The sequence below is a fragment of the Dromaius novaehollandiae genome, chromosome 4 (genome assembly GCF_036370855.1).
Source record: "Dromaius novaehollandiae isolate bDroNov1 chromosome 4, bDroNov1.hap1, whole genome shotgun sequence".
NCBI classification, from domain to species: domain Eukaryota; kingdom Metazoa; phylum Chordata; class Aves; order Casuariiformes; family Dromaiidae; genus Dromaius; species Dromaius novaehollandiae.
Window position 1 is genome coordinate 45,851,861 of NC_088101.1, and position 144,179 is coordinate 45,996,039.

Genomic DNA, 144,179 nt, shown 5'->3' on the forward strand with positions numbered 1-144,179 from the left:
GTATGACTGTATACATCCATAGGCTCAAAAATAAAGATTCTATTTACAGAAGATTATAAAAAGCATGTTGGGATGCACAAAAAATTCGCAAACTGGAGGCTACATTACCTTTTAATGTGAATTGAAATTAATAGTGGTCTTTCAGTATGGAGATCAGATCTCTCATAAACGGAGAGGTGCCTTTTAGTGATAACAGAAACAGAATACATCTTTGCTGTGGTTGATACTGGAAATAGTGCTCATACTACTCATTCTCAGTCTAATGTAGTCTTTCCTTCCTCCTGTTTTAAAAGTTATTTAAATTCACATGATAGTATATCATATACAAAATAAAGCCTTGTGTCCATATCAGTTCTTATATAATGCTTCTATGAAGAGCGTCTAAGTAACTTCATAACAAGGTATCATTATCCCCACTTACAGAAGGAAGATGGAGGCACAGAGAGTTAAGCTAACTTTCTCATGGAGCCTTAGTCCATTAATTGCAGATCTAAGAATACAATCCAGGTGTCCCAAGTCCATTCTAGTGTTTTATCTACTCTTTCTCTCAACATTGAAAATTATGACCAAAACAAAAATCCTAACCTCAAACAACAACAAAAGTCACGTTCTCAACACTGGGGGATTTTCAGATACTAATTTTACTGCTCTTACTTTTTCTCCAACTTTGAAAGTTATACTTATGCTACCGGTTATAGTTATAAGCTTTTCTCCTTAGGCATAGTAGATGTAAAAAACTATTATTTTTCAGACAAAAGTGCACATCCCAGTACTAACCTGATTCCAGTTACTACGGCAACAAGGACGACACATGCACTCAAACAGACCACACAAGCCAGCTAAAAACAAATTCAGTTTGCACATAAGTTGTGACTATCAGTACTGGCAAAGATTTTAATAACCTGCTCTAGTCTGTTTTTGAAAAAGGCAGCAATAACTTTACTCTTCTTTCTGCTGCACCCACCATTTTTCAGTACATTTCACTTATGTCCTTTTGAGATCACTCCCAGCAGCAAGCTGTTCTACCTTAAGTGTGGAGAATATTATCATTCCCTCCTTGAGATTCAGGCATCCAAATAAATGCAATTTCAATAGTGCTTAGCATCAAGCAGCTGTTAGGCTCTAAAGCCAGTGGAACTACAAGGTATTAAAAGCAGTATAGCAGACTAGGCCTAAACTATCTAGGACAAATGGACTATGTAGGACAAATATAATGCTTGTTATATGAGCAGTAATTTGACAGTGAAACAGTAATATTGAGCCTTACATTGTACCTAATCAACCCTTCATCGCAAACCTTTATTAAACTTATCTTTGGAAAACAATTCTTATAGAAGTTGATTCACTCATCAATGACATTTTAGTCACAGCAGTTACATCTCTGCTGTAAACAACTTGCTAATTGCATTTTTCAGTCTTTACGGTGAGAGATGGGCTAATGGGTTTAAGTCATTACAACAGAAAAGTTCTTCAGGAGAAACAATTGCTCAAAGCTCACAAATAAGCTACGCTCTCCAGATAAATTGTGGCTGCCTCACATATGCACCCACAGCCACTATTTCTTTCTGAGAGCCTGTGTCTGAGGTGAGCAACATCCATTACATACAGGCATACGGCAGAGAAATGTTCCATCCTCCCCAAGATCAAATGTTTACAAAACAAAAACGACATTGTATTTTGACAGCTTAACATTACAAGAATTCATACATTCATTATATTTTCTACGGACATTTGTGTAAATCACTGATCTATAACCACCAACTCATGGTACATTCTGGTTTCGGCACAACTTACAACACCTGACAAGCTTTATGATATTTAAGCCAGACATCAACGTGAAAAGTTACAGCTATGCCTTCTTAACAGAGCTGGGTTTTATAGATTCTATTTTGTTTAAATTCATCATATTTCATGTTTTATTTATATACATTTCATTTCACAAAAAAGTAAAGTGCTGTCTACAGGACCATAGTGACGCTTCATTATATAAACAATAAAACGATATTCTTTAAATGGTCTGCATAAAATTAAACTATTTAACTGTTTGCAATAAATTCTACGCATAGCTATCTGATTTTTGGAACTGTTACCATATAAATTGTCAGTATAATTTGTCTACCATAAAACTGAGAGTTAATAATAAAATTGTCTTAATCAGAACTAAGAGTCCATCCTTATATAATTACATTTCCAGAGAATCATAAATGACTAGCTTATTAGTTTTAAACTGAAACATTGAGCAAGAATGCTATAAAACACAGCTGCCATCTAAACAAAGACTATCAGTGAAGAAATTTGGTGACTGTTTTCTTTTAATTCAGTTTGAAATAACATTTCAGGCAGTGGTGGCAGGAAACTTGCTGTTGGGATAATGTGGTTTATGGCACCTTCTTATTTTCTCAAAGGAATATTCTTATTTCTTACAGCTATCTAGCAAAAGTAGATTTCTGTGAAGTTAATCAAGGCATTTTTGAACACTATGCAAAGCACCCTGGAGAATGTTTTAAGTTGTATTCAGAACAGTTCTGCTTAAGCAGAGAGGAGAATAATACCTAGGAGGACTCATTTCCACTCATTCACTTCCCAGTATTTCCACTACCTTACTACTTCACAACTTCCTGAATCATAGATCCAGCATATTCTGTAAGTTTACATTTTCATCTTAATTCTTCTCCCCACAAAGCCTCCTAAATCTCTTCATTTGCCCTCCACAAACCATTCTTTGAATAGCCTAACGTTCATAAAACAAATGTCAAAATACAGTCCACACAGTGTTGGACAGCCAGGTTTTCTAGGTCAGCAGAGATCTGTTTCCGCTGATACTTTCTTCTCATGGTAAGCTTAGATTTTTCTTATAAATGCTAATTATTTAAGCTTTCTGAGTTAAAGAGAAGTGACTAGAGGAAAGCCCCTACAAGAACAACTCCTAGGGCAAAGATTAAAAAAAAAAAAAGGTAAGGAGAAGAAAAGCATCTTCACACATTTTAATGGAGAAAGAAGCAAATGTGAGGCCTTTTTCTGTATGTGCCCTTACAAGCGCTTCTTAGGCCTCCAAGTACAGCTCTACTCACTAAACTCTTCTTTGAATTCCTACACAAGTTTTCATCTACTTTCTCATAATATAGTTCATTTCAATTTACATGAGAACAGTATTTTTGACAACTTAGCATATATCTTTCTCTTTACATTAAAACACATTAAGCATAACTCAGAGAGATGCCAATATAGGACATAAGTGTAGACATGTTCATACACATTCAGCTGGGAAGTAGATAATCATTCAGACCATGTGTAGAAAAGAAAAAAGCAAGAAAGCTGCACATATTTTTACATCACACAACACAGCATAGCACGGCTATCCCCAACACGGCACTTACCCAAGCAGTATGAGCAGCATGTATATCCACACATCCCAAAAGCAATACAGAGCTATTAGCACTGTGTTCAGCCTGAGCTAGTAAGCCCTCCCAGTCAGAAGCAAATTAAGACTAGTCTAGTTTACACTGGCTAGACTACATGGTACTTAGACTTCATCTTTAGTTTCACTCCCCTGAGGTAGCCTTAACAGGGTATACTGCAGCCAATTCATCAACATACAAGATTATTTTCACTAGACATAGCATACCTCACAATATCTGAAAATGAGATCGTTTACAGGTCAGTTTACTATTGAGTGGATAGATATTATTGTGCTAATCACTAATTATTCCAAATTTAGTGGTCTGGCAAAAAGCGGTATCAAAAAAGCACCTATGTCATCATCTAAGGAAATCTTAAGAATCTGGTACCTGTTTAAGATTTGCAAGTTACAGAATAGCGCCAATGAAGAAGTACATGCTGACACTGCAGACAGATTCCCAAAAGATTTTTGTGGTCCGCTGTAAGTTACAAATACCCTCTACATAATCACAATTACTCACAGAGCTCTGCAAGTCTCCAGAACAGCTTAGCCCGACAGGTTGCCATGGGAGGAACTGAGGAAGAACCTGACCTCGTTATAAGGAACGTGTCACTTGAATCTAACTTGGTAACAACAAACTAGATAGAGACAGTCTGAATCCACAAGTAGGAGGGAAAGAAGTGAAGACTGACTGCCTGTGTCAGGTGTGATAAAGGCTTTGTCTGGACAGCATAAGTTAGTTCTGCAGACCATCTAAGGGCTTATAAAGAACAACTGATGGCACACGGGGGTCGAGAAGAAAACAGGAAAAAAGGTCCTGACAACATTATCAGTGAATAGCATCAACACCAAGAAACACAAGAACCTGGACTCTCCTGAAAACATACAAGATCTGACCAATCTCACTTACCTATAGCTTTGCTTATTCATATTATACAGAGTGAATTTAACATATCCTCTAATACTTAATAGGTCATACCTTAGGTGACATAGTGCAATGATCTATTTGCATGTGGAATTGTCATGTTAAGCCAGAATGGTTATTCACCCTCATTACAGGAATCTTTTTGTCATCTCTCCAGAGGATCAACAAGTGAATGGACCAAAAAATACATTCTCAGCCAGCTGGCCCACGCCAACTGCTCAGTGGCATGAGTCCCCCATTACTGTGCAATACTATCCGCCAACAGTTTTTCCCTGAAAAAATGAAATGAAGAATGTTTGGTCTCTCAGAAACAGACAAAGATGCCGGTCATTTATATGTGTATGAAATCAGAATAGGCAAAGTATGTGGTGGAGTCCTAGGAAATATTACCCCCATCATAATATTATGTGTTGCTTTGGTGGAAAACAATGATCACCTGCAGCAACAGCATCACTAGAGGAAGTACACTCACTCTAGCATTTTGCCTGAATGTTGCCTGTTACAGACACATTCACAGCAGATTTGAGACAGTGGCAACCAAGCTTATACATCCTGGCCTCAGCTGAGAAGCCAAAAAAGTTCAGGAACCCTCTCCAAAAAAACAAGGCTTTCATGGTAACGCATGAAAAGAATCTTACTTATCAGAGTAACTATAGTATACACTGAATAAATAAAGAATACTGCAGGGCAGGTATAACACAACATTCAGATGTATACTGATAATGAAATATATACGTATATATGAATATCTATGTAAAATAAACAATAACTATACATGATGAACACGATTAAAGGACATTCTATCCTACACACTGTGCCGCCTCCTCCTCTGCTTTTTTGACTTTATTATTGGAACCAAGCAATAAAACAGGATGAGAAGGTGTTAGAGGCATAAGCCTCTAAGGCAGCAGGACAGTAGCCATCAACTTTAATGTTCCTGGAACTTTCCCCACATAGTCATGTAAAGTGCTTGACTCCAAGAACTGGCAAAGAATGGACAAATATCTGTAACAGCACTTTGTGAGTTATGTATCAAAGACAAAATTTAGTCCATACTCATTTTAAAATATGGCACAAAATTAAACTTTTCTTTAAAAGCATAATCCCTGTGTGGGCAACTAGCTATCATAGGTTATTGACTATATATTAGCATTAATTCAAATACCTGAATATTTGAGCTCAAATCAATATGGAAGCTAGGAATTTTCAAAGTTGTGTAAGTATCACAGTGTAAAGAGCTGTTTTTTGAAGAACACATCTGTAGAAGGTATTTCTGGTTTTGAGATACTGATTTCTTCTTCTAACTGTTCCCAATGAATAAACATGCCATCTGAGAAGGTGGTTCCCCTGGCCATTCCACAGCTCTATCTGATATTCAGCCCAGACACCGCTAGTCATCCGAAGTCATATACAATAACTTCTGAGAAGATATCAATATGCATCTTTGAGAAAATAAAACAGGATGTCAATGGTAGAATCTCCCATCTGTCATGGGAGAGAATGAAAATCCAGTGACAGTGAAAATAGATGCCCTGATTTTAAGTGACAAGGATTTAGCTGACCAGTTGAATATATAACTACACTAACAACCTGAGCAAGAACTTTTCAATATGATCTCTGTGACTAAACAATTTACACCAGAAAGGCAGATGTTGTTAGTAAGGAATAATACATGCCATTTTGGTTGCAATACTTGTAATCAGTTATCTGCTGGCCTACATCAATTTATAAGCTTAAGATACATGACCAGTTAACTCTCCAGGAGCACAGCAAGCTATCTCCTTAATCCTCTGTATACAAAGTATGACTGCCCACTACATACAGAGGAAAAATTAACCATCAAACCAAACAGCAAAAAAAAAAAGGAAAATAAAAACAATGGATCAAATTTTAGACTAGCAACCACAGCTGTAAAATGAATAGCTAGCACTAGAAGAAATGTATGTCAGGGTCTAGAGGAAACAACAATTCCGACAAAGATTAAGATACTCTATTCTGCAAGCAGAGTATACAGTACGAAACAGCCAAGGGGAAAACAGGAAAAAAAATATGATTTCATTTAAATTAAGTGACTGTGAAACTTACCTGTTTATGTTACAATTAATTTCACAGTTAGAAGCAGCTAATCACAAATAGTCACTGTTCTGGAATCTGTCCATCCATAAAAGCCTGTTTATTTTACTTTCATAATGAACTGTATCTGCCTGGTATTAGCAATAACAAATATTAATTAGTTTCAGTGCCCCAGAGAAACATCACCAATCAGTACAATTTGTTGTAGAATTTCTAGGAATTTCTAGCCAATTCACAAGACTAGGACTAGCAAACAACATGTACTTTCAAACGGGCACCTGACAATAATGTCCCTGTGCCTAGGAAATATCAGAATCAAAGGAGATTTTGAGAATCCCATTCTTCCATGCTTAAATATCTCCTCTGAGGAATCTTTTGTAGAGCTGAGACTAAGGAATGATGTTGGAACCCTTGAAGACACATCTACCATTCTTTGCCTGCTGAGGACCACAGGATCAAATACTAAAAATTTGATAGCATCAGCTATCAGTATTTGAGAATTCAGGGAGAAAATAACCACATTTGAGATGTTTTCTCTTCTCTGTAAGAACTTGCCAGTTGCTACGTTAAAAGCTTTGCACTGCGTTCAAATAGCTTAAGTACATTTAAAGCAAGAAATGGATTTTCTAAAAAAACCAAAAAATCTACATTACATTTCACTTAAAGGCATATCTCTAGAAAGAAAGGAAAGGAAAAGCTTCACGTGCCACTTAAGGACCACTTATACCCTCTTTTTGAGAGTCTTATTGTAAATAGGAATTTGTGCTAAACATAGGTGAGCTTTCTTACCAAGAGAAGGCCTAGAAGCCTGAAAACTACCACCAGCTCTGCTACTGGCTTCCTGGGTGACGCTGTACAAATCACTTAATCACTGTTTTCTTCATTGGAAAATAAACAAAACAGTATTCATGTGAAGACAGCATACAAAAAATCAAAATATTTAAAATAATCATTGAGTACAAGGTGCCACATATGTAAACTATTAGTAGATACTATTTCTCTGATATTGACCAGAAAGGGAAGTTACGGAGTTGATTTCCTTGCGTAAAAAACGTGCAAAGATCCTTAAGCTTGATAGTCAGTCTGAAGTTGACAAAACTTTCCCAAATTTCAGGCCTCATTAGCCTAATTTACTAAGCAGCAGTAAAATATGCAGCATACGGCTCAGCATGAGACACAATCGGTAAGTAACTACAGTTGTGAAAGGACTTCATCTTTAATTTCCCTCATTTGAATGTCTATTCATTCTACTCCTTAATCTTTTGTTTGGTTTTAGCATAATCTTGGGAAATAAAATAGTTCAAAGATAAACAAGGGAAACAGGATTAGACAAACTATCAAATGCAAAAAAAAACCCTCCAAAATAAAAGAATAATAAATTAGATAAAGCAGAATGTTTTATTGTATACTCAACATATACGCAGGTATACTCAACCTTTGAAGAAATCTAAGTGCTATGCATTTGCTTGACAAATGTTTATTGTATTTAAAGTCATAAAAACAACTACAATGACATTTCCCTCCATTTGTATTACAGTTCACTGTGCTATCCATGATTAAATATTTTAAATTAACTTCTATTAATAAAGTCTTCTGAGAACAAGAACAAAAACCAGTTCAGTTAAATCAAATAATCCCTAATACCAATTATCAGTTGCCACAGCAATAACAGATTCAGGAGGTATGCATTTTGCTTATTTGGCATAGCCAATATGCTTCCCAGAGAGAGGCCCAGCAGAGAAAGTTAAATGTCTGTTGGAAGACAATACTAGGGTCAGATATTCATCCCAGAGGAATTTACACATTATCATTAAAGTTACATGTTAACACTTTATTAGGCTTGGCTGCCTCCTTTTCCTCCTCTTAAAGCAAATAATTGGAAAATACTATTGTAATAAAAAAAAAAATCCTTCCAGGCTAGTCAGATGGACACTTTTGAAATAATGTGATTTTCCTTGTATTAGTTATTAGTGTAGCCACTGACATTGTCAAAATATTTCTGTTGTATTCATCCCAAATTTGTATTTAAGGTGTGAAACACTAAAAAGCACCCATGACCATTCAAAAGCTACCATTACAAAATTGTCACAGGTTCTGCTGAAAGACTCTTATACAGTTTTAATAAGTTTTTAATGGAAAGTTCTTCTTGGAAGGAAATGTAGGGTAATTTTCCATTTAACTACAAACCTTTGAGTATGTAAATGTAGTGCCTTTCATAACATAGTTGTTAAGAATATTATGTGTGTGAAATAAATTTTTATCCTAATGCTTCCTCAAAATGCAGAAGACAGTTACAGGAATTTCACGAACAGATAGACCTATCAGCAGAAGTGAGGTCAAAAGAGCAAGAAATCTTTCTTAGAAATGAATTCACATGAACTCCTTGCATTCCCACATACAAACTGGTAGAATTAGTTTTAACGGCCTTAAAGCATGCAAGTTCCTGACCCACAAATACCGGAACAGTGCCACGAGACAAGAATAGCTCTACAATAGGGAAGGAGAACACAGTATCAAATCAGAAAAACACAGCAACAATACATCTAAATAACATCCTGGAATGATATATTCTTCCATGGTAAGAAGCCAAGGCACATCTGAGAGAAGAACATGCTCCAGGCCGCTCCCCAAATCAAGTGACCAGAACCTCAGAAAGTCCAACGACACATATCTCTTACCATACTGTTTAGCCAAAACCTAAACAGGTTAAAAATTAAACAGCTATTAAAAAAAAAGCCATAAATTCATGCATTTACAGTAGCAAAGAGATTCTACAGCGCAGGATAAAAAGGAACTTCCATAGTCATCCAATTAAAAACAAAATCATTACTCCCCAAAAATTTAAAATTGTCAATACAATGGCAATCATATATATATCTCCATGCTCACTCTCTCTTGCCTAACAGTAGATTCAGTGAGGTTTCCAGATTTGAGAGAAGTGGATAGAAAGAAAATATTTGAGGGAGCAATTGTTTCTTTTTGTGAGACTTAAAGATGGGGGGGGGGGGGGGAATCGCATATTATCCGAATCACAGTCCAATACACACAGACTGCCAGAAGCCAACATTCATCACACTTGAAAAGTTTTCCCCAGAATAAGAATCATTGGCTATAAGCATCATTTCCTACCATTGTTACAAATGTAAACCAGTTCAAGCGTAGTGACTTTTAGCTGTATTCAACATTACCTCAGAAAGCTCTTTAATTGCTTTTCATAGATGAACTATTTTTGGAGTATGTGAAATTTCTTTAAATCACTCTTCTCCATTAATTTTAATATTTTGTCCTAAATGGGAAATACATGCTTTTGATATGTTAGAAGATTGTTCTTTCTTTTTTAGACAAACTATGCTTACCCTAATGAAAGTCATCTAGATCCTCTTGTTTTACAAGCTCATAGAAATGTAAAGTCTGTTTTCAGTTCCTTAATTTTCCCTCAGTTTTGCGTAGCTATTCCTGTAATACATGCCTTGGATAACTGCAGAAGATCTGCTGCTGATGAAAATGTCTATTTAAAATAAAAAACATTAAGCATTCTTAAATCTATCTTATGAACTAGACCATAAATTTTAGAACTCTAATCTACAAAAGAGCTTAGCTACCTGATTACCACGTTAGGCAGATAAGTCCATGTGATATTGGTATTTTTTTTAAGTTCTTTTCATATGCTCCCTAAACATAGCTCAGTCCAAAAATATCTTAAGATTTTTTTCCTTTTTTTTTTTTTTTTTTTTGGCAAACTTTCACATACACAACTAGTCTCGTGCCAAATGTACCAGTGTGCTGGGTGCCTCAATCGGAGCAGGCATTCTCCTACCTTTCTCAGTCTAGTTAATACTTCATGAGCATTCTCATCAGCTGTGCATCTCAGCAAACAAACAAACTGCAGGTGATGGCAAGAGTCACAGTAACCAGATTAGGCTACTCCCTATAGACAGCACTGATTTTTGTGGATACCAATGGGGCTACCAATTAGACCCTTTGAGGCTCTAATTTTCTCCGAAACATGTAGGAAGTTGCAGTACTCTGACCAAGGGATAGCATGTTTCAAATTCACCCTTACTGCATTCAGTCCTGCAGTGTAGATCTGTATACATTCCACAATCTCAATCATGTCTAAACTGCAGGCCTCATCATCATATCCAGCTCCCATAAAAAAGCCGACATCCTTACTGCCAACTTTGTAATGGAACAGCAATCGAGAAAGTTCTGTTCCTTGTAGTTCTGTCTAGTTTCAATAAGCAGGAAATTTGAGAGTGTTAGTGGAAGGGGAGAGACAGGGCAATGTTTTTTACACACATTTCAACATATCCCCAGCACTGATGATCAGGGGACCTGGACTACCAATGATGCTAGAGAACACATCTGCCCTGTAAAATAAATACTAAGAATCTGCTGGTGCAATCCCCAGCTCCTTTCAAAGACAGCTTACCTTTACCACGTCACTTGAGATTCCCAGAATCGTGAGCTTAGAGTGATACAGACTTGTTGGCCTTGTATTAACATGGCAGGTCAGAAGAGGAAAGATCCACTGGACCTGTGTTTTCAACAGCACACAAACTGCTGAAATGCTGCAGGCACAGACACAGAATGAATCTCACTGCTGAAATTCAGTGACAAATTTCAGGCATTAAAGAGAACTAATGTAAGCAGTACCCACTACAGTCGCTACAAGAGGTTATCTGAGAAACTGCACACAGCAGGAGTAACAACGCAACTAAGCCCCAAATCTGGGTGCTCGTGACAAGAAACGCGAGTTTACTACAGCATTAATTCGACTCCATTTTCACGCAAGAACCAAAATGTCTGCTTTTTGTCGTCGCTAGAGAGATGCAACCAAAGTCTGTCGGTCCCACAACTACCAGCAGAAAGACTGCTCCAACCGCAAGCGCGACAGCGAGCAGCGGCCCGCCCGCCAACGGCCGCCCACCCGCCCGCCAACGGCGCTCCCTCCGCGGCACCGCGGCGGCCAACGGAGGCGCCGCTCCGGGCCAGCCGCTGCGGGCGGGCGCTCCCCTCACTCCGCCTCTTCTCGCGGAACTCCGAGCCGGCCCCAGCGCCACCGCTGTAGCTCGCGGGCGCCGTCGACACCGCCCGCGGCAACTTCGAGCCCGCCCGCCGGGTCACCTACCTCGTAAGCAGCAGCAGCAGCGTCGTCAACGTCGTCGCCGAGGTCCTCGTCGCCACACCGCCCTCGCAGCGGGCGCAGGCCGCACGCCGGCCCCAGCCGACGCTTCCGCCTCGCTCCCTCCTCGCGTACCTCCGAGGCCGCCACGCGCCAGCACACCACCCTCCGCGCGTCGCCACCGCCTCCACCCTCACGGCAGCGGCGCGCAGGCGCCCGCCGTCCCACGTGAGGCCCGGCCCCGGCCCCGCCCCCTGGTCCCGTCTCGCGAGAGCAGCAGCCCGCCCTCACGGCGGGCGGTGCGGTGCTGAACGGGCGCCGCGGGCGCGTTGTGCCATGGCATGTGGGAGACCTGCGGCCTCGCCGTCTGGGAAGTGGACAGTAAGTACTCAGAGGTGCTGAAGGGAGGAGTTCAGTCTCTCCTTTAGCTTTACATAATGTGCACCGTTCTATTTGGAAAGGAAGGCGTCTATAATAGTGGTGAAGCTGGTAATTCTGAGGATTAGAGCTTTTTTCAAATGCCATAAATGCGTAGGTGTTCTGTTTTGGGTAGCCAGTGTGCAAACTGTCATGATCTATTATTTTTTGCTGAAGTAGGATCCTAGACAATTGCTTTTTTACAAGAGTTACAAATATTTACAACAATTGTAATACACTACCTAAGAGTACCTCAGAGTATAGGACTCTGAAAGAGCTAGAACAGTTTTAGAAATGTAAAATCATTAGTACAAGCCTAGCGTAATTTACTGGTGGTGTACAGGACTGAAGACTGCCGTTCTCTAGGTCCAGGACTTTTCATTTTCCTCTACAGGCAAACCACCAGAAAGTACAAGTATGTAGTATATCGATGGGATAGTGAAGAAAGTCTTCACTGTAGAATTTCGCACTCACTAAATAATAATGCTCCTGCCGTGTCTAGAAACTATGCCCCTAATATCTTTCATTTTCCAGTGTCCCATTCAAACCCTATTTTGTTCTTTAAATGCCTCCTCTAGCATTGTTTCATTTGGTTAGCCTTCTGTTGTTGGCTACCTTCCACCACTTAAAGGCTTCCCTTTTCACAGTCTGATCATATATTTAACATAATTTAAAAAAAAATTAAATAGCACTAAATAGCAAGCATACGTAGGTAGATTATGCAATGTGATCTTGCAGTGCAGTGTTCTTGTTCTTTCCAGTCTGCTACCGCAGTTTTTTATTTTCCTTTCTTTCTTGTTCTTTATTTTAATTAGCAACATGAAATCAAAGCGAGAGTTACTGATATAAAAGGTATTCCGATTTTTTCAAGGTTTTTTTTTGTAATAATGGCTGCAAGATGGTAAGCCATCACTCCACGTGCTCCCGCATGCTCACCCAGAAGGGCAAATAAGCAGCTGGCTGTAGTCCTTCTAAGGCACAGTTTGGCAGTTTCAAAGTCATCTTTTACTGTTGCCTCCTGCGTACACATACTGTGCTCAGAGCTCTTCTCAGAAATAGGGCACAACCTGGCCCTGGCAACCCTAACAGCAATTCACAGGCAGATAAATCCCCAAAGTTTCTTCTGTGATATAAATAGACTTGAGAGTTGTGAAAGTTGAGTTTGACTCATATATCCTCCAATGATTCATTGTGTTAAGGTACTTACCACCATATCCTTCCTCTTATCATGATGAATGAGTTTCTACACATGCTCATAAGCTCCTGCAGAGAGTGTAAGTCCTATTGCACGCATAGTCATATTTTTAAAACACCAAAGGGTGCTATTATAGTAGAGTTGGAGATTATCTCTTTCCACCATTTCTTCTCTACCTGTGTCATGTGCTTATACATTCTGTGCTCTGGTGACGGACTAGTAATTTCACCAGCTCAGGTTATATTCGGATTCTGTTTCCACTACATAAACTGTACACTGAAAGACACAGAATAAAAAGTCCCATCCCTTTAACACATTACTGTTTGCCATTATAGTGATTTTGGACAAAAACAGCAGTGAAAATGTGTTTTTCGTAGCTTCCACATTTCAATTATCTGAAGAGACTCCAGAGTGATACCTGAAGCTTATACCAATAATGTGAATTTTGTTTTTAATGAATATGTGACCAATATGCTAGATTCTCATTTTCAGGAAAAAGAATAGACTAATTTGATACTAAATCATTTTTATTTCTCACTTTAATTAAATCATTCCTTTTTAGAAGTATATGGATCTCTAATCAGAAATTAATTACAGCTAGTTATTTTTATTCAAGATTTCCATGAGTACAACACTGAAATTATCAATTGCAATGCCTAAAGCTAAATACCTCAAGAACCAGAACAGGGAGAAGTTTGAAAAAGAACCTTTAGCACTGGTGAGAAATCTCACCAGCAGGAAGGAGGAACTGACCCCTCCTTACTCTTACTGAAAAGAAACACACCTCTCCAAAGAGGAAGAACAGGTAACAAAGTGAGAGGGGAGAAAATTAAGTAGGAACAGAAATGGGAAACTTCTAAGCAAGGAAGAGAAGAAGGCGAGCAACCAGCTGTCCAAATCAGTAATAAAATTCTCACGCTGTAATTGGGTGAGAATTGCAAAGATTAGACAGAGGGAGAAACAGAAAAAGAGAATGCAGAGCCTCTCACTTCTTGTGCAGTCCACTGTGAATGTGTGGGCAAATTATTATTATTTTTTTTTACTTCCTCTTGCAACAGTTTTTATTTACTTGAACTGTTCACATGCCTCTCTGACTTTTCTGTCTTTAGTCAAAGCAAACCAGTTCTTTCTGTCTTTCTGAGTTATAATTTCTTCTCTCTTCCACACTGTCTAGTCTGTATTTTTGTAAGGCGAAAACCACTTGCAATGCAACTTGTCTGGTCTTCCTCAAAAAGGCAGGATAAGCTCCTACCCTAGAAATGATTCACACCTCTGAGCTACTGGGTCTTGAAGCAAATATAAAGGTGAGATTAGCTTCAGCATGTTCGCTCTGAAACACAAACATTGGATTAATTTTGCTAAGCATTACATGGAGAAATGTATGTTGCATTTCCTTGTTGAAAACCTTGCCTCTTGCCTTAGAGAGGAGATGGAAAGAGGGACATTCACAAGCAAGAGGGATTTGAAACTTCCTCTTCTGTTGAACATTTTATCTCAAGACTCTGCCCTGGTTTCTCCCAGAAAGAGTCATTAAAACCAGAATTTAGTTCAATAATCAGCTAAATGCTTTCCTCACGTTATATGGCCAGGAATTAGTATTTCACAGAGTCATGAACTAACTTAAGCCCTGTGTCCCTGAACACTAAAGGTTTTGACACGAGCAGACTAAAACATTGTAATCCTGTAAGTTTAATCCTTTTTGTGTTGTACTGAAGATTAACTGTATTGCATTTTAATTACTTATCACAGAAAGAAATATATGTAACATGAGAATCTGCAAAAGAGAGGCTTAAAATGTTCTCATATTCTTATCACTGTTTAAAAATATTCATCATTGGGAGACTACATCCCATCCTAGGTTCTGTCATCACCTTCAGCACTTTGTATGTGTAATCTTCCAACTGGCCAGGTCAGATTCTTTACAGATCATTTTTTTTAGCTGTAAAATGGGCTATGTTCCCTAGTCATCCTCATAGAGCACTTGAGATACAGAGGTGTAAAGACAGTACTTAGTATGATTATAAAGAAAAAGATCTACCTTAGCCCTAAGGAAAAAGGAAAAAACAAAGATGCAACAGTGTGAAGCCCATTAAGACTTTCATGTTTCACAAGCATACGCTTTATGAAATTCTTCCAACTGTCTGTAAGGATTGACATCCTTATCCATATGGATAATACACTCTAAAACTCCTGTCCAATTATTTCAATAAAATAAACTCTCTATACTAACACCCCATCAGGATAGTGGTAGCCCATGCCTTCCGTTCCAGTTGTACTAGAGAATATACAGACTGTTTCTGTACCTCTATTTTAAATTCATCTTTTTTGAGGAAACTTTGTATTTTCTCAGTGCTTTAATACAATAATAGTTATCATTAGTGGAAAAAAACAAGGTAGCAGCTATAAAAAATGTGGTTTTGCTGTCAGTCTCTGGAACAGTTCAGATTCTGCATAATTCTAACAGAACAATGTTACAGGATTTTTGCTCGTCTCTTTGCAGAATCTTGTAAACTGTAACTTGTGTGAAAACACCAAGGGAGATCCTCATCCACACAGTTCCACTGAGGCCGCAAGGATCTGTCCTCCTTACTCCAGGTAGCATATGAGGGCTATACAGTGTATTTCTATCCATGCCAGATGGAAGTACTTTATAGAGTATATGATAACCTTAGTGATTCAGCAGAAGGAAAAAAGGAACTAGACCAGATCTAATGCTGAAAGTAAATCATTAACACAAGTAGTTTCTGTAGGTTAACATTTCATTCTGTGACTGGCTGAATTCTGATTCTTAAAATCAACACAGTAGAACAGAGGGTGTTGTGCTAATGACTCTGTTTGCTTACATAATAATCCCACCTATTCACATATGATTAATGACTAAACATACAGTCCATCTGTAAAACCTGAGGGCGTACAGTGCCAGGCACCATTCCTGCTTCGCTGTTACCTTGGAGTCTAATGTACTTGGTATTAGTTTGATTGGATGGTTTCTCTCAATTCTTTAAAATAGAATAAAAGTTAACTATAACAATATTAGTTTGCAGAATTGTTAGCTTTATTCTAGGAAAGTTTCTATTTTGATCTCAGTGGAACTTGGAGACTTGTACAAAATGTATTGTGGAGACTATGTAAGTATAATACCCTGTTCTGTGAAATCTTTCAAAATTCTTTTTTGCTCTTGAGTTGCCCCATATGTTGGGAGCCATTCTCCTTCACGGGTTAAAATTAGTCAGGTGAAGTTAATTTACTTCTGATTTACGTCTAATTCTTGGATTATTGCAGTATATATAAACTCTCTGAAAGGAAGATTAAAATATACGGACTTAACATTTCTAGTCTCGTAAGTTTAGACTTTTTAAGACAGAAGAGGTCTTTTACCTGTTTTTGAGTTTCCTATACTTCCACGTAGCTGTAACACAGACACAAAATTATATGCCACCACCAGTGGTATTAAAAATAAAAATGTGAATTGTTCAGATGATGCTGATACATGCTACTATTTTGGTGGGTATATATTTTTACAGTGCACATTTTGTGTAATTACATGAAGTAACTGTATAATTTCATCATTCATAAGCATTTCTTTTTGCTGGCAATGCATTACATTCTAAAAGTGACAAGCATTTTAAAGCAAAAAAAAAATGCTGCCTCTATAAGAGCCATAATACAGGAAAAGGTATCGATTATTGTTCCTAACTAATAGTTTATAGCAATTGACTGAATGGTTCCTTTAGCTCTCTTCATGAAAATAAACATTCATACTGCAATTTTAACTCCTTATTCTGAAAGTTACTATAGTTATTATTTTGTGACAACAAAATATGAGATTGCTTTCTGCACTTGGCATACAGATAATTATATTCATTAAGGCCATTTGTGTTCTTTTAATTATTATTAACAGGAGTAATAATTTATTCTTCTCAAAGGCTTTTTGCATGTGCATTCACAATTAATTTACAGATCAATGCAGAATTTTCTAAAGGATGAGCTTTTTTTTGTTTACTCACTCTATTTGAAGGCATAATTGCACTAATTATTCCAGTCTCACCAGTAAAGTATTTGTTCCTAGAAAACTATATTGCATATATTTATTTTTCCAGAGAAATAGGTTTTGACTGGGTTTTAATAATGTGTTTGGTTTCGATGTAAGACTTGGAATCTTGCATTTTTACTAGATCTAGTTCCAGTTAAGAGCTGAAAAGGGATTTTTTTCTTTTCTTTTTTTAATCATTTAATTACTATGTTATTGATGTATTTCTGATAACTTAAGCAAGGCAGGAAGAATTAGTCCATCTGATAAAGCTGATAGATTTTAATTACTATGTTATTAGTGAATTTATTTTATTTACTATGTTATTAATGTATTTAATTATTAATTTAAAGTAACTGAATTACTAAAGCAAGGGAGGAAGTCCATCGGATAAAGCTAGTAGATTCATTTCATTTGGAGAAATCAGGAAGCTCAGTTTCATATTTTTGACTCATTTATCAAGAACAATTGTACTTAAATAATTGATGCTGGATCTGTATATCGTATATTGCCTGGTATTAATGTTAGTACATTATAACATAGCTTGTAGAGAAAATTATATCACTTCTGTGTCATTAAAATTGGTAGATATATTTGTAAGACAATAATATTACGACCGTTCGATAGTATCATGAATAAAATCTAACAGATTATATTTTAATTCTTAACTGTGGGAGATATTTACATTAGTATATTAGGCTCTTTTTAGTGTAATCATTCTGTATTAGTCAGCCGTAAGAATGTCTTTAGCAGAGGAGAAACTGAAGTTCCTAACTTTGATCCTCTAAACTGTACTAAAGCAAATGGTGCGAATATCATCCAGCCATTCCTTGCGCTTCTAAATATGCCAGGACCTACTGGTTAGCCCTTTAATTGTCAATCACAGAAGCATAAGAGTAGACAGACAAGTGTAGACAGCGGGGTGCAGATTGGTCTCGAGAACGACATCAAAATCTGACTGCAGGCTTTAGCTGAAAAAGTGTGGTGAGATCCTCAGGTTGAGTAAATTGTTATTCTTTATTCCCTTTTTCTCAATGACTTGTGGTATTGGAAGGGAGAGAAGTTAAAGGAGGCTTGTATGAAACGGTTCAATGGTTCCTAAGCAGTGAAGCAGACTTGCCTGCAGAGTTATCAACACAGAATGGGAAGATGTAGTGCAAAGCCCAAGCAGACATGCTCCCCCAGATGCCTGCAGGTTCCTCAAGATTAAGTAGGTCATGGAACAATGGATATTTTCTCAGATGAGACTCAGCAACAAAACAGCTGGAAATTACTGGTCTAGAGCATTAGCAAATTGTGACCAAAGAAAAAGCAGGGCTTACACAGAGACAGTGGTGAGACTGAGTTACACTGACATCTTGTCTACTCTCCTTACACCCAACCTTGGATTGAGAACTGAGCTTAAAAGCACAGTGTAGCTTCAAATACATTTTCAAGAAATCAGAATATATTAATATAGCATTGGTTTAGAAGCAAAAAAAGCATTAAAAGAAGTAGAAGTGTTGCTTTCAAAATTATTGATTGATTCTTTAAGATTACCTTCTTTATATTCTATATTATACATAGTGGTATTTGTGTATGACACATGAATGACTGGATGGGAGGTTACCTTGACTGGAATCCACCAAGATTAGGAATGAGATGTAGAAAAGTTCACAGCAGCAGTTCTGCCAGATTCAGCAACATAGTGTGGCTTTACTATTGGAGAGTACATACAGAAAATGGCTCCCCAAGGTACATACAGAGGTAAAACTACCAGAAATTAGATAAGAGGACATCCATGTCCTTTCTAAAATACATATTCAGGGAAAGGTGAGAGCTTTTGAAGGAAAAGAATGAATGTGCTATGTTTAAAAGTATCCCTTCCGTTACTGTATCATGTATTTTTCAAGGAAGTGTACCAAATATAACTATCACAGTAAGTCGAAACTAATTGTGACATTTCTTATTTATTAATAAAGTTGCATGCAAAAGATATCTCTGTAAAAAGCACAACTAACTGATAGCATAGTTAGCTTTTAAAGCAGGCATTTTATTTTAGTAGCTATTCCCTCTTGGAAACATTCAAACTAAGGAATCTGACTTTGATTGTTTCTTATCAGCAGAATGACTTGCTGAACAAATATTATTAGAAGGTTGTTCACACTTTAGATTGCGTTTTCCATCACAAGACTGAATTGTCTGAACTTTACACATCATAATTTGATAAAAGCAGCTTAAGCTTTTGCTGATACGTTTGTTGAACTGCTTGCAGCTTTGGTCAGTGTCAGGAAAAGCTGTAACTTCCTGCTCTTGTGCAGAAGGAAAGTACAGTGCAAGTATTATTTTTCAGATTTACTACAAATTTTACAGTCTCCTTACAATCTCTGTCTGTCTTCTGTTTCATTCAGCTAACATCATGCAAACATGTTCAGTTTTCGCATCTGCTTTGGAACCAGTTTCTTTTGAAGGAGTTAAATGCTAGTGTGCAAGCACACACAGTTACGTACATATAAAGTGCCCAGCTGGACCACTTCTGTGGAAATAGATCTGTGTTTTTGTAGATGAGGGTACCTTGACATCAGAAAGAGAATTAATGAGTGTTAAAATCATAGAATCCCCTCTGGAGACTTGTTTGCTTCAGGTACTTGGATACTTTATGCAAAAAAGCATGATATCATTGATTTTCTGCATTCCGGATAATACATATGCTTTTCTTTAAGATACTGCAGAAGAAAGATGGCATGAAAAATGTTTCTCCATGTTTTTGTATACCATCTGGTCTAAAGTAACCCATAAGATGACCAAATTGCTTTCAGAAATAACCCGAACTTTGCTCATCCGCTCCCTGAGGGCATCTTCTTTCTAATGCAGAAAGCCAAGCCATGCTGAATGCTGTCTTTCCAAAGAGTGCTCCAGGAAAATGGTATATATGTACCATGGGATGTTAGAATCGGGATATCAAAATTAAACCAGTATTTTATATTACAGGGTTCTTTGTGTTCTTTCAGTGGACCATAACAGGCATTTTCCCTCTGGTTTATTCAGAAAATAAGGCTTTATTTCTTTACATTTGCCCATCCTTCTGTCCCTACCAGTAACTTTGAACTTGTTGATTTCTATTGAACGGACAGAGGAATGGCAGTCTCTTCTAAGTTTTGTGAAAACCAGCTGCTCAGTGGAGGTGAGAGATCCAGATTGTTCTTCTTCTTAGAAAAATACAACAGTTTATACTTAACTCTGAGTTTAAACTCATTTACTTTTTTGGCCTAGCATTAGCCAATCAGTGCCTGCATAGTATGGACTAAACCACAGGACACACCATCTTTTACTTAGCCAGCAGTAGACTTGGTAGGGAACTGACAGATTGTGAATGTAGGTGGAGATTTGAGGAGAAAAAAATAACTGATATTGCAGTAGGAGGAATTAAGTAGGAATATAGAGTGAAAAGAATCTGTAAGAAAACAGTTGTTTCTAGTTTCAGTGCTTATGGAACAACTTATTAAATTATGAAAACATATTGCAAAACAGACACCAAACTAATATCCACAAAATCTGTGTTCTTGCACCCGGACTGAATAACCAAATGTGACTTTGTTCAGCCTAAATCAGTAAGTAAGACCTGTGTGTGCACTTGTGATGGTGAATATTTTTGAGTACAGACAATCTGAAGGTACAGCTCAGTATATTAAATTGCACAGTATTCTTACTGCTGTTCATAACAAATGTGTCTGAATATATACACAGAAAGAATATGGGGAATATCCACAGAAAAATGGGTGAGTTTTCACATGGTTCATTATGAGATGGTGGGAACGTGCAGCGTATTAGCAATGAGGATACCTGAAACATATCTGGGTGAAAGAAGAGTTAGGAGCTGACCGAAGTTAAATCATCAACTTGTACAAAACAAAGTTTTATCAAGCATGGCAGAGTTACGCACTGCTATACCGATTGAGGATCTAGCCCATGTTTCCTCCGTATGCTTTGCAGACCACTATTTCCTTAAACACTATTTCCTTAAAGCAAGATTTGGATTTTTTTTTTTTTAAATAGACTGTATTTACCGTGAAAGCTGAGTAATGAGCTGTCTACACTGACACTGATCTGGTTCCAGGTGCTTGCAAGTTCAGTCCTCCATTCAGTTTCAGTATACTTTAATGTCCCTTTGGGAAGGTGTAATTGCATTCAGATATTGGAGAAATAATAAACATCTTACTTATCATGGGATCCTCCCTCGATTATTATAAATACAAGCTATTTAAAGGAGGAATATTTTTTATGTGCTTGATTTATGATTGGTGAAGATAAGCTGCCTTGCTGTAGCTCCCATCCGTAAATTATAATTAGGCCCACTTACTGTCCATAAGCAATAACTTCCTCTTCTGTGCAAGTATCAAAGTCTGTCACTGCTAATAGTCTAATCTCTCAGGCTCCATGCTCCTTATACCTTTGCTAATCTGCCTTTCAGAAAATGAAAATGCATGAATGAATTGCTCCTGAAATTCACAGATCTTGTATTCTGATAATGCACACAATTCTTACCAGCGTAACAACTCAAATAGTCACAATACATATAGTGGAACACAGGTGATCTGTGATAGAAATATCAGGTTTTTGCATGATCCTGCAAAAAAGGTGTAGCGCTGTTAGCAAAGTATGTAACTAGAATTGTGCACCTCACAGGATTGACCCCCAGAGTATAATACAAGTTTCCTTATTACTCTGTCCCATGTCACTGAGTCAATGAGTGCTTGATTCGCTCGCTTAGTTTTAAAATACCGTTGGAATAAATCAGCTAATTTTTGGCTTTGGAGAAAAATTGCCATGGAATCATTCAGATCGGAAGGGATACTGGGAGGTCACCTAGCCCAGCCTCCTGATCAACAAGGTCAACCGAATTCAGACCAAGTCAGTCAGAGGTTTGTCCAGTCTGGCCCTGAAAACCCAGGAGGGAGATTCCACATCTCTTTGGGCAACTCGTTCCACTGCTTAGTTACCTTCATAGTAAAAAAAAAAAAGAAAAGAATTAGAAAAAAAAAGAAAATGTTTTTCTCAGATCCAGCCAGAGCCTCCCCTGTTTTGGCTTATGACCACTGCCTCTCTTTTTCCTGCTGTGCACCTCGACAGAGAGCCTGGATCTGCATTCTCAGTGCCCTCCCCGTAAGTACGGCAGGGCTGCTGTGGGGTCCCCAACTTGAAGCTGTCTCTTCTCTGGGCTGAGTCCCTCAGCCTCACCTCGCAGGGCAGCTGCCCCAGCCCCTGAGCATCTTGGTGGCTCTCCGCTGAGCCTGCTTTGGTTTATCAATAAGCTCTCCTCGCTTTCCTCGGCAAGGTGTTGTGTCAAACAGTCCATTCTCGTGTCACTGCCCGGGAGTTTTGTGCACTAAGGGTAGGATCCAGAGCTCCCTGAAGTCAACAAAAAGAGCTCTACTAACAATAGCCGTGAAATTCAGATAAAGACCTAGTACTACAAATGTTAAACGATTGAAAAATATTCCTGCCCTTCTTAACTTTCAAAAACATTTCTGTTATTTCAGACTCATAGTTTTGTTTTACTTCTGGAGGGTGGATCGGAGAGCATTTTATTTAGAGAAATCAGATTTAGTGAAAGTACCTCTGAATTTTCCTTTGACATCACCAAGACAACCGTAACACAACTTTCACTGTTGCAGTTTTAGCTTTACCATGAAATGCAGTTTTTGCACAGGGCAGCATAATGTTGCTGTTGGCATGTGTCTTAAATCTTAATTTTGTTTCCATGTTTAGCCATCTTTCCTGTTTTAACAATTTTGTATTTCGGTACCTACATTAGTTAGTCATTTTGTACTCCGGTGAACCTCCAAATGTCTTTTATTTGAGGAAAGCAGACACGGAGCATACTCCTTTTTAGTCTGGAGGGATAATACTACCTTAAACTATAGGAATAAGTATACAGTAGCTGATGATAAATAAAAACGAAGAATGGAACTTTCCAACAGAGAATAACTTTCACGTGTTAAAGCCAGAGTCAGAGGAAGCACTGTGGGCCAGGCCTGCTGTCCTTTGAGAGAAGAAAATAGTCCTTCATTCTTTAGTATAAGCTGGTGGAGGTCTTCACATAACTTAATGCACTAAGGACATAGAAGATTATTCAGGTATTGTAGTAGATTTTCCTGTTCTGAAATTTTTACTCATAAAGTCAATTTCAGCAGACTAAAGCTGAATTCATGTTAAAGTAATTACCAGAAAAGTTTAGCTTAAAAGGGTCTTTTTCTACAGATCAAAGAAACTTCTTCAGTCTGTAGATTAAAGGCTGGAATTTAATTTTTAGCATTATAAATTATAACCTACAAGTGCTGAATTATGATTTAATAGTTACAATTTCAGATGTCAAATGTTCAATTCTTAAGAAAGGGAAAGATTATCAGTGCAGTCCTGATCTGTTTTTGTCTTAATCCACCCTTCGGTTGATCCTGTTCTCATGAATTTTTTTGTCTTTATAGCAGGCTAATAACTTGCACTGTGCTGATTTTTGTTGAGGGTTACCACCACCCTGGTTGGGCACATAAATAATTCACCTTGTTCCTATCTAGGTGTGGCGGTCTGATTCACGGACTCCAATGTGCTGGATCAGAATCAACTTTATTCAAGCAAGCAAGCCCTTTATATAAGCTTTAGCCCGGATCGGTACTTTCCCGAAGGTCATGTTCCCATCATCACTCCTTCTCGTTCCGTGCAGCTACTCCCTTATCTACATACTGCTATTTATTCCTCCCAAGGCTTTTGGCTCCTTAACTCTATCTTGTCCAATCCCTCGCTATCTGCCCCTACATCTAGGGTGTCTTCTAATAAAAGGACAGATTGTTTTTTTCCTCTTACTCTTTTTAGCGGATGATCCACAGTAATTCTTGATGCTCTGTCTCTCAGCAGTTACCACTTCATGTTTTCTATTTTGCAGAGGAAACTGTAGTAATTCTGCAGGTTTTTATTCACTGTGATTTATGATGTGCTCTCTGGTCCTGAAAAATATTTTAGACTAATATTCGGAAGGAGTTATTGTAATGTGATTTCTGTCCCAAAGCTGTTGGAATTTGATGATGGTACCAGTATTATGCCTTTTCTAACATTTCATCGTGATCAATGGGGAGTTGTTACTTGAATTATTCAGAACCCGGTTGGATATTTCATTCACTGGAGGGTGTTTAAAGGTTTATTTCTCCTCTACATAGGGAGATTTTTTTCTTTCAGATAAATTTCACTTGAGTGTTCATAATCATGAATGCTCTGGCAGATATTTGGAAAAAATCAAATATAATTTTAAATATAAACATTCAGAAAGAACATTTAAATAGGGAATGACTTAATGTCCCTGTAGAAGTCATGACAAAAGTCATGAAATCATATTATTAATTTTCCTCTGCTTTTCAGAACTTGGAGGAAAAAAGATACTGTGCAAGCAAAACGGAATTGACCATAGACTCAGAATTGACTGTGCTGTCTTCATTGAAAATGAATGAAGTGAAATAGCAATATGTGCAGCTAAATTCCTACTGTTCTGGTCCCTCTGTGCAGATTGACACTGTTGCTAGCTTTGCATCTCCTAGGCACACTTAGACAAACAAACCCTGCGTAGCGACTTTTTTTGGAATAGGATTTTGCACCCTGGGATCTAGAGTCTGGAAGCAGAGCCCCAGCTATTGCAGGCCAACTACTGCTTTGATGTATTTCCTCATTTTCTTGAGCACATCAGCTGAGCAGAAGAAGGTTGTAAACACAGGCACTTCTAAAATGCTACAAGATTGTAACCAATCTTTGCAAAACAAAATGCCTACCACTGCCTCCTGGCTTATCTCACTACAGGACATTTTTGCAAGTGTTAGTCTTGGTCAGCAACCTAAAACTTTACCATCTCTTTCATGCTTTCACTTTCCCCATAAAATTATAGAAAAGGACATTAGAACAATCTCTTGCTTGGAAAAGCAACTTCCTGGATTTGTACATTGCTTTTTAAGCAAGTTTTTTCCTCCTCGCCTGCTGTGTAGTACCCTGTCAGCACAGGACAGTACCAGCACTTGCCATCGTGGCATTAAGGCTGATCCTGTGTGATAGGTGTATAGATGGTTCATGCAGGATTTACTTGAGAGAGGCTACACTGCACTATCTGAGAATCAATCCCTATCTCTGCTTACTGCCTGCCAAAAAATTTCCTTTGCCTTGCCTTCAACAGTAAATATGACACAGCTCTGGAATTCTTTGATACTGGATAGAAAATACGTGGTTATAACATACAGCAAGCAGTAAGCTGTTGATATATAGATAATCATACTGAACTTGAACACAAAATTACCAAAGTTCAGCTCTAAAGGTTTGGCTCAGACCTGTTTGTGTACATATTTCAAAAATTCAATGAAAACAGGTGGAATAAAGGTTAATCAGTAATAAGGCCCTGAAGATTTTGAAATTAAGTGCATCAGGTGAACCAGGAATGCTTCTGCAGGCTTATCAAAGACTGAAATTATGAAAGTCGTCACAGGATAAAACTGGCACAGGTTGTGAAGGAATAAAACTTTCTAATAGTAAGATGGGGATTCACCATAAAATAGCAGAGTGCTTTGTTAAAGGCACAGAACATTGTAACATTAACTCTGTGGGCTGTGGCAGCGATAAGACGTCATTCGTAATGCAGGGATTCCTTCCGAGGATGCTGGTAGTGTATGCTATAAAACCTGGTGCTCGGTTCAGAGAGCTGCTGTAGACTGGTAGAATGTTGAATATGCCAAGAAGCCGGTCATAAAATCCACATGCAAGCTACGCTGAAAATCCTCATCAGAAATTACACTCTAATACAAAGGTCTGTGTGGGATAAAAGACAAAGTCAAGTACAATGTACATACTGTAAGACAATTTTAACATTAAAAACAAACAAAAGGTTTGGGGGGTTCCCCCCAGAAGACTTGTATAAAAATCTCTTATTTTACTGCATCTTCTAAAAGTTTTACCTGAAGCTTCATATTTAATTTGATTCTACTTAGGAGCATCTTTAATTAGATCCTGGCTAGGAGGTTGGTGTTTTTACCCATTTGGATTTAGTCTACTGACTGTGAGCCTGATCCAGGGAGGTGTGGTGAATGCTTTCTAAAAGAAGTGTTCAGCAACTCTGCTGAACCAAGGGGGAATACAGCACAGACAAATATCCATTATTTTACCTGAAAAATAAATTACAAGGACTGTGCTGAGTTTTTTGGTCAAAAATGTATAATCTGCCTGAATATGCAGGTTTTGAAATATTTTTTGCTGTGATCAGTCCTCCCATCATATTCTAGCAAATGTTTATTCTTTCTTACAAGGTCTTTTTTTCTTTTGACTATTTCATGAATAAAGATTTATATCCCCAAATTATTAATGCTTGCCTCCATTCTGATTGAGAGGTGATACCTATTTTGAAAAATACATGTATAGTTATGGATCCAAGGACTATGCAGGATTCTACTGCCACAGCATTCATTAAGTTAGTCAGTTATTTGTGATTCTAAAGCACATGCCAAAAGATCAGTGAGTTAGTGGTCCCTTTTGTGACATTACAAAATTAAATATGTGAAAGGATGTGCTTTAATTTAACTAATCTTTCTAGGACTGGAACTTGTTCTCTGCTGTCGCAAGGACAAGGAGCCGGCACTGGTATTTTAAACTAGATTTGAATAAATGCGCACACATACCTACAAACATTTTCTCTTGTTTCTCCTCCTGTCCTTCTGAGCAGCAAGGACTGTGACAGGTCCAGAGGGTGCTTAAACTGAATGCCAGAGATGTTTATACTTTCTACCACTGGTGTAAATTGCAGACTCAAAGTCTTTAATCTTATGTGTTACTTGAATCTTTGCATCTTATCATTCTTTATTATTATTCCCATCAAAATATTTTCTGGTTGCCCTAACATAATATTTGATGATATTTTGGTTTTGGGCTTGTTTTGTTTTTGCTCTCAAGATTGGTCAACTATTTTAAAGCCAACTAAGTAAAATTCCATTTGTTGGGTTTTTTTGGTAAATAAAAGAACTGCTGCTAATACTGATAGTTTATATCAATACACATTTTTGATTCTGCATTCTGATAGTGTCTTCTAGTGCATCTGTACATAGTGATTTTGTTCATTAGTAAGTTTAGTAAACTTTAGGGTGGTTTATCCGCCTGCCTTGCTGATCAGCCACAGAACTCATGCATTTCTGTCTCTTTGAGCTGTGGAGAATGATAATTGAACTGAGGTCAATGTTATTTAACACGCTGACATGGGGAAAAAAAATCAACACGAACGGAACCTCGGGTACCATCTGGCCAAATAGCGTTTGAGCTCCACACTGCTGCAAATGACGCATGCTTAGGAAGTTTTTGGTGAATGACTGTTGGAGAACATATACTGTCAGGAATTAGGATGTTATGAGGATATGAACTCTGACTTAGGTTAAGATCTTCAGATAGTACCTACCATATATGTAAAGGACAAGTGAGGCCCAAGATAAAAAGACAACTCCCACACTAACAGGTGAAGATGGGATATTGGCTATCTTAAAAGATAAGTCTGCAATTCATATTAGGTGTAACATCATATATCACTCTCTGAAATTTGGAATGGTCCCATTGTTTTCTGAAGTGCCAAGATTTCTTTCCATATTCCCAAGAGAATTTTTTCTCACTCTTTTCCTGATTGCTTTTCATGAGTAGTGGGGCACTTTGTATTGTATGCTAAGTTTGAAAAGTAGGACCTTATTTTGAAAATAGTCAACAAATTACAGAAGAATATTTGGTGAGTACTTTCCCATTTGTTTATAAAGGCACACTGCCATATTAGTAGTTTTTTAAGTAACTTTTTTAAAAATCTGAAATTTTTGATCATACCGCAGTTCTTAACCAATATTTGCCCCTACATTTGCCTGGTAAGTCTGAAGTAGTCAGCAAACATATTAAGAAATTTTGTCCTTTGAACTTAGAAATATAAAAAGAAATAGATGTTGAGGACTGTCAGGGATATCTTGGGATTAAGGAATATTTTCAGAAAAAGGCTGGGAAACACAAAGCTGTGGTTACAATTTTATCAGAAAAATATAAAAATTAGTATTAAAAATGTAATTTTCTCCAGGTCCAACTCATACTAGGGGCAACTTCCTCAAATATGCTCTGCCTTCCTAGAGTTTACTGAAAGTTTGATTTCTATTTCATAAATTAAAAACTTTGCATCCTTTTCTCTATGAAGTGGAGACTGTTTAATCTTACGATTGTTGGTTTTCAACACCTTAATTGAAGGCTTCTTTTTCCTTTAGCAGATACAGGGAACAATTTTTCCTGCTCCAAATTTTAACCCTATTATGGATGCCCAGTTGCTAGGAGGAGCCCTACAAGGAATTAGTAAGTATCTTGACTAATACTTCTAACACATCTTTTCTTACAGAAAACTCTCCTACCATAGCAAGCATTAAGCAAAGTAAAAGCTCATAATATTAAAAACATCACTACATCTGTTGATTCTTCAGGGTATCACAAAAAGACTTATTGGTGATTCCAAATAGATGATACATTTGCATTTACAGGAACTCAAGGATGATTAAGATTAATCTAAAGCTTAGGCCAATGCTTACAGCAATGAACATTTTCCTTTAAAAAGTAAGAAGAGATTAGAATTTTATCTTATGTCACTGCTGTGAAGACCAAAAAAGGAAAGGTTTTTAATTGTGACTTCAACAATTAGCTATTACCAGAAACTAGTATGAATTTTAAAATATCAATCATCAAGGAATAGAAATAAATGGAGTAGAAATTTTAAAGTATTGTTTATCTTTCCCTCAGGAGCAACTCTTGCTTTCAGTCTATAGACCAGAAAATATCTTTGTTCATCAAAGTATTTTTCTCTGTTCAGATTTTTGTGTTTTCCTGCTGAACATTTTTGGTATTGCTGAGGGTCAGAATATTGATTATTTTTGATTATCTGAAACATTTTCATCCTGTTAGGATTGTTGTCTGTACTGGAATTTTTATACTTCTTGGGCTTCTCACAGGGCCTGACAGCACCAAATCTTGCATTCTGTTCATTCAGTTTCTTTAATGGAAACATGTGAGGATTCAGACTTAATGTCAAATGAAACACCATGAAGGGTATTACCGATCAAGAACAATTTGAAATATCTTTTTTGATTAAGTTGGCTACAGATAAAAAAATTCTACTTAAACATTTCACTAGACTTCAAACAGTACTTCTAATGTGATGTTATTAAAATTTCAATACAGAGATGATTCTCTTCATTTAATGCTGTAAATAGAAATGCATTAAGCTTACTTTTGATTAACTATGAAAGTACATAGAACAAAGTTTTCTTTTCAAGACAATCTGCAAAATACAAAGTTCAGCTTCAGAGGAGTGTAAGTCTCCATAGTATTTAGAAGCACTGACATGCCTCCTCCTCCCACAAATCTTGCACACAACACTTATCCTTGTGATGATGTTCAGTCACCTAAGTTATCCCACTGATTCTAATGGTATTACAGAAAATAAAATTATTTAGGTGTTTATATAATTTCCTGAGTCCTCCTTAGTTTTTGCTGTATAGACTATATAAGCTGTACAGATTCCTCGCAATAATTACTTTTCAAAGAGTTAAAAGAAATTCTTATGCACAGAGTTTCAGTCATATACCAATTTTGTGAGTTTGGAAATGAATCAAATTGATGTGAAATCAGAGCAGAGCTGAAAAGCTGGTACAATGGTGGCTATATCATCCAGAAGAAAGAGCTAAACCTGCTGTGTAATAAGCAAATACAAGACTTCCTCTGCCAACATGGATAAAAGATAATTTCCTGCATAACTGATTGATGAAATTCTGTTTGGAATTCTTGATGATTTTGTAGGAGATATTTAGTTACCTTCATCAGCCCCTGCCAATTAAATAATAGAGACCGTAATTCTCTTTGTATCCAATGTCAAATTAAATTTGTGTCAAAATGGAGCCTGTGAGTTAGAGATCATATAATAAAATCTGCATAATCTTTAAAAAGTATAGAAGATATCTGTGACAAATATACATGCATGCACACCCACATATATATATAGTTGTATATATGACAGAGAAAGATATAGACACAGTTATTGTGTTTTTTATATGTAAAAAGCAATAAGTGGTAGAAACATGAGATATTTTATCCTACTCCATTGTGATGCTACCTGAACCCCATACCTTCTAGTCTAATTCATCTCTGTTGCAAGTCTGACAAAGTCAATTGATTTACACTGGGGATACATTTTTGTGGTAATATCATTAAAAAGCTGAGCCATCTGAAATTACCAAGAGCCATCTTTTGGGAAGAAAAAAAATTACAAAACCAATTAAAAAAAATCAGAATAAGTTATTCATTTCTTTTCTTTTTTTTTTTGATAAGCAGTCACAGTGATTATAGAAGCATAGCGGGAAGCTCTGGCCACTAAGCCAAAGATTGTGGGCAATTACCAATAAAATAGGCACAGCAATTGTTTTTAAAAATAATATTTTAATTAATAATTTATCTTGTACATTCCTCTGAAAATATATTGTTCAGTTTTTCAACAAATGCTCTGACTGTAAATTGTCATTCCCTTAAAAGAGATCCCTAATTCTGAAATGACAATATAATCAACCTCAACAGGGCATACAAGTATGACTTCCCAGGCTCAGCTACAAATTCTACTAGTATGTCTAGTTCTGATTTGATGAAAGCCACTATCTATTTTACTGATGCTTTCAAATCCAGTGCCCTTGAGAGATACGGTAATGCATCTGATAATAATAATACAGATTGCCTGTCTATTTGCTACACCAGCAAGCGAAAGGTACATAAGCATGGTAAATCTGATTAATGTTGGTAAATACCAGCGGGATATGAATCTGTTGATTTTTTTCTGCAAGAAATGTAGTTAATGTTCTTGAACAAAACATGAACAACCACAAATATAAATAAGCAACAATATTTCATTGATTTAGACAGTGTCATGTTTCCTTTTCAGGTTGTGAAAAAGATGTGTTGATTGATATTCTAACACAGCGTTGCAATTCACAACGACTTATGATTGCAGAGGCATACAGAGACATGTATGGCAGGGTATGATAGAACCATTTTGTTCTTTCCGTACTTCTCTCTCTCCTGTCTTTATTGTGGTTGGACATTCTCTCACGTCAGTCACTGGAAGCAAAAGTCTGGCAGACAGCTGCTTGGCAACCAACTTTGCTCACATAACTTTGCTCATATAACTATCAATATCTCTGAAAGTTTCAAATTGTCACTTATATAGTAGTAGAATTTAAGTACACCTGCTACACAAACAGAAAAAGGAAGAAAAAGACACATGGAAATTTTCTTCTGTAGTGTTCACTCTGCTCGTCTGTTGACCTAGCAAGAATCTTTGGAAAGATACATTTCTTCTTGCATGTGTTTTTTCTTGTGACTTTGTTTAAGTCTTTGGAATATGTCATGAAAGAGTATTCTATATTAATTAAAATACCAAACAAAAACACGATCCCATCAAGTACAGGTAGTTGGAATTTCATTCCCTCACTGATTTATGTTCTCATCTCAAGCACTGACATTCTCAGACCTCAGAGCATGTAATCCTGACTATAATCCTAAGCATAATACTTGTCTGAGCTGCTTAATGTTAAATTTATAATTCTTTGAAAGGTGTTTCAAAACTTATAACCTTTCTTTATTTTTTCCAAATGTCTGTTATCCGTATTTTTTACATATAACAGAAGGTGAGTTTTGTTTTGTTTGGACTACTGGACAGTTAAGTCTGTGTCATTCAAACATATGAAAAGCCCATCAGAAGAACAATATGAGTTCTTAAACATATGAACAGACAATCTTGACTCTATTTCCAGATCTACTATTGCTAACTAAATGACTTTGGAAAAGTTGCTGTCCCTGAATTTGCTTCAGTTACCCCAGCCATGTAAGAATGAAAATAATAGTAACATCCTTTGAAATCTAGTGATGAAAAGTGCTATATGAAACTAGATACTATTGGAAAGCTAAAGAAAAACACTATGATTAAACTGACCAGACATGCCCATCACCATAATAGAAATTAGCCAAGCATCTTAAATAAAATCCAGTTTTCTTGGACTCTGGATCACCCTGTTCCTCTTCAGCAATTGATTCATCAGAAGCCTGAAAAACTAACAGCTCACTGGAAAAATGCCTTGAAGGTCAGTGCGTGCTTGGTAGTGAATCTATCAGTGTGAATGAGGACAGTGAGTTTGCAAAAATCCTACCACACAGCCATCAGCCTTAATTAGAGTTAGATAGGAACTGTTAATTTTAAAACTCTACATTAACTGCTGATGTGGTGATCTTTTATACTACCAGTAGAAATATGTATTTTCCTCTTTGGATAGCTGAATAGTTTTTCAGAGGCAGCCTTTGGGCCACCTTTATAACAGAATACCTTAAAACTGTGGACTTTTACATATGCTGGAACACTCGCTTGCTGCCTTACAACTGGGGAAAAGGAGCTGGATTTAATCAGTATAGTGAGTTGATTTTGTGTTGTTACTGATCTCTAGGAGATAAGGAATCATTTGCTTTATTGGAACTGTTACAAAAATTAAAAGATAAAATGTTTGTGATGTTTTAAGATGCAGCCTTGAGTAGATGTGTATGTTTTAAATAAAACTTAAAAAAACCAATAACGATCACAAGTATTCTTACGTTCCAAAGACTGTAACAATGATTGAAATCAGTGGATCTGAATGATTAAAAGTGTTTTTCTATTATGAAGTACTTATTAGGTTCCCATTACCATTACACATGCAAACCACACAATTCCCGTGTGCATCCTTGCAACATTCCTCATGAAGTTTTAGTTTTACTTGTAGAAGACTAAAGCATGTGAAGTTACCCAAAGCCGCCTATGATAGTAAAACACTCGAGCCCAGCCTTTTCAAGTCTTAATTTATCTCCTTAACCATTGAACCATGTCCTTAGCAGCTGGCATGTTTTTAACCAAGCAATATCAAACAGATACCTTTTCTTCAAATACACAAGATACCTTGCAAGACTCTCAAACACTGTAGTCAAAAAATAGTTAACAAATTTATGTTTTTAATGATTTCTGCTTTACCAGTTATATTTAAAAATCAATCAAAATATTTACAGAAAAAAAAGAATAAGGCATAATGGCATAAAAATAGAGAAGGTGCCATCTCTAGGTAAAAAAAATGAGCTAGTTGATCCTAGATTCCTCTTCTTGAGCACACCTGGACCAGAGCAGAGAGACTTGTCCTAGTTGACTGGTAATACTTTTTCACCAGTTGTTTAACTCTTTTTATCCCTAAAATAATGAATAATAACAGATGGGAAAGGCAAGCAAACTATTCTTATATTCCAGCAGTGGCCTGGAGAAAATCTGAAAATTTTCAAACTCGTGAACCCACTCTTGCATACACACCGACAATTTTTAATTAAATAAATCCATTAAGGACTGCGTACTCTTGGCAGATAGTCTTGATAGCTTTCCCCAAAACATCATAAAACCAATCTCTCCTTTGATTACATGGAAATGGGGTTCAGTATAAATCACTTTTCATCTAGTTCAGGGATGAAACAGGAATGCTCAATTTTTGGACTCACCTGTGGCAGTGGATATGCTGTAATGGCCAATGTGCTTAGTGTTGCCTGCAGTTTGCTTGATTTAACCCTTGAAAGTTGTATTCCTCAAAATCTTGTAGCATGGAACTACTGAACATTTGTTCTGATGTGCCACCTTCTGAACTTCTGATATGCTGATGTGTCTTCTTCTGAACTGCTGCAGTTTATATCTCAGAAGATACTTCATAACACTTCATCACTTGTAATCTGTATTAATGGACTGTTCAATTATCTGTCCTATAGTATATTAATACACTATTGGGCAGATACACCATTCACCAGTCCCTTCTTATGACTTGCAAACTCTGCAGGAAAAAGAAGACAGGCAGGTAGGCAATAATGATTTTAGCCTTACCACTTTAATATATGGTAAGCCCATCAGTCCTATGCTCAACCCTCTTAATTTCAATTCAGTATGTTCAATATGGTAGCCACTGTGCTTGTTCATTTTGTCAAATGTGACGTGCAACACGTTAGAAGAAGAAGTAGATTGAAAACAAGACCATCAATTGGCTGGATGATTCAGACATACATACAGGCTTTAACATTCCTTCTAACAATTAGCCTTCAAGGATTTCTCATAGCAGAGACAATTAGGAAATGTTAATAATGACAACTTACAGTTGTCTTTTCTTATTTTTCAGTACTTCACTTTTCTTGGTTCTGATTGCAGGGTAATTTTTAATTAGTATCCATTTGTATTATTAATCCATTTTCCCACAGGCATGTTTTCAGAAGTGAAATGTCTTAATGAATTAATTTATATTCCATGTGTGATTTAGTCGTCGTCAAATGCATCTAATGTGCATCCAGTGGAAACTGCATATTGCTTCTTCATCATAAATTTAATTTTTTAATGGGCATGTCTCCTCCCTCCTTGCTAGTCCAGCTACTAATTTAATTATATTGAGATACGTATTCAAAGCTGAAGTATAGGCCTGTAAAGATGCACCTTAGAGTTTATATGATGGGAACTGTTTCTAGGATTCCTTTAAATTCAGACTTAGGTCAGAATATATCTGACAGCAGCTCAGTGGTGTACAAAAAAAAAAAGAAAGAAAGAAATCAGCGTACAAGTTTCCTCTTAATCAGAAACAGCAATAGTATAACTAATAAGCTTTTAGCATTCTTAATATTTTGAAGGATTCTAATGGGTAAGGGAAGAGTGGGCAAGGAAATTCTCATCCTTTAGTCAACTACTGAGCAAGTGAGTACTGAGGCCCATCTATAGGGGAGGGGAGGTGCTTTTTATTAATACAGGATCTGTCAAAAGCAGTGAATTCAGTTGAAATATAATGCATAAATTGAACCACATAACCATCCAGTAAACCAAACCAAGTATTTATATGTACTGGGAGCAATATGATTTTTTTTTTTTAATTCACATAGTGAATCACAATGAGAAAAAGCACAAGAAATCTCCTCCAAATATACTTAGTTCCCACAGATTCACATAGGGAATATGTCAAGGGAAGTTACCGATGCGCTGCCCTGGTACTCAGGTTTCAAAGCCTTTATTAGACGGTATTTACCCTTAACATATTAGATAGTATTTGCTCTTAACAAACACCTGAATTGTATTTTGTATTCTAATGGAGCAAAACCCAACAAGCCTACATGGTTTACTTGCTTGCATGTCTGTCATCATCTCACTCATATTGTAGAAAGAATAGGTACTACTTAGAGATTTTTGTTGCTTGATTTTAGCCAGAAGTGTGACTGTCGAAATAATCCTGACTGCTTTTTTTTTCTGTCGTTCCCCCCTTTTTTTTTAAGGATTTGATAACAGACCTAAAAGAGAATCTCTCTCATCACTTCAAAGAAGTCATGGTTGGCCTAATGTATCCACCTGCTTCCTATGATGCTCATGAGCTCTGGCATGCCTTGAAGGTACCTGACTAATTCTGAATTACTTAAAGTCACAGTCACTGACTATATTACCTAACATATGTTAAATGGATTTTTTTTGACATGAAAATGGTTGATACACTGCTGTAAAGGTATTTCATGTATACCAGGATATGACAAATACAGAGCTATTTGAGTTATATTCATTGGTATGTTAAAAACAGGTTAGGTAATATCTCAGTCATGTAAAAAATACAGGTGATTTAGCACCTGTGGTAAACTGAGTAGCTGAAGAAACATTTATACAGGGAAGTGCAAGGCACTGATCCTGCAAGCCTTTATGCACAGTTACTAACAAAGTTCATTTGAACAGCTGCATTAAATACTGGCAAGGAAATCGCAGGTGAGCATAAACAGTGTTGCATTGTGATCCTGTTCAGTGAGATCCCTGTTAGAAAAAAACGATCTGAGCGGTGTTTCTTTACACTGCTCCTGCCTCCTCTCCAGGAGTTGCAAAATTCTGGCTTAGTTTTGGAGGCTAGGACTTCTACTCCACACAATTACTTAATCTTCTACCTAGAGGTTCCTGTCGCATGTGGGTGGGTACTTAAGGGATGATGAGGGAGCAGCAACCCGCATTTTTTTCTTACTTCCTGGCCGCAGTGCCATGCTCTATGGCTTCGCCTCTGGAGACACTGATACTTCTTTAGAAGAACATGTCCCTGCATAAACATTTAAAAATTACTCTGTGGCAAAGCGATGATCGTTCCACTCAAATTGAACTGATTTCACAATTTCAAGAAAAAAATTCTTTTTCTTCTCTGGATCTGTGCCTGCGCTCTTTAAGCAGCTGAAGCTTTTAAACAAACTAAAGTAAATACTTTTTCAAATGTCATGTAATGAAATGGTGAAATTCATTCCCGTTGGACACTGTGGAGGCCAAAGGCATAAATCAGTTCATAAAGGACTTTAACAAGTTCTTAGAAAACAGGGCCACTGTTGGCTATCAAAAATAATAATCCTTTGCAAATTTCTTCTCTGGAAATTCCTGAATTGTTGATTCTTGCTTTTTGATGTCTTTTAGATACTGAAACTGATGCAGCTTTTTCTAGAATTACTGATAATATTTTTAAATTATAGTTGGCAATAAAAAGATTTTGAAATATCATTAGTAGCGTCAGGAGTGTGACTTTCATCAACATTACTGACTGGATTGGCAAAATCATTTTTTCTGCATGTGGTTCAAATTCAGACTTTCTTAGGGTATTCTATCTTGATCTGTATTCATATGGCTAAAGTGAAGGGCATGTGTCAGGGTTTACAGGCTTCGGCTCAATGTCGCATTCTCCCATTATCCCAAATGTAGAGTACTCAACAATATACATATATATCTTAATAGCAGCATATCTTATCTCAATTCAAGCTCATAACATGAATTCAAATCCTGTTTCTGTCAACGTTAGGCTTACTTCATTCCCCACTTATTAACATGCACACTGAAATTCAGATTAAGCAAGAGTATATTTGCAGTATAGGGTTCTACTACTAATTTAAAATCAGTTTCTATTTAAATGAGTAAACTATGCAAAAGTATACCACACATACAGTCTCCAGTGGAGATTGGTATTCTTTTGTTACTTTTGATAAATACACTGTATTTTTCTGAAAGTCAGGAGTTCTACTAGTAACATCTTTGCCTATTTACTTTTTTTATGCAGGGAGTAGACATGGAAGAAAAATGTCTAATTGATATATTGGCCTCAAGGTCGAATATGGAGATCTTCCAGATTAAAGAAGCCTATTTAATGCGTAATGTCATTTATTTATTTATTTTTACAAGTGTACAGTAGCAGTTATATTACTTGTGCTCTGGATGCATTATCGTGAGTGAAAAGAGGGGACTACTACAGAAGAGGACTTCTCAAAACTAACTCTTTCCTCCCCCTCTCCCCCAATAACTATATATAGAAGGCTGAAGCAAAATTTTGAAGTTTAAAATGTGTAGTAATAATTTAGAGAAGTAGTGCAGCCTATGGTGTTTGAAATACCTGGAAGCCACATGTTGGGATTTTCAAAAATTTTTGTGCTTTTTTTTTTTTCCCCAAGAAAAGCACATAGGCCATTTTTCAAAGAAGTATTTAATGCAAGTTGGACATTCGACTCACCTAGCTTGATGAGGCATTTCTGAGCATTCGCTGCCAGGGAGCAGCAGGGCTGCTCTGCAAAAGCAGGGGGGAGCAGGGCGGTGCAGGGAAAGCAGGGCCGCCAGGCAGGACCCCAGCACGGCCGCAGCCCAACAGGGCCCAAAGGGGGCACTCAGAGCAGGGCTGGCTGCAGCAGCTGGGATGTCATCCACATGATTAGGTCTATGCAGAACCTACACAGGTTACTGCAGAATAATGACATTAGAAAAGGGAGAAATGTCAACATGCTTGCAAGTATTTGCATCCTATTTATTTATTCTCTGTTTGTTAATCTTCATTCAGAGCATTTGTGTTATAGGTGATACATTTTTGTTTTAACCTAGAATATAATAATGCTCTTCAGCAAGATATTGATTCTGAGACTTCAGGTCACTTCAGAGATACGCTTATGAACCTTGCTCAGGTACTGTAAAATAGTATGACTTATATTTCTAAAAAATTCAGAACAACTTTTGATATTGTTCAAGGAGTCTTAAATTTTAGAGGTGACAGCAGTTCAAGATAGTTCTACAAGGCTGCACTTTTGAACAAGAGAGGAAAAGAAGCAGAAGAGGAAAAGAATTTGAATTCCTTCACTTACTTTTACTTGACTTTGGCTTTCAAATAGAGGCAAAGCTAACTGACTGTTTGATTGAATGAGCCCTTGGATATTCAAGTGCTGACCCTCAATCTGTCTCTTCTCAAAGGAGTCTTCTTCCATGTACAAATGAGATTTTCAGTTTTAAAGCTCTGTTTTCTCTATCATTAAAATACATGGTTCATAATTCAGTTTAGACCATATGTAAAAATGTAGATATAGCTACATTTGACTGTGAAAGAAAGTATTAAACAGTTCTCTGTTTTAAAGATCATATTCTTTTTACAACTAAATAAGCTGAATCACGGTACATTTACACATAAGCAAGAGAATTGACAGTATTGCACATCAGCTGCTGCAGTTTTACCAGTTTGCAGTTTTATGTTGCGAAGTTGATCATCTTTGTGACATTTTGAGTCCCCATTCTCGTTATAGTCATCATGCTCATTATCTTTAAAATGTTTTGTAAACTGAAGTAAGAAATAATAACAAAAAGACTGTCAGGAGATAATAGCATATGTAAGATATATCTAGATTTCTATGCATATATATATGCATGTGTATGCACCTACACATAAATACACACACATATTTATAAAAGAAGGGGAAATGTTTCTTACTAAGATTTGAAGTGAGAGCAGGCTTCATTGAGGTAAAGAGATAAAGTGCAGGTGTTTCAAATGTGGATGCTATAAACAAGAATCATTTTCTCTAATGGAGTTTTTTCCCCCACAGTAATGAAAACTCATTTATGCTTAACAAATGAACAGCTATAGGTTAAGTGACCTCACTTCTAACTTTTATTAAAAACATGGGAAATTTTTACTTGTCAGCAGAACAAATTTAAAATAAATTATTCTGTCTGTAGTTATTAGTCCCTATTTTCTTAAACCACAAATATTCATGAAGAGGACTGAAATCGGCAGCTGCTGAACTAAAGAGATCTAACTGCTGTTTTCCTCAAGATAAAGAATATGATATGGTCTTATATTAAAAGTCTGTCATATTTCATTAAAATATACTGTGTCTAGTTCACTAGAAAGGCTATTATTCTGTATCAACATTTCCAGTGCATCCTTTAATGCTTTTTACAGAGTCCCGTTGCTTTGATTTTGGTTAAATTGTGACTGATAGCACAGACATATAACTGCTGCTGAAAGTCTTTGCATATGAAGAGTAAACTATTTAGTGTGGTAATTATGGTTTTGATGTCTACACTAAGGTAAATTAGAATTTTTAAAAATCACCCATCAATAAATACACGGCAACAAAATCCTCTGGAATAGAAAGGTTCTGGAAGAGTTAGTACTTCCTAATTGAAGCAACAGTTAGAATTTTAATTTAACTAGCATTTAACTTGACACTGCCAGATTATTTTTATTCCCATTCTTTTTATATGGATATTAAGTAAAATATGATCAGTCTCTGGAATTTAAAAAGATAAGTATACATATTGTGGGATTCTCCAGTGAAACTATGCCAAGAGTACTTGCTGTTAAACATTGCTGGGGGGAGTGGGCATTTGACTCATGTAAAGTACTGTTTAACTTATTTTATTGTTCACTTGTCTGTCCGTCTTTTGTTTTGTCTCATGTATGTAACTTTATGCAGTCATTCCAGCATAATTTCCTTAGAGTAATTTATCTTGTTACTAGGAATTCCATTCTTTTCTTGTGAAATTCTTACAATTTAATTAAAATATAAATTAATGTATTTACCAGGAAAGAGCTGCAAATCAGTCATTTCAAGTATTGATAGAAAATACATAGTTTTTGTCCTCACTTTCACTTTCCTGATAAAATGATCGTAAATTCTAACATAAAATAAATTGCTTCAAACACCCTTCATTGAGGCAGTGATTACGTGCTGCTTGAGAATGATAGGAGTTCTGCACCCCGGGCTGATTTGTGTCATTACAAGATGATTATGGTTAAAAAAGCAATTGTAAAAGTTGGGTGCTTTTTTTCTAACAAACAACCACATAATTCAGATCATAGTATGTTTACTAAATCATAACAGCTTAATCTGTATAACTGAAAAGCTATTAAATGTATGGCAAAACTAGAATTATTCTTCTGTGGTTTATGTATTGAACTTACCAAATATTTCCCAATCTCAAATCTTAATTTTAGATGATGATTATATGCTGGCAGAATGACCATTATTTGATATGTTTGCTCTTACAATTTGGACAGGGAGAAAAAAACTGAGAAAAGATTCTTCTCCTGGTAATAAGTATATTGATAAGAAATAAGCAATGAATGGCAGATGTTACTTTTATACTTGTTTTAACTTCATAGTTACATACTACAGTATGCAATCTAACATCTATAATACTATGGGGGTGTTGGTAAGGTAAAAATGTATTTAAAATGGGATTAAAAAGCGGATTGGCTTATGTGGCCAATTTATCCACTTCCACCTTTTCTTCCTCTCATAAGACCCTTTGTCATTCCAGGATTCCTCTGTTTAGGGGAAATGAGGACATAACATGACAACTTTAGGATATTTTTTACAGTTGCACATTCAGCTATTTAGTACAATGATCCAAAGTGAAAATATGTGCGTGATATCTCAGGAAATGAGAAGTATCATCATACAGAGAAAACTTCATTTTCTAAACTATTGAAAAAAATGTATCTTTTTTTTCCAGGGAACAAGAATGGAAGGATATGCAGATCCTTCTACAGCTGCTCAGGATGCGATGGTAAATGTAGTCAGATGTCAGCTTCTCAAATATAAAAAACAAGAATAAACACAAATGTTGAAAGGTGATTTAGGACTTACAATCTTTTGCATTTTTTTTCTTTGTCTGATGTATTAGATCTTGTGGGAAGCATGTCAGCAGAAAACAGGGGAACACAAAAACATGCTCCAAATGATTCTCTGCAACAGGAGTTACCAGCAGTTGTGGATGGGTAATCCAGCAGTTCAGCTGTTTGAACATACAGTAGAGAGGAAGAATCTGTCTTGCTAATAAAATCATGGTTCACATACCAGGAAGCTCACTGTGCAAAGTATTAGTCTGAAACTTTAAGCATCCAAGAACCTAAGTGTGAATCCTTTGAGCTCTCAAGTCCCACTGATGTTAAGGGGAGTCTGGAAGTAATGGAAAATTGAACTGTGCCTGATGACTACAGATGTAGCTGTAGATAGAACAGATAGACACCACAATGCCTAATGAAAGAGAGAAGACCGGGACCAAAGACATGGGCTATGGCTGTACTGAGTTTACACACAAAGCAAGCAACAGGATGAGGCAGATATTTCTAAACTATTTTCTTCATTTCTCCTAAATTGCTCTGTACTATGGGTGAAAACTGCTTGGGAGAGGCAGTAGGCGTATTTTCATCAAATGTTAGTATGTTAAACACATTGCTATGTGGATCCTTTTCCATGGACGTTTCGAAGTATTTTTTGATGGGAAGATTTCTGCGGTCTACATCTGTTCTCTTAATTGACACACACAAACACAGGAACATAACTGGATTGTTTTGATTTAAAGCTAGATAGTCAGACATAATTACAGATTGAAAAAAAAAAAAAAAAAAAAAAGACTTTCCTTCCACTGTAGAACAGAAAACATCTCATACCTGTTTGGTGACAGGTTTGAGATATTATCGCAGCCAGCTGACATGAGTTAATTGTTTGTGGTATATTGGAGAATCTACAGAGGAGAAAGCTCCTGGAAGCCAGGTTTCAAGGTACTCATTTAGATTACCTTACCTGGGGGATAATAATGTAATGAAACACTAAAAAAAAAACCTCAATAGTTATAACAGTGGTGGAGACGGGAAGCAGGGAGGTTGATCACTCTTACTGAACTAGAATAAAGAAAGGTGTTTTTTTCTTTCAAGTTTTTCAGGAGTTCCAAAATATCTCTGGGCAAGACATAGTAGATGCCATTAATGAATGTTATGATGGATACTTTCAAGAATTACTGGTTGCGATAGGTAACATAAAAACATTATTTTATACTAGCAGTAATCTCTTAATAAACATCTGGAATGGTATCTCTGATGCATTAAAAATGTATTTTTTTCTCATACTTTTCTCCATTTTCCTATATTATGTGATCAAAAATTTGGGGGATAATTAATGGATGTAGAAAAGGATGTTTGTATAGAAATACTGTTCCTTGTTTGCGTAAATCTAAAAATGTATATATGCAGTAGTAAATTGTGAGTGAAAAGGGCTAATACTGGTTATTTGATCAATGAAAAGTGCATTAGTAACTGATCCTACATACATTTAAATCATTGGCAAAATTTTCAGGAATTCAGTGGTATATAAAAAAGTTCTAAGCTTTATGTGCTTTGGTTTCCCATTTATAAAAAATGATAATAATATTTCTTCAGAGATGTCATGTGAGCATATTCATTAACATTTAATAAGCCCTTCTGTGCAGCAGCTGTGAGTACACAAAAAGTAGCTGACAAATACAGTCAACCATTTGTCATCACCCTGTTTGTGCCTGACAAATATAGTCATATTTGTGAAAACTGGTAGCTTAACTTTAAGCTGAATCACGGGTGGCACTACCCAGCTTTATATTTCAAAGACCCCAAAGCCAATAGAAGTATTTTTACACTAATCTTCTGTTTTCCTCTTGTAACTTCTTTCTCCTAGTTCTCTGTGTTCGGGACAAGCCTTCCTATTTTGCTTACAGGCTTTACCATGCAATCCATGTAAGTAGTCTTTCTTCTTTATATATCATAAAAAGTAGTTTTTCTGGTTTTTATTTGTTTATTTTTAAACAAATACATATAAATCAGTCCATTCAATTTTTTAAGGTGTTGATTGTTTGTTTTAATGCTTTTGGTACCTAAATCAATTTAAAAGTAGTAGTGTGTTTGCAACAGTTGGGATTTAACTATGTAAAAGTAAAAAGTTTGAATATTTAGATTTCTTTAAAAATACCTGTCTGGTAACTTTATCATTTTTTTCTTGAATTTGAAAACCTTTATTTTCTATGGATTGTATCTCCCTCTGCTGTGCAGAACTCAGCGTGCACTTTAGAACAGTCTCTTCTTATTATGCAGCTTTGTCACTAGAGATTTAATAAGTATCATTATTAATTAAATGATAAATTAGTGTTACATGAAAACAAATTGTCAGATTTTCCTGGGGGCTCAATGCATATATGCAAAGTCTCATATCTTGATGTATAACTGCTAACAGACTAAACCAAATGAATGTCAAGAAGAAATGTGGGTAAATACAAAGAATACTACAGACACTTCCCACTGGAGGTCACTGTTGACATTTCCTTTTGTTTTTCATTTATTAGTGAAAATAATGGGACATTCTGTTATATAAAAATGTAATGTAATCTTTTAAGCCTGAAGATAGAAGACAGTCATAAAATTAGCCATAGGTAAAATGAGAAGTACCGTTTTAGGGCCAGAATGGCAAAGGTAGGTCCAAGTCAGAACCATCCCATAAACCTAGTCAGCAACACTTCAGCAGGGTCCCAGTATCCTCTCCCAGATGCTGCCACTACTGCTGGCATGTGTTTTAGCTAAACCAGCAACAGCGGCAACAACGGACCAAGGAAGACTCTGTTGGCAGAGAGAAAAAGGCAGTGTTTTTTTCTGAGTGGTCAAAATTGGATTCTGGCACATCATGACATGAAATAGCTTTGCCAAAACTATCCCAGGAAATACCAGCTATCAGGAAAAGAGATGTTTCTCAAAGGCCCTGCATCAAGACTGATTTTCATGCTAAAACCTCATTTTAATTAAAAAAAAATCATACAGATGGTTTTCTTATATATTATATTCAGATGATGTGTGTGGTGCAGGAAGAAAACTCTTGAAGGCCTCAGACTGAGCATTTGCATTTTATTTTAATTTTTTACTATTTTCACAAAATGTTTTAATAAACATGAATAATCTTTGAATGAAAGGTGTGAATTTTAAATTTTTTCTGTTTTTGCAATCAAGTTTTGTACAGATTACACAAATAGGTTTTTTTTATACTTCCATTTACAAAACAATATAATAAAGCCCACCCAGGATTCTAATGCTTGGAATCGTAGTCCCTATGGCTTATAAGAGTCCATAATGGCTTGTAAGAAAGATTTTAATCTAGCTATCAAACATGTATCAAATTCTTCATATGCAGGTTTTTAACATTGCTTACTACTTGCTTTTTGGAAGACTGCGTTTCAATACGAATGGCTAGTTGATAAAATTACCCATTTGGCTTTAAGCAATCTGAATTGGTAATGAGTCCCCCCCAAATCTGTTTTGATCAATTTTATTGCCCACTAGATGTCACCATTCTCCATAGAATAACAATATGAAAATGGATTCATTTAGAAGCTTTCCAATAAATAATAGTTGAATACAAGCTATGTAAGTTCTAAGACAATGGTTAAAAATCTCTCTGAATCCACACTGGGCAGCAGCTGTTGTGGAACAGATTGTTGGCTTCAGTACAGCTTGAGTGGATACATTCCTCACAAGGAAAGCCACAACAGCTAGCTGGAAAACTGAAAACCTGTGACTATTAACAAGAGAACATCTGCTTTCTTTCTTTTTAAAGTTTCAAAGCATGGGTTCAGCGATACATGATGGATTTCTGTTATTCAGTAGTACGAATTCTATTATCCAAGCATGTGAAAACTCTGTAGAATAATAGCTTTGAATCCTTAGTTTCTTTTCAGATAGAATATCTTTATGGGTGGCCTCAATAATAGGCTGTTTAGTAAAAATTCATATAAGCATGTTTAGATAGACAAGCACACACTGTCAAACTGTCAGGTTTCTTCACATCTTTTTTTCTTTGTAGGATTTTGGGTTTCATAATAAAACAGTTATAAGGATTCTCATTGCTAGGAGTGAAATTGACTTGATGACTATAAGACAACGATACAAAGAGAGATACGGGAAATCACTTTTTCATGATATTAAAGTAAGTTTTTTCACGTATTTGCACATATTCAGCACAGGCACCATATAGATTTTGTAGACCCCTATCAGAAAAATACTGAGAGTTAATATCTATCCAATCCCTTGGTTTAAAAAAAGGAAAAATAGTAATGTATAGAATCCATAACTTGTATCTTAGTGCCTCAGGCTGACTTCAGTATGGGAATTCTCAACTCACTCTCATCCCATGTGATTTTTTCCCTCCTCAGTAGCATGAGGAGGACATAAACAGACCAGGCAGTGTATGCTGGGGAATATTTTGCATGAGTAGTTTCTACACTAATCGATATCATTCAGCAAGGTTAGTCTGGTATCACTTAAGTGTGAAACTGAGATCAAAATGTGGTCAATCCTTGTGCTTATGTAGCAGCCTTCAGAAAAACTATATCCCTTGTATTCTTTCTGTGCATCTTCAGTCAAAACCCTGGAACTGTTGAATTGTGTAACAATGACTCTTGATAAGACACTTTGCAATTTTTTTATGTTGCTATATTGCAACTATAAGACTGCCAGAAATAGCTAATGATTTGGGGGCATTGAACTTGAGAAGCATTAAACGGATTTGACTGATCCAACCTTTAAAAGCTAGATCATTTTTAGGTGCCTGAGCAACCAATAACTGGGATACGTGAAATTAAATAGTCTTGGCCTAAAATCCTTGTGATAATACTGTAGATATTGTATAAAACCTTACAACAGTACCCTAGTCCTTGTCATACACACACGGGGAAAATGAGGAAAAATTACAGTCTCAAAAATATTTTTTTCTTGCAGCATTTTGCTTCTGGGCATTACGGGAGTGCCTTACTTGCCATCTGTGCTGGTGATGCTGAAGAATATTAAGCAAGACGATGCATTCTGAAGTCTGTATAAATCCATTTTAAGTAGAAATTGAAGCAATACACAATAATCTATAACTGTAAGCTATCCATATACTACAAGAAAAATTAGTCCTATACATTTCCTAACCTTAAATCTTTGTTGAAGCACGAAAAAATGTACACAAATGTTTCCTGTCAGGAACATCGTTTTATCCCTACTTCTGATCAAATCATGTGTGTTTCTATGATTAATGTAAATTAGTAAAACAATTAGTAAAATAACTTTATCCAAATACATGCTTATATGCTTATTATTCTGTCTTTTAACATCCCATACATTAGATAATAAAGATAGCCTCTTGAAGAACCTACACGCTTCTCCATCGGAGAGAAAATACATTTTACTTCCTTTACTGTTAGCAGCATGATTTCTTTTTTAAATGACATTTTTGCTTTTTTCCCCACTTCTCATCCTCACCTTTTATGCTCTTGAACAGCATTATTTTAGTCACTGTCATAAGCATCTGCCCCTGTCTATTAACAGTCACTCACCTAAGAGTGATTTTGTATTCTCTTTCATTGAGCACACATACCTAATGCATTTATCTTTTTCTGTTTCAAACTAAAGGAAAAATTAGAATCAGGTATCACAGATCATTCTTGATTTAGTGTCATGCCTTGAAAATCACTGGAAGATAAAACATTATGTGGCTTTGAGAAATTAATTCAGCATTCTGAAAGATTAAAATGCTGTTTGCATCTTTGAAATTTAAAGCATTAATTGAATACTGACATACAGAACACCCAAGTTTTTCTAGGATGCCTCTTATTATAATTCATGAGTTAAGAGCTAACTAATAATACTTAACACTTTACCCTTAAGTAAGGTTTCAAAACATATAATACGTCACAGAATACTAGCAAAAATTTATTTTGACAACAAATTGTGACGACTCATACTGAAGTGTAGCTTCCTGCTACTCAGCACGAGTAGAGGTGGCAGAACCTGCTCGAGGCCTCCTCCCCAAGAAAGCATCGCACGTGAAATAGCCCGTGAGTCTAGTCAGTGCCGCCTGTCCATGCAGCTTCCTGGCCTGTTTGTGTCACCTGTCAGTCTCTTGTCTAGTTAGATTCACAAGTAAGGGAAAACGTAGTAATTTTACATTAAAACCGCTACCCTCTGCTTTTTCCTGTAGCAACAAAGTTTCCAAATGAACACAGGTATTTGACTTTTTAAAGCAAGCACTGTGCCTTGGGGGAACTATAGTGCAGTATGATTGTACAGAGTACTGCTGTGTTATAAAAACATACAAATAACGTGGTTGCTTTTATGCAGTTTGCATGCATCCCTTCCACGGGTCTGTGAGAGTTACGTGTTTTCAGTGTACCGGTCTTTACAAACATTGATTTTGAGTGTTTCAAAAGTATTGGTTTACAGTAAACGTGAAATTTTGGCTGGGGGTCTGCGTTGAGTTTGACAAATTGAAAATACTTCCGCTACAGAGCTGGAGCTCAGGCCAGGACGTCGGTGGGAAGGGATCTAGGAGGGAAAACGCAGAACTGGAGTACGAGACAAGCACTCCCCTAACTTGTTACCCTTAACAAAACCCGAAGCTTGCTTAAGTTTTATCACGACTTTGCACCTGCAGTTACGTGTCGCTAACCGCCGCCCTATCGCACCACTGCAGAGTTGCTTCGTATTAATGCTGCCTATTTGCACACAGGAATAAAAATAAATAAAATTAAAAACGTTCTCTCGGCAGAAGGCAGCCGGGAAGCTCCCGACGCCCGCGTCGCTTCCCGAGGGCAGCAGGACTCCCCGCCCCTGCGGCCGCGCATTTAACGCCCGCAACCGACGGCGGCGGCGGGTGCCGGAGTGCCGCCGCTCACGCGCCCGTTGGGAGGCGCCGGGTCCTAGCGCGCACCGGCAGCGCTGCCGCCGCCACCGGTCGCGCACCCGCCACCCAGCGCCCCGCGCCGTCTGTGACGCTGCCGGCGGCCCGCTGCGCTCTGACTGGAGGAGAGCAGTGTCAATCTCGCTCCTTCCCCAAATCGCCGCCGCGGCGGCTCCTCGCCCCGCCCGCCGCTGCCGGCTTCCACTTCCTGCGAAGTTCGCGGCTGGAAGCGGCGGTTGAAGTTCGAAGCCGGCGGCGCCGTTGGCGGCGGGGCCGCCCGCTGCCCCCGGGGCCCGCAGCCGGCTCGCGGCGGGGCCCGCGGCCGCCCGGCACTGAGCTGGAGGCAGCGGGGCCGCGCGGCGAGCCGGGGGCGCCTAGCCAGGCCGCCTGCGTGCCGGGCCGCGCGGAGGAGGAGCCGCGGCCTCGGCCGCGCGGGTGCCCGCCGCAGATGGAGGCCAGCCTGACGTGCGCCGTGTGCTTGTCCCTCTTCGAGGAGCCGGTCACGCTGCCGCTGTGCTCGCACAACTTCTGCCGCGACTGCGTGCTGGAGTGCCTGGCATCGGCCGAGGCCGCCCGCGTGCAGCAGCAGCGGGGCGCGGGGCCGGCGCGCCTCTCGCGGGGGGGCGCGGGGCAGGGCGCCGCGGCCGGCGCGCGCGTGTCGTGCCCGCTGTGCAGGAAGCTGTGCCCGCTGCCCCGCGGCGGCGCCGCCGCGCTGCCCGTCAACACCACCCTGGCGGAGGTGGTGAAGCTCTACCGGTCGGGCACAGCGGGGGCCGCCAAGGCGGCGGAGGCGGAGCAGGGGCAGGGGCAGGGGCCCGGGCTGCTCTCCCCGCTGCCGCTCGGCGGAACCTGCCAGAAGCACCCGAGCCGGCTGGTGCAGCTCTACTGCCGCATGTGCCGCCAGGCGGGCTGCGGGCAGTGCGTGTCCGAGGAGCACCAGGGCATCTTCCACTCCGTCAACCTCATCGACACTGTGTATCAGGAGGAAAAGGTAAGCGCGCCGGGCGTTGGGCCGGGCGGTCGGGCAGTGCCGCGGGGGTCCCGCCCGGCGAGGACCGCTTCCGTTCAGGAACGCGGGGAGAAACGCCGTGGCGCGGGGGGGGGGCGAGAGGCCGCGAGGGAGCGCGCTGCTTCGAGCGGGGGCCCTCGATGACCTAGGTGGCCTGTTCAGAAATAGCTTAGATAAACAACAATTTATTAAATGTGTAACAGAAATATATTCTAGTAACTGGCAGGCCTACTAGGATTTTTGTTTGGGGTGTTTTTGTAGTAGTAGAAGAGACTTTTGTCAAAACAGCTAGCATTCTGCTAAAGTGAGCTTTTCGCGCCCTCCTTAACCTGGGTGCTGGATAGCGTCTCGTAAAACAGTTGTGATACACACTATTGAAACAGTGCTAAAGGGGATAGGTATAGTGGCTACTGTAGCTAAGAAAGTAAGGCAGCGATGATAAAAATTAATTTGGAGCCACTGCTTTAATATTCTGCCCTAAACATAATATTTTACTGATCAGGGCCAGAATTGGCAAATATGGTTTATGTTCTTATTAAAGAAAAAGGTTAATGTTTGTTTTTTCAGACTTTGCTTTATATATAGGTAATGAAATAATTAGAAAACGCAGTTTTGAAGGTGATGTAGGATTTATCTTGTACTAACTAGAGGCTTCAGGGTAGTGATGGGGTAGATTTTCCATTAGCTGTAGATAGGTGATGGCTGACCTGGTGTGTAGTAACATTTTTGACAGTTCTGTAAGGCAGATGTTTTCATGGAGTCTGTATCTCTTGTGATGGATGGTTCGGTCGTTAAAAGTTTAAGTACAGCATTGGCTATTTTTTAAAGCCAGAAGTTATTCTTGCACTGATTTCTCTATGTCCACTCTCCTCCCTCACCAGCTGCCTGTCCTTGAAAGAACCAGGGGATAACAGTCTTTGTAGTAGACTGTGTTTAAAAGCAAACAAAATAACTTGGTTGTGGACTTGGTTGTCAGTGTGTGAGGCATTATACGTTGAAAAAAGAGTGTCTCAGATTTGCTTCTCAAACTGGAATAATATAACAGTGTTCTATTTTGATAGATGTGTCTGAGGGAAGAGGAGAAAAAGATGGAGGGAAAACAGACTTTTGTTGTAGCTATACAGGAATTTTAGCAAAATACTGTGTTGTAGCTGAGCCTAAAAACATTAGCTAGATAAACAGCAAATGGAAGTTTGTTTACTGTTCCAAGAAAGTGTGAAATATTAAGTGATGCTTTGTATCAGTGCCTGTGTTTATATGTTGTACAGAACATCCTGAGATAATATCAAGATAGCTACAGAAATATATTTATTTTATGGAGTGGGTAAAGCTGTAACAAGCTTTTCAATTGCTGTCTTTACAGTTAACCTTCTTCAGTAGTCTGAAAAAACTGAGAATAATAAATGAGAAGCTGATGAATGAAATCTCAAGTCATCCAAATGATACTGATGTGAGTTACAGATGCTGGATTTTTTTCTTACATAAATATGTAATATATATGTAGCTTGATAGCAACAGCTTGGTTCTTCACTCATTGTAGGTTAATCACAACATGGAGCATGCTGGTACCGTCTGTGGTGTTTAGACACATTCTGAGCTTAGTTAGGGATGTGACTCCAATGTAGGCTTTGCTACTGCAGCTTCATGTGCATTTACATTCTCTTGCTTCTAGATAATGCTGACCAATGAAGCAGAGATAATTGCACTGGAATTTGGAGAAATATTCAAAACTCTGGAAATGAAGAAAAAGCAATTGCTAGAAGATGTTGAAAACCAAAGAAGTAAAAAAGAGAAAGAATTTCAGATTTGGAAGAAAATGAAGGAAACTCACAAGAAAACCATTGAGAATTTTCTGAAGGATTGTGAAAAGCTTGTTCATGAATGTGATCCTCAGTGTTTCCTGGAGGTGATAGCCTTTCTATTGCTATTTGACATCATTTGTATAATCCTCAAAATGTCGTGTAGAGCCCGACACATTCTAGATTATGATTACAATAATGACAGGATCAGGGAAAACTAAACAAATGAAAAATTTAAAATTTAGACTAAAATAATTTGACACTTCATACTTTTTTATAACACGCTTTTTATTCTAGCAAAGTTTAAAAAGCATTCCTTGCAGTTAACGGGTGGTATTTAATGAGATTTACTAATGCTTTTTACTTTCCTTACATTAAAAAACTGATGAAATTGACTGTATAGCTATTGCTGTAACACTTGGTATATTATGCTACCAGCTCTGAAAGTAAGCTTGCTTGATGCTGGGTAAGGGAGCAATTTCCTAGTACTACTATCAACATTGTTTTGCAATTATATGCTTGTTCATGTTTATTTTCAAATATTCTGTATATTGAGCACTTTCATTGTATCATTAAACTTATGAGATACTAAAACCTTTGAGGGAGAAGATTGGAGCCAGAACTGATAATCTTTTGTAGTGCATAGTGGAGCACTGTACCAGATAACTGACTTAAGTTGAATTACACTGGTTCAAAAACCTACTGTAATCTGCGTCGAGGTGTGCGGTGGAGATATATTAGCTTATTCAAAGCTAGCTTAAGTACCTCTGACGAGCACTGTATCAAGTACTTTATATGCTTCTGTATAATACCCTGAAAGTCTTTCTCACAGTCTTCAAGGGAGCTGGAGATACAAACATGGTTTAATTAATTTGGAGATAAATGCTAGAGGAATGACAGACACAAGCTCAGTTAGCACTGTTATTGCAGCTAGGATAGACCTTTTCATCTGACTCTAAACCAGCTAGATTATTTATGTCCAACACTGTAGCTGCTGCTGTTTGGAACTTAGTGCAGGCTTCAGATACAGGTTTAAGAAATAACTGAATTCGGTGCTTGCTTTAACTTCAGTGCTCACAGATACATACCTCTGCTAAGAAACTGCAGCACAACTGCTGTTTCCCGCAACTGTATTTTTTGGTTTTTGTGGGGGTTTTTTGGGTTTTTTTTTTTTTTTGCTTTTGTTTTTGGTTTTTTTTTTTTACTGTCCTCAGATAAATGAGAAGTTAAAGTACTTGGAATTTGACCAAGTTTCTGGTAACTCAATTTGTCTAAGGGAAAACTTCACTTTCAGGTGAAAGTGACCCCCATTTATGGAAGAAATGTCCCGAATCCAATGATCGGTATGCCTCAAGCTTATCAGCTTTTTCCACTATATCAGTACATAGCTGATTGTGGTGAGGTGTATTTTTTAAGATTAATTGTAGTGAGGTCATCATAGGGAAGTCTCATGGGGGAAGGAGCTATATATAATATATATAATAATATATATTTTATGTCTATCATTTATTCTGTTGTTGTTTTTTGTTACCTATTCTTTGGTAAGTTGTCACTTGAAGGACTACAGCAAAATGCATTTCATCCTGCTATGATCTGGCTGATCTAAAACTAAAAGATGGCTTTTCTTATCTCATATAATATAATATTTCTATATAATAATATCTTGAGAGCATTTAGCAGATGTTTCCCTCACCAAGGAATACAAAATAGTCCTTCATTTGAATATTTACAAATATCTGAACATCTGAAATGTGTGAGATAACCGTATCGTTCATGACTCGTACTCTGAATGCTTTTCTTTGGCTCTCAAGAAATCTTTTTGTCCTCAACACAAAATATTATGGGATAGGTCATTCTCTCCCAGAATTGCCTTTTCTTATGTGGCAGGGTTTTTTTGTTGTTGTTATTTTAACTGTGTGTGTGTGTGTATTTATATATAACTGTACACAGTATTAATATATATACACATAAAATGTTAAAAGGTTTATCTCCTATAGTTCTGTGAAATTAAGGCAGGGAGTTTAACCTCCGAAGTACTTTAATAAAGCAATAGTCTCTTCTCACAAAGTTGTTGGAAAACACACTCATATCTTATGAATTCTTTTTCTTATTTATAGGTGGCCTGTGGCTTGAATACAAGGTATATATGTATTTTTATGTACTTTATTGCTTTTCTTGTAAATCTTTAAGATTAAAAGAATAGTTATTTTAGATGTGGTTACAGATATCCGCTTAATGAAAATAATGATTAGTAACTAAGTCATTATTAATGCTTGTGGATTTTTGGATGCTGCGTCCTCAAAATTTTAGGCAGTATGTGTCAATAACTTGTGATGTAGTATCGGGGATGAGATAATCAGCCTGTTGTATATCAGTCTTTGAATCAGCTCATTGGTAAAAACTGTAATATAGGAATTAATAAATATAGGGTTATTGGACCTTTTTAGATACCTTACTTAGGGTTATTGGACTTTTTTAGATACCTTACTTGAACTGGAATCAGGAGTACTGGAGTGTGTACTTGTTGTTCAGTTATAAAATATTTGGAGTTAACAGTAGAAGCTTTTACAGCATGGCTCTTTAAATATAAGAGCATATATGAAGATCCTGCAGTATCTTCATATTCATTGTTTGCAGTGCACTTATCCTGAATGCCATATTTCTTTCTAAAGATTCTTAATTAAACTTCTTATCACTTACATGACTTTAATTATTTAAAGGCCAGTGAAGCATGGTTTTTAAGAAAGAATGTTGGAAATGGAGTTCTTTAAAATATTTCATGGTTCAGACTAACATCAGCGATGTCCTCTGAAAGAGTATAATTTTGATTCAGATACAGCACGTTAATAACAGGGTTTCTTAAAAAAAAATCTTTTGGCTGACTTACAGACGCTTCTTTTTGCAGTTTTCATTTTCCATGAAACATAATTCAAATGAATCTTCAAGTAATAATGTTTAAAAAGAGAAATTTAGGAAAATCTCAATGTTTTATTGAAGGCTTACTTCAGATTTTTTTCTGCCTTTTACTTTCTTTTCCAATAACTTTTGTATTAAACAATGTAATTTTGTTGTTGGCATTTGAGCCTTAATAAAAAGGGGGTTTAAAGTATGGGGTTTTTCTGCTTTTCCAGAATGAAAACTCAGCTTGACCTGATGAATATAGCCTCCAGCTATGAGAAACCACCAGAGTATACCCAAAAGAAAATGGATATCAAACCTCTGGTTAATGAAATTTTGGCCTTGAAGTTAATACCAGTTAATGTAGGTGTAGTTAAAGGTAGGTAAGGAGGATTTAACGTAGGACAGATTCAGGAAGGCACTGTAGGAACCCCCAGTTTGTGGAATTCATTGCTAATAAACATTTTAGATGGCAGAAGTATGCATGAGTTGAGAAAGCATCTGAACAAATGAATAGAAGACAAGTTCATCAAGGCAAATTTGTGGATGTGTCCTCTCCAGAAAGTCTCTAAGCTGTGTTTTTGGAAGCTGGGAGAAGTTTCATTATAATTTTCCTATAAAACCTGTATGACCATTGTCAGAAATGTAATACTGAGCTAGATGGATGTTTGTTGTAGTGTAATACCAAAGTTGTCTACTCCCTGATTAAATAAATGTTTTAATCTGTAGAATAAAAAGGTGGGTGCTGTGTCGGGGCAGTTAGAAAAGCTCTTACGCAGGCATCTTGCTTTGCATCACAGGAGCTTAAATAAGTGCTAGAGTTTTAGTTGCATAGGACAAGGTAAGTTTGTTCTTAATTGTAATCTAGATGCACAGGAACTTTTAAGGATGCAAATACAGGAATAAAACGACTTTAGTCACATGTAGCTCTTTGAATGCTGCAGCAAGGGTTTTCTGTCTTTTGTGGCGTAGGGGGGGATAGGTTTTTTTTTAGTGCAAGTCCAGTATTAAGTATATAATATGGGACTGATAATGCCTATAGTGCCTTTGTGTCTTACCTGCAGTCTGTATTTCATTGCGTGGTATCCTGTACATTTTGAAAATATCTGCGGAGTTGTTTTTATCAATGTAAACTTCATATTAAGATAGTACTTGATTGATTTATAAAAACAGAGTATTTTTGTTACAATTTTGTGTCTAGAAAAATGTTTGCATTATTTTTCATACTTGGAGGCTCTCCAATCAATATTTCTTTTTCCTTCTAATAGATCTACCTTCTCAAGGAAATGAGAACTCAACTAACAATACTGTATTTAAAAATAACGTAAAGCAATGGAAAGACCAGAAAAATGCACCAAACACATTTCGTGTAAGTAATTGGCTCTGAGGTTACAATGCTGTATGGTACTTTGTTTTGTCTTTTATATCAAAATGGGCTATAATGTCTGCAAAACATCTTTCAGCCAGTAGCAGGACAGGAGGAAACGCTAGCAGATGGTGGTCGGATCTGTACTCGCTTAATGTCAATATCGGAAATGTCAGCATTTCAAAACATGAGTCATGAGGTATGACTGAACATCTGTTGTAAGTATGGCTAGGTTATTAATTGTTACAATACAACTTTCTAAATATGTTTTTATACTTTTTTCTACTTTTATTTTGAGAAAGGTGCCTTCCAATTCTAGAATGTAAATCTGATAAGGTTATTAAAGCTGCCAAGATGAAATTCTTTTTGGAAAGCTACAGTTTGATGGTACCTAGTGACTTAATATACATATGTTTTAATGTGGCTTTTTCGGATGCATCTGTAGCTTTCTAATCCAAACAGGATTCTCTGTTGCTTAGTAGAACAGGAAGTAATTTGCTGATGTTCTGGGGTTTTTTGAAGATAACAGAATTCTCTCTTCCAAGTCTGCCTAAATTCCTGAAACTCTGAAGCTGAAACCGGTCTCTCTTTAGTTGCATCTCCAGTGGTCTAGTTAGGAGACCACTCATTCACACTTCAGTGCCGTGTGGGTGGCTCAAGGTGGAGTATTGTTCCGTGCAGGGATGAATCTTGTTGCAGTTAGTGTAAGTGTGGCTGGCCATTAATTGTTTAATGTATGTACTGGGAATAGCAATGGCAGGTGAACACACTAAGAAGTCGCTTAGGCACTCTGAATGTGTAATTATTATTATTTATTATTTTGTAGAAGACATTTGACTCTTAGTCCCACTGAGAATGTAATTTAGTATGTATCTAATCAAATACTGTATTGTTTTCACATGGTGGTTATTCATGACAGAGCTTGAGAATTTGTCATTTAATATGACTCTAAGCTAGTATTTTTAAACATTTTTGGCTTTGGCAGTCATCTTATGTACTTTTTTCCCCCCTATAGTTTCCTATTTCACTATCTATTTTGTCATTAGGGTCCCATGTGTATCTTGTTCGATTGTTTTTAAATATCTTTTTTCATCATGATGTGGTTTCTGTTGACTTCTAGCAGCAATGGAGGGGGGAAAATTATCATAAATGCTATTAAAATATGCAAACAGCTTTTTTTTTTAATCCTAGCATTGTATATAACTATTTTACAATTTCTGAATCCACAAATGCTCCGTTTTACTTAACAGGATTCATTTCTGTAATTGTAGGAGCTACGTTATAAATATTACATGGAACATCCGAAGCTATCTCATGAGTTCAAGACACAAAGCCTACCTGTAAATAAAAAGTATAAATGTGTAACCACTGAGGCTTTGAAGAATAAGTCCTCAGGATTTCCTTTTGTATCTTCACCTACTAAAGCAAATAATGCAGATAAAGTAAAAATGGGAAGCTTGCAAAGAGCAGATGGTTTTGACGAGATAAGCTTTTTCAGTACTAGTAATCATAGCATTCCGTCCACAAACTTGAATTTTTCTGAAACAAATGGTGACTTTAAATTTTTTCATGAAAAAAGGTCCCAGGAAAAAAGCACAATGACCTTATCAGAGAACTCTAACAGCTTAATAATTAAAGAAAAAATACCAATGCAGTCATCAGCAGTTATGGTTTCCAATGAAATGGATGCAAATTCCAGCACTTCATCTGGTTTAAAACCATCAGCATCAGTACCTGTTACTGTTTCAGGTTCAACATTTTTAGACATTTCTGCAGGGAGAGTTTCTGCTTCACCTTTTGCTTTCAGTGCATGTAACAACTCGTTATCCAGATTTATTAAAGATGCAGCTACAGTTTCCTTTGCAAAGAAAGACAGTAAATTTACTTTCCCTACATTTTATCTAGGGAAATATGATCCTGAGGATGAAACAGATGACCAGGATGAAACCAAACTTACAAAACCTAGTTCTGTAACTAAAACTACTGTTTCTGATGTTTCAACGAGTCCTAACTTAGAATTGGCAGAAAGTGAGAAACCAGTTTTTTCATTTGCCTTTGGCAATTCAGAAAAAGATTGTTTCACAGTATCTGGAGCCAGCAATTCATTTAAGGTTTTACCATTACCCTCATTTTTTAACCATTTGGAGAAGCTATCTGACCAAAATGCAACATGTCGCATGGGAGAAAATACAGTTTCTCCAAACGAAGATGTAGAAGACTGTGTTCTAAATCCATCTGTCTCATTGGAACAAGCTGCTAATACCTCAGAATCCATCACTACTGTAGCTCACAGTACTTCAGAAACCAGCACTGCAGCTGAGATGAATGTTGTTTCTGGGACCCCCCTTCACCACAGCAGTTATGTTTTTTCCTTTGCAAATAACTGTCTTCAGCTGCCTTCACCAGTGTTTTCATTTGGAAGCATTGTCAAAAGTACCTCTGATTCACTGACTTCCTCCTCAGTGCTTTTCCCTAGAAGTGGCACTAAAAAAAATGAAAAAAAGAAAACGGAATCTCCTAGCAAAACACCGTTAAGTCTAGAAAAGTCAGTGTCTCCAGAGCATACAGAATCTGCTTCTAAACATAGTCGCCCGAAATGTGCAGATTCTTTTTTTCCCTTGAGCTCATCTGAGAAGGTTGAAAATGAAGAAGTAATTGCTGATAGTAATCCTTCTTTTAGTCAGCCTTTCTATTCAGCCGCTGTTCCTGTTAAAGAACAGGCTGCCTCTTTCATATCAGCAAAACAAGAAATAAAGGTAAAAGATGAAGAAGGTAGAATTGTTGCTGAAAACAGCTCTTCCTGTGCTAGGAAGGAAGATGAACCTGAGTCTGTACTGTTTCAGAATGAAGCTTGTTCTGTTCCTGGCACATGCAGTGATTCATTTTTAGGAGGTTCTACACTTTCTGTAAATGAGGCAGGAGGAATACCAAGTGACACTGATTCTGACACTGAAGAGCTAAGTCAAACATCAGCCTCTAGTGATAACAGCAGTGCATCAGAATATTTTTCTGTTGCAGAAGACAAAATATCTGCTAGAGGAAAACCAGAGACATGAACACAGTGAAATGGAAGATAACTATGCTTAAACGAGCTGGAATTAAATAAACACTACATAACATTAACAAGTGGGGATTCCTTGTGGTTTTACAGCTGTATCTTCCATGATTCTTGCCAGTTGAGGTATATCTGTGCTAGAAACCTAACTGCTCGTCCGCAACTACAATTCAATAAAGTATTTTTATGGTACAAACCCAAACTGAGGAAACAACCAAAAATGCCATGTGCTACTAAAGACTAAATTTAACCATACATACCACATACTTAGGAATGCAGGCTTTCCAGGAAGTGTCACTGGGGTATGTGAAGGGTGGGGGGGGGGATTGAGGTGCACCAGAAAGCAGTACCCTCCTGTTTTACTAAAACAGCACTGTACAATAGGGTCAAGTCAGTAAGAGTATAGACAGTAACATCCACCCGGGAAGCAAGGGTTGAGAAGACCCAGGGCAAAATAGTTTAAAGGAGGACACTGAAGGACATTACCCACTGAAAACTGTTTTGCCTCATCTCGCATTGGCTATATCCTGTTTCTGTGCTGTACTTAATGCATACTGAAGGCACAACTTCTGGTGTTACTCATTTCAGTAGTGTCTATTATGCATTTGAAATTGAAGCACTATATAAATATTCTTGTTATATATGAGGGACAGGTATTGGCTACACTTGCAAAATGCTACCTTTCCGAAAAGTAACTCAAACAGTGAATTTTCAGTGTCCTTTTGGCAGAAACTGGGGAATTAGTGGACTGATACTCACTTTTTTGATGAAAAAAGCATTAGGAGAACATAGGTTTTAACATAAAATCTGCATAAAAAAGTATGTGTAATGACAGGGGAAAAAAGCAAAATAGTGCTTTTGACTTCAAGGACACAAAAGTCATTGAATTTTTTAGTTTGTAAAATATGTGAGGCTAAAAATACTATCCTTTCTGATTTGTTAACCGTTTTGTTGCATCCGAAAGGTAATTGTTCTTTAACTATTAGAATATGTGGATGGTAGTACTATTTCAGACTAAAGCTCCATCTTATTTAGTGTTCAGTTTCCAGTAAGAGCTAGTGCCAGATTTTAAATAAATAAACAAATCCTGTATTAGGCAGATATGTCAGCCTGGTAAGTATTAGGCCATAAATCCTGAAGCATGATATCTAACATCCCTTCAGATTTTTTCACTGGTGACTAGATATTTTTCATATTAAAAAAACAAAAACAAATGATTTTTAACTCAGTAAGAGAAATACCACTTTAAATTTAATGTCCACAAGGCTTGCACCTATACTTATTGTGACAGAATACTTTAGAAATACTATTCTTAGTTTAGGAAACATTGACCTAATTCTAATTTGATTTGTGCTAAATTCTTGCCCTCAGTTTCTCTGTGGCAGTGCATTCTGTTATTAAATGTGCTGGAAAAAGTGTTTCTGGAACTTATAAAACTCACTAATCTTCCCTTTTGTGTCTTGTGTTATAATAAGGAAGATAGATAGCAAAAATTCTCTTTATTACTGTTAGTTCTTTATATTCATCTCTTAAGTAAGTCTTACTGCAGCTCAGTTTTGTCCTAAAAATTGTTTTACATCTATCTCTAAATAATCATATGTTTTTCTGATTGTGTAGGAAGTAAGTCTTAAAAAAGTACTAAGTTAAATTACCAGAAGGTGGAGGCTGGGTACAATGCTAAAGGCAGAGACAAACACAGAAGAAGGTTGATCTCATTATAAGGAAAATGGGAGAAACAGAACACAGTTTTAGAGACAGATGAGGCCCCTATAAAAAACTGCTGCAGAACTTTGTAGTTCAGAAGATCTTCCTGCTACAGTGACAAAAAGATCAGAATATTGTGTGTTGTGTTTGCCTCCACAGGAGGAAGAAAAATCCATGCAGAATAGTTTACTTGAAAACCCTAATGAGTTTCTCAAAACTACTCATCTTTCACATCTCTTCACTGGGTCTATTTATGATGTTTTCTGAGAGTCTGATAATGTTAGACTTTAAAGTAGATATTTTGCCTTTTAGTGAAAAGACACTATTATAAAATCTTAAGACAAATAGAATAGGATACATTATTTTTTTTTACAGCAGAAATAGTGTATGCATTCAGTATAGACCTGGGACTGCTTCTCAAGTCTGGCAAGTTGTAATCTGTGTATGCCTAGGTGACAGAGATCATAGCCCAAGATGAAGCTTTTACAGTGGAAAGATAAATGATAAGCAGGGCACTTAAATTACAATACATTATAGTAAAATTACAGTCTGCTGAGATATTAATAGAATTTTCAATTTCCTGATATTTCACTTGTTAAACTATTGACTTCTTAGTAGACATGATGAAGGAAGTGAGGTGCTTTTATATGTTATTAAAAGTGAAATATTGATTGTCCTTACTAATGTTTAAGAAACATTACATTCTTCAGCATATAAAATCAGTACTGTGATACACCTAACTAGCTTGTTTTTCACCCAAAATCTCCTACAAAACAGAATTAGTAAGTTGGTAACAAAATTTGACATATCTGTTTTATTTTGAACTCAGATCCAGTCTTGGTTTGGGAGATGGAGAGGTTCATGGTTAGGAGGATAAACCTTAAAGCATGTAAGCGTATAACAAGTAATGTATTTTAAGTAATGAGATGATGGATCAGCATAATCATGGGGATGACCTGGCAGTGGAAAATTAAATAGAACATTAAAAATAGCTTTTCAAGTATATTTTCTTATTGGAGAAAGACAGGGCCAAGCTCTTACAAAAGATTTTTATATTTGGAAAACTGAAAAAATGTTCTAATTAGCTGGTGAAATAACTGAGTTAAATTTCTGACCTTACTCCTAGGTCAGTGAAGTGTGTGTGTGATGTTAGCTAAAAAGATTATTCCATTTAGATCAGGAAACACAAGCATGGAAGGGTCTAAATTAGGTCACTTCACCTCCAGTTGAGGGACCCTTGTGCAAGACTTACTATGTGCACCATGACTGCCAGGCAGTAAAGGATAACTTAAGTAAATTTTACTTTCCAAGAAGAGTTAAAGCAGTATCTTCTTGCCATTATGAAACAAAATTACAGCAAAAATAGAGCAGATAGCTTGAAAACCTGTGGAAGGAAAAAAGCTTAGTCAGTTAATGGTAGCTCAGCAACACTACCTGACTAACTAGTTTTTCTCCTGGTATCACCTAGCAATGCATGTTGCACTTTATTACTATTTAATGCTGTCTAAAGAGACTTCCAAGTCAGAGATGAGTGGTCAGTTGTGAGCACTACAGAGTATGTGAAGAAACACTGCTTATCATCAGTAGAAATTACTTCCATCAGTTTCTTGGTTATCGTTATAAAATTGTGTGTTAGAATAAGGGCTGCTATCAAAGCCTAATTTTCCAAGGTTATTTATCTGTGTGTGTGTGTATACAGGTTAGGCTACAGGTGGACTAAAATGTGTGGTTAAGCCGAAGAATTTTCAAGAATGTATGAAAACAGTGGTGGAAATTGGTTTTTGTTCTGTTAAGTAAAGGAAATAAGAAATGTACTTTACTCAACTGAATAGTTCTTGGATTATAAGGAACCTTTTGACAAGTACTGCATGATCCCCCCTGTATGCTTATCTTTCTAACTCTTAAAGGTACAATACATAAATAGACAATTGGACACACAGCTGAAATTTTCATCATACTTTATTGTACTGATAAAAACCTTTTTTATACTTAATTTTTGTAGACTAAAATTGTGGTCATTTAAGAGCTTTCGTAAAGGTTCATGATGGTACAAAGTCTACTTCATAACACAATACAAACTTTGGAGAACAATTAGAAAATTTGATTAGAATCGCCAAAGTGTGTGTGTGTATATATATATATACACACACACTATAACATGTTATAACATGTATATCACTGCTTGAAAAAAGCATTTTAAATTGAAAAATACCTGCAGTTACCTAGTTGTGCAATATAGAAAAACAATGATTATTTACTTGACAATAAAACATGTTAAAATGTCAACATATAAAGCTTAAAATTTTCTATGGCAAACCTTGTATTACTAGTATTGGGTATTACTACAAGTTTATTATTGAACATATTTGATAACTCAGAGCTAGTCACTTTTTAACTTAAAAGGCAGTTGATCTGTGTGGAAAGAGTATTGTATACTGTAATTTTTTTTTCCCCGCAGTTAATCACTTTCCTGATCATCCAGATTAGCCATAAGGCTCAGACTGCAGCCAGTTTCTTTTTGTAGTTTTCAGCCAGTTTTTGAAATGCCAACAGAACATTATCATTTGGGTTGTCACACAGTTCACTCAGTGATGTTCTGTTTATTTAAAAAAAAAAAAAGGGCATTTTAAGTGGTTTTAAAGATATATAATATATACTGAATATTAAAAAGCACAAGTTTTTCATACCCTATAGTCTTAATGAGGAGTGAAAAATCCTTGAGGAGGTAGTAAGCATCTCCTTCATTTAACCTAAAAGAGAAAATCCAAATGGATGTGTTATACAATACTGTTTCACCTTTAATAACCCCTGCCACTTAAGTTAGGTGAGTATACAGAATGTATACAGTGGTATCAAACTGTTATACTAGTTCATTACAAGTACTGTAGAATAACTGTAAGCTTAAAATCTACTTAATAATGCTGCAGAGATGCATGTTTCTGTAAGTATACTAAGCCTACCAAAATACTCAAGTCGTATTTGGAAAAGGTCAAATCAACTTAATTTATTAACAGTATTTTGGGAGCATAGTTTCAACTGTTTGAATAACTAAAGCATCCGCATCTAGACTAGAAGACTACAGATTAATCTGCTGGCTAAATTCAGTATGAAATAGCATCAACTATGTTAGCTACCTGTAGATGCTAAGATCCTATATCCTGCAGAGAGGATTCTCCTCATTACTGAAACACAACGTCATAAATTTCAGTTCCTAGTAATTAAACTTACTAAAAATTTGTAATATTCTTACAGTCAATGTTGTACTGAAAATAATTACCATCAATATACTTTGTCCCTTGATAATGTGGCACCAATGCAAAACTGTTACTCTAACTAAAAATGTTGTATAAAATGTGTATTCTTGTGGTTCTTATCAAATTCTTTTTTGAAGAGCTTACAAAAAAAGCAGGTATGATATTGCCCCCTCCTTTGGGGAGCAGTATGAAGTGGTATTTTTTCTAGCCAAACATAAAGGTTGACTAGATTGGGTATGAGCATGAAGGCAAAATAAAGATCCTTGACAGCACAGTTGAGGGAGAGACCTTGTGGCTGAACTTAGTTGAGGTGAGGTTGAGAATAATACAGGTACATGACTGGCTTGATTAGGAAGGACAAACCGGAAGATTTGTAAAGAAAACGAGACATTTAATGTACAAAGTTAGGGAAACCCAGTGAGGGAAATCAAAGGAGAAAGTGATAATGATAAACATGAAACGACAACACTTTGGCAGACTTTAAAAGAGCAAAAAGGACAACAGGGTTGTAAATGGTATAAGCAAAAGAAAGAGAAAAAACTCAAATCTAGTTTTTAGGAAGAAAAAAAAGATCAGAAGAATGATTATAAGTGGCCCAATTAGGAAGGTGAAAGTGTCAAAAAATTTTTGTTTGGAGCTACATCAAGTGCAGGAGTTTGACAGGTTGTTCAAATTTTTTTTATTTAATTATTTAATTAAGGTTTCTCGCAATGAAAATGATTGGGAAAGTCCCTGAAATGAGAAAGCTCAATGTAGTAATAGAGAAGACAGTAACTTATAACAAAGAGATGTTGAAAGCTTGGTAAAATAATAAAGACAAAAACAGATTAAAAATATATTGTGAAGGAAGTAATAATAAATGTCAACAGGCAGGAGAGACTGAAAAAAAAGACTGAAAACTCCAAGTTTGGAAAAGTCAGAGTAGAAGTGATCCAGGAGGAAACAGGAGAGGAAAATTGCATGTACCATAGGCCTAATGATGAAAGTATGATGAGATATGGCAGCAAGTGACCAGCTTGGGGCACCAAGAGTTTTGCGTTTGGGGTTTTTTCTTTTCCTTTTTTTCCCTCTTTTTCTTTTCCTTTTTTTCCCTCCATAGAGAGGGATAATGATATGATTACATTATGAAGACGAGTTGCTACATGACAGGAAAAAAATGGGAAAGTAGGGAAGAAACACTGATTAAAATACAGAATTACTGGCAAGTTTCTCGTTAAAATGTTCAGCTAATAGATATACCATCCTTGAGAATTCTGGAGGGAGAGCAATTTAAAAATAAAACTCCAAGATAGCTAATTATGTACTGTATTGAAAATAATGTTCCTATTTAACTGTATTAAAGAAGGTGGTACTTACCAGTTATCAGTTGTCAATGCAATCAAGGAACCATGCTTATAAAAGTCAAGTGCGTATGCATTGAGTGGCCTCTTCCTTCCTTGATTATCATACTTTTCCAGGTAGAGCAGAGGGCAATTTGTGACATTAATTCTAAGAGAACGCAAGACAGCCTGAAAAAAATACAAATTAACTACTATGTTTTCGCTGATACTTCTACTGTGTCAAGCCTACAACTTCAGACCCATGGCTGAGAAGTTCCTCATCTTTAATCCTGAGCTACTCCAAAAACTTACAAAGTCAATATACGCTTCCCGACATAGAAGATGAGTTTACTAACAAACTGATTTACATATAGTCCAGCTCTAAGATGTTTCCTGAATAAAATAAGGGTTAATAAGGCCATTAGATTTCTCGAGTTTAAGACAGATGAAGATTTTTCCACGTGTACAGATCATGTATTCAGACTAACTCTTGAATGTTCTGAATGTAAGTATTGGCCACCAGCATGGAACAATTTAAAGATGAAGGTGAATTTCAAATTCCATTTTCCTATTACAGAATTGAGTCTTGTGATAACTCCCTAGTGGTACAAAGCCTAGGTAGATGATCACATGAAAATGTATCAGTAAACATACTGATGTTTATTACAGTTAGCACTGAAGTCCTGGTAGGGAAGAAAATTATCAATGTAATAATGGCACAGAATGCTCACTCTTCTAGGCTCCTTAGGACTACTGCCTGATGGATGAAAACCAGTTCCTGAAGTGGAAAAAAACAAACTGGGGATATGGTTTGAAGCTGAAATTTTATAGTAATCTCTAACTCATTTACCTCTCTCAGAGTAAAGAGGACCCAGAAGCCAGGAATGGAGGCCTTTTTCAAGAAAGCAAACTATTTACAGTCTGTTCTTTCCTACATCCATCTATTCTGTCTTTCTTTCATGGTGATTTTTTAGAGAATTTTCTCCTACAGCATGACAGTTGTGCATACTGCCTTCATGTCAGCCAGAGGCAAAAGACTGTAACACAAATCATTTCTATTAAAAGGCAATAAAATTCATCCCTTCTTCCCCCCCCCCAATAACTTACTTGATTAATGTTTGCTGCTTGAAATAAATCATGATCAGTCATTCCAGATAAACATGCAAAAGGTGAGATGGCAGATACATTTTTGTTGCTGTCCATCAAATAAGATGCTAGTTCAGAGCCATGCCAGTCTTTAAAAGTAAAATCTAGAGAGGAAGTTTTAAGTACAGGATAAGCTATCCAGACACAAGCACCCCTTCACCCAAGAATTTTAAAAGTGAGCAATTTTCAGTTTGGTTAGATGACAGAAAATGGAATTACTCTTCCAAACTTAAATCAGTCCTGCTAGACTTGTTCTTAAGAATCCCCAAGCAATTGATTCCAGTATGTAAGAAAGAACTTTCTACTGGTAAGGATAATTACATCTAAAGCTCCTCCCCTGTAATTTAAACTTCTTTCTCCTTGCCTCATCCATAGCCAAAATAGCTAACAATATAAAGTTACTCCAAAAACAAAGCAAATTTTACTATTTGAAGACTTTTTAACCTTCATCTTTTATTCTGTCCTAGGTTAAGGAAGTAATAGTTTTTTTTCAATCTGTATTCACAGACTATATAGCAATACAAATTATTAGAAGTCTAGCTATCTTCTGGTGTCTCAATGTTTTTCTTGAAGTGTGGCACTGCACATACACACACCAATGTTCTAATTGAGGCCTCGTTAGGGCTTAAGTATGCGAAGTCTGCCACATAACAAGCACTCTGCTTTATGCAACCGAGTATAACTTTCAGTTTTTACACCAGAATGGCATTTCAATTGATTTGTGGTCTGCCTACAAGCTCAATCAGAAAAGCCATCTAGTTATTTCTAAAAATTGATTTGTACTTTAATTTGTCTTCACTAAACTGATTTTTTTTTCCTAGAATGTCAGTGATGCTTTTAATCCTTCTGCTGAAACCTTTTCTGTTTTGTGTTACGGTAAGTATGCTGTAGCTACATCCTTTATGCCATTGAATAAAAATAATTCAGTAGTTCGACACTTTTTTTTTTTCCAGCCTTGCCCCAAGGTTGTGTTAAGTATAAAAAGTGTCTTCTACCTCTCGAACTACAGGATACAGGTTAATTTTGCATTTTTTTTCTTTAAATCCAATGGAATGTATTTATTTCTTTCAAAGTGAAACAGCTTCAGCAAAATAGGGAGAATATCCCCAAGCCTGCCTATTACACCATTTATTTAAACAAGCAAGTTCTCCACTCAAGTAGAGGAGAAAATTCGATTTCCATTGCTCACATCCTGGATAAAAGTAACATTAGTAACACTAACAAGGGAGTTAAAGCAACATGAACATGCAGAATTCAGTGCACAGAACTGAACTAGTCTGTCCATGTGCTCATGTACCTTAAAAGCTCTCTTGTGGGACTTTCCTGAAAGTGCAAGGCAGCCTATGCTTTGCTCTCCTAATCTGGACTACTATCATCCTGTGATTTACAGCTCTTTTCCCTAAATTCCCTGAGTCTTCCAGTTAATGTATCAAGGTGTGGACTCTCTCTACTATTAAAATATGCAATCTTAAAATGAATATGAAAAATCCAGAGTTTCACTACAGAGTTGCTAAGACTACAACTATGCAGCACTTTCCAGTGCTCTGTACTTGTATTGGTTGAGAGGAAGTAGTAGTTTGCAGAAACTTGTATGTATTTCTCTTTTAACGAGTATCTCTCTCTTCTTCATTCCACTGGTCCACAATTACCTCAACAAGGCCACGTAATCCTAGAACCTAACTAACTTCTCCGTATGTATAAGGTGGCTTTTCCCTCATTCAACTTAATTGTTCTTTCATATTAGAGGTTACCTGTCAATTCAGCCATCACTGGTCAGTTATAAACAAATCACATTTTCAAACTTAGCTATAATTATAAAAGTAAGAAATGGTAAAAGTAAAAAGTGTAAAAGTGAGTAACAGTAGAAGTCATGTTCATGTCAATGTAAGAACTTAGAACATGCAAGCTACAGCTCAGATGTAGGTTAGTCTCACCTAAGCTAATATTAAATTTGATCGAGGCAAAAGTTAAGGTATTTTTTAATTATTCATTGGACATTTTGATGAGTGACATTGAAAATCAGCATTTGAAACAGTATGAGTTTCATCACTGTACTAATGTAGAAAAAAGAAATAAACATAGTATCTGCTATATTTTAAGTGCTTCCTTACTGTAAAAATAGTATTTTTGAAGGCATAATTTTTTAGAAGGTCTAGGTAAAGGGACAGTGATATACTACATTGGGTTTAGATTTTTCTTCCTGGAAATAGCATGAGATTACGTAGTAGTCAAACACTTTTCGCTCAGTGAAAATCCAGGTTGCTTGTTAATTTTATCGTAATGCTTTTTCATATTGCACTGGTTATTAGGCATTGTTTATTGGCATAAATAACTTAGTTGATTGAACAGCTGGAGCTATGTTCCTCTTCAATTGTTACTTCTATTTAAGGCTGTTCGAATCTTGAAAAACTAACCTTTGTATGACTCTGAAAGCAATTCAACTATGACAGCCATTTCAGAAACTGTAAATGCGGTCATTATCAGAAAAAAGGCTGTTTTTTAAAAAATTACACTTACCATAATTATTTATTTTCCATTTAAAAAGAAATCCCTTTAATTTTATTTTCATTTCCTCTCCAAAATGATAAAAGAGCAACTAAACTGATCTTTTTCCTGTACAGTCCTACCATATACAATATAATCTATCATGCTTACTGTAAAATTAAAGGGAACTAGAAATTGTATCTCCTTACTAGCATGTCTGAATTCACCATTTTTTCTTTACAATATAGCAATTATTCTTTCTTTTTCAATATAACCAATTTCAGAAATGATGAACAGGCATGAATTTTTGCCTGTTCATCAAAACAGGCAAGGTAGGTACCTGTCTTTGACAGTGGAAGTCTGTATTCTTGTTCCATATCAGCCAGCTTGGCAGTTGTTAGAAGAAAATGAGCAAAATTTTTCTCTACTTTGCTGTTGTACTCATATACAGCATCTGCAAAGTCTTCTGGTAGATCTTCTAGAAAGACCTGAAATAACATATATAACAGTTTATCACCTAATTTAGGTAAATTATTTCTCCAAGAGTGTCAGTCCTACATTGGACTTAATATTAATTAATGTTAATGCTCATCCTAGCCATACTGTCCCATTTTTTGAAGAAGTTAGCCCTAAGCCCCTAATGTCATGTACCACAGTGCATGCTCAAATCCTTATAAGGTCATTGGTATGTGTCACAAAATGCTATAGGTCTTTAGACTGAGACAAAATTCTAGTAAAGTGAGAAAAAGAAATAGTTTCTATTTGGGGAAGAGATATTTAAGTTGTATTGCATAAAGAAACACTGTGTAGTCCATACTTTAAAATTTTGAAATATCATGACAGTAAAGTATATAATAATTTGTCATCTTTAAAATATATTTGAATAATCTGACACTTTTCATTTAACCTGAAACTCAACTGATTCTGTAGTTAAATCACGGCCACTTTATCTTAATCCAGTAAGTACCTTCTTCATTATTCTAACTGCTGTTCAACCGTCATGATGCCAGCCTAACCGACAAAATGAAACCAGAAATTCACTGAGGTGGAATGCAATATAAGTTACAGTAAACACCAAATGCTTTCTCTACCTTTGACTGGCAAAATTTGTTTTTAAATTTCGCTGTGCCAGCTGGAAGATACCTTCTCCCAAATAGGTTTGCTAGAATGAGCACCAGTTTTTCCATGACATCTTCTGAAAAATCAGTTGAGCCTATGTCAAAACAGAAAGTATGTAGATAAAGTAAGAGAATTTAAAAAAACGAATTGTTTGCTTAAAGTGCCTCCCATTCAAGAGTTTCCCTGCCAGCTGCCATTGTCATGAGAGAGGTTACGCAAAATAACGTTGGATAAAGATCAAGTCATTACACCCAAAAATCCTCCAGCTAGGTAATTAAGCAAAGCACTCAGGAAGTGTGAGTGCAAACAACTAACCACGTACGAATTGATACTGTCTTATTACATGATCATGTATTATAACTTTTCTTGTTTCAGGTCACAAAATGGACTTTAGTCATGTAATAAGCAGTTAGTACTGTTTTTTGTTAATTTTTTGATATTCAGAGAGTGGTTGTCCATGTTATTTACTACACACCATTCAAATCTTGCTCTGGAGTCAGACTTACTAACTTTTCCAGAGCAAATGGATTTTTCAATGGCATTCTTTTTTTACATCATCAAAATATTTCACAAACAATAAATTTAGGTTCATGATATTAGCATTGCCATAGGTGTGCATTGGCTTTCTCAGACAGAAATATAAGCACATACAGAATGGGGAGACACAGAGGCCAAGGAAACAGGGATGAAGGCTAGGCAAGAAAAAGGCAGCAGCAGGAAGAAAGCACTGAGAAATTTCAGAACATTTCCGACTACAGAGCCTGCCATGGACTACAATTAAAGTGCATGGAATATTATTTTACCTTCTTTAATTGGCTGGCACAGCTTGTGGAATAAGCCTTTCACAAGAAAACCAACTAGGACAAAATTCGAAGGTTCATAACAGTGTAAGTGTGTCACAAGTCCAGCAAATCCTATGGGGTTACCTTCTTGATCCACATAGCCCTATGTTATTTAAAAACAAAAAGACCCCCAGCTTAGCTTTGAAAGATCCAAAGTCTTTTATGAGCCTGTACTTGACAAAAACATAAAATGGTGGCATTCAAAAGAACAGTCTTTCAACCTAATGTGTAGGTACCTCTGCAACTGAGAACTTTTTCCACTGAAAGACAAAAATTTGTCCTTACTGAAGAAAGTCACCAACTATTCAAGTATTTTCATGGAGATCTTCATCTCATCTCCCTGTGCAAAACGCATAAATCTTCACTTCATACTTTTAGTGCCAATTTAGACCATGTTCCATATGAAAAGTGCACAAATCCACCAAGTAAGATTTGATGCAACTTTCATTAAAAAGAAAATAACCCAGATGTTTGATGAGATAAAAAGCACAGCAAATAACGAGCTGTCAAATATGTTGTTGAAGTATGTTTGGATGCTAAAAGCCTATATAGCTTCAAAAGCCAATGGGACAAGCTCATGGAATAAAACTCTATTGAACCCTATAGATGCCAAGACACCTCTCCTAGCAGAGAACATTCTGCATCACAGCTTACTAGAAAGCATGGAGTATCTAGAGATTCATCATTATATTAGTGCCCCTTTTCTTATACTCTTCCCTTGAAAGAGTATTAGAGACAGGATACTAGGTTTATATCCTTGGTTTTGGCCAGTTCTCATGCTAACTGTTAGTTTCTAAAAATGTTACAAATCTCTCCCATACATTGAGTTCAGATTTTTCTGTTCAGTAGGAGTATCAGACTCGTGGTCTCACGCACAAGGTACATCCATCAGAGGGGAGACCCAAATAGGGCTCCTCTTGGGAGCAGGACCAGAAAACCTGGTCACGGATGAGTTGGTGTAATCATATCACTGCTACCTCTTACTGCCTGCAGCCCTGGCTATAAACCAAAACCAGAGCGAGGCGCACAAAGTTGCCAGAACAGTTTCCATCAAATTGAAACTATTGCTATGCAGAGATACACTGCTAGTTTTCAGCCTTTTCAAATAGCTGTTTTCTAAATTTTTATTAGAGGTATAATTTTCTCCCAGCATTTTGGAAATTATATGAATCTTAGAGTGTTTTAAACTGCAATCATTTCACGTGCATGCTTCTTCAAACATAATAGAACACAATTCTTAGTTTCCAATCAATTTGTGATCATAGTTACATAGACCATACCATGAGACTTTCCCTATCAAATTTATTCCACAAAATACACAACTTAAAATTAACCTCAGGCTTAAAGTCCTCTAATTTTATCTGTTTCCTTAAATGTCCACAGAAGCTTGCCTGTTGCTATGGAACATAAACATTTTTAAGAGTACTAGCACACACAGAAGTTCTTAATTTTTTTTGAGAGTCAGTAGGTTTAAGAAAAAAAGACTGTATTTACAGATTACTGCTATCCAGAATGAGTTAAAACATACCTCTTTGATAAGAAACTGCAAGGAAAAGATAAAATAGATTTTTAATAGTTCAGTAAGTCTTTCTTGTTGGAAGGACATCAGTGAATGCTTCAACACTGACAATGCCTGACCAAACAAAAAATAAAAACCCAAGAAATTAGAAACACAAGGGGAAGTCTGTATTGTAATAAACAAAGAAATTTAAGATCCAGTTTTTATGTTTGTTTCATCAGTTAGTTTTCAGAAAAATGCTGCGTGGGGTTGGTTTTGTTTTGTTTTTTTTAATTGAACACCCAACTCATTTTCACAAGCGTTTGTGAAAAGACCATCCTTCGTCTGGCACATGCCAGATTATCTGCATGTTTTAAATTCAGGCTGAGCTATGCAGAGTTAGCTACATGAAGTTCATATACAAATCTACAGGATGAAGAACTTAATATATATTTGCATCATTAAACTAAAACCAGGAAGTTCTAAAATTATTCTGTACACTTTAATATCATTTGTAATATTTTACTACATAAGTTTACCAATTTACTTTATCTCAAACAGCTGATCCCACTTACGTCTGAATTCATTAAGTGTATCCTTTGCTCATCTTTTACATTCTTGAAAATAAACGTCTATATGCTGTTTCTGAATGATTACAGGAGGGGCTCCTTGAACAATTCGTAGTCATGGCCATGGACTGTTTATCTAAATCACTGAATTCAATGTCAAGAATAAGAATCTCTTGATCGCACAGAGCTTATGTTGATTTAAACAACTTCAAGTAATACACAGAATTTTCTCATTGTTTCAGTTGAGGTAGCATTTCACAGCTCCCTCTTCCTGATGCCAACATCTGCTTACACCTGCTTGTCAAATAAAGCTAAAATTTTAAATGTTGCAAGATTTTCTGATTTTCCAAGTGTAATTTAATGCAAATATTAGATACAACAAGAGTTAAAGTAAAAATGCCTTCCTGATATAGCATCCAGTGCATGAAAATTCACAGTACAATGCCATGTAGGAGGAGTACAGCAGGATACACAATTTCACTTGGAGAACGACTGTTTACTTTTGAAATGCATAACTTTCTGCTTGAGATAAAGAGATATCATAATTTAATTAAACTGTTATTAAAAAAAATCCTATACCTTTGCTCTGGCATCTGCTTTGTCATCAGCCTTTGCAGCCAACAGCATGAGTCTCAGTATTAAGGAAATAGTCAGAGGAAACTGGCCTCTCAATTGAGGTACATTGGATTTGATAAGTCTTTCAACCTTGGGCAGTGGGATATCATAAAAGAACACATTTCCAACCATATCTTGTCCACGTCTTCCAGCACGTCCCGACATCTAAGAAGAGGATATTTGTATCAATAATGTTTAAATTATTAAAATTTTAAATAGAATATATCTAAATTGTACATACTGCTACCATCTTTACAACCTTAATAAAATATTTATGCACAGTTTTAAAATAATGTGTGCAAATTGTGCTGTACCTCAAATATAGGTGTTTTACAGTTGTGATTATTCCATTTACTTTTTTAAATACGACCTTCTAAATTTGATATGGGACCTAAAAGTTGGCCTGGATACTTATGTTCTCTCACACCTCTTTTTAACATTTGTATTTCTGCAACATAAATTGTAACTTAGTTTTACGTATATACCAGCTTTGTTTTCAAATTACATTTAGCTCTGAATTTTTTCTGGGTAGACCTGGGGCAAAGGGAGTCTCAATATGAATAAAAAGAAGAGAATATGAATAAAGAGTAGGGGGAAGCTGCCTAAAGGTGCATTCCCTTGCTTGGATCACCCTTTCTTGGTCAGGTCCCTTTTGGGGACTTGCCCCATGTACCCCATGATGTAACAAAGCTGGAATCATATCATATATGTGTAGCACAAGCAGGACAGATAGGTACTTTGCTACTGCACAGGTCCACTGACTCTCTGGCTCTGAGAGCTACCTTCCAGATGGTGGCATCAGCTGCATTCGGTCCATGCGGTCCCGAACCAAAGGCAAACTGGCAGTATTTGGGGAAAATACAGGTTGTTTGAAATGCAGATGAACAGGAAACAGGGACTAATGAAGAGGCAAAAGTCTCTCAGCCTATCCGGCTAACTGTGCCATAATTGAAGACATTCCGCTCAGTTGTGTTTGCAACCTTATCCAGCCAGTACTGTGCTGCACTGCCTGGAGCACCATTTCCAAGAGGGAACCAGCTCAAGCATCCCTATTAATCCAGTCAATAATCTTTCTTTTCCTCATTATATCCCACTACGTGTTCTTAAAGCATATTTTTTATACATTTGTAACAACCTGGCTAAAACAAGAGAACTTCCCTCTCTACTGACCCCCATAATTGAAAGCTGAATCTATGCCTTTAATTCAATTGCAATATTTTCAGTGCTGAAATAGGTCTGTTAACTCTGCCCATTATTTGGAGGCTGCCACTTCTGAAACATTAGTAAAAATAACTTAGCTAAAATTATTGTTGTCACTGAAGAGAACAGCTAAAACTCAGAATATACCCAGAATTGTATGTAAAAGAAAAGACATTTTCTGAATTTGTGTGTGATGATAGGTATATACGTACTATATTTGTAATACAAACAGTAGGTATCCTTTTTCCATACCTGTCTGTAATTTAGGGCATCTAAAAAGACAGAATCTTCAGCAAAGACAACAGATTTACAAGGCATGTTGATTCCTAAAGCGAGTGTTCCAGTAGCTGTGACTACCTATAAAAATATCAAACATTAGTACATCTACTAGATAAGACATTATCCAATTTAAAATTATTTGTAACATCCCACTCAGATCAACAGGAATTTTAGTATTATTTTTCATACAGATAAACTTTAATCTGATGGATTTAACAGAGGTATGAACATACCTGAATTTCACTGTTTAAATGTAGTTATTGTATGCATATAAACATTTACAAACTTGCATATATTGAAAGTTTATACCATATCTTTTTATGAAACACAAATGGAAATAATATTGAGTGAAGAGAGAAGGAAATATCATAGTCCTACAGAGTTCATTTCACTAGAACGCATTTAGTTGCGATATGCTAACCTGGAGGATAATAATTTCTACATAGAAATTAAGCTTTTACAGCTACCAATTCATTTACTTGATTTCATTAATTTGGAAACCTTCATGTCAACATTTAAAAAATGAGCATGACAAATCCAAATGCGATATATTTTACCACTGGTGAAAGATACACTATAATTTTTCATTAAATATGTGGAAAAATTAAAATTTTTTAAAACAAACAAAAACTATCCATAAACTGATCCTCATTCACCAACCTTGATATAACCCAACCTGAAGAGCATCTCCACTACTTGTCTCTCCCTGAAGGCCATAGAACCATGATGATATCCAATACCCCTCAGTGCCAGCACTGTCTGCTCATAACCTCTTCTCGAAAATTTAACTCGATCAAAGATCTTCCTCAAAGTCTACAAACAAAAACAAATGTTAAGTATTAATCACAAGTTTTGCCAGTGAAAATAGAAAATGTCTTACCTGATAAAGTTCCAAATATGACAGAGAAATACAGTTGTTTCTAAAATTCAGTGAACTTGAAGTACCAAGTAAATAACTGGATTGGTCCCAACAGTAGCTTCAGTATGATCACAAATCCTAGCTCTTCAGTACACTTCTATTACTATCAGGTATTTTCCCCCATTCTCTGCCACACATGCCATTACATCAGTCCCGATTGTCAAATCCATCATTCAACTGATTGCAATTAGGAATGGCAAGTGCGTGTTCATGATTTTCCCACGCCAATCGTGACCTCATGATATGTACTGCATGCCACTATCTCAGAACAAATTCCTAAGTAGCCTATGTGAAACTGATATTCTTTTGCTCTCAGCTGTCATCCCTGCTCTGCACCACCATCTCATCTCATTGCACAGTAAGCTTCTCTTTCCCATCCTCAGAAATACAACTGAGTTAAGCTACTTCAGGATTTCCTGAATTTCACCCTTCAGGTAAGTGCCATCTACTCCAAATCCAAAGTACTTGTTCACTGTCTCTACCTATTCACAACTGTGGAAAGCAATGTTTCTTTGAAGCTAGCTGATAGCAGTGCAAAAATGTCATTGGGATCCCAAGTTCCCAGGATAGCAATCATGAGAGTTTTCAGGCTTGGACCCAATACACAGAATTTTCCTGTCTTTCAGAAGACAAAGCACAATGTGCAGTGAGAAAGCATTATCAAGACCCTTCATCAAAATTTTGAGCATTTTTTTCTCTGAATTAAGAAGTATATATCATAATTATTTTTTAATTAGAAAAAAGCTACGTAAGAGACAGCTATATGAACCACAGTCATTTCTCAGAAACTCTGGACTAGAGGGGACCTCCTGGATCAAGGCCCAGTCACCCACTATTGCTGGCAATCATATCATATAAATATCTTTCAAATTATTCCTTAACAATTTGTATACAAGTATATACTTTCACTTTGCTGATGGACATCTCTAAACTTTAAGAGTCTAGGTATTTTCTCGGCTTCTTTCCTCAGGGAGGGCAGAAACATATTGAAGAGCAAGGAAAACGTTACTATCTGATGACTAGGAGTTTTAGGGTCTAAAGTAATTTCTTATTCGTTATTTTTCAAGATACTAAGGGCTCGAAAAGTTTTAGATAAGTACCCAAAGATGCCATGTAGCCACACTGATGACTCACTCAGAAAAACATCAGTCTGACATTCAAATTAACAGGTAACAGAACTGCATCGCTGACAGTTCAGGGAAGCGAGCTCATTACCTCATGTATCCCATGACTCCTACCACAGGGACAAGTCAACAACTTTTTTTTAGCAGAATGAAAGTACTGGGTACATCTTAAAAATAAAGTCATCTAAGATTGACTGATACCTGGAGTTAAATTTAGATAGAAATATTTGGAATGTTTCATGAAGTCAAAACATACTGTTATGAAGTACAATTGAATCATACATTGCATATGTTTTATGTATTTATGCACAAACTTATATATTTTAGACATACAAAACCAAAAACTTGTTAAAATTATCAGTGAATTACTTACATCTTCATCCACAGCCTTAAAATTAGCATAAGTACATGCAGAAGGGATCACAGTAAGCTCCTGAAGTCTTTTCTGTAAGCGTTTTTTTTCAGCCAAAACAAGCATTACACTTTCAACTTCACTGGGACTCAGTTTTTTGATATCACTGTATAAAATACACAACTAAAATTACTATTTCTGTAATTAACATATATTTCTCAATTTTAAAACATTATTTTGGTTCTAAAAGATGCAGATTCATTCCCTGTTAAACTCTAGGCTCAAAGATATAGGTACATATGTTAATGTAATTTTCTTTCTAATGTTAACCACTTCCAGCAAATAACTCTGGGTGAAATAGAGAGGAAGATTTATGATGATATATAAAAATGAAGGAAGATAAAGACAACATGTAGAAGTACCTTAATTTTGCAAATTAGTAAGGTGAAAATAATTCTATAGTAGAAGAACTCAACATAAAAGAAAAATGAGAAATGTGATGGATTTACTGCCAATGATGACATGGACTATAAGGATTTAGGGCAGCATTTGAAGAAGAGAGGATAGGGAAAACTATTTACAGCCAGATTCATGAAGACACTTCAATGTCTACATATATGTCTAAGTTGCTACTGGATTTTTCAAAGTTCTCATCTACTACTATTGAAGTTAATTAAGTTCATTCTTTTGTGATATTATGACCAAAGAATGCACTGTAAATTGTCATGATCAGAAGTGCAAAAAATGTGGTACTTAGTATTCCTGACAATCCTGGCAACTATAACTATATTTAATTGGCAAATGCCTTTAAAAATCTAGACCCAATAATCACAAACCCAAGAAAAGTTCAAGGTTAAAGGGGAAATAAATTTAAGCAAAGGGTACAAATCTAGGCAAAAGGCTGATATTTTCGAAGAGCATCTCATCAGTCAGATGAACCCACACTTCAGAGATCCACCACTATAACCAGCCATGGTGAAGCTAAGCTAAGAAAATGTTCTCCCACAGTGGCTGCCTCCAGGACCAGGCTCAGATGCTACGCTGTTTTTAAGTCACTGCGTGTTTAGAAAAAAGTTACAGTCTGGAGAAAGAGCAGTTCTGGTATATTGATATTATCTCAATTCTATACTATTCCAGATTGACTATCTCATGTACTCATTTCTCTCTTTGACACTCATGCTGTAGTGCCAGCACCTTCCACAAAGTGAGTGACACTGGTGTCTCTCTACTGCTGGACTATGCGGAAGATACTGCTGATTGACACCTGCCATAGAGCTACTCTTACTGTGTGTGTTGCTGGAGCACAAACAGGGAGGTGAGACTACTGCACTGTAGCTGGAAGAATGTGCTGCTGTAAGGTACATTCCCCAGGAATATCTTATGACAAAATTATTCTCTGCCATAGTATGCAAGTTTTTTAATAGTATATCATTATAATACTTACAAACGGTGGAGTTTCTTAAGCCCCTTATTCACTTTTCTTAGTTTGTTTCTTACGTTTTCTTTTTCTCTCTCAGTATTAGGGCCTTGTTCATTTTTCTGTTTTTTCAGTAAATTGGAGTGTACATTCCAGGCTGCACGTTCCACTGAATTTATGCCAAAACTTAAAATAAATAACACATAATATATATCAGTTAAGTGAATTCTAATAATACTTTTACTTATAAATATATGTATGCTATTATGATACTACTCAGTGAGCCCTGATATCTGGCAATAGTTAATTTTATTCATTAGAAGTATATCCCCATTCCGTCTCCAAATCATAATCCACATTCACCTTCACACTGCAGTTATTCCAAAACAGAGTGATAAAATGTAAAATGGCTCTGACAGTAAATTATCCATAGAAAGCATGCTCAATACTACCCTTCCATAAGCTAAACACTTGGACATATAAAGCAGCCTGTACCGTAAGCCATTTTAATTCTTCTCAACTGACCAGTTGAGAATGGATACTTGCTTTCTTGGTCATCTACATAGCTGTTCTTCCTCATAATTTTTTTTTCAATATTGGACTGCTTGGGGTTTAACTGCAAAGAGGACTTCTCCAGCTTCACTCTCAAAAAATATTTTTTTATTCTTGTTGCAGCAGGCAGATCATGCTAACATCATACCAGGTATAGGTATCACTTGCAGTGAGGTTGCATCCTAGTCCATCAGAATATTCACAAGTCCTTCAACTCTGGCAGTCACCAGGAACAAAAATTTAAGGACTTTATCCTCAGAAAGGCCAAATACAGATCCTAATACTAGGGGATAATTTCTCCTTAAATTAAGCTGCTCACACCTTTATGGATGAAAGACTCAATAAAAATCATTTCCATTTACTCTTGCATCACTTTGAAACTCACAGTGAGTGATCTAAGTTCTTTCCATCACTTGGTCATAAGAATTACAAACCTGGTGCCAGTCTGTTCCTCTCCTTGGTGGCTCTATTCCCATAAGAAAAGCAAAAGGAAACTCTTAAGCACTGTTTTTTTTCTCTACCACCAATAGCTGCAATAAAAAATTTGGCTTTTACACCTCTGATACTTGATCTTTCAGGAGTCTCTATTAATTCCATGCTAATGTAATACTATAGAGGGGGACTGCTTTGCAACGTCATTCCTCAATAATGGCTTAGGGAGAAAAAGCTTACCAGCACCAACAAAGCATAAATACCAATCTACTACTGCAAGTCCATATCTACTTCTTCTGATGGCTACTCAACCCCTTCATCTCTATCAGAATTTCTCAGAATTTGGACATTTAGCTAGAGAGAATTTTTTTTAAGTTCTGACTGACTCTTGCCCTTTGTCTGATTAGAAGGTCTACCAAGTGATGTTACACTGAACCTGCACCTTAAAATAACCTCAGATAACAGATTCCTGTACCTCATCTCTGCAGCTGGTACCACTAGGTTGTACCTCCACGTTCACTGGCCCAACACACGTTCTTGTCCCATGATGATCATTTATCAATTGTGTCTACTAAAGGGAGGATTCCTATCCTACACACACTCCCTAAGAGCCATCAGCCACCAGAAATTTCTAAGGGTCTGCAATTCTAGGGTAGATGAGGTGAAGGCACTTCATCTTTCTAAAGGAGAAGCACCTTGGAACTTCCATTAATTGCCCCAAAATGATGTTGCACTTCACAAAGTGACCCTCTCAGGTGAAGGAATTACAAATATCAAAGTGTGCTTTTGAAAACTTTTGGATGAAGCCTGAAATCAGACATAGGATTAATTTACAACTGGACTATCATTCAGAGAAAGAAAAAGATGCAATTTACCAGCAGTTAGAGTCCTATCAGACTTTTTGCTTCTTCCTTTCTAGAGACCACTTAAAAATTCCATTTAATCAGCATCAAGCATGTGAGAACTGAAATGGCAGTAAGCATGCTCCCCTAACTATCAAGGTGTCCAGTATAAGGAAGAGCAAGGCCCTTGACACTGAGATAAGAAAATCTTCCATTTCAAGTGATTGTTCCTATGCCTTATTACAACGAGAATATGCAAGCAGACTCCTCTGTTTACTGGTTTGTAACCTCTTTCCATTATTAAGTGCAGCACTGAGATAAGTGCCTACTTTACTAATATTAACAGTATCACTGGCAATAATGGTAGTATCAGTATTCTCAAAGCTTTGCATTCATTTGAGGCTTTGACAAATTACATCTCACATATATGCATAACAGGTTCATGGATGCATGTCACTGGATATGATATGATTTTGTTAAGAGTCTTTCCAGTGGGACCACCACCTTGTGACAAAAGCACACAGAAATAGCCCCTCATTCCACCACTTCCTCTAGCAAATCAGCCCTTACGTACACTATGTGCATCCCTAAATACACAGTATACACTTTGCACAAGTTTTACTCACTACACCTAGGGCAAAACAACTGAGGATCTAACTCCCCTTTTAATGTGACCCAGTTTCTTATAATTTTCTTTGAAACATTCCCTATACAGTAATGCTCCCAGTCTTATTTCAGCTGAACTTTTTATCACCCCATGAAGGTAAATGGATTGATAGCACCCTTTACTTCATACATTTTTAAAACAAAGCTAACATTTACCACATAAACGCTGCCAAGCTATGTCAATGCTTATCTCTAATACCCACTTTTCTGAGTCTAGGCAATACAGATAAAATATATGGAATGTAAATACTTACATAAAAAATATGGCAGGCAATTTATCCATCTCACGTAATTTGTCAACAAAGCATGCAAACTTGGTCCACTTTTCCTCTTTTGAGCAATCCACAGGTTGGGGCTTAAGGTGCTCCAGTAGCTCTTGCACCTGACCAAAGCATTATTATTGAGCAGATTTTAATGACAGAAATTTCTGCACGGAAACTAATAAAGATGAAGCCTCCAGTTTTCTGCATCACCTTCTATCAGCCATGGATAGTTTACAGAGCAAAAGGTCTGCAGAACATAAACTGACTTCATTAAGAACTCAAAACGCAAATTGTTGTAACATTCATGGCTCTCATCATTGTACAGATAATAAAGCATCACTAATATACAGATTACGGTACTTTTTACATATAAGTATCACATTCTAAAAAAATTTGTGTTATTTCCTGAATGTCTTAATTGTTTTCTTGTTGTTGATCCACTACTTCTTCATACTGCTTTTTATGATATATGAATAGTTCGCCTCTAATTAAGGACTTGATTTTCTGCTACTTGTTTTAATTTCTATCATTTACACAGAAACATACTTACTATCTGTGGTTACAGAAAAGGATTCAAATAAGCAGTAAAAAAGAGGCAGACTAAAGTTTTAACTGTACCTAAAGAAATCAAGAACTGAAATCTTACAGTACTATCAGAAGTCTAATTCCCAGAGAAGCTTGTGAAAACATCACCTTGAAAATGCTTATAGAAATGCCACAAATATTAGCACTTATTTTTCAGCAAAGCAGTATTTACAACTAAAAAGAGAAATAATAATTATGGGAGGAGAAAATCCCATAATTATTTAATCATATTACTATATGTAATTATTACATAAGAATCATATTAAAGCCATATATAATCTTTGAAAAAGCTCTTCTGTAACAACTGTTACCTTCTGTCGTTGGCCAACTGCAATCCATCTGGTTAGTTCTTTCTTCAGTTCCTTTTCATACTTCCTCACATCCACCTTTTTTATTACCACTTTATTCTTGAAAAGGACAAACTCCTCAGGATCTAGCTCCTTGAAAATATCAATAACAAAAAACAGAGTACTTTGCTTTCTATTTATGTTGATACATTCCATACACAACTGTGTATACGCACCTGTGCCCTTGGCCACTCTTGCCAGACTTTTACCATCGTGTCATACAGCTGGATGCTCTCTCGTGGAGACAGCGACAGGTCTGAAGGAATACCATAGCTCTCAATCTGCAAGGAGGTTAAACAAAAGAAAAATAAAGGAATCATTTTAAGGGAAATCGTGTTGCTTACTGCAACAGCTGATGAATAATTTTGACACCAGTGTTATGCTTACATGATTGACTGTTAATGCAGCACATGGGTGACAATGTTCAATAACAAAATCAGTGCCCTTTATAGAACACACATACTTTTCCAAATCGTTGTATCTCTCTTCATACAGGACTGTGAACAGACAAAAATGCTGTCATGATACACTTGTTCGCTTTAAAAAGCAAGTACCTAATCCTGAAAAGATTTGTTTTTACTTAAAAAACACATATGCTTAAGTTCATGCACTGTGATTAAAGTTTTTTCAAAAATCACACTAAAAAGTATTTAATTTTTAGTTATAAAGTATTCTGATACACACCTAGTCTAACACGATATGATTTTTTTTGTTCTTGTACTTTTGATTTCACTTTATGTTTTCTTGTGAAATTCTCTGTAGAGTTTTTAGAGCTTTCTTCTATTGTATTCTCAGCATGCTGCCAATACCTTTTCACAGATTGTAACCACCTGTAGCACAAGATTAAAATAAAGCTAACAGTTAGAAAACATTTTAATAAAATTGCTACAACTGAAGTAGATAGATTACTACTATCTGCTTGATTTCACCAATAGAATTTCTACCTCTGGTCCCCGCTCACCATATTTAGTGCAATTTTCTCTAACATATCTCAGGGTGTAAGCCATAAGTGTGAAAATGTTCACATCACACATACATCTAATGCAGGTGTCTTCCTTGAGCAATGATGGACAAGTATGCTTATCAGGCTTTGGCAGTTCAAACAGATGTATGGGCCTGCTAAATTCTTCTTTCCTGCTAACTTAAAGGACCTGAAGGAACTATCTGTTCTCATTACAGAAAGTTAAGATTTACAGTATTATTTGGGGTCAAGTGGGGAGGTAAGGGTAGCCTGAAATGTATAACAATCCAACTCTATATCTGTTGTCTCCATACAGTAATTGACCTCTCTGTCCAAAAAGTTCACATCCAATTTAAATATGCCCCTTTGAGCAAGAAAACTCCAAGCATACTCAGTTAGGTGTTCTGGGTTACTGATAGTAGCAGACAGTGCCAAAAATGGACACCGAATTGTTACTAGAAGATGCTCCCAAACCTCTGCTCCAATTTCACCACCAAGACAATGGACCTGTATTTGGGAAAAAGGCAAACGGTGAAAAGAGAAGGAGAAATGTTCCTTGTCAAAGTGCACCCATAACAGGAGCTGTTTTGTGTTTTGCAATAACAAAAAGTTTTGCAAGATCACTACCAAATAATTCTTATGTTGTAGCAAACAACTGTGAGACCCAAATCAAACACCCAGTAAATCCCTCTCTAGACTTCACCGGACAGTGAATTAGCCTAAATTTCAACACTATATTTATTATTTGTACCCCGATACTCACTGGCATCATTAGCAATTTATTTAATACATAAGAAACAGCGTGCAGTCTGAACTTTAAATTTAGCAGAATTCATTGTTGACTTTTTGCCATGGAAAAATTAACCTTATAATGTCAAATATGTATGATCAAGGTCTGGAATATTCCATTTGTACCACTGAGACTATGGTGGATGCCTTCAGTTTTTCAGCTGACTAGCTCGAGAGAAATAAGGGAAGTTCCTGGTAGCTTTGATTGGACTGTATGTCCTCCTGAGGACTATCAGATTTTAAAATTCTTTTATTAGAATACATAAACACTATTAGCTACCATGAAAAAGCAAAGCATACACATCCAAGAAGTAAGAACTCTGAAATAATATTTCTGGAAATTGGCTTTTACCAGCAATAACATATGAAATGAAAAATGAGTCTTTGGCATTTTTCCTCAAGATTTTTCTTGTATTTGTTAAATATATTAGTATTAAAAGACATCTACCTCATCAAATATAACATATTGTATCCGCTTGGTCCACTTCTGGCAGCGAGGGGACAGCATCAAGATCTCTAAACACTGAGGCACAGTGACTAGTATCTAAGAAGAAAGGTTTGTAAAACATTATTTTCAAGTAAATTGGCAAATAAAACATAGGAAGATTGCTTCATTATTAATATATATATGTATATATTTGATTTCAAGATAAGCAAGAATGAATGAATGATTAACCTGTCTAGAATCATCTTCCAACTAAGGTTATAATTGCAACAATGAGCAAGAGTGGCTGCTAGGAGCCAAAATGTACCCCATAGTTCATGGTTTTCACTTTAGGCATCAATAGAGGCAGCAAGATTGTGTCTAGAGTATTCTTACTATCAGCAAGAAAGCCATATTTATTTTATCAGTTTTCTTTTTAAAGACTTCTATTTGAGAATGAAGGAATGCTGACTTGAGAAGCAACTTGAGAAAGGGAAAAAACATGAACTTCAGTGCTGACAGAATAACAAATGTTCACTTGCATTTTATCTTTCACTACCAAGTTTTTAAAAGGTTAACAGCTACAGAAATGTCATACTACACCTATAATATATTTTAAGTTTACTCCTATTTATCCCAGGGTTTTACACTGCTATCAACTGAGTGTCTGAAAGCTTTCCTCAGCAACAGCAGTAGCAAATTATCACCTTGGTTAAAATTAAGACTTTACCTTGGTTTTCAGTTCAAATCATCAGTACTTTTCAATCTTTTTCAGCTCTGAGACAAAGTCTACCTAATTTGTTTTCAAGATTTACCTACATTACAGAGTTTGAACTCTAACATTTCACTAGAACTTATAAGTGATTTTGATCCATGGCAGCTAGTGAAAACACACTGGTAGGGATCAAATACAAAATGCATCAGGCAGGGCTATTTAACAAGAGGTTGATGTCAGTTAAGTCTATAAAGAATAGGTGTCACACAATCAAGATAAGAAGGGAAGGAAAAGAGCATATCCTTCATTTGTCTGAATTTGCATCTGCTGTATACTGGTGCCCAAAGGACTTGAATGAATTTTCTTTTAACCAGAGCAAGTAATCAATGCAAAGTTGCCAGAACAAGTCACATTTTCAGAAGCCAGATGAAATACAAAAAGTCGTTATTGTTACGTATTAAAACATCCATTAACATATACCTGAGAATTCATGACATCATGGCGATAATCCCGCGTGAAGACTCCACACACCGCCAATCCATCAGGGAGTTTCTTGGTGAATCGATGGTATATAATTCCCACCACTTGGTTTACAAGGGCCTTAAGTAAAGCAGGTCATTAACAAAACTGGAAGTATATATCTAAAGGTGTACGACATTCTGATACATAGAAAAGCATTCAATTTCAGTACTGATATTAACTTCAGACAGTCTAGACTGTCGAGAATGTTAACATTGAAAAGATATGGTGCTTGATTTTCAATTATACTCAAAGGCTTTCAAAGAAATATAGTGTTGTGTGAAGTGCTGCATTATATAGTATTAATTCTGTATTTTAATTATTTTCAAAACAGCTAAAAAACAGATAATATCCTACTGCATCTACTCATCTGAGAAGATGAGCAAGAGATAGATGGGGCCTTCTCAGAGACCGTACAACTCCAGCAGCCCCAAGCCCCCACAGCAGTGGAGTTGCCGGAGGGCTCTGTGCCCTGTGAAACAGTACATCATAACACTGTAGAAGGCAACTGGAAACTGGTCACTTCTCGTAGGAGGAGAAAGGCTCTCACTCCTCCTGAAGACTTGCTATTGAGAAACAGGTTTAGTGCCCTTCAGGCTGAGGAGGAGTTGGGCATGGCTTCAAGGGAAGCAACTGGGCCGACAGACCCCGTGACATGCAGGAACACCCAGAAGAAGCGGTGAGTGATTGCTGTGGGTGACTCCCTGCTGCAGGGGACAGAGGCACCCATCTGCTGACCTGACCTCTTGTCTGCAGAGGTTTGTTGCTTGCCAGGGGCTTGAATACGAGATGTCATGGAAAGACTGCCAAGGCTTGTCCATGTGTCAGACTACCACCCTCTGTTGCTCTTCCATATGGGCACTAATGATACCAAGGGCAAACTGGAAACCATCAAACAGGATTTCAGAGCTCTGGGGATGGTGGTCAAGGGTCTGGGAGCCCAGGTCATTTTCTCCTCAAACCTGCCAGTGAGGGGGAAGGATGGGAGGAAGAGTAGATGGATTTTCCAAGTTAACAACTGCCTGCACCGCTGGTGTTGGCAACAGGGTTTTGGTTTCTACAACCATGGGACCCTGTTTGAAGATCGACAACTGATGGGGAGAGATGGGATCCACCTCACTAAGCGGGGCACGTGTGTCTTTGACAACAGGTTGGCCAGCCTGGTAAGCAGGGCTTTAAACCAGTAAAGATGGGGAAAGGGGAGAGTTATAGAAACAGGGTAGTCAGCAAAACGCGGCTCAAGTCGGGATGCCTCCAGCGGGCGCGTGCAGCCAGGGAAGTGCATATGGGACATGACTACGGAGGATCCTCTTGCACCCCTCCTGGGAAACCTGCATGCTTGATTACCTCTCTGAAATGCCTGTACACCAATGCACGCAGCATGGGGAATAAACAGGAAGAATTAGAGATCTGTGTGGGGTCGCAGGGCCATGATGGTGGGATAGCTCATATGACTGGAATGCTGTCATGGATGGCTACGTGCTTTTTTGGAAAGAGAGGCCAGGAAGGCAAGATGGTGGAATTGCTCTTTATGTGACAGAGCAACTGGAACGTATCAAGCTCTAGCTAGGGGTGGATAAAGAGCAAGTTGAGAGCTTATGGGTGAGGATTAAAGGGCAGGTTAACATGGGTGACAGTGTTGTGGGTGTTTACTACAGGCCACCGGATCAGGAAGAGAAAGTCGATGAAGCCTTCTACAGACAGCTGGAAGTAGCCTCACGATCACAGGCCCTGGTTCTCATGGGGGACTTCAACCACCCTGGTATCTGCTGGAAAGACAACACAGCTATGCACAAACAGTCCAGGACGTTCCTGCAGAGCATTGATGATAACTTTTTGACACAGGTGATGGAGGAGCCAACAAGGAGAGGTGTGCTGCTGGACCTTGTACTAACAAAGCAAGGAGCTCCTGGCAAAACTCAAACAGAAGAAGGAAGTATACAGAATGTGGAAAAGGGGACAGGCCCCCTGGGAGGAATACAGGAACGTTGTCAGAGTATGCAGGGATGGAACATATGCAACGAGGAAGGCTAAGGCCCATTTGGAATTAAATCTGGCAAGGGATGTCAATGACAACAAGAAGGGCTTCTTCAAATGCATCAGCAGCAAAACGAAGACTAGGGAAAATGTGGGCCCGCTGCTGAAGGGGGTGAGTGCCCTGGTGACGAAGGATACAGAGAAGGTAGAGTTACTGAATGCCTTCTTTGCTTCAGTCTTTACTGCTAAGGCCAGCCCTCAGGAATCCCAGACCCTGGAGACAAGAGAGAAAGTCTGAAGAAAGGAAGACACTCCCTTGGTCGAGGAGGATCGGGTTAGAGATGGTTTAGGCAAACGTGGCACCCACAAATTCATGGGCCCTGATGGGATGCACCCACAAGTGCTGAGGGAGCTGGCAGATGTTATTGCTAGGCCACTCTCTATCATCTTCGAAAGGTCATGGAGAACAGGAGAGGTGCCTGAGGACTGGAAGAAAGCCAGCATCACTCCAGTCTTCAAAAAGGGCATGAAGGAACAGAGTGCCTCCTCAGCAAGTTTGCTGATGATACAAAACTGGGAGGAGTGGCTGGTATACCAGAGGGCTGTATTGCCATTCAGAGAGACCCGGACAGGCTGGAGAGTTGGGTGGAGGGGAATCTCATGAAGTTCAACAAAGGCAAGTGCAGGGTCCTGCATCTAGGGAGGAATAACCCCATGCACCAGTACTGGTTGGGGGCTGACCTGCTGGAAAGCAGCTCCACAGAGAAGGACCCGGGAGTCCTGGTGGACAACAAGTTGACCATGAGCCAGCACTGTGCCCTTGGGGCCAAGAAGGCCAATAGCATCCTGGGTTGCATTAGGAAGAACGTTGCCAGCAGGTCAAGGGAGGTGATCCTACTCAGCCCTGGTGAGGCCACACCTGGCGTACTGTGTCCAGTTCTGGGCTCCCCAGTGCAAGAGAGACACAGTACTAGAGAGAGCCCAGCAGAGGGCTACGAAGATGATTAGGGGACTGGAGTATCTCTCTTATGAGGAAAGGCTGAGAGACTGTTTAGCCTGGAGAAGAGAAGACTGAGGGGGGGATCTTATCAATGTATACAAATATCTAAAGGGAGGGTGTCAAGAGGATGGGGCCAGACTATTTTTGGTGGTGCCCAGCAACAAGACAAGAGGCAACGGGCACAAACTGAAACACAGGCAGTTCCATCTGAACGTGAGGAAAAGCTTCTTTCACTGCGAGGGTGACAGAGCACTGGAACAGGTTGCCCAGAGAGGTTGTGGAGTCTCCTTCTCTAGAGATACTCAAAACCCGCCTGGACGCAATCCCATGCAACGTGCTATAGGTGACCCTGCTTGAACAGCGGGGTTGGACTAGATGATCTCCAGAGGTCCCTTCCAACCACAACCATTCTGTGATTCTGTGGTTCTGTGATTCTGTGCATCTACAAGCACTTTCATGATCTCAGAGTCCTAGGGCTGCAGGTGTAAATACATTAGTTCTGCACCCAGACTCTGCTATTCAAATTAAAACACCAATTTGATGCTCAACCTGAGTATATCCATATAAATTTTGATTTTAGTTATAGAAAACAATCCATAAAGATTATTACTGAATAACAGCACATGTAATTGTATATTCATTCTCAGGCTTTGACTGCTATCCAAAATTTGATGTTAAAGTAAGTTCTGAAAGAAATCGAAACATCATGCTTCAGCTCTTAAGTCAATTTTAACTATTAGGACAAACTGTTGTTAAAAAATATCTCACAACTGCCTAGAGTTTCTTAAACTTTCTCTTGCAGCATCTAATGGTGAGCTCAATTGGAAACAGACAGTGTTCCCTGCTTGGTCATTGTTCTATTCTAATATTACTTTCACCATGCTCCTAGGCTGCTGATATTCTTACCTTTTACCTAACATGTTACTTCTAGCACTTTTATATATATTTGTGTTTACGACCTTAAAATAGCTATGTAGATACTAACACAAAAAAAACTCTACATGGGCTCGAATTCAGAAGATATTTCTAAACACGCTTAATTAGATGTACCCAATAAAAAGACATATATTATCTAAATTTGTGTAATAAATTACCCCAAATGGTTTCAGAATCATACTGAGAAGTATCTTAGTCATACACACAGAATACGTAGTAAGATGCACCCTTACCTTTGTAGGAGCAACATACACAACTACTCCTTCATTGCTCATTTTCAGAACTTTTTCCATGCAATAGTATGATGCATATGTTTTTCCCGATGAAGTGGGAGCAACAATCACCGCAGACTCATTATTATCTACAGCATCAAGAAGTTCTCGCTAAGAGAGAAAAGGAGTTACTTACATCAAAGTGTCTTGTTAAGAAGTTCTCACTGAGTAAACAAGCTCTTTCCATGAAAACATCTCTTATGTTTGCATACAGACTTTATATACAGATTTGAGACTATGGAAGGTCATAATAACTTAGTAGATACATTACTGTATTCTTTTCTCTTCTTGAACTGTGAGTTGAAAAAAATGATACTACAAATTATAAATTACCTGTTTCAGTGATTTGGTCCAAGATATTGATACCAGAACTCTCTCAGTCCAAAAGTGGACATTTTAAAAATAAGAATTAAAACCAGTTAACTCAGCAGTGTATTAGAAAAAAAACCCGCTGTTTTATACAATGCAGTAATTTCTTCTTGCATTATAATAGTTAGATCAATACTGCCCAAATTGCTCTTCTGCTCCTAGTATACATTGTTTATTATTTTGTCTTCTTCCCTATGACTGCCTTCCTCCAAGCTCTCTCACCTTAAATAGGTCTGTGAAAGGATGGGACAAAGGGTACAAAAGAGGAAGCAGAAATAGTACTAAGATTATTTTCCTCTATCAGCATATATGCCGAGTTTCAAATTGCTACTCAAGCAAGTGGACATGACATGCACATGCAAAGCAGCAAATTCAGCTGGTCACCTCAACCAAACCATAGAAAGACTAGATCTAGATTTATTATATTTTAGAAAGAAAAGTTACTTCTCAACTCATGCTACGGGTTATTCCTTAAAGCCAAATGAGCAGAGGATGAAAAAACAGTCAGAGATTACCCAAATGGGGCACTACCACCATTAAATATGGTGATGAACAGTGAAATCCCATGGATTTGGCACTTCTTATGTCGAATTCCTTGGGCCGAGGTCTCAGAGGAAAAACTATGTAGAAAAAATGTGGAATACAGTCCAAAATGATCTACCGAATTTGTTAAACTTAGAACACTAGTATTTTTCACAAGCAGTGCAAAAATATCTATTTTTAAACGGGAAAAAATTCAGAGATCATCTCCAATAACTTTATACACAAATGGTTTGTGTTAATCACCTGCCATGTGTCTGGTATGAAATGTTGCACTCTGGGATCTGGATCATTTCTCTCTTCTCTGAGCAAGTAATAGTCCATGTATTGTAGCTGAAAACGAGCTGGTCCCACTTCAGTAGCATAGTTGCTTATATTCCGATCATCACTTTTTCCTACCTATAAGGTCAAATTAAAATTCAAGCTGGTTTGAAAACTCGGAAGAGATTCAAAAAATTGGACACGGTTTTTGCTCTTTAGAATTCTGTGTGAGCTTTGAAAAAATATAAAAGGGCAGGTGATTTTTAGATAATTTCCTCCAGAAATCCACACCACATAGTCTTGTGTAATGAATCACAGTTGCAAAATGAAACTCAATATAAAGACTGAGTGCAGAGTGTGAGCCCAAGTTTTTGTAAAGCATGATATTTTCGAGCAATGCCTATATACCCTAAGACATGCCAAATTTAAAGTTCCTGGTCTTGTCTAGTTATACCACCCAATCCTGAAAGCTATGGAGAAAAGTATTACATCTTAAAACTTATACCAAAAGATCACAGAATCACAGAATAACTTAGGCTGGCAAAGTACTCTGCTGGTCTACTAGTCCAACTACCTTCTAGAACGAGGTACAATTAGATCAGGTCACTCAGGCCATGTCCAACAGAGTTCTGAGGATCTCCAAGGATGAAGATTCCACAACCTCTCTGATTCTACTTTGAAAGCAGTATTTTCAGTTATCCCTCCTAAAAATCCCCCAGCTTTGCAAAAATAATTACCAGAAACAAGCAGCCGCAAAAGAAAAAATAGGTCAAAAATGCACTGTGGATCTAGAATATTTCTGAGCAAAACACTTTAAACATGCCAACATATACCCTCTATCACCACAATCCTTCTTTACAACAGACTTTTTGATACCTGTGGAACCTACAACTCTACTTCCTGAAATGTAATATATTTTATCCAGGGCACAAAACACTTATAAAAACTATGTAGTGAAAAGCAAACAACTATCATACACCAGTGGAATTCACACAGAAAAGGAGAAAAATAACTTACACTCTTCACCAGAAGAAAATTTCTTACAAAACAATCACTTCAAAAATTTCTTACAAAGCAATCACTTCCTCTCTCATTTCTTACTCCTGATCCTCAAGAACGGAAAATAGGCACTTTCCAAAAATGAGCTTCCAAAAATTTCTAACTCTACTGAATATGAAAAATGAGACACTCCAGTGATACTGGGTTTACAGTTCATTGTAATCCTCCTTCCTTCTGCTAATGACTTCACATCCTGCAGTCTGCAAGTTATCTCCATTTCCTCCTGAGAGCCACTTCAGCGTTCCTTCTCCCCATTAACATCCCATCTACACACAAAGGTACCAAACTGTTCTTAACATTAAACCAACCAGTAGAAGGGCTGCTAATATGCAGAAAAGCATAAGGTCAGTCCTTAAAAAATGCTGACAGCAGCTGCGCATCTCAGTTTCTGACTTCAGAGCCAAATTCAGTATATCTAACTGATGGTCTCGGTTGTGCTAGCAAGGACAAGCAATCGAGTATCTGAAACCATTTCCTTCAGAGGTGATCAAGTAATAATCATAACAGCAAACAGAATAGCTTCCATCCACCTCAACAGTCTCAAAAGATTTCCTTTTCTAAGGTAGCACATTTGGGACTGTTAAAAAGCAGCGCCTCACTGCTTAGCTTTTAACAGTTATCTTTAACATGCAGAGCTCAGCTGACTGTGATGAGTGGAACAGCACGTACCTCTCAGAGATGTCCAAGGATTCAGACAAATTTAACTAAGGGCAAACTATTCTTGATTCTTGTTTCAAAGGTTGTCTTTGCAGGCAGTTCTATTTACTCTAGTGGAAATGGTTTTCTGTGCCAGCTAGCCACCATATCAAGCAGAGAAATACATCCATGGAAACAAAGAAGATTACATTCTGATTTTCAAAACAAGCATAGACAGCTCCAAATCTTATAGCACAATACAAAATAAAATAAGCTCAGTATAGATCTTACACACACCGTTCAATGCTTAAGAAAACATAGTTGATATGCCATTACAGTAGAATCACTATATTCTATAAAGTTACCTGCCCGGATAGAGAGCATGACAAATTCTCAAATCCAAGAAGTCTTAGACATCTGGTCAGCTTTTTTAAGTGTGATTCCTCCAAGAGATCTTGGTATTTTTCAAGGAGTATATGAATTCTCCTCATCACTTGGACAGCTATGCTTAAATCTTTATGATTGTTACCTTTAAAAAAAACAGTTATTTGAGAGCTGACTGTATCACTGGGGAGTATCAGGTGTTTTTAGAACAGATCTTATCCATCCAACCACATTTATGACAATTCAAAAAAGCATTTTATTGAAAGACAATCAAAGGAAGACAACTCTCACTCATGTGACCTATACAAGAGTGCTTCTAAAGACCAAACACTCAAAATATTCTGCCTTTGCAGGCAGAGCTACAGAAAAGAAGTCGTACTGCTGATGACTATTCAAAAACCTGTCCTGGCAGGTTGCAGGCTTCATGCAGCTCCAGTTTGGACCTTCCTGACTTAGAGTAATGAATAAACAAATTAATTCTGGTGAAACTGGACATCACTAACCATGGTTACATGGATTGCTATGCAAGTCAGCATTCTTCAGACTCAGCTAACCACCTCAGCAAATTAAACACTCCACTGCAACACAGATATATTTTAGTGTGCATAATACACATTCATTAAAGATATATACAATAAATGATTTGCGTATGCAATAGATGTATATGGCAAAACAGCAGAATAACTGCAATTTAATTTGAGTGGATAGTTTATATCTGACTCACAAGATCCTGAAATTTCAAATTGGGGATCAAAGATTAAAAGCACCTTCAGTACTACTGAAGCAGGTGTGTATTTATGTATCTTTATTTTAGCTGAGAATGTGCAGAATCACTCACTTCCTTGGTTAAAGAGGAAAGCTGCTCAGGGGTGCAAGGTAAATACTGACATGAATTTGGCCATCATACCTTGCTTTCTGCAGTGTTCCTTCCACACTTCTAAACAGGCTGACAGTCCCGCGATTTCTGTGCTCAACTTCACAGATTTGCTTTGAAGGGTCTTGAGAAACTTCTCTAATTTATTTATTCCAGCAGTCAGATTCTGCTTTATTTCCCTCTCAGTTGACATACTCAAGGCTTTCCATTGCTCTTGCTCTTTCTTTTCTTCTTTAATCTTTAGTCGCTTCTTGTTTTCCTCTGCAATTATTTCTGCTTTACTTTTCTATCCAAAAGATTAAAATATTCAGAGATAACCATCAACATCTGCAAGCATCATATAAAAAACCCTAGTCCATAGAAACAATCACTGCAAGTACATTCCAGTTTTCAATTCATCTGTGTGTTGTGTTTTGTTTTGGAAATTGTTTAAGATATCTCTGGATTCTGAAGTAGACATAACTTCTGAATCATAATATATACTGCTCAACAAGCTTATCCAAGACTCATTTTAAATGTCAGTAAAAAAGCATATCCTTCTCAAGTAATATAAAAGGGCACAAAGGCGGAAAAATAAAAGAGCAGATGTCTGAAAGTTAAACATCAAGCTTTTATTTTACCCATAGGTAATAGAAATTCTAACTGTATTGAGAAGTTTCTCAATAAATGAAAGAAAATTAAGAGTTAAATCTTAACTGAAATTTAAAAATTGCTCTAAATAGACTTCTGGTGGTTAAAGAGGCCATAATCTATAATCCATAATATATAAAAATAGTACTATCTATTATGAAATATTACTCAAATTATTTTTGCTCCATATTGTTCATTAGTATGCAAGCACATGTTACATACCCTGTGAAGTCACAAAATGTTCACATAGTATTCTAGCTACAATGAATTGTAAAGTTTGAAGGATCTTTCCTTCACAAATGCAGTTGATGTTTCTAAATAATGCAGAGAAATAAATAAATGAATAGTGGATTTTGCAGTATTTCTCAGTACTCTGTAAAGATAAAATAAAATTGCTTAAATCCAGTCTTGTTCACTGCAGATTTTATTACTGGCTATGCGCCCAAACCTATCAGCCTTTACAGACTCCATATTTATTACACGTTTGGTTAACTTGTTGTGCCCTTTAAAATATATAAAATAAAATTGCTTAAATCCAGTCTTGTTCACTGCAGATTTTATTACTGGCTATGCGCCCAAACCTATCAGCCTTTACAGACTCCATATTTATTACACGTTTGGTTAACTTGTTGTGCCCTTTAAAATATAATCACTCAATAATACAACTAGCAATAAAAATATTTTTGCAAATTAAGCAATTAAATTTGAAGTATAAAGATAACTTAATTTCTTCAACTGAGAACTACTAATGCATTAGAAGTATAAAATTTCCATTGTGGGAATTATATAGTAGAAATTATTTCCTGGATAAGAGAAAGCAGATTTGAAAAGAGCAACTTGGATAGACTCACATGCAATTTTTTTGTCTTTTTGACAGCAGTATTAGCATTGACTGGCACAGCCCCTTGGCTTACAATAGTCTTTGAAGGGCTGTCTTCCAAAGTGCTTCCATAAAAACGATAGAAAGTCTGTAGCTTTTGTATTTTTCTTCTTTCATATGGATCTTTGGATTTTGCTGCAAACAAATATGTATGATGGAAAAGCACACTGGTAGAATTCCAGCCTGTTCTATTTCCAAGAAATGATATCTGGGTAATAGCTAAATTTCCCCAAAGTTCCTCATTGACTTAAAGGCAAAATCCACATTTCTAAAGAGACTGGCTACTAAGACTCACCGAAATTCAACAGTACTTGTTATCTGGGACATAGGCTCAAATTCAGACTACTCCAAGCACACACCTAAAGCACTGCAAAACTTAAGCAGGACCCCTCAAAAGAGACTGTAAGCATTTGAGCAAAACAGCTAGGCTTCCCACATAGCCCATGAAACTAGGCAGGTATTTTCAAAAAACAATTCAGATTATCAAAAAAGAGACCTTTGCCTCAAAAAAATGAGACGCTCATCAGGACATAAAAAAAATAATACTGCTGAAAAAACATGTAATGCTAGCCAATGGAAGAGATTAAGCACACAGATACTTAGGTACTCAAGCCTAGGTATTTCCCTCTGCCCAGAAATCAAAATGCTGAGTCAGTTCCTCAGTGTGAATATCCATCTCAGAAGAACTCACTCTTTCTGTTTTAAGCAGGAAGGACTGAGAGATGGTACAGACCAACATTAAGAGTACTGTCATGTAAGAGTACGCCCCTCTTCAGCTGGAGTAGATATAAAACTTCAACATTATAGAAAAGTGCTCTAGCTACTTGTCTGCAGGTTAATTTGAAAGTGACCGCCCTCCAAATTTCCCATTGAAATCACAGTGCAGGGAAGAATGCAAAAAACAGAAAAATGATGAGAAGGAACCCTGCCTTCATAGGTCAAGTGATGCAAATGCGCACTCAGGAAACAACATTTCTAGTCACTGAATGAAAACCATAAGCAGCACTGAAGTAGCAGTAAGTAATCCATGACTTCCTGTCACCTGGTAGGTTTTTCTCAGCTTAATTGACTGTATGATGCAGTAGACAATGGTAATGTCTTTGAGAAAAAGTTTTGTGTACGTGCTGGTATGCACAGAATTGTACACTTCATTTAATGTAAATGTGCAAATCTAAGATCAAAACTAAATCCATGGTTTGTTTTCCTTAGTGTCTCAGATTAGTAAAAACTTTCAGGAAACTGTAACATATAACATCAAGAATTATGATACAACCAACTTCTGCTTACTTCTTTTACTTCGTATTTTAATGCTATTCTCAAATAATAGGATTGGCTATGCATTCACTGTGCAAACATCTGAGTGGATTACACATATATATGGATTAGTTTAATAAGCAATTATCTAAACCATACGTGTAAACATTACATTGCACATACGTATGCAGTTTGTTTATGCACAAATATAAAATGTCTGTGAAGCCTTTTGCAAGCACAAGGGAGTATATCATGAACATCTGACTAGAAGTGCTCATTGTGTTATACTTGCTAGAGCTATTCAAGGTAACACACAATGCATACACATAATGCATAGATTCATCTGTTTAAGTATAAATGAGCCATTGCAAATGCTCTATAGAATTTGGCAAATATTTATGCAGATGTGAATATTTTCTGAAATGACAAGTCATTCTCCAAAACTGTTATTACCTTGACAATATTGTTCTGGCTAACATAGATACGTGTGCTTTGATAGTTCTTACCATCAGCACTACACCGTGCTCTCTCATATTCCTCAGTCAGAGGTCTGCCAGAATGCCAGTGACGAAGTTCATCAAATTCTTTGTATTTAATTAGTGAAGTAACTGCAGGATCATTGCTGAAAAATACAAACACTAAACAGACCAGAAATTCTAAGGGTTTTCTGGCAACCCTAATGAAACAACCAAAACATTTTACAAACTGGGTACTTCTCAAAACACAATTTTACTGAAGCCAAAAGCCAACACAGGACTCAATTCTACTCTAAATATAGTATGTTAAGATATTTTCAGTTTTTCAGAAAGAGTTACTAAAAACAAAGTAAAATCCCACTTCTTTTATGTACTGTCATTCAGCTTAATCGTAGAATATAATATAACTACATAACTCACAAAAATACCCTTTAAAAGATGCACATCTCTTTTACCCAATGGCTAAAAAATACTCATTGTTCAGCAATGAATCCACCTCCACAAGTGGCAGGGCAGGTCAAATGCAAAGGATAATCTGTTTGTATTTTTTTCAGTACTTTTATTTAATATTTTTCTTTTACTGAAGTCAATTTCAACTTATGGTACTAAACCAGGCCTTTCAAATACAAGTTGAACGTAAGAACAACAGTTGTAGTGTGTAGAATAAGAATAGTCAGAGTGTAATGCAACCAAATAACTGTATGAGAAAATATGGAGATACTGACCCTTACTTATTCTTGTTCTGAACTTTCTGTTAATATTTACACCAGTACATGTAAATGTGAAATCTTACGGAGCCATAGCAACCAGAGTTCTACATGTCTACAAATTGAGCATAATATGGATATAAAGAGCAGGAGAGTAGAAAATAAGCCAATATAATCTTATTTCTTTATTATATAAGTCATATATGTACCTTTCTAAAACAGGTAGATCTTTCAAAACATCACCAGCATATGCTTCAACAAGATCAGACTTCAGTGGGATTAGTCCTGTGTTAGGAATTTCTTCTTCACAGTCTTTACACCATAAAAAAAGTCATTAATTCTGCTTAATTAAAAAATACACATAATTGTATATCATATTTTAAAATTTCTGTCAAGTGAAATTTTAAGTGAAATTTGATCAATTAAAACATGCTAAGAGTAAGCGGTGGTTCACCAGTCCCCCAATATGGGCTCACAACCATGCTTGGGAGGGCAAGGAACAAAAGTAATCATTATTACTTCTAAGGAGATGTTCTCATAATCTATCTTAGGTACCTATGTTAATTTTTTTGAACGCTATAACCCACCTAATCTCAGAGGCATCTGCTTTCCTGCACTGACTCCACAAAGACTGCAGTCCCTTAAATATGCACTTTCAATTGCACTCGATGTTGGATGACTAAAGGAGATGATGTCAAACTGTGCATCCTTCCCACATTCGGAGTCTAGCCACAGCTTCAAGGCCTTCTCAGAAGATTTACAGGAATAGGCAGCACATATGCTCTGGTGGAAGATGCCTTTATAGCCCACAAAGTAACAAAGAAACTATCTTTTTGCCTACTTGAGCTTCACTTAAAATCCACTCTAATCAGCTAAAAAACACCCATAGACTTCAGTAGAATTTTATTCCAGTCTAATGAATTTATTGCAAATTGTCTCTTAAGATGCATATAGTCTGATGTGTTGTAAGCAAGCATTCGAAGGATGTAACCAAAACCGGTTCTCAAGAAATATCAAATATCAGCCAAAAATCTCTACTTATTCCTTTCAAATACTCAGAACAGGTCTTGCAAGTGAAGAAAGGAAACAAATCATCTCTAAGCCAACTATGCACCTCTCCAGTTCTGGGCTACTGTGTGTGGTTATACTGTGTGGTGGTTATACTATCACATACTGTGTGATGGTATAATTCAAGACATTTGTGGGCACATCACGTTACTACAAACTTCAAGAATTTTAATGTGAGCTACAGCGAAGCCTGCAGCCTCCACCATCTGAGAGCTTCAACTCCATGTTTCACTTGATCTGTTGCTCCCATGCCCAATATCTGCATAATCTTACATTAAAGTGTTCAGAGAAGCTACCTGGAGACAGCCTTACTGCCAAACAATTAAGTGTCACTTTCATTATGATTAATTATTACGTCTTTTATTATTAAATGTATTACAGTAATCTTTTTTTTTTTTTTTTTAACAATACATACAACAGATCTGGGCTAGCAACCATGGAATTAAACCTAGTTCCCACTTAAGGCAATGGCAATGTTTGTGTTGTCTACAGCGGAGTCAGAATTTCTCCCATAGGGCCTGGTCAGACTTCTTTTAACATCAATTACCAGTTTTGCTAGTGAGTTCAAAGAAAGTAGGAAACAAGCCATGAAGCACAGATTAGATTTGTGAATCAGGATAAAATCAGACCACTACTCCCAAAGTTTTAGTGATAATAATGAAGATCATGCTGCTAACTCTCTATTTTGTGGAGCTGTTAGTACCTCTAAAAAATGGTCGTTTCTGTTCAAGAAATAGCTGGGAGGTATTCCGTACTGGGAAAGCACCTCCAAAATCATATTTCACAGCCAACTTGGTTACAGTATCCCATAACAATTGGTATTCACTCTCCATTTCTTTCCCCAATTCCTTTTGGAACTTTAATCCTGCACAGAAGAAAAGAAAAAAAAGAAAATGAGGAACTCTACAATTAAAGTTTCCTCAGATAAAACCTACCTATTCATCTGTACAGCAAGTGGCACAAAGAGGTCAAACCTATCCAAGGCCTTTGGGCATTAGAACGAACTAGGACAGGATGTCGTCACACATTCACAGTTTCTAATAGGCCAGAGTATATATAACTAGATGTGCTGAGAAAACATAATTTGCAAAGAGCACCAGACTTATACTGTCTATGAAAGTACACAAGCTCCCCACAAAAAAGAAGCATTTCTCTCACTTTCCTCTTCCTCAAGGCAGGATCAGAAATTTCTTTTTAGAGCCCAATAAATAATACATACCACTACACAGTTTTCAATATTCCTGATTTATCTTTCTCTAAAAAATTCCTCTACACTTGCTTTATTGAGATACGTACAGAAGATCTTGTCACTTGATTCATAAAAAGAAAATTCTATTTGACTTTCAGACAGACTGCTCGTGCTCAGAGCAGAGGATGGCAGGTAAACAGAATTATCCTGAAAGCATATTTATCAATATCCCATTGTTCTGTCAGCTTTTGTAACGTTTTTGTAGTCCCAAGACATCTGATGGTGTTTTTAAAGCTCCAACTCCCAAGTCATGTATTTACAAGATAATATGAGATTTTGAATCAGTCTTATCTGAAACCAAAAAAATATCTGATGTCATAGCAACACTAAGGATAGAATCTAGTCCCCATTCAGACTGTGCTGCACTAACACAAAATGAAATGGATAGGAAGCTGGCTAAAAATAACAAACAAGCTGAGACAACCCAGTAACAGTGACACAGAGCTCTTACTACCTATGCTGTATCACTCTGCCTTTGCAGAACTACAAGTGATATATCAGAAATACGACATGGTAAAGTATCCTGAATAAATACTGGTGAAAGACATTTGAATTTGTGATTTTCTACACTCACCTCTGAAGAAAACGTTTCCCTATTATTCCATAAAATTGATGCATTATTATATCTGGTAATTAGAAAATTATGCTGATATATGCTTGTACGAACATTTTTATTTTCATTTTGCAGCTTAATAAAGTCAGAAATATAAAAAAGCAAGTTGTTCAACAAAGATAAATACCTTCACAGTATTCCATCTCATAGTAATGTGCCAGGTTTCTGAGTACTGAATCATCATTTAAGTCAGGCAGATAAGTTACATCCAATTTCCAATCATTCGTATCACTTAGGTGTGTCAGAACAAAATGTGCACAAAACTCGTGCTGTTAAACCAAAAAATCAGTTCTTATAAAGCACTTTTTCATGTGCAGGGATCAAAGCATCTGTGCAGTAAGGTTAACTACCCTAAATTTTATAGACAAGGAAAACAACATGCTGCTTTATGACTTCTTGATGATTACGAAACATCTTGATAGCGTATTTTTAGCTAACAGCCTTCACTGCTCTCCTTTACTGCAATAACTAACTTTAACATGAAGACCTGCCATCAGTACTTCTGTGCGGAGTGAGACCAAAAGTTTCATCTAGCCCAGCATCCTATCACTAACACTGGCCAACAGTAGATGCCTACGAAGAGGTCAAATACCCAGAGATATTCTCCCAAACATTCTCCTAGCCCTAGTGATTCATGGCTTCCTGAACCAGAAAGAGACTCTTTCCAGCAGATATATTACATTCTTTAGTCATATCAGAGGACTAGAGCACCATACCAAGAAAAATGAAAACTCAAATGACAACTGCACCTGACGACAGTGGAAGTAAGACAGTGCTACACATACCATTTTTATTAATGGTAAAACTCGCTCAGTCCAGCGGGATTTAATGATCCTAATCTGAGCTCTCTGTGAAAGAGGCACATGAAGAAGAAAAATCACTGTAAGACACTGCATTCTACAGAGGTCAGCTGCTTCTTCTGGAGATAGTGGTTTACTTTCTCCCTGTTGAGAGATGACAGATAAAAAGTTGATTACATTGTTCATTAAAATAATTGTGTCCACCTCTATTTAATTTAATTCAGTGATTCTCACTTTGTTAAAGCAACTAATAACTTTTATCTATTTATATGATTTGTGCATTATAATTACTTCTGGATGTACCTCGTTCGAAATGTTCATTTTTGTAGTGCTGACAGCTGAGGATCAGTTACAATGTAAAAAAAAAAAACAAACCTCTTTTCCAAAAAGAATATGACTATTAAAATTATGACAAATTTAAAAACAACTGTCAGTATGTCTGGCTAGAAATGGTATTATTTTAAGAGGGAAAGTTAATATTTAGATATAGACCTGTGCTCTTTCATCAACTGCGCAACAAAAAATCTGTACAGAGAACAAGCTGTGCTAATCACAAGTAGGTCAGGCATACTGAAGAAGTATCTATGTCCTGTAGCCCACTAAATATGTTCCTCATACAGTATCTCATGTATGTTAACTTAATGAAAATATAAGGCTTGTTGTATGGTCACAAAAATGATGTCATGATTGTGTGCATCTAGAAAGAAACGTAGGTAATCGTTTTTGTCAAAGGTCTTGCTAACTTGAGGAAAAGTGTAATCTTCTATAAAAGCTACTCTGCTACTGCATGTAAGGAAAGGAAAAATAATGAGCACCACTACCTCCTAAGGTAAAACTTTCCATGGAGGTAGTCACTCCTAGGGTAAAATAGTTCCGGGGAAATAGCCACTTTCCGTAGGAGGCACAGACAGGCCATGCTCCTTTGGAGAAGCTGTAGCTACAGTGATTCTCTGAATCAAACCACTTGTGGAGTGCAACCACAAAAGAAGCAGCTGGGCCTCTCTCCAACTTAGGATCTAGAAAGATAGACATCTCTTCTGTTAGCAAAATGGTTATGATGAATGTGCTGAGAGAATAGTTAAAAAATACTTACTCTTTCTGATGGTTCTTTTGCTGCTCCCATGAAAGTATCTGCATTTTTCAACATGTTGCTATACATTTTTAATACCACTGCACAAGCAAGAACACAGACCGTACGCCTAATGTCAGATCCTTCAGGCCATAGCTGTTTCAAGAGAAGAACAGTCTGGCACACCTGCAGTCAAAATATTATTAACAACATAAATTATTGTTATAATAAAAATTACAAAAAGATGCACCAATCTTATACTGTATATAACTCCACCAGAGAAAAAGAAAGGGATACAAAAACTACATCGCTGTCCTCATGGCCCTGCCTGGCCATCACGGGGCTGTCTCTGACCCTGGTAACCCTCACCAGGCCTGATCCAGACCCTGCCCCACAGGCTGACAGCCCTATTGGCCTGTTCCCATTCACTGCTTGATGCCCAGGGCTGCCCCTGGTTGCCCCCCAGCTGCCCTGCTCCTTCACAGGGCAGTGGGGCAGGCCTGTGCTGTGAGGCCATACCCTGCAGCTACCAGGAACCTCCACTGCTACCAGCCCCTGGGAGTGCCAAGCCTTGCGGCGCCCTCATGCATTTCTGTTCATGGTTTACCTAACTATTGAACTTGCCTCAGGAAAGATAATTATAATAAAATGAAATATTAGCAGCCAGATAGCCGTGTTTCTATTGACTTTAAAATGCTTTGTGAGTAACGCCAATTGTTTCTGGACTAAAAATTCAGCTTGCTGGACCAGTATTATTCCCATTAAAGCCAAAGGATCTTGCTGTTGTTCTGAATAGGAGCAGAAGTAGATTCACAACATTGCAGTGCAACTCTTAACATTTAAGAAAACGGAATGGGTAGATTAATCACTAAAGGTGATTATGGTACCATAAAAAATCCTATTTTAGGCTAAAATATTGTAAAATAAGATTAAAGAATCCATTGTTTTAATCAACAGTGATTAAAATAAGCCTTGCAACTATAATCCAGCTCTTCAAAAAATATCCCCAATTGTGAATACTTTAGCTAACAGTGTGCAAGCCTTGGCAGCTGAAACAGCTAGATTTAGATTTTGACATGTCCATACAGATTAGGTTGCTGCTGACAACAGTAACTGACTTTCATCTGCAGCTGCTGAACATACCCTCCCTCATCCTAACCAGAGAGTCAGCTGCTGCCATGGAGGCTGAGGCAACGGTCACACTGCTGCCCGGAGGGGCAGCAGCAGCAACCCCCTTTTGCGTCATTGCACCTACAGATAGAGCTTTCTGCTGAACAAGCTGGTCCTCATCTTCTACAAGACAAAAGCAATCAGCAAGGTGGAAAGCATCCCACAAGATGGATCCCACCAACCAGCCCCTAGTTTAACCATCTTACTTTAGTGAACCTAAAGAAAGAAACTTAACACAGCACCTCAAGCATCTGTGAAGGACACTGGATAAAGAAAGGACATTAGTGTCCTCAGGGTGTCACTTTAGGATAAGGGAAAGGGCCCCCAGTTCTGCCTAGGAGAGAATTTCAGGAACAGGAACAGAGAAAGACAGTCACCCTGAGAGAGAGCGAGAGAGAAAGAGAGCGAGAGAGAAAGAGAGCGAGAAAGAGAGAGAGCAAGAGAGAGAGAGAGAGAGAGAAAGAGAGAGAGAGAGAAAGAAAGAGAGAGAGAGAGAAAGAGAGAGAGAGAAAGAAAGAGAGAGAGAGAAAGAGAGAGAGAGAACGAGAGAGAGAACGAGAGAGAGAACGAGAGAGAGAACGAGAGAACGAGAGAGAGAACGAGAGAGAGAACGAGAGAGAGAACGAGAGAGAACGAGAAAGAGAGAGAGAAAGAGAGAGAGAAAGAGAGAGAGAAAGAGAGAGAGAACAAAATACCTCTTTCTGCATGCTTTTCAGGCTCAGCTTGAGATATCCATACAGACACAGGGATGTTGCTGTGTACCTGACCATGGTTTCACAGGCACTTTGCATCTCTTTTTTGTGCTAAGAAGTGCAGAAGTCACAAAATTATATGCGAAAGTCAACAGATAAAATGGATCAGGGACTATGAGCCATACTCAGATAGAAAATAAATTTAGATACATATCAAACCTCAGCCTACAAAAACATTTCTTATAAATAAAATTTCATTAAACTTCACATCCGTGGACTAAATTCTAGTCTTGCCTGGCACATTACAAACCAAGACAAGGGCTACTGAAGTTATGGGAAAGGTTGTATTTGATACTAGTGGGCTTTTTATCACACCTTAAGTGATTATCAATAGGGATGTCAAATGGGAACATCGAAAGAAAAAGGAGACACAGGAACTTCTGTTCCGGTGGATAAAACATGAAATATTACAGGATTTTATAATGAATATTTAACATTATTTTCAGTAGGGATCAAAAGCTGGGTTTTATGGAAAACACAAAAGATAATAACATTGAGGGTTCGAGTCAGTGATGTACTTCTGATCCTACAAAGAACTTACAATATAAAGTTAGATAAATATATTAGTTACCTTAAAACAACACATGAAATTTGAGGACACTATGATTTAATTCTGCTACCATTACTTAACACAGTGATGCCACTGCTTCCAGTTGGACTGTATATAGGACATGGCATCACACAGTGAAATTTAGGGAGGACTGAACCACTCATTATTGAATGTAACAGTCAAATTCTCAGTCCAGCCTGATCAGTTACATTAGCATTAAGCAGACTGAGTAATGCGTTAGGCCTGTCACACCACTTTCCACACTCTGCCAGGAGAGCTCTCCCTAAGAACCAGACAGTGCTGAGTGGTACAGACTGGAATGACACTGTGGAGAATGGGGCAGGAATTTGTCACTAGTCACAATAGTTAGCTGTTAAAGATTTCAAGAGTATTAGATGAAAGAGATATAAAATGAGCAATGTATCACTGATTAATAATTTTAATATGTAAAATCTAATATTCATATTGATATCTTTTAAATATATCAGGTTTGTATAACTGTAACACTGTGATTGCAAACCCACAAAGAAACTGTGTAATTTACCTTCTGAAAGAATAACCTGTGTTTCCACAAACTCTGAAGATGATATCCATAAACTCTAAGAGTATCATACTCCTGTCCTGAAGTGAGCACAACATTGATTTTCTTTGACAAGGAATGAGCAATAAAGATATATAGATAGTCTGTTTGGAGAGAGGTCAGTCCTATGTCAGATATGATGATGAAATAAGGATAGCTATTCTTCAGGAAAATCTCCCATTCTGATGATAAACAATTGGAAAACTCTGTATGAACACTGATGTTTGTGTTATGCTTCAGGTGTTCTATTAATGCAGTACGCAGGAAAAGAAAACGGGGATATGCAAAGTACATCTGTTCTGCATCCTGTTGAAAATGACAACAATGTAATTACTCAGTTACATTCCAGTGAGCAACATTCAAATTCAGTTTTCATAAGTACTGTGCAAGCATATATTAAAATTCTATTTATAGTTTATGAGTGTCATAACAGTTTTATTTCACATATCATTAAGGTTCCCTTGTACACTACGAGTAATTTTGCACCAGTCACGTCAAACAAATTTAACCAAAAAATAAGGTATATAAATATGTGAAAAATAAATAGATCTGTCTACAGATATGTATTTATACATTTTTTTATATATATACACACTTACAAAAAATAAAACTATGTCAAAAGAAGATTCAAGTTGTAAAATCAAATCTCAAAAGTTGAGAAATGAGAGATTAAGATGTCCTGTGAAAATCTAATCAGGCTATTTGGTAAATGCCTACTACAGTATTTTCATTTTATGACTGTGTTTCTTTCTATTTGAAAACACAAACATATAGAGACGTGCCAGATACGAGTGGTTCCAGCTGAACTAGTTGTGATCTTTATCTCTTGGGGTTGAAAATAGCCCAAAGAGAAAAGGAATAATCACTTTCACAGACTAGTTATGGGCTGATGCATTCCCCTTTGCCCACTTCCCCACCCCCCCCAAGCCTGCAAACATTGCCTGACAAGCACAATACTGGACGGGCTCCTGAGCTCTGTAGCTGAACCATGAGATAGAATGAACCAAGGAACATCCCTTCTGCACCTTTTGTCTCTGAAAAACACAGAGCACTGCGCTTTCTGGTTTGTTTTCCTCTTTAAGGTATATGAAAGGGATGAACGACCAGCAAATAAAGACTTTAAAAACTGTTGTACAGAAGAGGAAGCACTGCAGAACAGTTGTAATACTAGGCCATCCCTAGCAGTGATTCCAGATCCTTCCAGTTGCATTGCGTTAGTGAAGTATGATTACTACCCATTTCCATTCTCCCCCCATATGTCACTTCAAACATACTTTTTTGTTTCCATAGAGCTATCATTCTTCCTAACAATTTTTCCATGACGGGACCAACAAAGTTATTAACTTTTAAGTAATCTTAAATATGTTTACAGAATTCAAACTATGCATGATTCAACAAAAGCACTGTTAAAACCTCAGACAGGACAACATGGATCTGTAATTCTTTGGACCTTAATGTTTAGCTGTGCAGCAAAAACTGATGTGAATTATAATACATTACTGAATTTCTTAAAATCTACCATAAAATTGAAAATGAATCTCATGCAAGGAAGAGGCAGAAAAAAAAACCTGAAATGTTACTCCTGCTGAATGTCACACATCTTTTTTTGCGGACACAATGAACAGATCGTTTCCTAAACTTTGTTAGAATCAGACAATCCCTTTTGAAAAAGTGCAGTGGTTTAAATAGCAAACAAATAATGTTACTTGTTCAGTACCTTGAAGAAAACAATGACATATTTTGCTCCTTTTTCAGTGAAGTCATGCAGAAAGCATTCAACTCGGTAAAAGAAGGTTAGATATTCTGTTTCCTTGCATAACCATGTAAGAAGTAAGGAATCTCCATCTATCACAAAAAATTCAGACTCAACAAAGTCTTTTAACAGACTGACATAACTGAAAGAAAAGGAAAATAGCATGTACATAATGTTACTCCAAAAAAGTGACGGACATAGGACAGGAGAAAATTCCTTACTAATATATTTTAAAGTAAGCAGTTTGCTAAATTAAATCAACTACACATTAAATGCATAAATAAAATCTATAGCAAGCCATCTTTCTTGGATCTAAAGTTAGTCATAAACAGTTTGCAATCCTTTCAATTATTGAATGTATTACTATTGTCTCCTCTACAATTTTGGATACTTTTGTAGCATCTGAGGCCTCTGCAACTTCTGTGGCACCTCTTGCTCATGTCTGCTTATCCAGGTGTACCTTGTTCTTAAAAGAAATATCCCACAGGAGACAACCAAAAATGGATTTTGAGGGCATTCCTGACTGTTCTCATACAAATATAGCAAGTGGGATACCAACAACTGTCACAACAGTGACAATTACATCCCTCCTCCAAGGAACGTCCATGGCATGAAAAGTACCTTAACAGCACAAGCAGTCTAATCGTGATATATTTCTTCATGAGAGCAAAGAATTAAAAGACTTCTCCATCCCCTTCCCATTTAAGAAAACTATTTATGAATGTTAATAAATTTTGCCATTAAGCCAGTCTTAGGCCAGATCCTCCCAGTCTTAGGAACAAATCCTCTTCAGCAGGAAGATGACAGATATAAACAGGCCCTCGGTAGTTTTGAATACATCCTAGGAATTAACCACATTCTTCAGATGCCTAAGTATCTACGAATGTCCAGGGGCATGATGTTGTACTCAGGACAGAGCAAGGAGACAGAAGAACTTTTCAGGTCCAGATGAAGGAGAGACAAGTCCTTTCAGTGGAGGTTCTCCGTTTCTTAGCTTATCTACAGTATCTCAATCCTAACTGCCAAGACATAACAACAGCAGACTTCAAATCCATGGGGGTTTTTTGTTTTTTGTTTTTGCCAGAAGACAGCTTCAGTTTCATTTGCACATTCAGCACTTGAAAGAAATGCCATTTCTCCCACTGGAAAAATAATACCATTACATAGCAAAAGAACATCCATGTTGTAATGGTAAGAACGTGCTTATTTTCTTCACGGCTGTCAAAAGTGCCTGATAAACACCACCTTATACACACACCTGGAAAGACACAGCTTTTCTTTCTGACTGGGATCAGCAGCCTCTGTTTTTTTGTTACGCAGGCCCAGTCTGATATTCAGTGCAATTAGTAGCTTTCCATTAACCAAAACTATGAAGATCTCTCTTACACATTTAAATTATCTGCCATTTATTAATACTAATCTCTGGCATGTCAGCTCCAGAATGTAGAGAAGACACGTCACTGTCAGTGTGAACTGTGTATCGCTAATCCTTTTCCATATCAAGCAGGGAGAGGAACCAGAATCTGGAGAAGATCATGCATGAGAACAGATGTGCAAAAGATATAGCAGATACATATGAAAACTGAAAAAAGAAGTAAATGCCATAACAGTAGTAGCCGTAAAACAGGTGAGGAAACATGCTCAAAATGCTATAAAGCATGCTAGAGATTCTGAAAAATAATAAATAGCAGAATTTACAATTGCAGATTAGCTCCTAAAACCTGCGAACAATCCTTAATCTTTGGGTAGATGTCCTATGAAATTACGAGGCTTCCTTCATGTGGCTACATCTCCTGGTTTTCAACAAACCTAGCTGATAAACACATAGCTGCTGTAAGGGGTACTACACTGCAATGTCTACTTTGTTCAAAGAAAAATTTTTTTAATTATATTTATACTTCTTTCAGTGAACCCCAGTGCACTTACTCAGCTTGTGACAGAGATTTCCAAATGTGTAGATTCAATCTCTCCAGAAATCCAAGATGGTTTATTCTTTCTAAAATAATTAGAACAATTTAGAATAATTTCTAAATATAAGTTATGGTTATTCGTAAAACCGTATAACCATAACTCATCAATTAACTACAAAAAAGCCAAAGGGTACAACACTATAATAAAAGGCAGAGACATGAACATAAGCTAATAGTATCTCCTCACCAGGACTTTGGGAATCACATCTATCCTGAAGAACTCTGAAATCCTTGCCTTCAGTTTGTGATGCCTGCTGTGCTACTTCTTCACTGTTTGAGGTACTATAAAAGTTACTGTAATCTATGTCTTCAGCTTCTTTTTCTCTGTCTTCCATTTCTTTAACCATCTGCATAAAGGCTGTTTCTTCTTTATCACTGGTCTCATTATCATCATCGCTGTCACTTGCACTCCCACTCTCTACATCTTCCTTTTTAAACTGTTGCATTGAGCCTATTTTCCCACTGTCCATAAACTCACTGTCTTGATCATCATTACTATCACTCTTGCTGGCATCATCATCAGTAACGTTCCTGAAATCAGCTTCTGCAGAGTCCATCACAGATCTCGTTTCTGGCATCTAAAAAAGAAAACTCTAGGTAATCAAAAGGTAATTTGGGGGAAATACGGTATCCTCTTAGACTTGAGCCATTAGATTATCTACCTCACAGCTACATTGGAATAAAACTTGAAGAAAAATCAGAAACCATTTTATGAACATATATGAGACATATTTTCATTTTGAAATCAGTAATTATTTTTATGAAATATAAGGAACACATCATCTTTTGACTTTGTTGAAGTTTAACAAAGAAGAGCAAGACCATTACATATTTGTTGGGTGCTTTGCATGAAAGGACCTTTATCTGGGGGGAACTTAGACATCATTTGTTATTTTGGCTTTATCTATACGGCATGCTCCGCGGCATCCCTGTTTCCTGGGCCAAGTAGCCTGGCCACATCCTTACCGTGTAGTGCTTGGAGTGGTCATGGTTTGGTATCAGCTCCACTTTTTAATTCAATTTTAGCTTTTTTCTTCATTTTTTAAGGGCAGAGTTCTCAAATCTTGAGTGAACACTCCACCATAAAGGCTGGCTACCTCCCTGCTTTACAAAGTCAGGGTCTTGGGTTCTCTTGAGTAGAAGAACAACAAACAGCTTGTGATAACCTTGCTTCTTCCCTACCACTTCAACTCAGTTCTTCTAGACTTAGAGTCCAGTTTTCTACAGTTTCCATTCAGGTAATAGGCTCATGCAGCATTTATCATTGAAATATTTGCCACTGCAATATTCATATGCCTTAAATACTGTTATCCTTCAGTTTCTTGAGACCATGAAAGGACTGTTTCATCTTTAGATGAAACTGTACAGCAACTAATACGAAACTCTTTACAAAGTGAAAAAAAATTCTTTGCCTGTCTTTTCAGGGTCCTCAGAATTCATTTTTAGTCTTACACATGTTCTTAAGGAAAGAAAACAAAGTACAGCCTCCACTTTTCATCGATTCAACCCAAAACTAAGCTGAAATTCTCATTTTGACTTTCACCTTGCATTAGTTTAAACTCCTAGGAAATGAAGTTGCAGAAAAAGGAAACAAAATACACTTGTATTAACTATCTGTAAAATACTGTACACAGAGTGCTATATTACAGTGGTGTGCTTAACTTCAATGCCTATTTTCATTAAATGTAAGCAATTTATATACACCCGGCCACATAAAGCTCACTTTTTATGCATCTGCATACGTATTTTACGTCAAAGGTGGAATAAGCTTGAAACTTTTCTCCATTTTCTTATTTAAACTGAAAAAGCTGTATCAAAGGCTTGAGATTCTTTCTGAGATGAATGCATGTATTTTCATGCTAACATTGTCATTCACCTAGGAAACTGCTGTCCCTACTTTAGCAAGCTGCTAATCGAGGGTTACTTTACATATCTGAAAACAGAAAGCCAGCTGTTTTGAAAGAAAGAACCATAACCTGCACATACTCATGTATGGACTGTCATACTTCCTGTCAAAAAAGTCTTAAAAGCTTTGCTACGATGACACTTTTCTGCAATGCACATTTCAACATTTGAAGTGTCCGGGGCTGTGGGATGGACAGGAGCAGCAAGGTGGCTTGGACACCCCGCCAGCAACCAGCACACCACTACCGCCCCAGTGGTGCCCCTACCCACCTGCTGCACGCAGAGACCACCTTATGCCAGGCTCGCCTGAGGTGCCGACAAGCCCCTGATGCTCCCTTGCATCCTGCCCAGCTACCTTGTGCAGCCATAACCCCAACTCCAGCTGCAACCACAATGCTACTGCCAGCCCTAATTGCAACCAGAACTCTAACCCCAACGCCAGCTCCAGCTCCAAACCTAACCCTAACCCCAGTCCCAAACGTAAACCCAATCCAAAACCTAGCCCCAATCCCACCCTCAGCACCGAATCTAACGGTAACCATAGCCGCAGCCCCCAACCCTAACCCCAGCCCAAGCCCCAGCCCCAGCCTCAGCCCCAATCCTAACCCAAGCCCCAGCCTCAGTCCAAACCCGAACCCAACCGTAACCACAACCCAGCTGCCACTACCCTCCAAAAACCCCAATTCTAAACTCAACCCTAAATCCAACCCCAAACTTAACCCTAATCCAACCTAAATCCCAGCCTCGGCCCCAGACACTACCTGCCTCCGGTGCCGGCTGTGCTGCCTGGCCGGCCACAACCCGCTGCCCGCTGCCACAGCTCCTTTATGGCCCCGCTGCCAGGCCGCTCCCGAGGCCACCGGAGCCGGCGCTGTCCCGCCCGCTTTTGGTTTCTGTTCCCGGGGCTCCCCCGCCGCCCGGGTCAGTTTCGTTTCCGAGGCGGCGGCTCCTGCCTGCCGTCCCCAGGTGCCCTGGAGGCCTGGCAGCAGTGCGGAGACCTGCGTCCGCTGCTCCTGCTGCCTCTGAAAACTACCGGTGACCGTTGAAGGGGAAAAAACAGTCCCAAACATCATTTAGGTTAATAGTAAACAGGGAAAACTTTGAGGGATGGAGTGAAGATGATGTTACCAGAAAAATGGGTCCCCAATTATGGCACTGCCACCACAAACTACTATTTTTACAAGCCTGTTTTCTTAAAGCAGGAAATTCCATATGAAAGGAAACTAACAAATCTATTTTACTCTACTTTTTATCTTTCTCTAAAACTCCTTTAGCAGAAACAACACCAGATTCCTATCACTTCAACTAAATTAGAAAAGCCTCAATTCAGAAGGGAACTTTGGTACTTAAGTACTGTTGAAGTCGACATTTATGAAATTAGTAGAATTTAGGTATTATAATGTCTTTGTGAGAAGCAAAAAGCCACAATCTTCCTTAGATCACGTACTAGTGCACAATACAGTACAGAGAAATGCAAGGCTTACATATGCATAAATAGTTCCATTACGGAACTAGACAAGTTTTGGGCAGCCTTTCTGGTGGATAGCTGACAGGTAACATCAGATCAGGGATCTTTTCACGCCTTGCATTTCCTTTGAGACCTGTCCAAAGATTTCTGTAGTTCAGGAGAGAGCTATCTTTTACAGCGCAGCAACACAACCTCAATGCCAAAATAGCATTCTATTCTAATTGTGTTGTTCAGCTAACCCAGATAAACCCCTGTTCCCTCTCAGCCCATTTTCTCCACTCCCACCTTTTGTAGATAAGGCTCTAGGAAATAATCAGAACTCCTCATTTCCTGCACTCCCCATGTTAAAGAGGAAATGATTTTTGGTCAGATGCTTGAAGAGGTTTTAATATACGTCTTCATTAGGTCCTGAAGGAAGGCCTTTAGATTCAACTCTCCATCTCTTTGGATGATGTGTTTTGGTTCATATAGGTATCTTTTAGATCTCCTACTACTCACCTTAGTGAAAGGCAGACCAGACTTGACTTTCCTGAGGGATTTTCAAATAACAAGTAGGAGAAATCTTCACATAATTTGATTCAGATCTTCCAGAGAAAGAAATAAAGAAGTGTCAGAGAACCATTTAATTTTTAAAGGTTAAATCTAATAAAACGTTCATATATCAAACAGTATTTTAATGCCTATGTTACTGACAGGGGCCACACAGGCAAGCGTGGGACTCTGGATGGTACAGCCCAAAGAAGAGGGGTTTGCTCTGGGGTGCTCCCCGAGAGTTAACAAACCGTGGGTGCACCAGGGCTGGAGCCACCACGCTGTGGGGTTGCTGCAGCCTGGGAGCACACCCTCTAACAACCCCATGATTGACAAGTCCACACAAAGAAGTGACAGGGCAAACCCACACCATAAACATCTAAGTGCTGTGGAGCCATTCCCCTCAGAACGACCTGTTAATGGGCGCATCCTTACCCACCAAACACTGTTGTGGCCTGAGCACAAGATGACCTGCTGATGTGCACGCTTTTATTGACCAGAGCCGAGTGCTGGATACTGTGGGCTGGCATTGTTCTGACTGAGTGTAAAAGAGAGTAAGCCACATATGTTTGGTGTGGACTTGGACCCACGGTCAGCTGGTCTGTGGACCCAAGGGCCCACCCGTCAGCGGGGATGCCCCTGATGTCAACGGTGTGGTGAGGAGAAACCGAGAAAATTAGACCAGAAGGTTGGCCCATCGGGGTGAGAGCGGTCACTGTACCATGCACCCGTTGCTAGAGAATCCGGAGAAGACTATATACCACAGGGGTGGCCCATAAGGGGCGAGAGCAGTCACTGTGACATGCACCCGTTTGTTAGAGAATACAGAGAAAACTATACTGGAGGGGTGGCCCTCAAGGAAAGGGCAAGAGCGGTCATTGTACCACGCACCTATGATTTAATTGTAGAGCTCTGATATGTATATATATTTTCAGCAGTTATATTTCTAGCTTTACTATAGTTTTAGCTTTGTTATAACCTCTTACCTCTAATAAATTCTCATACCTGACAAATGATGATCTCTCGAGTTCAGTGCAGCTAACCCCGGAATCTGAAAGAATCCCGGATGCCCCTCCAGCAGCAAGTCACGGTTACCATATCTGTTTTTAAGATCTCCCTACAAAACGAAGAGGGAACGGAGAGAGAGAGAGGCTTGAGATGAGCTGAAATAGCCATCATTTAAAGCATGAATCAAGATGCCTAAAATCATCAAGCAGTTTGCAGTAACCATCTAGTACAGAAAAACTGCTGCAGAAATTATTTTTAATTCAAGACACCGAACTTGGAGCTGTCAGTAGCCACCTATATCTAAGCTAAACTCTCGCCTTCAAAATAACGTATATACTCAACATCTTTAACACACTCTTTAAAATGAGCTATAGCTACTCAGTGCAACTCAGAAGCCTAGATTCAGCTTTTCATGGAGAAAGGTGAAGCTCTTTTAATCGCTAGTCTCTGGCCTACTTGAGGGAGTAACTATGTTTTTCTGTCCCAGCTGGATTACCACAATGTTAGCTCACCTTTTATCTGGGGAGTTCTCGAACTTCGGACAGTTTCTGTCAGAACTGAGTTTTCAATGCACAGAGGAGCTGATGCATTGAAATAGAAAAAAATAACGTCTCTGAATTTTGTCACCATTAGGAAGAGACAGCAACTGAGCAAGACTATTCAAGAGTTTTAGGCCTAAATTTTGTGTAAGCTTCTTTTCTACATAAATTCCAGTTTTGCATAAGCTGTGCCTCAACTATTTTCGGAATTTAGTCCTGAATTCTGTACAGACAGTGGACATACTAGTACATGTTTGAATGGGATGAATTTTTAATCTAAAGATTAGACTATATTTCACTTCATTAACTTTACTGTACCAACACAAAGTACAGAAAGCAGTGATAAGAAGTTGGGAAATATTTTGAATATTTTTCACACAGTAACATATCTAAAGACTATAAGGAACTTTCTGCTTATTCGATCTCTTAACGCCAGTTGTAGAACACCTATGGCTTTTCTCTTCATGAGAAAACACCTAGTCCTTCCTCAGAAAAATATATTCTCATGAGCCAATCTGATAAAAGATGCTGCCTTGCTTATACCCTAAACAATCAGGCTGTGATGCTACTCCTAGCCTACTGGAACAGGGTTGAGGCAAAGATGGACTTAGTTACTAAATAAAGACACCACAATCCTAGTCCAGGAAAGTACTTCACATGTGAATAAGGTTAAGCTTGACTTATTTCATTCAAATTACCTTAAATATTCAAGCAGCTAAAATTATTTAGATGTTTAAAGTCATTTACTAGATTTTGGTCCAAAGAAGAAATATTTTGCTACGCCCACCAAAGCCATCTATCAAATAATGGTCACACAATCTGTAAAGTCACTATACTTCAATTCACACAGAAAATAATTCAGCTGGAAATAATTAAACTGCATTTCTTATCTTCAACGTTTCAGACATCTTCTATAACTTCCTATGATACTTAAACCACCTTAAACTTCTGAGAAAAGAATGTATTTCCTTGCACACTATAAATACATACATACAAATGCAATGAGAAACTATAGTTCTGGTATGAGGCAGTTCATCACTCTGGATGCTTTTTATATTTAGCATTAGACTTGTTTCATCTTTTCTGAGAAATTTTGACACAGCTGATTAAATGCCTGCACAACACAGTCCTCTTCATCCTCACAGGCTTCAGTTAAAGAAACACTGGAAAAATAAAGGAAATAATTAAATGCACAACTGCTTTTATATATAGAAAAAAAAGCTTAGTTTAGTTTATTCTTAGTTTAGTGTTTATACAGAGCTATTATGAACAACTTACTAAGTTTTAAATGAGGAACTATCCAGAGATACCCAGTCATTTTTATTAGTATTTTCTATGTGTGGGGTTTTTTTTTGGACTTTCTAAAACGTGAAACTCAGACCATGCCCGTCTTGCCTGTTTTTCTGAAAGTAATCACCATAGAAAGCTGTTCAATATTCAACAGTTCAATTTCATTTCTGCTTAAAATCTACTGGATTTTGATAAATTTCAGGGTATTGAACTTATAAGAATAAGGCAAGGGTCTCTCCCAGAGTCTAGGGATTTGCATCTGCTCTTAAGCATGTACCCATTCATGCGAGATTTCTGAAATGGATCTCTGACCCATTCTGCATGGATAAAGTAATCTGCTTTTTAGCACAGCAGTAAGGGAGGCACAAGAAGAGGAGCCTAGCAATATTTTTGTTCTGGGAAAGGGAAGGATCAAGGTGGTTTAGGGAGGAACATATATGGGAATATACAGGAACAAGAGGATTAAAAGAACTGGTCATAGGTAAAGAGGTTGCTGGCCAGTATGTATGTCTGGCCATGCCCTGTACCTAATCAGCACAGTCTGTCCCATCTTCTCATTAAACTCCACTTCTGTTTCCCCAGTTAAGGGGACTCTGTTCTGTGTGCGTGCGTGTGTATGCAGGTCTAAGCGCCAACAACTGGAGTTAGGCCACCGGTCATAGGGGCCTGAGTGTCCAGGGTGCCAGCAACTCAAGCAAGTGCAGGAATGTAAGTCAGTGCATAACTGTTAGTGAATATCAGGCTGGACAAACCAGCGAGTAGGGGAAGTGGCTTGGGAGTCAGTTAGGTGTGCATGTCTCTCTGGGAGGGAAACAACTAGAGGAATCAGCTACCGGAGGGACCAGGAGGGCCAGAGAGGCCATAACATCAGGGGATTGCCTGAGAGACCTGTTTGCATGCGTGTGTGTGTCTATGTAGGGGAAAACCAGGCAGAGTGAGAATCCAGGACCAGCTACTGGATAAGTTGAGTGTTTAAGCCCAGCTACCAGAGGGATCCACATGGCATATATTTCCCACTAACAATCTCGATCCTGATCAGCCAGAAAAGGGAACAAGATGAGGCTTAGTGCTGTTTGTGAGTGCTGAGTGGTTTTGTCTATGTTGATCTGTGTGGCTGGCTGTGTGTATGTGTGTGGTGTACAAGTGTTTCTGTGTGTTCCTATTGAGAATACGTGCTCAGCCTCACTACTGGTTACACTTGGGACAGGAAGCTACAGCAACTTCACTTCTGTTGTGCTACTGGACTTGGCAGCTCCTAAGGGGCAAGGGCCAAGGCTGTAACTGAAAGCTGCCCTTTCAGACACTAATACTGAAAGGCAAAAATTCAGTTATTTTTATTTTATTTAATACTGCACATGAAACTCTGCCATGCTGTATTTCAGTGAATATAACAATCTCTTCCTTTACTGTGTAATTACTGTCTTGATAAGGATATACTTCTAGTGATTTCCAAGCTCATAAGTGGCTTAAGTTGATTTTAAAATGGAAAAATATTATACTTTTCAACCAATTTATTTGTTTTTAAATTCAGAAAGCATTATGGGTATACCTGATAGTCCTGATGGCGAGTAAAAAATTTTTCATCAAAAGATAAGTTGTTTCATGTTATATACTTTAAAAAAGTTAAATTCTTTCTAAAATTTGAAATGAACAGATAATATATGTACAGTTTTGTTAACTGTATTCATGAAGAAAGAAGACCTGGCCCATTGATATCAATGGCAATATCTCGAAATCTAGCCTGAAATCCTCAGCCCAGAAAATTTATTAGCACACTAACTGTCAACATTTGGAAGACTAAATATTAAGGCAAAATACTTCTTCCAGAAGTGGGTAGTGACGACTATCATGTACTGCAGAATCACAAACCTGTTCAAGTCTCTAAAGCAGGTTTTCATGAGTGTAAGTATATACTACAAAAATAAACTTATTCTTTTCCATAAAGTTTAAAAAACATTTATAAACAACATATACTGACAATAAAAAAGCAAACTTAAGACCCCAGGACCACTTCTTTTATTAAGGAGAAAGCAAAATTCATTTAAATGGTTAGTAATATAAAAGTGCCTGGAGAGCTCGCAAACACTTGGTAGGACTGGAATTTTTATCTACTTATCTAGGGCTACTACTGAGTAGTATCTAAGGGGTAGATTCTGATACACATATTGTATGTTTAATTATTAGACTATCATGCAGGTTATAAGTTTAAGTGTTAAACGAATACCTAGCCACCAGGAAATACCAGCTGCCTACCAGACATCTTGAACTAATGCTGTTAAAGAGTGATGTTTATAGGAGTCAAGTGCATAAGCACTCAGTGGCATTCTTCTTCCTGAATTATCAAATTTCTTTAAGGAAGGCATAGAATATTTGTACCAACAATGTGTAACAAGACAAGGAATTTCATAAGCTCTAACATACAAAAGCATTTTCTCTTCTAATTTTTTACCTCCTGAAGTTAAGATTATCCCATATCCAGTATGATTCATTCATTCCAGGTTGACAGGAACTTTTCTTACGTTTGACACAGTCCTGCATTGCTAGCAACTGCTGGCTAGTTCTCTTTCCTTTACCCAGCTACCTCTCTGCCAAAGCTGCAGGAACTTAGCCCCTCTCCACACTATCAAATTTAACTGAAATTAATCAGCGTGTTCAAAGTTCCTTCCAGCAAGGTGGCAGACGGACAAAAGAACAAGTTGCATAATCCTTACTTCCTTAAGAAACTATATAATTGGTCAATATGCGGCCTTAAATAGTTTTATTTATATGAAGAATTTTTAATTATTCTACTTAAAAATGGGTTTATCCCCAAACCTTCAGATTGGGGGATGGCGGAAGAGAAGAAGCCCTCTCTTAAATGAATATCCTTCCATCCTCCTAATTTCCTACAGTCATTCCCTTCACAAAAATACCTGAATAAAGTAGATAAACTTGTATCAGGCTGTGTCAAGCCCTGATTCTGAACCACAAATACAGGCAACACAGAGCAAATTCAGCAGGCATCCTAACATTATGTTTCTCTAGCTTCCAGATGGCTAAATCTAAACACATTAGTGAAAAATTCATACTGACTACAACAGTAATGGTATATGAAGAGTAATAAGATCCATTCTGCTTTATAGAGCTGGATGTTTATAGAACCTATCAAAAGTTAACAGGAAGACACAGGATAGAAAACAAATATTTTATAGTCCTTATATTTGATAGCCTAAATATTTTCCTAGAAAAGAGGACCAAAGATAGATAGATAGATAGATAGATAGATAGATCACTTAAACACATGAAACAAACCTTTTCCAGGCATAAAATCTGCAGATCATGGGACACACTAAATTGTGTATGGACGTAGAAAGAGAGACAAATACAGAATTTGATAGTCAACAGAAAAATGTTCTCTGTTGTAAAATAAGCATAATAGTGTCTTCGTCATGAGACTGTTTTGAAATTGGATTCCCTAAATATTTGTCAAGCACATTAATATCCTCAAAATCAGTAACAAAAAGCATGATCTAGTTTCACGCGCATTATCCGAAATATACCCACTCTGGATACCAAATAAATCACTATAAGCCTTTTAATTACATACTTACAGCATTGACAGTTTCTTCATGAAATAAATAATGATCATTTCCAGACAAGCATACAAAAGGTGAAATAGCTGTTCTTCTTATCACAACTTACTGAGATGCCAGTTTTGAGTCAGTGCATTTGCTACCTGAGAAGTCTAATCAGAAATGATGCAAATGTAGTCATACGTACAAACACAATTCTTCTCCAACCCGCACAATAAAAAAAGCATATTTACACTAGCATTATTAAACTTTACCTTACTTTTCATTAAAGAAAAGTTCAATCATGTTCTTCAGAGATTTTTTAAATGATTAAGATTCTTTTACACCCTAGTAAATCTTCCCTCACTTTGTATCATGAGCCTCTGTTCTCATCTGCTTGTAATTTTGGTAAAATGAAAGTGATCTGAGATATCACAAGCTTGCTCTTTGCCTCAGAATAAACAGCTGTTTCTTCTTAAAGATTCAACAAACTTTTTAGAAATTTCTGATAATCATTTTGGGAGGAAAATATGTCTATTTTTAGCCATTATTATGTTATTTTTCTGTTTGTTATGAAAACATTTCTTTCTCTATTTTAGAAGGCTGTATCCATGATATATAAAATTTGAAATTAGTCTGGTGGTAGACATGCACCTTTGAAGTCTTACGGAAAGCCTACCCAAATTTGTGCTAAGTTCTATCCATAGGTAAAATATAATTGTACCAGCTCAGTACAACTTACTTGTGACAGCCTACTGAAATCTCTGAAAACTCCTTCTATACTATGTATGTGACATGTGCACAGAGTTCCTTCAAACTAAGTGCACTAAGCATGCCTTACTCTTTCTCACAGTCTCACAACTATCACAGAAGAAAACTGTTAAAGGGATGCAAACACCAGAACAGCAGCAAAATACCCACTGGTGCACTGGGCATAGACACAGTAAGCAAACAATCTTCAGCTACAGAAAAAATGACCGTGACAACAGAATGGAAGGCACCTCAGGCCTGGTATGAGATCATTTCCCCACACACAAACACACAGATGGTCCTCTAAATCTTCCCATAACATAAGCCCTTGTTTTTCTCCTGTTGTTTTTTCTCCAGTGCTTAAAGGTAGCGATCATCCTTTGCAACACTCTAGAATGCTATATGCGAAGGAGAGATCAGCATAAAGGGTTTGAGGCAGGGCTCAGCGAGCTCCAATTGCTCTCTGAGGGCTAGGCAGCTGGGAGTAATACCACAGCTGGCAGGGCAGAGACCTTGCCTTGCCTGTCCCACCACCCCCAGTGAGGGAGCAGGGCAGGCCCAGGGGTGGCAGCCAGGGGCAGCCCAGGGTCCCCATTACGAGGCAAGGCCATGGTGGTGGGCAGGCCCAAAGTCAAGCTGAGACACCAGCCCACAGGTTGGGGTCTGGGCCCAGACCAGCAGGCCCACAGCAAGGTACAGGCACAGGCACAGCTACAATGCTGCTGTAATGCAGCTCAGGTAAGGCCAATGGCAAGAGCTTCAGCTTAAAAGCCGCTCCCCTGGGAAGAAGCGGTGAGCTTCTGCTATGGCGTCTTTCAGTGCTTTCTTCCCAGCAGCTCCTTTAAGCTGGCTTTGAATGCAACCAGCTGAGCTCCTAGGAAGAGAGAAGTATGCTCAGGGTCATGACACTCATGATCACTGACACTCAGAAAAGGGAATGCTAAAACTGTCTTTGGTCTAACAGTGACAGAAAATTGCACAGGAAAATCATGAGTACCAGATAAGAATGAGCTAAGTAACTATCCAGTCTGGATAGTATTGTAAGAAATTGAATTCATGTCTGCCATATTGTGGGGTTATGAGACCAATAATCTAACACACAGTAATTCACTGAAGTAAACTATGTTGAATATTTATTTATAAAAATAGAATATTCACTTACCAATTTCCAAAAGAAGAAGTTTGTATTATTGTTTCACGTTAGCCATTTTGGAAACAATCAGTGGAAATGGGCTAAAATTCTTTATTTGGTTGTTGCATTCATTTAATGCAGCAGCAAAGTCTTCTGGAAGACTGTTAAGAATTACCTAAAGAAAAATGTAATCTACATTTCTTTTTAGTTTTCTGAGCAGCCAGAAGAAAACATGAATAAGAATTAAATGCTAAAATTAAAAGTTTGTTATGATACAGCTACAACAACTGATCACTGCAACTGCCAAGGGGCAAGACGAGCAGGGCTGCTCCCTCAGTGTAGGCCAGCCAGGAGCTGAGGGCAGCCAAAGCACAGGCCAGGCAACACCCTCGCTGACAAGGCGCGGTCACCATGCCAGAGGCAGGTGGACAGGGCAGGGCAGCGACGCCAACCAGCCCAGCCAGCAGCCCAGTGATCATCAGGCAAAGTAGTAAGCCAAGGCCAAGGTCAACCCAGGAAAACAAAACAGGCAATCAGGAAGAACGCTAAAGCCAGTCAACTATAATAGGCCTGAGCTTAAACAGAGCCCCAGGACTCTTGGTAGGATTATGAGTGGAGGTCCCAGGTGGGGCTGTTCAGAGCAATTAAGGCTATTAGTGCACTTCAGGCAATGACAGCATCATGAGATAAGTTGAATTTCTTTTCAAGCAAATTTCAATGTAGTTTTCTGTGTATTAAATTCCAACAAGCAAAGCTGATATAAAATTAAAACATGCATTTTGCAGTTTTGAAGAGCAGATTTTCAAAACAAATCCACTCACTAGTTTCAGGATTTTGCAAACAATTTATCTTTTATTTTGTAATGTTTCTGGAGCTTGCGCTTCAAGATGTAAACTCTTACCTTTCTGAGCTTGCAAATCTAGTGAAATAATATTTTGGAAAAATGTGACTATATCTTTTATGCATCTTATTGTATATTTCTTATTATTACATAAGAAAGATTCCCCCTCCCCCTTTCAGAAATTTCATATTTTCACTTGCTCAGTGAAAACACATTGGAGCAGAAAATCTTGAACTATGGTCCTTTTATCACTGGTGATGATCTGTTGAGAGCTGTCTTTTAAATGTCTTCTAGATGTTTAAGTTGCATTAAAGAAAGGAGAAAGATAATACAGTAAGTGTGTTCCTAATATAACTTTCCTGTGTAAATTACTGCTTTCTTCCAGATAATTTTTTTTTAAGCAAAATCATTTAGTCCGTGAGACAGGTTTCTAAGTTGTGATCCACATTTTGTAAGAGCTTGGCAAAGGCTTCTAGCTGCTGAAAAAGTAGTTTCAGAGAAGTAATATGCTTGCAAAGGATTCAAATTACCTTCAAAGGCCATCAAATTATATTCTTTATATTTGAGAATATATTCTGAATTCACAGTTATGAATATAGTTGCTGTCATACTGTCTCATAGTCTCAGTAATAAAGGTGGTTTTTTTTTCAGATTCCCAATTATCATTTAGTTCACCTTTATTTGCTTTCCTTTATCATATTCTTTAACACATTGTTAAAACATGACTAAAAATTTAATCTTACCTTTCACTGGTAAAATGTCTGTTCCGATTTTGTAGTACCAGCTGGTATATATACTCTTCCAAACAGATTTGCCAGAATTAGCATCATATGTTTTAGTACATCTTCAGAAAAATTCTTTGACTCTCTTCAAAATGTAAAACTTGTGTAACATACAATAATGAATTGGCTGGGTTTAGAACACAAGTTAGTCATGTAAATAACTAGCAGTATTAACTAGAATCAAGGAAAAACAATATTTTATTTTAGAAAGCCAGTATCCACATATATGCCACTTAATGTCTCTGAAATCTTTTACATGTATGTGAAAGGAACTAAAAAGTAATGCTGTCTTTAGTATTTTTAGGAAAGCTATTAAGAACATTCTGTAAAGTTAATTCTGTTTTTCTCAGGTACTGTCTTTCTTGATTTTCTATGATTGTGTTATTCTTGATCAGTAGTTTTCTTTTGGCAATGGAAAAATTATCGTATTGATCCTTCTACAGCTACTAGCTGCCTCTGACACTATGGATAGTTTCTGCCTTTTCAGACAGATATAGGAAGAACTATGAGTTTTGAGTGGTGCAATTCTGCACTCGAAAAATGAACATCTGCTTCACTGTCTCTCTTTCTGATGTTCTGCCATGCCTTTGCACTCAGCTCTGTATCCTCAAAAATTGTGCCAAAAACATGATCAGCCTCATCTTTACCTTTTCATTAAGTAAGAAAACTATATTTGATATTTATTTAAAAGAGAGTAGTAGGCTAAAGCACAAACTGTACCAAAAACAAGATGATGTTGGTTAACTGGATGGAAATAGCGAATGAGGTGAAATGCATTTAAGGTGCTGCTCTTATGACATGTTTTATTCTCTTTCCCCTTCTCCCATATATCTTCTTCAAACTTTTTCAGTGAATGTGATTTTTTTTTTTACATACATATCAGTTTCTAAGCTAAAGAAAGACGTAATTAACATGAACCTACCCTTCAGAGTTGGTTTGCACAGCTTGGGGAATAAATCCTTCTTAAAAAAAGCTAACTAGAACAATATTAGAAGGTTCGGGATAATACAAATGGGTCACAAGCCCAGCATATCTCATGGTGTTGCTTTCCTTATCAGATATCCCTGAAAAATTAAATACTTAGGTGAGCTAGTGACCGCATTTCTGTTAATACATAACTTACAAGTGACTTCCACTTTTGTTCATTTTAATGGAATATGGCATGGCTCAACATTACGTATGAACTCTTTCAAATCACTAAATAGGAAACTGTCTCCATACATATGAAGCACCATCACAAGATGGCTGTTAGCTTGCATGTATGTATCAATTTCAATTAAGTATTTTTCATAAAAAATATACTTAAAAGTTCCTATGAAAAGAAAAATTATACTGATTGCTCAAGATGCACTGATATGTTATTATTGAGGAATGGTGGTGTTTAGACCCTTCTGACTAGCCGATTATATAGAATTCCAAACCTCCAAAGGAAATACAGCATTAACCTCTAGCTAATTTGACAAAGGTCTCAAAGTAAGCACAAAAAAAAAGAAAATATTAATCAGTAAACATTTAATATCTTTTGCTTTTTAAATCAAATTTTACCATTCAGCATTTTTGATGCAAGTGCACAGTGAAGTACACTGAAAATTTTGGGCCTGAACAGGACAGCTGAAAAGCTTATGAACAATAAAGGCACTAGTAACCAGGATAGCTAGTTACTCAATGATAAAGCTAAATGGCATAACATATTTGAAAAGGCACTAAACCTTCAAGGAATGTTGCCTGGGTAGAAATTTATGCCTAAGTAGGAGGTTGAGGCCAAAAGACTATAATTGCAGAAATCATCCATTTGGTTATAAAAAAGAAATAAAGTGAAGTCTTGCCTCTTTGATAAGAAACTGTCTAGAAAATAAAAAAGTAGAGTTTTAACAACTCCAAAGCTTCTGGTTGTTTGAAGGACATAAATGAAAGCTTCAGCAGTGACAAAACCTTTGAGGGAAAAATACCTTAGATAATCAATTATTGAAAAGTCAATGGATGATCTGCTAATAAATACCTGTTAGTACAGTAACAATTTTGAGGTGTTCTGGGAAAAGGAAAATAAAGTGAAAGATTAGGAAGGAGTGTCTTCTTCCACTCTTCTATTCCTTTTTTAGGGGTAACATCATTCTGCAAATACAAACATAAATGTGATGTGAGCCACAGATGAAGGTGTAGCTATAAAAAGTCATACTTTTTTTTTCCTGTGCAGTAGAGACCACGCTATTTTATTTCTTAGCACTACAGCCTCTTTCTCTCTACCCTTTGGAACCAGTAACAAAGTTATTTCTCCCGATTAGAGCTGCCCATGAGTTTTGCTGTACTTTAAGTAAATAATAGAGTAAAAACAGCTATATTACATTTTAAAATACGCAGAATAGAGAAAGGAAAATAGAACCATTTTTATCATTCAGTGCTTTAGAAGTGCTTATTTTTCTCTGTTTATTGTAAACACAATGCATACTTTCAGTTCACCAAAAATAAGACAGATGTGATTTATAAATAAAGTCAGTGGAACTTTGAAAGACAAAGCTAACTGATATTACAGGTGCTGGTAAACCATATTTACTAATTTACTTCATCAGGGTCTGGTCCAAGTCAATGGACACCAATTTCTGCAACCAGTAACACATGGATCTGAAAGGTCCACTCAAATTGGGCTCTCCAAATAAAATGGGGAAAGTGACCATTAATAAGTAGGTGCAACCTTCAGCATGAGTCTGGAGCAAAGCTGAAATTCACCCCCTTCTCAACACTGCTCCTAAAACAGATGGCAGAGACCCCTTCCTGCAACTAAGTTCAAAAGCTATTCTGATTTGGCAAGTGGCCTTCTTTCTTTTTGATTTACATGATATTCTTCAAGCTCTTATTCTCTATAATCTGTTTTTCACTGTATCCCTCTCATTTTCATAGTTCTACAGTTGTTACTCTCAGCTCTAGAAACTCATTCTTTCTGCCAATTACAATGATGACTTAAATATCCACTAGCTATAAAGATATGTCCTTCACATTCATTCTCACCAACGGCTGTACACTTTGAGTCCCTGTTGCCAGCACTGAACAGCTAATTTCAAAACCAAACTTTTCAGTAGCCATTGCTTTCAAGTTTTTGCTTGATTATGAATGTATTTATTATTATCTGATACTGCAAAATTATTAATCATTTCTTTAGAGATCATTTATTTAGTGTAAGTATAATCTCTCAAGACTTTAAAAATTAATTCTGACAATTTATCTTAAAGAGCAGTTCCTGGCAAATACACAAATATTGCATCACTATGTATCAGATGAGGTTGCTCACTATGCCGTCACTTAAGCAATACCTGCTATTTTAAATGTTCTATCTTAGCTTAAGTGGAGCCAGATACTTATTTCAGAATAAAAACTTTTGAATGTAAATGTTGAAAAGTGAGGCATCTGTCCCTAAACTACTGATTAATATGTCTGAGAGAGACTTTAACGATGTAAATAGATTAGAATTATGTCACCATTAAAGTGGTAAATACTAAGCCTGTTCAGAAAAAAAATCTTGGTCCTGTTCAAAAAAACAAAACACATTGGGCAACTGTCCAGACAATTAGAGTACAAAGATCAGATTCTTCTGCCAATTACACTTGCAAAGTTTAACTGAAATAAATGGGCTGGAACATGTATATCTAGCATATGAGTTATAAAAAGAAATTAAATATGGGAAGCAAAGTATTTCTTCTGTTCTGCCAGAAATCAACTTTCAATCAAAATAATTTCAGAAGCAAGCATACAAAGGCTAGCAGGAACCCATATACTCCCTCTGATATTTTATAATTAGCCCTTTCCTTCCTCATTTTCATGTTATCAGCCCTCACAGAGTCCTGAATGCCTCACAAAACCTACTTTTAACCAAGCAGTCACAACTAGTGCCCTAAGCACAGACACTGCCATTCCTTCTGTGAAACACCCACAGCTGGAAACTGACTCTCACACTGGTACATGTGACCAGGAAAGCAAAGAGCATTAAAACTGGCTATAAAGTAAACCATCTGCTTCATTACTTGCTAAAACATCATAACATCAACCATTCAATCTGCAGAAGAAAGACAGGAGGAGAGTTCCTGGTTAACCAGTAACCTATCTAATCATGCCTGCAAGAAAGAGGTGATAACTTTTACAGGCTTCTGAGGCAGCTGACCCTGTGATTAAATACTCTTGCACATGGAAGTTGGAAGTTTCAATTCCTAAGAGAGACTCGTAAGATTACTTTCGATTTATTATTTAGAAGGTAGAGTCCAAAATAATCTTGTTATAATGGAGATGAGAATGTGCTATAATGGCTTGTTTACATAGAAATTGTATATCCACCAATTACAAAATGGTGCAATACAGTCTCATACAATGAATAAAGGTATTTCAACATGAAGGTTTTGTGGATTTTAACTAATTCCTCAATTAAATTGTAGTAGTATGTGCATATACATTTTTTCCAGTGATATATAATATGTAATTATTACCCTAATTCTGTATAAGAGATATCTAATTCTTCCTCTGAAACTGTTCATATCAGCACAAACTTTCTAATTCTCCAGACTGGATTATGTTAGGATGGGGGGAAAAGGGTGGGGCACAGCAAAGGGAATAAAGGAGTTTGGGTTTGGTCTGTTTACAGAACCACCCTTCCTATCTCTTGTTATATCAGTAAAGTCTAGATCGACTGGCTCTGACAGATCCTTTTTTTTCCCCCCGCACACCAGACCTGCCTCTATATGCAACTGTGTAACCTCTGCAACAAGACAGTGAATGCTACTGCAAAAAATTGTTCAGTAACAGATTTATCACCTGATTTCTGCTGGTTACAGCCAGATTTTACTCTTCTTGCCCAAATTTCAAAGCAAATAATATATCTGATTGCTTATATTTGTATTTTGGAATTTGAGACCCTTTTGTGAAAGCATCATAAAAAACTCCACTCTTCCGTGCACAGGTTCTCTAGAGACTGTCAAGTTTTGACAACAAAGACAGAAACAGTCTTCAAACAGATTCGAAGTGTTGTTTCTAGTATTACACCTGGGTGAATGAATCATTGTTTCTGTGGCTCTCTCACAGCTTTGTCTCACTGACAGCTTTCACCTCCCATATACATACTTGCACCACACTCTTCATTAAAGGGTGGTTGTCTTAGCTCTTCAGGCCTGCTTCCTTCCAGGTCCCCATTCTTCCTGTAACCCATTGAATATTTCACATGATTATCTGTTATGTTTCTCCCTTTAAAGAAAGTTCATTAGCTCATTAATCAGTCTGCTCCCTTCTCTAGGCTAATGCCACCGGCTTCAAAAAGGACCAGAAAATTACTGTGTAAAATACCACTGAAACTCAAATGACACCTCATTCAGCAACTATGAAATAAAAGAACTTAGAATTAATGTCCGTTCTTTGGTAGGGAATATCCAGTATGAAGGTACACATTTGATGCTGTAGAATTTAAAGCATATAAAAAAGCACCTACAGGCAACTGCATACTTTACTCCTTTATCTTGATTCTAACCAGCTTATCAAATGGGTCAGAAAGGGAGGCGTATATACCTTATGAGGCATTTTTTTTATGTTTGGTGGCAAGCAGAACGTACCACTTAATGTCTGAAATATATTTTTACCCAGGTTTTCAGCGCTGCTTTCTAAATGTACACAGAATTTGTCTTGGCAATTTATTAGGATTTTCTTCAGGAATTTTCAGAGTTTAGGAAAAGGAAACAGCTAGATCTTTGGATCCTGCCTAAACGAAGAACACATTTAACAGCTTGTGTTATTTAAAAACTTTGGATCTCTTTACCTCCAGTCCATCAATGCCAGAATATCCAGACTTTACCTCCACAATGTTTAGTTGTTGACTCTAAAGCTGTAACGCCTGAAGAGGGACGTAGTTGTTATACATATAAAATCAATGCCCTGTCAAAATTCTAACTCTTGCTTTCGACAAATCCAGTGGATCCAATTTGGGGGCCCAAACTCCCTAAATGGACTCCAAAGAGAACAAATACAAGGATTCCTAAAGCCATCAGACACAAGCCTTCATTGCCTCTGAAAGGGTCCTGCCTTCCCCCACTCTGGAGGCCTCTTTTATGTTACTCCTAGAAGCACCTATTTTTTTATATATAATTTGCTTGCTATATGACTTACCTCTAAAACCAAATGATTCGATGCATGTTTAATGGAATAATAAGTTTCTGTTTGAAGAATATGGGCACTCTGAACATAAAGCAGAAGTATTTGCAAATCAGAAGTACGTAGAACAGTTCATCCTGGAAGGAAAAATACACTGTATTAGTTTTAAGCCATGAAATGAGTGCTACAGAGCAATACACCACTCCCAAGTTGTAAACAAAAGTTGTCATATTTTCAACCGACATTACCTGGTACTTAGTTTGAACACTTTTCATTTATCAGAAGGAGAGAAAGGAAAAATTCTGTTAAATTTTGACATGATACAGCCTACCATAAAACAAAAATAAGCTGCCATTGCTCATCTATGTGATATCTACCAGGTCTGCGATATTTCTGCTACCACCTTTTTCATCGCCTGTCTGTTGGCCAATCAGAAAAAAGCAAAAGGCCTGAAGTCCCTCCAACTCCATGGAAACTCTTTCCAAAAATACTCCCGAGCTAAGTGTCTCCCTAATAGAAGCTAGTGACTGACAAATCTCTCAGCAGTTCATTCTAACTAGCCAGCTGTGTTCTACTTTTTCTTTTTTAAATTTAGTCCTACTGTACTGGAGTTGGACAGCTGATTACTTCCACTGTTAATGTTCCTCTTTCAGTGTTCATTCCTCTCTTCAGACATATGCATGTCACATTCACGCATATTTGTCTTTGTTTGGCACTATGAATTCTGGCATCAATACACAGCTGTCTACCCTTATCTTGCATCAGCTATGTTTTTAGGTGGCAGGCAGAGCCTTCCTACAGACCACTGGAACTCACTTGGCATAATTAACAGCTCTTGCATGCTATGTCTTTTGAAAAGGTAAAATAATGTAAAGCAATATTATCATAAAAGGAAAAGTAAATATTTATTTTTCTAGAGATCAGCAGTTTGTTGAAACAGTTTGTTGAAAAAGGCACATTCACTTTTCAAAGTTAATCCCTTTGTAAAAACAGAGGCTTTAGTCTGCTACTGAACTTCAGTGGTGTCTGTGCCTGCTCAGATCAAACACATTTCACATGTTAAAAAGGAATCTGAGTACATGACTGGCTGTGAATACAAACATGTAAAATATGCACTATAGGCTTGCAGCTAAAATTAATCTAATGGAGATCATTTTCCAGATGGAAACTCTAACTGAACTACATTGACAAATGCTTAGTACATACCATAAAAAAAGATACCACGTGATGCTATAACCACTTGGTTTTCTCACAGCCCTGCTATGAGTTTTACAACAGGCGTTAAGTGCAAAAAGTTTTTATAAAAAATATCAGATTTATTTGAAAGATATTCTTCACAGAGATATACAGATAACAGCTAAGAGACTTGGGAATGAAGCACATACTTATATTTAAGCAAAAGTTTAATACTACACAGCGGAAAAAGGGGATGGATAATTCTGTTCAGATATGCTACAGGGAGTGAGAACAACCTTAATTAGTTTACAATTAATATATAAATATGACCAATGTTTACAGAATACAGAACAAAATCAACTTGGAGAAGAGTAACAGTTGAAGCGGTTAAGTGAAATGAAACAAGACAAAATTACAGCTACAGTCTTGAATGCTGAATCCTTCAGAAGAAAATTCTTAATTTTAAGAAGAAGAACTAGACTAGTACTAATTCTGTTTTGCACAGTCTAAGCGTTTAAATATCTACCTAATGCTTACAGTTTGTTTTGCGTCTCTTCAGTGTAGGAAGTGTGAGTCTCTTTAAGTTAACAGGTTACTTTTACAACACAGATTTTCCACTATAATATTTTGAGTTAGTCATAATTTATTTCTTTTTTTCCCTTAGAAAATTATGTAGGACTACACTGAGCTAACACACTAAAAAAAGCAGCTTAAATTTCTTAGGTTATCAGATAAAATAAAACCTCTTCATGCTAGACTATTTTAGCAACTGTAGTAAATCTCAAATTGATTTTTGTAGTTTTTGTGCAAAGGACTTTATTTTCTTTCTACAAACATCTCAATTATACTGCTGTGTGCTAGAATTTCATTCTCATAACATTGCATCACCCCTATCTTCTTTCGCTTTCACTCACTTTCCATGTATTTCTTAATTCAACATGAAAAGGACTTCTTGGTTTTTGTGCATAAACAACAGCTGCCATTCTCCCATAGCAAATACAGGCAACTACATTTTTCACAGCTGTATATAGGCCTGCTTAAATTCTTATTTCTATACACTCCCCGATGCTAAAACATGGAATGGCCTTTCTACACAAAGCATAGAAGACTGTCATAACCTAGAACAGTAAATCAGCCAAACCTATAAAGAAGCCTGGCACCTTCTTCTCAGATTTACTAAATGCCAGAGTTTGTTGGCACGTCATTTCTCGTACCTTAATACTATTCTACAATATGCCTTGAATATTTTAATGACATTAGGTATTATAGAGGCCTTCTCTAGGCCCTCTGCATAGAAGTGAGTTTAATCTGTATGAATTTTTAAGGACTTCTTTGCAAAAATGTTGGTACCTTTAAAGCAGATCATCTCTGCATGTTCTCTGTTCTGAGGAAAATTCTCAGTCGGAAATGTGTCAGTACTGCAGGACCTAACAACATAGGTGCTGGACCCTGGGCAAGAAGTTTGATACCACACTCCACAGCAAAACTTCCCAAGTACCTATGAAACTGCATCAGAGGTGATCTAACACCACAGACAAGATGTTCCCCAGGTGGGAGGGAAGGAAGGAGGGAGGCAGCTTTGATTCCCAGGATTCCCAGGCAAAATCCTGGCCATCAGGAAAAGAGAACTTCAGTTAAAATGGTTAACTTTCTGGCACTGCATTTTCATTATTAAACACTGCGTTCATCAATTACTGGAAGTAAAACATGACTATCTAGCAACTCAAATCTTGTTGCACTCCCTCTTATACCCCTCATAAGTTGACATGCACAAAGACATGGTAATTATTTAATGTTATTTTAAATGTTTTAAGTCAAATGAATTCAAATTCTAGTATCAAAGTGGGGTAAAGAAAATTCTAGAGAGACTAAGATCTGCTGAGGCAAACACAATCTGATGCGTGAAGCTTCTTACCTCACACACGCTTTTACAGAAAAATAGCTGGGAAACCCCTACGCAGGAAGCCTACTTGGTGTTTCAGACGTTCCTTGGCCAGTTTGTAGCCGTGCTAGGGGGGAAGAAAAAAAAAGGGGAGGCCGAAGTGAGGAAGGCAAAGGCGGAAAGGGCACGGCGCCCCCAGGAAGCTCTCGGCCGCGGGCGGGGGAAGCCGGGCCAGCCGTTGGCCCCCATGCGCCCGCGAGCTCAGTGGCGGTTAGGCCCTCCCGCGTGCGCAGCCCAACGGCCGCCCGCAGAGCCGCTGGGCGGCCGCGGCGGGTGCTCCGCCGCGCGACGACGCCCTCCCCCTCCCCCGCAGGGGCTGCCGAGGGGCCGCTGCGCGCCCTCTCCTTGTCCGAGGCAGCCGGCAGCAGGGGCCCTCACAGGGAGAAGGGCGGCTGCCGCCCCTCTCCTCGGTCTCCTCCATCAGAGTCGGGCTGCCGAGCCCGTGACTGGCAGGGCTTAAACAGGCCAAAGGCAGGCGCAGGCATGAGCTCGTTCGTAACAACGTCGTGAACCTCGAGGCAGTGTGAGGAACGTGGGGGCCTGGCGCCGTCCGAGAGAGAAGGGGCTGCCAGGACCGCCCAGCCAGGGGGCTGGCTGACACAGCGCCTCCCAGCCTGGGGGGCGGCCCCCTCGCAGGTGACTGCGGCGGAGACACCTTCAGCCCGAGCACAGGGAGTTCCCTGGGGTTTATTGGCAAGGAGCAGAGAGCGCGCTTTGCTCCGTGTTCCTGCACCGTGAGGCCACGCTGTGCCTGACAGCCCCAGATGCAAAAGCATGTTCATCACTCCATACAGGGGCTCAAATTCCTTGCAAAATTCCCTTGAGATTTTAGGGGATGTTGAAGACGCTCTCCAGGATGTGATAATTTGTCCATCAGTTCAGTTTTTAACTGTCTAGTGTCAGGTTAAAAAATAAGGCATCTTGAGAGAGAATGATATTATGAGTGCTCTAGTAGCCTAGAGATAGGGGAAGCTGAATTAGAGGTTTCTCAATGTGGTGTACATTGCCTCAGCAAGACTTTCAAATACAATAGATCTTAGATGGAGAAGCTTCATCCCTCCCCGGTTTAAGAAACAGTGTTAGTTCTTTGTGAGTTACTAGCTTTCCATTTTATGGTTGACTTTGCTATTTACAGCTCTGCTGGAATGCTTTGATGTTTTTAAGTTTATTGAGTTGTTACTACCTGCAGCCTCTCAGTCACTTTGTTGGTAAGAGGGCCTGTAAAGAATGCTGTGAATTATTATTACTATTTTTTTTAAACAGGTTTCATGTTATTTTAACAACTGTTGTATATCTTCTGGGCTACTACCAATACTACTGCTAGCAGAAGTGAAGCTGTATGAGCATGCCAGTTGCACTCCTGCAGAGGGTCTCCAGAAACTTGGAAAAATGTTGTGTGAGTACCATTGACACTATTTGGCTGTTTCACTATTTTTGACACCTTCATATATGTACAACAGTGTCTTTGTAGGTATTTGCGATACCCTCTTCTAACCAAGCTATAGAAAATACAGACTAGTTCTAGCCATGAAACAAACGTACAAATATACTTACAGGCAAAATTGAACATGTTTGTATTACTGTGCATACTGAGGGAAATGGCATCAAACTACAGCAAGGCATGACCCACTGCACTTAAGCACAGGTGACCAGAATTTTTTTGAACCAGCAGAGATGGTGTAATTCACATAGAAGTAGAAGGAAGAACAGTATCTATAACAAAATCATTAGAGGATTCTGTGGGCAGTGAAGGGGGTTTTATCTGCCTCTCCTCCTTAAACTAGGAGCAACCCTTAAAGCAAAGTTATTATTTGAAGTCTACACACTGAGTTTAGTTCTTGGAAAGGGGATTGCCTATCTACTTGTATTTGATCTTGTAGCTATTTACAGTAAAATACAAAACAATATTGGGACCATAATAGACGTCTCCTGCTTTCCCAGTTAAGTGTGTAAAAAACAGGCTGTAGAGCTGTGCTTATTATTAGATTTACTTTATAGTCCTGTTTTACTGAAAATCTTTTCCGTAGTGTAACATCTTCATCAGATGGAAAGGAAAGCTTGTACACCTAGAATAGCTTTATAGCTTGTGACGTGAGGTTTTGAATGACTTCAGGCTGACTAGTATTAGAAACTATTAATATAGTTTCAGTTATGCCACACCAAATCTAGCAATAGTGAGAAGTATATGTCTCTGGAGTTCTGTTCATCGCTTGAATTCGCTGCAGTACTGCAATAGGAATAGAGCAAGCCTATCATGTATAATAAATATCCTTTATCCTATTTGCATTATGTATTACTAATTTTTACATTTTACATGTAAATGTAAAATTATTACATCATTGCATATTATTGCACGTTTATCTTTCAAAATGTGTCATTGTTCCAAAATATTAGTCTACTGGTATTTGTTGAGTGTTTTACTACTGTCTACCACTTTAATAAAGGACCATGCACATTACATTTGCAATAAAACTGAAAGGTCTTGATCAGAAATTAAGTCTCCAAAAGATTTGGCATAGACCAAGGAATATAAGTATTCCCTAAATCTTCGTACAAAGACATTGTACAAATCTGGTTAATGGCTTACTACAGCTATATAAAACCTTACCCTAGTAAGTTTGTGAGTTGTGACTAGTATTTCACTATCAGTTAAAACCATTAGGAATAAAATGAACCCAGATCTTCCACTTTCTGAGCAAGTATTTCCACCACTATGCTGTACAAGAAGTAATAGGTATAGCTGATGTACACAAAATCAACCGTGCAGCTGTATTTGTAGAAGCTCTATTCCTTTAAAAATGATCTCCAAGTGTCTCCAGGTAGCTATATTTTCTTCCCAGAAATGACAATTTAAACATGTAATTCCAAGAACTAGGAATTCATTCACCCCCCTCCCTGCAGAAAATGCTGAAGATAGCCCAAGGCAGTTCATTGCTGTATATATGCTGGCTATTTTTGTCTCTTGTTCCAAGGTGCCTAGCTCTCATGTGTTTAGTGGAGAGGCTGGGTCTGGATACCATTCGGCAGGGTGACTGCGTAAAAATTATGCATACAGTAGTCAACTGGTAGATGATAGACTCCTTTATTGTATAGTTTTCAGCCTGGAATTTTTAAAATGAGTATTGTGTTCTTATTTGACATGCTGAACTTACTGTAAAATGACCTGTAATAAAATCCTTTCTGTTAATTTCATAATAACAAGGTAAGAATCCCAAGGCATAAGAATGGGGTCAGTGTGCATTGTGAAGTAAGATAATATTATCCATAAGCCAACAGTAAATCTGTTGAAACTCTGGTTAGGGGACAGTAATTGCCTACATGAAATTGCAAAGACAGATACTGTGTTAACCACTGAAATAAAATGTGTGATACCAACATCTGGTTTCCCATGAAGGTGGGCTGGGCCCAACAGGGAACCATGGGTCACTTGTGCACTTCTATCACAACAGTTGGTCCTTTGCACTTCTGTTGTTGCCAAGGAACAAACCTTAGTGATAAATGCAGGGCAATATCTAGAATACCTTGAGCTAGGAAGTGTGAGCCCACAGAAAAAATTTAAATAAGAAAGCAGACATAATTGACTCTGGCAGAAGGGACAGAAATCCGTAGTATCCTCTTGGAGCTACAGCTTCTCCTATTTACTCTAGAGAATTTGACTTCTCCATATAGGCTGCTATCCAGCAGAAAAAATCCTGCCTACACATTGCTTGTATTTCTGGAAATCATGTGATAAAGTCTGTAGATTAAACCAGCAGTCTTCATGTTTCCTTCTTCCTTTCACTGAGTATCAAAGGAAATAATGTACCTAAAAAGACACAGGTGTGCTTTCTGACAGAAAACTCCTCTTTCCTGAGGCAAAACTCTCACAGAAGTCCTTGGTGAGGTGAAAGTACTTCCTTAGCAAGGAGGTTAGGGGAAGTTGACTGCAATTACTCATTACAGTGTACAGGGCCACAGAAACCAGAAGTGCATTTTCTGGGTTCTTTATAAGGTACACATGTTTTTCAGGGTTTTTTTTTTTTTTTTGTGTGTGTGTGTGTGTGTAATTTCTGAGCATGCTTATTTTCTGATGATAGGATTACCTCATTTAAGATGTTAAAAATGAATGATTAAATTTATAGAGCATAGTATGAATACAGATATATAATTATCTTCCATTAAATTATGCACAAAGTAGTATCCTTTATGCTAATAAATTTAAACAAGCTTTTTCTTTACTTAGAAGATTTTAAGGTACACATGAAAGCTATCAGTTTTGAACTACTTTTAGTAGAGAAAGCCACTTATTTATTGTCATAAGAATAATTTTGTCAAAATGTAGATTAAGGCAAAATATAAATATAAATAAGTTATTTTTTCCATAATTAAGTCATGCACACTGTTTTCTGTTCATTGTGGAGATAGGTACTTTGATAATAAGTAAATTTCACATTTTAATATTCCAGAATAATATTTTAAAGCAGTCTGAAATACTGTGCTAAATGCAACAAAAAGGAATCATTTAAATGATAAAGTTCTTTGAATTTCTGAGTCCCAAGTGCACAGAACTTTGTGTCACTTCCAGGCCTAGCGTTGCTTCTCCTGGAATTCCAGATAGTAGCAGTCGGCTGAAACATGAGTTCAGTTACCAAATATAGATGAGTGGGGTAAGAATTACATAGTCACAGAGGACAGATGTAACTCACAGGCTTAAGTCTTCTCGATGCTTACTGAGGACCAAGCAATCTTTAGTGAATAACTGAAGCAGCTTTAAGCTTTCTTGGACAAAGAAGGAAGGAAGCAGATTAACCTGCCATTAATAATATTTGAGACTCTTCATGCTGTCCTATTCATTATAAGGTCTGTTTTATGTTTTCTGCTAAAGTTAATTTATTGTACTTGGGGGAATAATTGTGTAGGACTTCAAAATCCAGGGGAAAATGAGTACCCTTCTGTTTTAAAAATCTTACTAGATACATTTCTTCCTTCATATTACTACTTTGAATAGGTTGGCTTTAGGTTGTTACTTTTTAGGCAATAATTTTTCTTTGCACCACTTTCCCTCATTCAGGATGCTTATACTTTCTTGAAATGAGTACTTCGATTTTCTGTTGTTTCCCATATTTTGTTATTTATCTCTTGGATGCCTTAATTTGATGAATTATTCAAATACTTTTTAAGATTATTTTAATCATAATCCAGTATATTTTGAATTGACTTTTTACCATATTACTTATTAGAGCATCTATATTATTTTGTGAACATTAAAATAATTTTTGATATTTTAATATGTTTACTTATAATTTTTAATATATAGAAATTGGACCACATAAACAGTTTATGCATAATAATATAATAATACTGGAGTAAAGCTAAACACTCTTATCTGCATGCAATATTGTATTTTATGTTTGTCCCTTTAAATGATATACTATATGGCTTTGCACATTACCTAGTGAGTAATGATGATGAGACCTGTTATAAATATGCTGTAGTCTAACGCGGAGAAGCCAGAAATAGCATTAGATATTTCTGATTATGTTCTTATATGCTACTTGATAGGGTTAGTGATATTTTACCTCTACTTCGCTGTAATTACAACTTGCTCTAAAAGAATAGTGGTTTTTTATATTACAATGTGACTGAAAAAATAAAAAGTCTTTATACAATAAGCTTCCATTCAGATATCTAAAGCTGGACATACAGTCAATTTTTAGGCACCAGACCTATCTCACTGAGAGAGCTAATCAGCACTAGAAATTGCCAATAACCAGCAGATGTTTAAACCCATTCACTTTATCTAAGTACTCAGCTATAGATTGATTTGCCTAAATTAAGACACTGGGCTTTGAAAATTACAACATACTTAGCCATTATCTTGTTTTCCTTCGAGCAGCAAAACAGCCTAAAACTCAGTATTAGGAAAAGTGTTCATTCGTATAATATATTTATTTTAATCATCCTGTCATGACGGTTGGTAATAGGTCAAATTGTCCTTCAACCCACAACCCAATGAAACAACAGAACAGCACAGGGTAGAAATCGGAGAAGTTTATCTGAATGTGGAATACATCACTTTGAGATGTGAGCAAGCTAGGAACCAATATGAATCAGATTTGAGTAAAGGTATCAATTGAAGCACAGATATTTACAACAGGTTTATCTAAATAATAAACTAGCATCTTTGTTTATTTGCATACGAAGTTTTGAAAAATAAGTAACATACTGGAGAGAGAAGTTCTCCAGGTTTAACCCTTCATTCCCTGGCAGTCATCCAGTTTATGCCCTAACAGCTGAGCCTCTAGACCAACTGTTTACTTGGCTTCTCAGATTCATTCTCTAAAGCTGCTCTGTGATAGTCAGTTCTACTGTATATACTTTTTTAGATTTTGTTGACAATAGATTGGCATGGTTGCTAGATTTGTTGCCCTGTAAACACAGATAAAAGGAAAGAAAGATGTAATCACAGCAAAGCCTAAGCCTATCAATGTATTCTATAAAAATGTTTCATATTCTAGAGCATTTTGGCTTCCTTATATTTCTCTTTCTCTTATACTTCTCTGCGATGAGTTGTAATCTGTTGGCAAGGCATGCAAAGATATCAAGAAATGCATATGCTAGGCCAAGAATTCAAATAATCTATCAGTCAGTTAATGACTACATGCTGGGTGAGCCTCAGTGAAGTGACTAAAGGTAATTGGAGCTTGCACAAACTGATGTAAAATACATCCGAGTGCATCTCATGAGTGTCAAGCCATCTATCTATCACTGAAGAAATATTTTGGAGTATTAAGTGAAAAAGATAATGTTTTTTAAAATCTACTTGTGCAGAATGAATTTCATAGAAGTTATTGTAATAACAACAGATTTGTCAAGGATAATTGAAAACATTGATGTTCAACTTAATTAAATGCTTTGCAACAGCAGCAATTCCTTTTAAGACCAGATTATCCACAGTCTAGTGGCCGGTAGATAAATGAATTTCAATAAATGGACTTGCAGGCAGATCCTTCCCTTGGGGCAAGAGAGCTTTCTCTGATGTCTTGTTTCTTGCTGGCATTACAGAGGCAGAGAACTCTCATCCTCATTTTAAAATTATGTGAGGAGAAACTGGAGGGCACACTTATGCTTCTGTACCTTGTGAGGATGGTACAAAATATACATTGTATACTCATGTGGTGCAGAATGATACATACATCATGAAGTCTATTTCTTCATTGTTGTTGTACACTTAGCACATGGTAGTTTGGTATTCTACTCATCAGTGTTTAGAAGAATGCTACTAAATCATATCTAACAGTAATAAAACAAGTTAAAAACATTAACACAAAAGTAAAATATTGTGAAATACATTGTCAGCACAGAACAGATAACTTGGGAATTTTAATTCGAACATCCTTGGCACTTATAAACATGTCAATTCTCATAATGGTTTCAACTAGCACAGTATTTTCCTCTTGGAATTTGATAGTTTAGTATCTAATAATCTGGAAAGCAATGCTAGAGAGAGAAATGTAAATGTACTCCCCAAATCATTATAAGCCTAAAGCACAGAAAAAGTGTAGTAACAGTGATGTGAAATAATAAATCACTCGGATCAGTCAAGCAGAACTGAGCTTGTGCTAGCCAGCATACAGAGAAAGGATGTCTTTCTAGGTCTGAATGATGCATGAGAAAATTCACACCTAAGAGTTCTCATTTCCACCTAGATAACTTGCAGCTCTGGCCCATTCTAAATAGAAACCAAGGTTCACGATAAGTATTCCATACACCACTAGGCCTCTGCTCATCTCTCTGTTTTGTGTCCAGTTTATAGGAACCAAGATATAACAGGCCTTTTTTTATTGACAATTTTAAGGAATTGTATTTGTGTCTTCCAGCATGCAAGACAGAAGCTGTGGCCAGGCGTTGCCTCTTTCTTTAATGCTGAAGGAGGCTTACTGTGCAGAGAGAGGCACCAGTGAGGGATACCCTGAAAATATATCAGAATTTTCTTCTTCACATGACTTTTTCTATGATTCCCTATCAGACATACAGGAGGGGGAATTTTCAAATGAACTCTCTGCCTTCCTCACTGAGGAGGAGATGTGTAAGAGCCTTGACATAGCTTGGAAGGCCATTGCCAATTCTGTGAAGGAGGATCAGAATGCAGAACCAGAATTCACTCGATATTTCAACACCTCTCTTTCTAGCCCTTCAGAAAATGTTTCTTTCAGGGAGACCAAACTGCACAAGCAAGGCACTTTACGGAGGCCTCAAGCAAGCAGTCTGACTTCATCTGCTGCAGCTCACATTCTCCCAGAAAATCAGAAGGAGCTGCCCACCTCACCTCAAACAGCAACTGGTTTTGTTACAATCTCCAGGAAGCAAGCAAGCACCTCACCTTTGCTAACTGCTAGTCCCAGCTTTATTCGAAGCCTGAAACATTCAGAGAGATGCGGTCCAAATGTGCCCAAGATAAGCTCAAAATCCAAATCAGCATCCCAGGGAGAAGTTCCTTTCAGGAACAAGCTGTGTGACAAAGCTGCCACATTCATTGAGGAACTGTCATCTATATTTAGAGAAGCAGCAAAGGCGAGAGGCCGAAGTCCTGATGGAGACTCTTCTTCTCCAGACAGTGGATACTTGTCTCCTAAGAAAAAACAGTCAACTATGATAAGTACCTCAGTGAACCAGGATTTTGACATGCCACCTCAGGAGACTGAGTCTGAGGCAAAATTACCTGGAGTTCATCTCAATGGAGAACAACACTTTTCTGGAAAGAAAAGCACCACTCAGCAGAGTGAAACGATCCTTTGCCAACCTTTCATCAACATAGACAAGAATCAATCTTCAGCACCTCGATTCACTCAGAAGCTCCGCAGCCAGGAAGTTGCTGAAGGAACCAAAGTATTGTTGGAGTGCAGGGTTGCTGGCAACCCAGACCCTGATGTCAGGTAAGTGCATGCCTTTTAACAAAGATCACGGACACTGGATATCATCATCTTCTGACTGTCGAAGATACCTAAGGAAAGATATCACAGTGGACCTGATTAGAGGTACAGTACAGAAGCATTCTGCTAGTTGGTCTTGTAAGAACTGCAGATCAAGCAGTGGTTAAAAAACACATGGAGTAACAGATTCTGACCTCTTCCGTTCTCTGCAGCAATCTATTGGATTCTACTTGGGAAATTAGGTCCTACTTGATTAAAGGGCCATGCTGCAGAAACAGAACTGGCTCTAACAGTATTCTATTTGACTGATGTCTCATTAATCTAAGGGAAAGAATTCACAGTTTCCCCCTGAAGAGCATGCATCAGACTTAGAGGTATTTGTTTGTTGCTGTCAATTAATTAGAGTGTCTCCCCAAGTGCATACCAATGGGATTTGGGGTCTATACTATGAAATAGCAACATTTTCTAAATCTAGGCAGATATCCTTCTGTGTAGGGCATTTCCAGAAGACATGAAGAGGTCCCTGTTTCAGAACTTCTCTTTTGATATTTTGTAGTGGAATTTATGTGTGTATGGTTCTGTTTGATTACGAAACACTGCTAAAGTTTTTTTTAGGTTCTTTCTTAACAAGCATTTACAACAGATATAAAAAATACATTTGTAGTACCAGCGAGGGTTGAATAACTCATAATATTTTCCACTGCCTTCCTTTCCTTCTAAAACTAGTAGAAATTAAGGTTAACCAGCACTGCACAGGCCGTATTTGCCACTTTACAGGTCTGAACCTTAATGCTAATATGATAGCTTAAAATGCACAGAGGTAGACTGTACCTCTAGTTTTAATAATTCCTCGGAACTTATTCCTGTTTAAAGTCAGCTGAGCATATTTGATATTCTTGAGAGAAATTTTCTTCCACAAATTGCTATTTGGACACTAAAGAATTTGTAGTTTCCTGTTCAGAACTTTTTGTATAGATTCTTTAGTTCTGAAGACTAAATAATTGTTCAAAAGTTTTCAACATTTACTGAAAGGAATGTTGCAGTTACTTTCCCGTAACACTTGTCCTGCTTTAAATTTCTTCATATCTTCTGTTGTAAAATCTTTCAACATTCTGAAGTTACTACTGTTTTGTATTAGGATGCCCTGATTGCTTGCTGATACAGTCACTTGTATAAGCATTGTGGCTATGCAAGCCTAGGAATTCATGTCCATCACTAAGCAGTGTCTTCATACATACCATAACTGAACTCATCCTTTGAGATCAGCCTTTAAGAAGGGCACAGAGGGAATAAACAGAGCTGTTTGAAAAGATTAGATCTTTGTCAACAAGATTAAAAGACTACAGCTTTTTTTTGAAAAATCATTTTATGCTTTTACATGCTTTCATTCTAAGGCAATAAAGAAATAGAAGAATGTAGAAAATATCTCAAAAGACTCTTGTTGGTGACTGTTGAAGACAGTATTGCCTTTACCTGTATCTGAATCTCCAATGAAAATGCATCCCAGACAGGCCAAATATTGAGCGACTGAAATTTTTATAGGGTCAAAAGATCATTTATAGAGACTTAAGTGTGTTCAGTTGTTTTTGTCTACAAAGTGGAAAAAGTTGTACCTCAACACCTTAGTTATGCACTCAAGCTTAGATCCCCCTCCACACTGAGGCCAACTGAGCTCTTAAACCAAGACAAGCCTTGCATCTAAATACTCTAAATAATGGAATTTCATCATGGGAGTTACAAACAGGTCAGGAAGCTTACCCCCCAAAAATGGGAACATAATCACCTTTACTGTGACTCCCATGCCATGTCAGGTCACTAATTGTTGCTTTGGTATTTTATTTTGTAGTATTTGCTGAAAAAAATCACAAGAAAAGGATTCAGTTTTGTCTCACTGTAACTATTGGGTTATTGCAAGGCATTTAAATGGCAATTTGTTAGGGACATGGACCATTAGTCATCTATATGTCTTTCAATAGCCCATTTGAAAATTATTTGAATTTGATTTTCAAAGTTGTATTTTTAACTTGCCTTTTTCATTTAGTGAAGTAATTATCTATCACTATAGTGTATGCTTGCATATGTTAGTTGAAATGATAGTTCTCATTAAATATATGCTCTTTCCTTTTCATGCGTGAATGAAATTTCTCATTTACTATGCAGATCTATCTAGAATTTGACATTTGAGTGTATCCTAACAAGCCAAACATTGATCTTTGACTTAAACACATATCAAACTAAGTCTTTTGAGATACTTAGGACTACTTACGTGCTTAAGCACTTTACTAGATCAGTTTCTGTACTTTAAATATTCATATTGAATTAGTGGTCTCTGAGGAAAGTAGGACAGTAGCAAAGATAGAGAAGAAGAATAGGGGAAGTTAGTTAAACCATCAGGCAGTTAGTATCACTGAGCCTTGAGAGCAACAGATCACAGTGAATTGCATTATGAATCTGCATAAAGTTTATCTTTTATAATCTATGAAAAAACATAAAGCTTAGCTTAATATCGCCTGAGCTATAAAGTGTTTTTTTTCTGCATAGCAATAGATTCCACGCTTAACTCCTTTATTAAACTAAATCAAAAAGTGATCTTAAATTGTTCTTCAGCCATGCTTGCTAGACTTCATATGCATATGGAGATATCAGCTGACATACATATGCAAAGCTACAACAGCCTATTCATGATTGACAGTTGTCTTACATGGAACCACTTTTTGAAAGTTTTTGTAAATATTCTCTATATTGGCATTAAAAAAGTGAAAAAAATCTCAAAACACTTCAGATGATGACAGAAAGAAATTCAAAGCTTTAGAATCCAATCTTAGAAGCAACAACTTGACTAATGTATTAAAGCATTTTTCCAGAACCGGGGCCCCTGGTAGGGCAACTATGACAAACGTGGGTTTTACAAGGAGAAGGAGCTACTGTGAGTACTGTCAAGGGAAACTGATAAATGGAAACGTTCTCCAAATAATAGAAAGATCCACTTCAAGAAGAGGAACAAAAATGAAAAAGTATATACTGCACTGAAGTTTAATTTTCTTCTTACCATCCTGACATAGTTTTGCATGCAAAAGACTTCCAGTTCATCTTCCTTCAAACCTTCATGAAGCAGGCAAGGGGAACAGTTGTAGAAAAAATCACACAATTACAAAAGCCAGAAGATCTCCTTCCTGTGCTTTCTCTCCTAGATTTTCCCTTCCCCCCTAAGACTTTCCAGCTTGCCAGTACATTATCAGAATTGGTGGGGGAACACAAGCTGTTAACTGCCAGTA

The 144,179-nt window shown here is 37.4% G+C and overlaps 3 protein-coding genes across 5 annotated transcripts; 2 read left to right on the forward strand and 1 right to left on the reverse strand.

Moving 5' to 3' along the window:
- Positions 1 to 16,037: 16,037 nt before the first annotated feature.
- On the forward strand, positions 16,038 to 46,460 carry ANXA10 (annexin A10). Of its 2 annotated transcripts, none has more exons than XM_026122916.2 (12): positions 16,038 to 16,263; positions 28,442 to 28,526; positions 31,150 to 31,244; positions 35,565 to 35,678; positions 37,355 to 37,445; positions 38,164 to 38,243; positions 41,071 to 41,124; positions 41,242 to 41,335; positions 42,275 to 42,370; positions 43,047 to 43,105; positions 45,213 to 45,335; positions 46,127 to 46,460. In XM_026122916.2, the coding sequence occupies exons 1-12, from the start codon at positions 16,246 to 16,248 to the stop codon at positions 46,193 to 46,195; spliced, it is 978 nt and encodes a 325-aa protein (XP_025978701.1). In that variant the 5' UTR covers positions 16,038 to 16,245; the 3' UTR covers positions 46,196 to 46,460. The 2 variants fall into 2 exon arrangements, with proteins under 2 accessions (XP_025978701.1, XP_064367008.1); XM_064510938.1 differs by having other exon boundaries at positions 28,445 to 28,526.
- Positions 46,461 to 48,247: 1,787 nt separating this feature from the next.
- On the forward strand, positions 48,248 to 58,266 carry LOC112997050 (uncharacterized). The gene is made up of 8 exons (XM_026122870.2): positions 48,248 to 49,059; positions 50,441 to 50,527; positions 50,750 to 50,983; positions 52,994 to 53,016; positions 54,008 to 54,153; positions 55,043 to 55,143; positions 55,238 to 55,339; positions 56,412 to 58,266. The coding sequence occupies exons 1-8, from the start codon at positions 48,517 to 48,519 to the stop codon at positions 58,194 to 58,196; spliced, it is 3,021 nt and encodes a 1,006-aa protein (XP_025978655.2). The 5' UTR covers positions 48,248 to 48,516; the 3' UTR covers positions 58,197 to 58,266.
- Positions 58,267 to 62,368: 4,102 nt separating this feature from the next.
- LOC112997051 (probable ATP-dependent RNA helicase DDX60) lies at positions 62,369 to 111,703 on the reverse strand. 2 transcript variants are annotated; one of them, XM_026122872.2, is made up of 38 exons: positions 111,627 to 111,703; positions 109,148 to 109,538; positions 108,917 to 108,986; positions 106,955 to 107,132; positions 105,202 to 105,543; positions 104,051 to 104,158; positions 102,210 to 102,371; positions 101,102 to 101,260; positions 100,444 to 100,585; positions 99,158 to 99,319; positions 97,596 to 97,698; positions 96,710 to 96,825; positions 94,921 to 95,084; positions 93,473 to 93,725; positions 92,547 to 92,710; positions 90,472 to 90,624; positions 89,278 to 89,427; positions 85,093 to 85,212; positions 83,922 to 84,017; positions 83,076 to 83,191; positions 82,408 to 82,553; positions 82,111 to 82,220; positions 81,900 to 82,004; positions 81,688 to 81,816; positions 80,783 to 80,910; positions 78,064 to 78,222; positions 76,641 to 76,785; positions 74,885 to 75,037; positions 74,198 to 74,302; positions 72,710 to 72,910; positions 71,592 to 71,696; positions 70,025 to 70,166; positions 69,194 to 69,315; positions 68,443 to 68,590; positions 65,580 to 65,722; positions 64,510 to 64,661; positions 62,587 to 62,649; positions 62,369 to 62,495 (listed from the first exon to the last, which is right to left on the reverse strand). In XM_026122872.2, the coding sequence occupies exons 2-38, from the start codon at positions 109,536 to 109,538 to the stop codon at positions 62,396 to 62,398; spliced, it is 5,505 nt and encodes a 1,834-aa protein (XP_025978657.2). In that variant the 5' UTR covers positions 111,627 to 111,703; the 3' UTR covers positions 62,369 to 62,395. The 2 variants fall into 2 exon arrangements, with proteins under 2 accessions (XP_025978657.2, XP_064367009.1); XM_064510939.1 differs by lacking the exon at positions 62,369 to 62,495 and having other exon boundaries at positions 62,499 to 62,649.
- Between the last annotated feature and the right edge of the window lie 32,476 nt (positions 111,704 to 144,179).

Excerpts from the sequence above, each read along its gene's own strand:
- LOC112997051 (XM_026122872.2), bottom strand. The coding sequence starts at position 109,538 with ATGCCAGAAACGAGATCTGTGATGGACTCTGCAGAAGCTGATTTCAGG. Across the intron at positions 108,987-109,147 it reads ATGTGATTCCCAAAGTCCTG|AAAGAATAAACCATCTTGGA; the intron begins GTGAGGAGATAC and ends TAATTATTTTAG. Across the intron at positions 81,817-81,899 it reads AAGAGTGGCCAAGGGCACAG|GAGCTAGATCCTGAGGAGTT; the intron begins GTGCGTATACAC and ends GATATTTTCAAG.
- LOC112997050 (XM_026122870.2), top strand. The coding sequence starts at position 48,517 with ATGGAGGCCAGCCTGACGTGCGCCGTGTGCTTGTCCCTCTTCGAGGAG. Across the intron at positions 55,144-55,237 it reads ATGCACCAAACACATTTCGT|CCAGTAGCAGGACAGGAGGA; the intron begins GTAAGTAATTGG and ends AACATCTTTCAG. Across the intron at positions 55,340-56,411 it reads TTCAAAACATGAGTCATGAG|GAGCTACGTTATAAATATTA; the intron begins GTATGACTGAAC and ends CTGTAATTGTAG.
- ANXA10 (XM_026122916.2), top strand. Across the intron at positions 35,679-37,354 it reads AGCTCTGGCATGCCTTGAAG|GGAGTAGACATGGAAGAAAA; the intron begins GTACCTGACTAA and ends TTTTTTATGCAG. Across the intron at positions 38,244-41,070 it reads CGCTTATGAACCTTGCTCAG|GGAACAAGAATGGAAGGATA; the intron begins GTACTGTAAAAT and ends TTTTTTTTCCAG.